Raw genomic sequence first — 144,179 nt, forward strand, 5'->3', positions numbered from 1 at the left:
AAGACACTAATGGTCTCAGTGGGTTAGATTAAACTATCCTATGCTTCCCAATCGTTTCCATATCATAGTACAGAATATGATACTGGCTAGACACTGGGGTAAACGGAGGAAGCAGCACTATCCAATGCAGCACACCTGGAACCCTCTGGCCGCGCCCGGTGCTTTCCTGGCACACTGGCGTGGACGCTCTCAAGCAGTGCTCCATCAGTCACTTTCGTTTAGCTGACGCCCCATGGCTGTCATTTACAGAGACCGAGCTGAGGCTTCCGCTGTTTCTGAAGTTAGAGGTCTAATAAAGCGTGGTTTTTTTTTTTTGCCTTCCTTGGACAAAAGAAAGTCTTCATTCACAAAATGAACAAAAGGGTAAAAAGGCACAAAGACCGCGAACGCAAACCCACGAGACTCGACTTCCCACACTCGTCCAGCGCGCTCTCTGCTGAACTTACGTCTCTTCCCAGCAGGCTCCGGGAGTCGCCGCGAGACTTCATCAATTCTCGCGATATTTATCGGCAGCCATCTTCTTGGGGGTGTTGGGAGCCGGGAAGACCCCTTGAAACGTTCCCATTGAGCTGCCCTTCGTCTTCGCTTTCTTCACTTTTGCCTCTTCAGCGTGGCCAACAAGCACTTCGTCCCGAGACTGAGAAAAAAACCCAGGTCTTGGCGCGTGTTGCGCTCCCGGTCCGGGAAGATTTAGCTGAGGTGCAAGGAAGGGGGAGGGCCTGGGCAAACCGTCGCTGCCTCAGCACGGGCCGGGGTCCGAGGAGGGGGAGCTCCTGGCACCCTGTGGACTCGCGGCCTGCGGCGTTCTCCGTGGAGCTGGTTGCCGAGCCGGACTCGCGGGAACCTGCCACCGGCGCCTCCCACCCGCGGCCCACGCGGGCTGCGCGCGGAGGAGGGGGCGGGGGCAGCGGCGGCTGTAGCGGCCGCGACCTGGGCGGGCGGAGGAGGAGTGTGACGGGCCTCGGGGCCGCTGTGGATGGTTTCTAAAATGATCATTGAAAACTTCGAGGCACTCAAGTCCTGGCTCAGCAAGACTCTCGAGCCCATGTGAGTATCTCGGGGATATCTCCTTGTAGCGATAGCAGTGGGAGATCAGTGGACACGGATGATCTGTGCCGTTTCCCCTAGTGTCTGCGGTGGAGGCCGAAGCGGTGAACGGAGGTCCCAGGGCTCTGTTCTCTCCTCCCCCTTCACCCTCGCTCCCAGGTTGAGGATACCTCTGAGAGCCTCAGCTGACTTTTCTCTTTTATCTTTGAGCTGGTTCTTGAACCGGTGTTTCTCGCTCTTTTTTTCCCGTTATGTGTAGACCGACCCCAAACTCCACGCACATACCTGTATTTGCTGTGGGCCCTAAAATCGTTTTTTTTCCTATAGTGAATCCGGGCATAATATCCTGCCCACAGACTATTTTACCCTGTTTCTTTAAATGAAAGGAATGGCCCTTGTTAGTAATTAAGATCGTTGTAGTCTAAATCACTCACGTTTTAAATACAGTCGCTGAAAGAAAGGCCACGTCTCCCATGTGCTTTCTGGTTCAACGACACCTCTTTTAACTGATTGAAGATGTAACAGGTGCTAAGGTGTCCAGTAAAATCCCACTTTTCTGCCTACACATTCGTTCGAGAGGAGGAAGAAAATTCAATCTATCCATATGGAACATGTAACAGTTTCAAGTGGGATTCTATAGATGGACTGTGGGGGTTTCAGAGTGCAGAAATGTCTTAGATTGGAAAATTTAAGAAGTGTTTTATTAAGTTATCTATTAATACTCACAAAACATGTCATGGAGTAGGTGCTTTACCTGAATTGGTTGATATATAAAAACAAATTAAAATGTAATGGAGAATTTATAAATTTATTAATTTAATAAATTTATGGAGCCCATATTATGAATGTGGGAGGCTTTGTAGATAGAGTGTTTAAACTCCAAAGGAGGCAAGATGTAGTAATAATAAAAAACATAATGATAATTTCAGATAATATGCACTATGAAGATTGTAATAATAAGAGGTCATGTAAAAGAGTGATTGGAGTTGGGGCTACCTCACATTGGATGGTCAGGGAAGTCCTCAGAATAGGTGATATTTAAGAAACACGAAGGAAAAGGGACTATCCATGTGAAAGTCTGAGGAAAGAATGTTCTCTGCAGAAGGGAAGAATAGCGAATACAAAAGCCCTACAGCAGAAATGAACTTGATATGTTCCAGGAAGAGAGAGGAGGCCATTGTGACTGCAGGGAGTCTCCTAATGGGAGAGAGAATGCAAGGGCATGGACTTGAAAAAGTAGGCAGAGACCAAATCAGGAAGGATCTTTTATGCCATTGTCAAGAGTTTGGAGTTTACTGAATAACCATAATGGGAAGACAGGATTTTAAGAGGCAAGGACTGATCTGATTTTGTTTTATCTCTGTCTGTCTTGTGGAGAATAAGGGCATGAGAATGGAGCAAGGAGATCATTCTGAAGGATATCACAGGCAGAGATGATGGCAGCTTTCATTAGAGTGATAGTGGAGACAGAATCAGATAGGTTTCAGATATAGAGCTGACAGAACTTACTGATGGATTGGATGTGGGAAATGAGGAAAAGGGACGTCAAGGATGATATCTAAGTTAGCCTGAACAACTGGATGGGTGGTGGTAGAGAAAGCCGAGAGAAAACAGAGTGAGAGAAGGGAAAGGTGATTAGGTTTGGTAATTAAGTATGAGAGTTTACACATCAAAGTGAAATATCATATAGTTGAATAGATGAATCTAGAACTCAGAGGCTAGGACTAGAGAGATTTGGAGTTATGTTGCTAATATTTAAAACCATGGGATTGTGGGATATTTCCTAGGGAGAATGTGTAGATAGGGAAGAGGGCCCAGGGCTGAGGTAGTAGGAAAAAGGGGAGATGTCATGTCACTAGAGAAAAGAACAAGTAAATGTATTACAAAAGAGGGGAATGCCATCTTGATGGAATGCTATGCTGCAGAGTGCATGAAAAAGATGGAGGCAGGTAAGTGTCCCTTAGATTTGTCATGGTGGAGGTTATTGGTGACCTTTGCAAATGAGTTTCACTGGAGTAAAGTGGTGCAGATAAATCTTTATTTCAGTGGATTGGAGAGAGAGTGGGCCATATAATGTAGTGGTTGTATGAGAACTCTGGAGCCAGCATGGCAGGTTTGAACTCTGACTTTGCTATACTTATTATAGGTAAGTTGCTTAAGTCAGTGCCTCCCTTGTTTGATCTGTAAAATAGGGGAAATAATAATATATATTAAAATCTTGAAATACTACCTGGTGTGTAATAAGCACTCCATAAATATTAGGTAAATAGATAACTTTTTAAAAATTTTTGGGTTGAAATTACATTCCTTTTTTTTAAGACTTCAGTTTTCAGATTACTTATCAGCTTTAATACCATTTCTTTTTTTCACTAACCTAAAAGATTTATAGCTACTTAGTATGTACGCATGTAAGTTTTCTTTAGTTTTCAGAAAGCATAGTCTAGGTATCATATAGTTTATCAGATGGTTGTAACACTTATTTATTCAGGGGTCATTACTGTTGGACTAAATAAGACACCACTAGTAGAGCAGTGGTAGGAAATGGGATTGGTCTTTTTATGGTGTACATTGTTGTCACAAAATTGAGGCCTTATCCAAGACTCTGTCCCTTTAATTGCCTCTCGGATTATTTTAGGTAATGACTTACAAAGGTTGATCCCAATTATTTAAAACCAGTGGTTTCTGGTCTTGGTGTTTTGTAACTTTAAGATATGTTTGTTATCCAAAGGAATGTTTCTGCTTTACATTAAAACTGTAATCGCAAAGTATCACCTGTTTGAGGGAGGAACATTTGAAGGACTAAGGGTAAGATGTGACTCAAAAATTGTATAGCAACTTTTTAGCTACTGTGGACTAGTAAAGTATCTCATGCTTTTGGACGTATCCCACATTTTGAATGTATTAATTCAGCAAACTTACCGAACACCTAGCTTGCTTGCTCTGTCCTAATCAATGTGCTAGATATTGGGGAAATGTTAGGAAACAGGCTTTGAAATTACTATCTTCATATTGTTTACCATTCGCTAGGGAAGACATGTTGAACAAGTAATTACAGGTCTAGTGAATGTTATAAGGAAGTTCAGAATGCTGCCATATATATGGCTGGGTAGGTTAGAAAAGGCTTCCCTGGCATGGTAACATTTCATCTTAGCCTGGAATAATAAAGAGCAGTTTTCTGGGGCAAAAGAGTAGAATGGGAACCAGTAAGAGGTTTTGGAGAATAGATTATATGAAGGCCTTAGAATAAAAGAAAAAAGGTGCCTTGGAGAATTGAAAGAAATTAAAAAAGAGCAAGAGGAAGCATGGCATTAGATACCTCCAGAGAGAGGAGCCAGATTGGGCAGGGCTTTGTTGAGTCATCTTAAGGTTTTGGATATTATTGAAATATAGTGGGAAGCCCGTGAAGGGTTTTAGGGCAAGAGAGTTTTCAGATTGATTAAAAAAAAAAAAATCAGTCTGGTTGCAGTTTCAGCATGAAATAAAAGTCTGTCTTTATTATTACTATTACTATTATAAGTGCTATAGATATATCATGGGTTCTGAGTCTTCTTTTTAATAAATTACAGAAAATGGTGTTAAAATTGTCATCTTGAAATACTTAAGATATTTTGTTCTCACAAACAATTTGCTTCATCAGACTTGTTAATAATAAAATAAAACTAGATGTTGGTCTTTCCTCTAATATTTATTTCTTTTTAATAACGTACAGTCTTGTTGAACTTCTTTGTTTTTTTAAAACAAAAATGTATCTAATATATTTTAAAACATTTTAATGGGTTCACACATCACTAAATATGATAATTTTTTAGCTGAAGGGAAACTTCAAGATCTAATCAAACCCCTTAATTTTTCAGAAATAAATTGAGAGGCAGATAGATACAATAATATGTTCAGGTTGCCTGACTTTGGTAATAAGTACCAGAATGTTGTACTCCTTCACTATTGTAGTGCTGTGGAGGTAGTGTTGTGTAGTGGGAAAAAAAAAACAAGCTTTGTGTATGCATAGATCAGTGTTCAAATCTTAACTCTGCCATTTATTAGAGAGTGATGTAGACAAACGGTCCTCCCTTTTCCTTATTGGTGTGGTAGGGAGAATTATATTCCTTTCTATCTGTAGTTGAGAGGATCCAGTGAGACACGTATTTAAGAGCCTAGTCTTTCCCCCCTTTTCTTAAATACTGGTGAATTAAAAACAAAGAGGTTGCATTACAACTATTGCTACTGTTACTGTTGTCACCTCCACTACTGCTACCACCACCACCTAATGTTTGTATTTGTTTTTATAAAAGCTTTGTGTGTATTCTCAGAGTTCTATGAAGTAAGCATTGTCTCCATTTTGTAGGTGCTGAAATTGAGACACTGAAGCTGGAGTTAAGCTGTCTAAAGTCTTGTGGCTTTAGCATGTGACTAAATAGTGATTTAAACTTGGCCTTTTTTCCTCTCCAGAATCCATGTTCTTAATTTATTGTATGATACAGCTTCCTAGTATTTTCTGTTCTGTTACTGTATGCTACCTTTTACTATTACATTTTAATAGTAGTAGCTGCTCTTGTTGCAAAGGAGCAGTCTGTGTTCTAAAGCATGATGGTTATCAGTGCTTTGCAGAGTTTATGAAAGAAATCTTTGGTGTTTTTGTACTCTTGTTTTTGTAGTCTTTTTCACTTCATCCACACTTGTTACTACACCTTTCTCACTACAGTGAAATTTATTTTTGTTTCTGTCTTATAAGAAGAACTGTTCTTATGGATTTGTAAGGTGGTTGATCTTTTTCTCCAGAAGTTTTGATTCCATTTCCCACCTTTGATATTTCTCTTTCTACCAGCTCCTCTTGGCATAGTCAGTCTGCCTCTCCTTAAGGAAGTAAAAGACTCAGCAACAATGACAGCAAAAACCAAAACAAAAAATAACACCGTACTTCTAGTCACCGTTTTGCTAGCTTTCTTTTCCTTTCACTGGTAAATCTTGAAATAGTAGTCAATCTTTAATTTTTATTTTGTTCATCCCCAACCATTTGCTTATTAATGCCTCGTAATGTAGTTTCTTCTTACTTGCAAAGTTGTTTACCTCAATAGTACCAATGACTTTGTTTATTAAATGTCAAGATTTTATATATTTTATATTCTTTGACTTATTGTATAACATTAGATGTTGATGCCGCCTTTTTTTTTTATTTTTTATTTTTTTAACTTCTCATCTGTCTTGAATCCCTGATAGCTTGGTTCTTTCTTAAATCAGTCCTATCTCTTTTTTTCTTGCTTCCTCTGCCTTCTAATTAGTCTTTTGAAATTCTGTTACTCCTATCATCTCATCATTCTCATGGGTGGATTCTATTATAATCTATGCCCGTCATTCTTAAAAAACTTTTTTTAGTGTGTGTTGTAGTGTAGTCTTTGTTGAAGACTCTTCTCTAGAATGTTGCATATAATTGCAAATTTGCATTGAATTTGAGAGCTTTTCAACCTCTTCTGAGCCTGTTAGTGGACTCAAGCTAGATCTCCTTGCATATATTTTTCCATGTAAGTATGTTTAAATTTATCCACTCTTCAAAACCTTAAACTTTTAACTCCAGTTGTTAGCTGCATAGCCATCCTCATCTCTCACATGAACTTCAGACTACATTTCTGAAATAAATGTTCTCTGGATCCATTAATTTCCATTTCTCCAAATTATCTAGGCTTGAAATTTTATTTTTTTATTACTACTCCCTCTTCTCCATTCACTCAATCATTAGGTTCTCTCCCTCCCTCCCTCTCTCTCTCAAAACAGTTCTTACTAATGCCATTGCCTAGTAAAGGGTCTCACACTCTTTATCTAAACGATTTCTGTTTTTTTTTTTAACAAACCTCCCAATCTCCAATTCTCTTCCGCCTTTCAGTTTTTCCAGCATGGATGTTCAACTTTGTTGATATTCTATTGCTTGATAAATAAATAAAATTACATACTTTTTAACTTGGCTTTCAGAACTCTGGAAAGATAATTAGATTTCATTCATATAAACTGGAAAGATAATTTCTTTCAAATTATCTTTCCAGTTTATATATTTGAGCTTTTTATTTGCATCTTAATTTCAGCAACTGAACGTTTCATTGTGATTCTCTGTCATTTTTTTTTATTGTCCCTTTTTTTTTCCCACTTTAAATAGTACTAGGTAACGTTCACTAAGTGTTTACTATATGCCAGTCATTGTGCATTCATTGTATGTGGGTTGGATTCTGTTATCCCGATTTTAAAGGTTAGGAAATTGTGCCTAATTTCATACTGCAATGTAAATAAGTTTATCATTAACCTAAAATAGAATGAACAGATCTTAAGTGTTCAGTTGGGGAAGTTTTACAGCTATATCTGAGTAATGCCCGCCACCCCCAAAGTCTAGAATGTTATTTAGAAAATTCCCATGTTCCTTTCCACATATCCCCCCCCCCCCCATGAAGGCAACCGCTTTCTAATTTCTGTCACCATAGATTAATTTTACCTGTTTCAAACTCCATTTAAGTGGAATAATATATTACTTACTCTTTTGTGTCCAGTGTTGTTGCATTCATCCATGTTGTTGCTTCTTTAGTTTCTTATTGCTGAATAGTATTCCATTGTGCGAATATATACTACAGTTTGTTCATTCTCTAGTTGGTGGCTGTGAGGATTGAATCATGGCTTCATAAAAGGCATGTTCAGGTCCCAACCCGAGATCCTATGTATGTGAACTCATTTGTACATAGGACCTTTGAAGATGTTATTAGTTAAGCATGCCCAAACTGAATGAAGGTGGGCCTTAATCCAATATGACTGAAGTCCTTATAAGCAAAGGAAATTGGACATGGAATAGAAGCCACAGTAGAAGCAAGAAGCTGTGGAAATCAGTGGATTCTGGAAGAGAAGGGAGAAGATGCCACTATGTGCATTGTCATGTGACAGGAAAGCCGAGGAACCCCTAAGCCAGCCAGCCAAAGTTACAGACCCAGAGGGAAGCAAGCCTTCTAGCCTCTGAAACTGTGAGCCAGTAAATTCCTGTTGTTAAGCCAACAATAAGAATTTTGTATGTTATTTGTTTTAGGAGCTGAGAAACTAAAACAATGGCAGTTTGGGGTATTTGGCATTTATGAATGCAGCTGCTACACTTTTTAAAAATTTTTTTGAAATAATCTCAAACTTACAGGACAGTTGCAAAAATAATACAAACCCCACACAGAAAACTCCAGCATACCCTGAATCCACCCCAGATTCACAAATTTTAACATTTTGCCACCTTTGCCATATCGTTCTATCCATCTGTTTATCAATGTCATCCATCTGTCTGCCTACCTACTTATCTTTCTGAACATTTGAAAGCAGGTTGCACACATCATACTCCTTGAACAAATAATATTTCAATTGTGTGAGTGTAAATAATCACTCACACAATTCAATGTATTGCATTTAATTGCCGTTATCTCTGGTTTCTCTCTTTTTTTTTTTTTTTTTTTTTTTTTGTTAATTGTGGAAACATTTACAACAAATCTCACACCTTCCCCTCCCGGGTATACCATTCAGTGGGATTAATCACATATACTATGTTGCATTACCTTCACCACTAGCCATTATTAGAACTTTCTCTTCACTCTAAAAAGAAACCCTAAACTTACTGGAAATTAACTTCCCTTTACCCTTACTCCTTGTTCCTGGTAACCTGTACTCCATTTCTGTCTCTATGAGTTTGCCTGTTCTCTGATATTTTCTTGTGGTTAGCATGGGACTTAAATTTAACATCCTAAATCTATAACAGTCTCATTTTCTTACCAGCTTCAATAGCAAACATAAATTTTGTTCCTATGATGCTGTGTTCCTTTACCTTTATGTAGTTCTTTTCACAACTTACATTATGAGTCTAAATCCATTGATTCGTCATTACATTTTATGCATTTGCCTTTTAGATCCTGTAGAAAGTAAAAATTGGAGTTACGAAAGTATGATAGTACTGGTATTTATATTTACCCATGTCATTATCTGTACCAAAGATGTTTATTTCTTCACATGGCTTTGGTCAATTACTAGGGTCCTTTCAACCTGGGGAACTTCCTTTAGCATTTCTTGTAGGGCTAATCTGATGGTAATGAAGTCCCTCAGCTTTTGTTTATCTGGGAATGTCTTAATTTTTTGCTTCCAGCACTTTAAATATGTCTACCTACTCTCCTCTTGCCTCCATGGTTTCCAGTGAGAATTTGGCATTTAATCTTAAGGCTCCCTTGTATGTAACACATTGCTTCACTCTTGTGACTTTCAGAATTCTCTATTTTTGGCATTCAGCAGTTTGATTATAATACGGCTCAGTGTGGGTCTGTTTGGAATTATCCTGTTTAAGAGTTCATTGAGCATCTTGGATGTATATATTCCTGTCTTTTGTTAAATTTGGGAAGTTTCCATCCATTATTTCTTTGAATATTCTCTCTGTCCTCTCTCTTCCCTTTCCGGGACTTCCCACAATGCATATAACAGTATGTTCGATGGTGTCCGACAGGTTCCTCAGACTCTGTTCACAATTTCTTCATCTTTTCCTTCTGTTTCCCAGACAGGATGATTTTAATTACCTTATCATCAGGTTCATTGGTTCTTTCTTTTGCCGTCTCTAATCTGCTGTGGAATCCCTCCAGGGAAGTATTAATTTCTGGTACTGTGATCTTCAGTTTTTTTCGGTACCTGTTCATAATTTCTGTCTCTCTATTGATATTTTTTGCGTTCATCTGCCATTTTCCTGATTTCCTTTAGTTCCTTGTCCATGTTTTCCTTTAGCTCTTTGAACATATTTAGGACCATTTTTTAGCCTTTGTCTGGAATGTCCCAGTTCTGCTCCTCCTCGTTGATGGTTTCTAATACTTTAATTTTCTCCTTTTCCAGGGTTATTCCTTTCTGTTTCCCTGTATATTTTGTAACTTTTTGTTGAAACCTGGACATGTAGATATTTTAATGTACTATCGCTGGAATTGAGAGTCTGAGGTGTTCCTTATGTTTGTATCCAACTCATGACAGCTTTTCTTGAATGTCAGGCACTAACCAAAAAAAAAAGGAAAGAAAGAAAAAGGTAAACACCTTTATTTTGGAAAGTTCTTGCCCATTGTGTCATAAAACATTTTTTTTTCTGCCCCATTTTCTCTCCTCTGTTTCTAAGACTGTATATTAGATTGTTTGATATTGACTTACAGACCTTGGGTACAGATCTTGGATATGTTTTAAAATTTTATTTTTGTTCCTTTACTCTTGGTTTGGATACTTTTTATTTTCCTGTCTTCAAGTTCACTTACGTTTTTCTCTATGGTGTCTAGTCTGCTTTATAGCCAATCTAATGAATTCTTTATTTCTGATATCATATTTTTCATGTCTAGGATTTTCCATTTGGTGCTTTTGTTTTTTAATAGTTTCTGTGTCTCAGCTGAGGTTTACCATGTTTTCCCACCTTTTCCAATAAATTATTTAGCAATTTTACCAGTTATCTCAAAGTCCCTATTTGATAATTCTCTTACCTGGGTCATCTCTGTTTGTTTCTGTTGACTGGTTATTCTCATGTTGGTAACATTTTCTTGCTATTTTTATGTGCTTTAATTTTTGTTTGTTTTTGGTAATTTTATTCTTTGTAAAATACCTTGTTTTTTGTAAATCATATTTTATTATTGTAGACTATAACATATATACATATATACATACATAGAAGTGATAACTTTCCAAGTGCAATTTAGCAAATTTCAGACTATTATGAGTAACAGTTCCACAATTTCAGTTATTTCCTTAAATTTAACAAGTAGCTATTGAAAAAATTTCAAAGGATGCAATGGGTTACAGTTCCACCAGTTCAATTCTTTCCTTCTAGTTATTCTAACACCCTAGCAACTAAGAAAAAAGAAAATTATATGGAGGTTCAGTATTCATAATCCTTTGTTAAATTTTGTCTTGTCTTTTGCTACCCCTTCCTCTAGTTTAATCACTTTGCCAAGCTTCAGGGATGCCTAGGCAGTAACTACCTGTGCCAGTTTGGATATATTATGTTCCCAGAAAAAGTCACATTCTTTAATGCAATCTTGTGGGGGCAGATGTTTTTAGTCTTGATTAGGTTGGATCCTGTGGTTGTTTCCATGGAGATGTGACCCACCCAACTGTAGGTGATAACACTGATTAAATTATTTCCATGGAGGTGTGCCCCCACCCCTTCAGTGTGGGGCTTAATTAAGTCTCTGGAGCCCTGTAAGAGCTCAGACAGAAGAAGCTCAGTGCTGCAACTGAGAGAGACATTTTGGAGACGACTGTTGAAAGCAGACTTTTGCTGATGCTTTGGAGATGCTAGCCCCAGAGTTTGCTCTGGAGAAGCTAAGAGAGGACAAAATACCCCAAGAGCAACATTTTGAAGAATGCACAGAAACAGAGAGAGGAGCTGGAACACAACCTGGGATCAGCAGACGCCGGCCATATGGCTTCCCAGCTAACAGAGTTTTCTGGACGCCCTTGGCCTTCCTTCAGTGAAGGTATTCTCTTGTTGATGACTTAGTATGGACATTTTCATGGCCTTCCGACTATAAATTTGTAGCCAAATAAATGCTCTTTATAAAAGCCTGTACATTTCTGGTATTTTGCATGATGGCAGCATTAGCAAACCGGAACACTACCCTAACTTGTTCATGTTGAAAACAGATGTTGAATTTACAAGAAAAGGCAACACATCTGGTTGATGTTCTTGAAGAGGCTATTGTCTGTGGGTTTTGGGACTTAGCTGGCATAGAAGTTCTCTGAAGGATTTAAGTTTCTAAAGTATATTCTTAGTGAGTGAAACTTTTATAGAGTCCCAGGGATCTGGGTATTCTTTAAGGTTTTGGGCACTGTTGTTGACTTGGACTTATCATCCTGTGGTCATTTGGCATATCTAGGTGAAGCTTACGTGGGGGTAACCTCTAGGATAGCCTCTTGACTCTATTTGAATTTTCCTAGCCACTGAAACATTTGATTGCCTTTCTTTTCCCCCTTTGGGTCAAAAAGGAATTCTCAGTCCCTCGATGCCAGGGTCAGGCTCATTTCTGGAGTCCGTGTCACACGTCGGGGGGAAGGTGATGAATTTATTTGCCAAGTTAGGCTTAGAGAAAGTCCACATTTGAGCAGCAGAAGAGGTTCTCTGGAGATGACTCCTAGGCATAATTATAGGTGGGCTCAGCCTCCCCTTTACAACGTAAGTTTCACCTGAACAAGCCTCAAGATCAAGGGCTTGACTTATAAAGTAGGGGGTTCCTAAGTTCACATGGCATATGTTATATCCATGATAATCCATCAGTATCTCACATTATCATCACTTAGTTGTACAATCCTCGTCACTCTCCGTTTTAAACAATCCTCATAACTCAGAACACCTTGTAGCTCTTCTTGGCCCTTAATTATTTGTCCCTAGTATTTATGTGATACCAGTAAGGTATTTCTATTGCTTAGAGTCCCTAGTATGCTATAGGTAGATTTTTCCCATATACCCTTCTGTTTTCAACTCTTTGTGCTAGTGTCCTACCTTACAAGTGTATCATACAAGGACCTATGTTTATTTGTGGTGCTGATCTGTGGGAAACATGCCTTTAAACACCCCATTCAATCCTGTTTGCCTTCAGTACAACTCTGATACTTAATAATCCCATTAACAAACAATCATCACCCCTATCCATTCCCATACCTTTGAGTTCACCATCATTAACATATCTGAACATACTAGATTATCATTCCCCCTCACTAGCTTCCATCACTAAGTCCCCAGTATCCTACATTATAAGACATTGATTTTACATTGTTCAGAGTGTTCATAGAAGTGACATATAGTATCTCTCCTTTTGTGTCTGACTTATTTCAGCATTATATCTTCAAGGTACATCCATGTTGCCATGTATTTCAGGACCTTGTTCCTTCTTACTGCTGCATAATATTCTATTGTTTATGTATATCCCACATTTTGTATATCCACTCATCTGTTGAAGGACACATGGATTGTTTCCATCTTCTGGCAGTTGTGAACAGTGCTGCTATGAACATCAGCGTACAAATGTCTGTTCATGTCACTGCTTTCAAGTCTTCTGGGTATATACCAAGAAGTGGAATTGCTAGATCGTAGGGTAATTCAATATCTAGTTTTCTGAGAAACCACCAGCTGTCTTCCACAGTGGCTGTACCATTATACATTCCCACCAGCAATGAACAAGAGTTTCAGTTTTTCCACATACTCTCCAGTATTTATTGTTTTCTGTTTGTTTAATGGCAGTCATTTTATTGGTGTGAGATGGAATCTCATTGTGGTTTTGATTTGCATTTCCCTAATAGCTAGTGAAGATGAGCGTTTTTTCATGTGTTTTTTAGCTGTTTGTATTTCCTCTTCAGAGAAATAGCTTTTCATCTTTTGCCTATTTTATAATTGGGCTGTTTGTACTATTGTTGAGTTGTAGGATTTTTTTTATATATGCAAGATATCAGTCTCTTATCAGATATGTGGTTTCCAAATATTTTCTCCCATTGAGTTGGCTCTTCACTTTTTTGACAAAGGTTTTTGAGGCACAGAAGCTTTTGATTTTGAGGCGTTCCCATATATATATTTTTTTCCTATCATTGCTTGTGCTTTGGGTGTAAGGGCTAAGAAGTTTCCTGCTATTACTAGGTCGTGAAGATGTCTTCTAAGAGTTTTGTTGTGCTGTCTCTTATATTGAGGTCTTTGATCCACTTTGAATTAATTTTTGTATAGGAGTGTAAGGTAGGGGTCCTCTTTCATTCTTTTGATTATGGCTATCCAGTTCTCCCAGCCCCATTTGTTGAAGAGGCTTTTCTGTCCCAGTTCTGGGATTTGGGGGGCCTTATCAAAAATCAGCCGACCATATATCTGGGGCTCTATTTCCGAACTCTTAGTTTGATTCTGTTGATCAATATGTCTGTCTGTATGCCAATACCATGCTGTTTTGACCACCATAGCTTTATAGTAGGCTTCAAAGTTTCGAAGTGTAAGTCCTCCCGCTTCATTCTTTTTTAGGATGTTTTTAACAATTCAAGGCCCCTTTCCGTTCCAAATAAGTTTGATAACTAACTTTTCCAAGTCTGCAAAATAGGTTATTGGAATTTTGATTGGAATTGCGTTGAATCTGTAGATCAGTTTGGGTAGAATGGACATCTTAATGTTTAGTCCATGAGCATGGAATATTTGTCCACTTATTTAGGTCCTTTTAAAAATTCTTTTAGTAAAGTTTTGTAATTTTCTGTGTAGAAGTCTTTGACTTCCTTGGTTAAGTTTATTCCTTAGGGACTTGATTTTTTTTTTTTTATCATCATTTTATTGAGATATATTCACATACCACGCAGTCATACAAAACAAATCGTACTTTCGATTGTTTACAGTACCATTACATAGTTGTACATTCATCACCTAAATCAATCCCTGACACCTTCATTAGCACACACACAAAAATAACAAGAATAATAATTAGAGTGAAAAAGAGCAATTGAAGTAAAAAAGAACACTGGGTACCTTTGTCTGTTTGTTTCCTTCCCCTATTTTTCTACTCATCCATCCATAAACTAGACAAAGTGGAGTGTGGTCCTTATGGCTTTCCCAATCCCATTGTCACCCCTCATAAGCTACATTTTTATACAACTGTCTTCGAGATTCATGGGTTCTGGGTTGTAGTTTGATAGTTTCAGGTATCCACCACCAGCTACCCCAGTTCTTTAGAACCTAAAAAGGGTTGTCTAAAGTGTGCGTAGGAGTGCCCACCAAAGTGACCTCTCGGCTCCTTTTGGAATCTCTCTGCCACTGAAGCTTATTTCATTTCCTTTCACATCCCCCTTTTGGTCAAGAAGATGTTCTCCGTCCCACGATGCTGGGTCTACATTCCTCCCCGGGAGTCATATTCTACGTTGCCAGGGAGATTCACTCCCCTGGGTGTCTGATCCCATGTAGGGGGGAGGGCAGTGATTTCACCTTTCAAGTTGGCTTAGCCAGAGAGAGAGGGCCACATGTGAGCAACAAAGAGGCATTCAGGAGGAGACTCTTAGGCACAAATATAGGGAGGCCTAGCCTCTCCTTTGCAGCAACCGTCTTCCCAAGGGTAAAACTTATGGTAGAGGGCTCAACCCATCAAACCACCAGTCCCCTATGTCTGTGGTCATGTTAGCAACCATGGAAGTGGGGTAGGCGAATACCCCTGCATTCTCCACAGGCTCCTCAAGGGGGCACTACATCTTTTTTTTTTTCCTTGTTTTTCTTTCTTTCTTTTTTTTTTTTTTAACTTTCCCTTCTTTTTTAAATCAACTGTATGAAAAAAAAAGTTAAAAAGAAAACAAACATACAATAAAAGAACATTTCAAAGAGACCATAACAAGGGAGTAAGAAAAAGACAACTAACCTAAGATAACTGCTTAACTTCCAACATGTTCCTACTTTACCCCAAGAAATATGTTGGATGTTGGATTTTGCCAAATGCTTTTTCAGCATCTATTGAGATGATCATTTGATTTTTCCCTTTTGACTTGTTAATGTGTTGTAATACATTGATTGATTTTCTTATGTTGAACCATCCTTGCATGTCTGAATGAAACCCACTTCGTCATGGTGTATGATTTTTTTAATGTGTCTTTGGATTCGATTTGCAAGTATTTTGTTGAGGATTTTTGCATCTATATTCATTAGGGAGATTGGCCAGTAGTTTTCCTTTTTTGTAGCATCTTTGCCTGGTTTTGGTATTAGATTGATGTTAGCTTCATAAAATGAGTTAGGTAGTGTTCCATTTTCTTCAATGTTTTGAAAGAGTTTGAGTAAGATTGGTGTCAGTTCTTTCTGGAAAGTTTGGTAGAATTCCCCTGTGAAGCCATCTGGCCCTGGGCATTTATTTGTGGGAAGATTTTTGATGACTAATTGGATCTCTTTGCTTGTGATGGGTTGGTTGGGGTCTTCTGTTTCTTCTCTGGTCAGTCTAGGTTGTTCATATGTTTCCAGGAAATTGTCCATTTCCTCTACATTATCCAGTTTGTTGCCATACAGTTGTTCATAGTATCCTCTTATAATTTTTTTAATTTCTTCAGGATCTGCAGTTATGTCACCTTTTTCATTCATTATTTTGTTTATATGGGTCTTCTCTCTTTTTGATTTTGTCAGTCTAGCTAGGGGCTTGTCAATCTTGTTGATCTTCTCAAAGAACCAACTTTCAGTGATATTAATCCTCTCTATTGTTATTTTGTTCTCTATGTCATTTATTTCTGCTTCAGTCCTTGTTATTTCTTTTCTTGTACTTGGTTTAGGATTGGTTTGCTGTTCATTTTCTAGCTTCTTCAGTTGATCCATTAGTTCTTTGATTTTGGCTCTTTCTTCCTTTTTAATATATGCGTTTAGTGCTATAAATTTCCCCCTTAGCACTGCTTTTGCTGCATCCCATAGGTTTTGGTATGTTGTGTTCTCATTTTCATTCGTCTCTATATATTTAGCAATTTCTCTTGCTATTTCTTCTTTAACCCACTGATTGTTTAGGAGTGTGTTGTTTAACCTCCAGGTATTTGTGAATTTTCTAAGTCTCTGATGGTTATTGACTTCTAATTGTATTCCATTGTGGTCAGAGAATGTGCTTTGAATAATTTCAATCTTTTTAAATTTATTGAGGCTTGTTTTATGTCCCAGCATATGATCTATTCTGGAGAAAGTTCCATGAGCACTAGAAAAGTATGTGTATCCTGGTGATTTGGGATGTAATGTCCTGTATATGTCTGTTAAATCTAATTCATTTATCAGATTGTTTAGGTTTTCAATTTCCTTATTGGTCTTCTGTCTGGTTGATCTATCTATAGGAGAGAGTGATGTGTTGAAGTCTCCCACAATTATTGTGGAAACATCAATTGCTTCCTTTAGTTTTGCCAGTGTTTCTCTCATGTATTTTGTGGCACCTTGGTTGGGTGCATAGACATTTACGATTGTTATTTCTTCTTGTTGAATTGCCCCTTTTATTAGTATGTAGTGGCCTTCTTTGTCTCTCAAAACATCCCTGCATTTAAAGTCTATTTTATCTGAGATTAATATTGCTACACCTGCTTTCTTTTGGCTGTAGCTTGCATGAAATATTTTTTTCCATCCTTTCACTTTCAGTTTCTTTGTGTCCCTGTGTCTAAGATGAGTCTCTTGTATGCAACATATTGATGGTTCATTTTTTTTGATCCATTCGGCGAATCTATATCTTTTAATTGGGGAGTTTAATCCATTTACATTCAACGTTATAACCGTGAAGGCATTTCTTGAATCAGCCATCTTATCCTTTGGTTTATGTTTGTCATATTTTTCCCCTCTCTCTATTAATATCCTTTATTGTACCCATACTGAATCTCTTTAGTACTGAACCTTTCTCCAAGTCTCTCTGTCCTGTCTTTTTTTCTCTGTCTGTAGGGCTCCCTTTAGTATCTCCAGTAGGGCAGGCCTCTTGTTAGCAAATTCTCTCAGCATTTGTTTGTCTGTGAAAAATTTAAGCTCTCCCTCAAATTTGAAGGAGAGCTTTGCTGGATAAAGTATTCTTGGCTGGAAATTTTTCTCACTCAGAATTTTAAATATATCGTGCCACTGCCTTCTCGCCTCCATGGTGGCTGCTGAGTAGTCACTACTTAGTCTTATGCTGTTTCCTTTGTATGTGGTGAATTGCTTTTCTCTTGCTGCTTTCAGAACTTGCTCCTTCTCTTCTGTGTTTGACAGTGTGATCAGAATATGTCTCGGAGTGGGTTTATTTGGATTTATTCTATTTGGAGTTCGCTGAACATTTATGATTTGTGTATTTATGTTGTTTAGAAGATTTGGGAAGTTTTCCCCAACAATTTCTTTGAATACTCTTCCTAGACCTTTACCCTTTTCTTCCCCTTCTGGAACACCAATGAGTCTTATATTCGGACGTTTCTTATTATCTATCATATCCCTGAGGTCCATTTCGATTTTTTCAATTTTTTTCCCCATTCTTTCTTTTGTGCTTCCATTTTCCATTCTGTCATGTTCCAGGTCACTGATTCGTTGTTCAACTTCCTCTAGTCTTGTACTATGAGTGTCCAGAATCTTTTTAATTTGGTCAACAGTTTCTTTAATTTCCATAAGATCATCCATTTTTTTATTTAGTCTTGCAGTATCTTCTTTATGCTCTCCTAGGGTCTTCTTGATTTCCTTTGTATCCCGTACTATGGTCTCATTGTTCATCTTTAGTTCTTTGAGTAGCTGCTCTAGGTGCTGTGTCTCTTCTGATCTTTTGATTTGGGTGCTTGGGCTTGGGTTATCCATATCGTCTGGTTTTTTCATATGCTTTATAATTTTCTGTTGTTTTTGGCCTCGTGGCATTTGCTGAACTTGATAGGGTTCTTTTAGGATTTGTAGACCAATTGAAGTCCTTATCTCTAATTTATCAGATCTACAGCTTCATGGAGTACACTTTCTCTAACTAACCAGCAGGTGGCGTCCACGAGCCACCTGTTCTCCACAAGCCAGTTCTCCCCTGCTTAGCCTTTTTGGTGAGTGGGGGAGTGAGTCTTGTGGGGTCCAATTGGTGTACCAAGCTTGCGTGTGTAGTTGGTGTTGCCTGCCCTGTATATGGGGCGTGTTTCTGGGCAGTCAGGGAGGGGGGGTGGCCCTAACAATCAAATCTCCCTGGTGATCCTAGAGTTTTAAAGCTGCTGCAATAGTCTAATCCTTCAGTTCAGTCCTGCCACAGTTTGTCTCTGCCACTGACCCACAAGTCCTTGGTATTGGTGTATGGCTCCTGAGACTTGCAAGTGGGCCCCTCTTCCAGGCTGTGCACCCCGGGTCCTCTGTTGAGGGACGACTGTGCTATGTCACAGGTGAGTGCCGTCCCCTCAGAGCGGTTCTGGGCTGCTGGGCTTTGTAGGGAGGCTCCCAGTCTGCTGAAATGATGGCTGAATGGGGCTTTGTTAATTCATACTGCTCCACCTTCCCAAGTCTGGGACAGTCAGCTGAGGTTGCAGGGAAGGCTAATGTCCACACCCAGTTCTGTGGTGTGTGCCTGTTATTTGAAGCGGTTCCGTCCCACTGGGTTGTCTGGGGCAGGTCTGGGCTATGGGGCTTGCGACAGGCAGGAGTGTTTCCTGTCCACCAGGATGATGGCTGTGAGCAGACACCCCCCTTTTCTTGGGAAGTTGTGGTGTTTAGTGAATTTTCTCAGCCACTGGATTATTGCATTTTGTCTCAGAGCTCTCTTGGTTCTGCTCATCTTGACCTGCCCAAATTGCAAGTCTTTGAAGCTTTCTGTATTGGGCTTCTTAGAGTAATTGTTTTAGAAAAAGAAAAAAGGATTAAAAAAAAACGGCCCTCCTCAGAGATCTAATGGGTTATTGAAATGCTAAGAGACAAAGCAGTTAGGGCCATTAAGGAAAGGTCCACAGGGCAGAGAGATTAGCTTTTCTTCGGGATTTGCATATGAGCCTCAGGGCCTGAGCTCTGCCCTTCCCCTTTCTATGTTCACCAGAACTCCAAAAATCCTCCGCTTTTATTTTGGAGTTTTTCGTGTTGTTTTTTTCTATGCCTGTCTCCTCTCTGCTGGGCTGGCTGCTCTCAGATTCTCTGGTGTCTGGTTGGAGTTTGGATCTGTAGAATGAGTTTCTGGTGAGGGCTGCCACTGCAGTTCTCACTTCTCCTTCCCGGAGCTGACAGCCCCTCCTCCCACGGGACTGAGCCTGGCAGGGAGGGGTGTGGGTCCCCAGGCCACAAAAACTTACAGATTTCGCTGATATCAGCAGTTCAACTTTTTCATGAGTGTTGTATGAAGTATGCCCAAAGTCAGATTGCTCTGTGGTGTCCAGTCCACACAGTTCCTGGCTTTCTGCCTACTTTCCTGGAGGAGTAACTAAAACATACAGCTCACCAGTCCGCCGTCTTGCCCCGCCTCCCTGTAGGTAGATTTTTGATGACTGATTGAATCTCTTTGCTTGTGATTGGTTTGTTGAGGTCTTCTATTTCTTTTTGGGTCAGTCTAGGTTGTGCTTGTGTTTCCAGGAAATTGTCCATTTCTTCTAAATTGTCTAGCTTGGTGGCATACAGTTGTTCATAGTATCCTCTTATGTTTTTTTCTGTTTCTTCTTGATCCATAGTAATTATCCCCTTCTCATTTCTGATTGTTTATTTGGGTCTTCTCTTTTTTACTTTGTCAGTCTAGCTAAGGTTCTTTCAATCTTGTTTATATTCTCAAAGAACCAACTTTTGGCCCGCCCTCCCTCATTCTCCTGCTCATTTATTTCTGCTTTAACCTTTATTATTTCTTCTACTTGCTTTAGGGTTAGTTTGCTGATCATTCTCCAGCCTCTTCAATTGTTCAGTTAGGTCTTTAGTTTTAGTTCTTTCTTGCAGCTATAAATTTCCCTCTGAACACTGCCTTCGCTGCATCTCACAGGTTTTGATATGTTGTGTTCTCCTTTTCATTTGTGTCTACATATTTACCAGTTTCTCTTGCAGTTTCTTCTTTGACCCACTGGTTGTTTAGGAGTGTGTTGTTGTTAAACCGCCATATATTTCTGAAAGATCTGGTTCTTTGGTGGTTATTGATTTCTAGTTGATTTTCATTATGGTCAGTGAATATGCTTTCAGTATTTTTCAATTTATTAATCCTTGTTTTGTATTGCAGCATATGATCTATCCAGGAGAGTGTTCAGTGGGCACTAGAGAATGTATATCCTGGTAGTTTGGGATATAACAATCTGTATGTGTCTGTTAAGTCTAATTCATTTATCATATTGTTTAGGTTCTCAATTTCTTTATTGGTCCTCTGTCTAGTTCTGTCTATAGAAGAGTGTTGTATTGAAATCTCCCACTATTATTGTAGATGTGTCTATTGCTCCCTTCAGTTTAACCAATGTATGTCTCATGTATCCTTTATTGGGTGCATAAACATTTATGATTGTTACTTGTTAGTGAATTGTCCCTTTTATTAATATATAGTGTCCTTCTTTGTCTCTTATGACATCTTTGCAATTTAAGGTTTATTTTGTCAGATATTAGTATAGCTATCCCAGCTTTCTTTTGGTTGCAGTTTGTGTATTTTTTTTTCTATCCTTTCATTTTCAGTCTCTGTGTCACAGGGTCTCAGATGAGTCTCTTATAAACAGCATGTCAATGGGTCATACTTTGTAATCCATTCTACCAATCTCTATCTTTTAATTGGGGAGTTTAATCCATTCACATTTGAAGTTACTATGAAGGGAGTTATTTAATCAGCCACTTTATCCTTTGATTTTTAATTGTTAGATCTATTTTTTTATCTCTCTCTGTTTCTTTCCTTTAAGTTACCCTTACTAACACTCTTCAGTTCTGTGCTCTTCTCTAGACCACTCTCTCTTTTCTTTTTTTCTCAGTTTGTAGAGCTCCTTTTAGTATTTCTTTCAGGGCAGGTCTCTTGTTAACAAATTGTCTCAGCATTTGTCTGTGAAAATTTTAAACTCTCCCTCAATTTTGAAGGAGAGCTTTGCTGGATAAAGAATTCTTGGTTAGCAATTTTTCTCTTTCAGTATCATAAATGTGTCATACCACTGTCCTCTTGCCTCCATGGTGCCCGCTGAGTAGTCATTACTTAGTCTTATGTTGTTTCCCTTGTATGTGTTGAATTGCTTCTCTCTTGCTGCTTTCAGAAGTTTCTCCTCTTCAGCATTTGTTAATCTAATCAGTATATGTTTCAGAGTAGGTTTATTTGGATTTATTCTATTTGGGGTTCGTTGGGCATCTTTATGTCATTTAGAAGGGTTGGGAAGTTTTCCCCAACTATAACTTGAAACGCTTTTCCTATCCTTGTAACCTTCTCTTCTCCTTCTGGGACACCAGCGATTCTTGTATTTGTTTGCTTCATGCTGTCCATCATTTCTCTGAGATCCATTTCAAATTTTTTAAAATTTTTTTCCATTTATTTTTTTGTGTGCTCACATTCAATTAATCTGTCCTCAAGTTCACTTATCTCTTCAAATATGCTATTGTGTGTCTGTAGTGTATTTTTAATTTGATCCACAGTGTCTTTTATTTCCATAAGGTCTATTATTGTTTAATTTACTCTTTCAATTTCTTCTTGTAGAGTCATCTTGATTTCTTTTGTGTCTTTAGCAATCTCATTGAAGTTGTTTTGAAGATTTCTTTGTACTTCTTAATTGCTCCAAAGTTTGTGTCTCTTCTGGCTTTTAATTTGTTTGTTTTGCTTGTCCATATTTTCTGGATTCTTCAAGTGTCTTGTAATTTTCTGTTGGCTTTGTGAGATTTGCTTGTCTTGATAAGGTATCGTGGGAAATGCAGGATTGTTTAAGTGTTTATATTTAATTTGTTAAAACCATAGCTTGCTTGAGTACAGTTTCCCAATCCTACCAGCAGGTGGCTCTCTTGAGATACAGTTTCCTGGAGTGCAGATTTCCTAACCTACTAGCAGGTTGCGCTGTCAAGTCAGTCTTCCTCGAGCTTCTCCTGGGTGCTAGGCTGAGTCCAAACTGGGTGGAAAACCAATCAGTGCACAGGTTCTCCATGTGCTCTGGGGACTGCCTGCCCTGGGCTGCAGTGTGGGCCCTGAGCAGTTAGGCAGGGAGTCTGCTCAAGGGCACTGCACAGATGGAATGTGGGCCCTGCCTGCTTTGTGTGCCTGAGTCTCTGGGGTGTGGGAGGGATTCCTGATCATCAGCATGGTGCCTCTCCTTTCCCCACTTCTTGCCGGTGCAATCCTCCTCCCCCATACTTCTGTTGGGGGAGAGTAAATGCTGGCTGCTGAGTTCCCTCATGGGAGCTCCCTGCTGTCTTGACTGTGTAGGATTACCCCCAACCAACTGTCAGAGTAGGTGCACGGGAGTGGAGAACCACTGTTCACTCCCTTGTCTGGTGGCAGTTTTGGGCTGCTGGCCGGAAGTCCGTCCACAGGAACAAACTCACCCATCCCTGGAACCTCCGTTTCTCTAATGTTTTTGTTGGTGTCCCCGCCACCTACTGTGGGCGACCCTCTGTGGTTGGTCACACCCTGAAACGATGATCCTGGGTGTCCTCTGGCCCCTTTCAAGTTACTTACCTGGAGGAGAAGCCTGTTGTGCCTCACCTACTCTGCCATCTTCCCAGAAGTCTCTGTTTGCTTTGATTTTTTTTTTAAATGGAAATTGCCCCTCAATGGCTTTTATTTGTTTCACAGAACACTTAAAAAGTGCTCAGTGGACTGTAAGCATTCTCAATACATTACTTTATTTAATCCTCACAATATTTTGTCATTAACATTGTAGGTCAGATGAACAAATTAAAGTTCAGAGAATTTAAGCAGTTTGTTTAGTCTCACTTTTAGTAAGTGTCAAAGCTAATATTTGAATTCAGGTCTGCGTGACTCAAACAAACCCCCATGATCTAAAGCAGTACTTCACATACTTCTTTATTTACGAACAGTGTGTGTTCTTCCTGTTTCTTTTTTTTATGCAGTTTGAGATATATTCACATACCATACAATCATCCAAAGCTTACAGTTTTTCACAATATCATCATATAGTTGTGCGTTCTTCCTTTGTCTTTTGAATCAATTTTTGAACATTTTCATTACTTAGAAAAAAGAAAAATAATAAAAATAAAAGTAAAAAAGAACACCCAAAACACCCCATTCTGCTCCCCCCCCCATTAGTCATTTACTTTATGTCCCCATTTTTCTTCTAATCTGTATGCTGGGCTTTTTATGCAAAAGAACTGTAGACACTGAAGTAAATAGGATTTGTCTTAAGTAAGGGGCATGTCCTTTCTTTTGTTAGGCCACTAGAGTGGAGACTGAGACATTTTGCTCTGTAGTTGAGCTGGTTCTGAACTTTGTAACTTTAATTTGATTCACTTCAACACTGGCTTGCCCTTTGGCAAGGCCTGGAATCTGTACACTGCTGAGATTCTGGATAGCTAACGGGGCTTTACCTCCAAGCACCTCACTTTTGGAACTATGGGTGATCTCTCTTTGCTTCACAGTCCCGCTGCCATAGTTTTGAGTAACTGAGAAGATCTTTGCTCTTCAGTCCCACCTCCTGCCTTCATTACTTTTGGAACACTCTTTTGGCATTGTGGTTTCTTCCCTTGTCTTTTGAAGAGTAACCATTCAGTACTCTGCTCAACCCTCCCACCCTGCTCCCAGACTCTGGTAGTTGAAAGCTGAGAGTGCCTTGACGGATTTCAAGTTCTCTCTCCCATCACCCAGTTTTGGCATCCTACTCCTGAGTTCTTGGTTGGAAAGAGGCATCTTTTTACTCTGCATGTTTCTGAGATTTATCCTTAGGGTTGTGTGTACCTAGTAGTTTGTTCCTTTTTATTGCTGAGTAGTATTCCATTGTCAGAAGATGTCATGATAGTGCCCATACTATTTTTAGGCCTGATAGTTAATTTAACACAATTTCTTTTCAGATCTTTTTAATTAAAAGATAATACATTCCCATTTAAAACAAACAAACCTTAAATAGTATGGACATATACACCAAAGTGAGTCTTGTAATCCCTTACCAAGACTATGTGTAAATATAAACATATATCTGTAAAAATAAACATAACGTAATTTGTGTGTGTGTAGATATGTAATTTTTTACATAGATGGCATATTTTTCCTTTTACTAAAATTAATATTTCAGTTAACAGACACTCTGGGCATTCTCCCATATAAATACTTTCTTAAATAGATTCTTAATGTTTCCAGTGGCTCCATAGTATTCCATTTTGTGACTAGCCTATAACTTGTTTTAATCATGCTTTATTTATGATGTGCCCATTACTTTTTAGGGAAAAAAAAAATAGCCCTTTTTCTTAAATTACTAAAGTATTCTCTGCATATAGTTAAAATTTACCAGAAGGCTCTAGGATGAAACAAAAGTCCTCTTTACAGTCCACACCCCAGTGCTTTTGGTAATAATATGTAGTCTTTGTACTTTAAAAAGATCTGAAATCCAATTTCATTGAGCTAAGATACCATAGTTTATGTAACTGTTAGGTTTTTCTGTGTCATTTAGGTTGTTTCTTATTTTTTAAATAAATAGCTGCATTGTTTATCGTCCTATTTATTGTTTTTTAAATGTGTAATTTTAATTCTCAGAAGTAATAATTATTTTCCAGAAGGCAGTTAATGCTACTCTTGGATACCTTCCTAATATTAACAAGTGTATGTTTGAAAGCCAGGCTGGTATTTTTTTTTGGTTGTTTTTTAAATTCAGTAGTTCAGATAAACTTGTTTTAAAATTTTATGTCCTGCATTGTGGCAAGTAATACCTCTTTTTTTTCTTGCCTCCAATAGCCATTTTAAAAGAAGTGACAGAAGGATATGATTACATGTCAGTGTAAATTTTAGTCTTTTTTTTTTTTGAGTTCTGTGTACTATAACTTTATGTATGTTGCCGTTCTGCTCCCTGCTGCTATGCCTATATTCTCCAGTTATTTGTTTTCCATTGCTTACTGGCAAGTTAAAAGTTGATATGTAAAATTGTTTATAATCTTAAATGAGATCAGTTATTGTTTATGAAATCCATTTGAATGATTATAAATCTTACCTTAGCATTAATATGCAGTTCAGCAGATCATTCGGTGCTCCATGCAACAAAAATTAGCAACCAAAGGTGCTTTGAGGCCTTTAACTTAATGACCTTTTTTCTGTATAAATGTCTTAAATTGTCAGTGTGAGCCTTCTTATATGTTTGTATTATTTTCTTTAATGATATCTCAATTTGCCTTTTTTAAAAGTTTGATTCTTTATAATAGTAGTCTGACTGTGAAAGAGGTATATCTCAATTTGAAAATGTAGTCATAAACTTGGGGTGACCGGTTTGTAAAGTTTTTCATGTTTTTTCCCAAATTTAATTGTATTAAAGCCTTGATGCATCTGATGACACTAAATAGCCAAAATTGAAAAAACAGTTATGATCTGTGAGAATATATGGGGTTTGGAGGAGTTATGAATGTTCAGTATGACTGAAGAGTAAGAAAAGGATTTTGAATTCAACCAGCTTTGTTGGCTTCAGATTAAGAAGGGGTTTTATTGCCATGCTGTACTGTTTTGGGTGGTAGGTTATGGGATACTGAGGAAGATTAATTAAAGTAGAGGAGTAACTTGGGTAGATTTCTTATTTAGAATGATGCTTATAGAATTTGGGTATTTGATTAAATTGGAGCATTTTGGAGATAGGAAGACTATCTAGCAATCTTTTATTGTAATTAAGGGTGAGTTGTGAAATGCCTGAACTTGGACTTTGGCAGGTGTTCCTTAGTTGAGAATCTAGGAAGAGAGAAGACAATAATATACTTGGAAATTTTGTACTGAATATGTGTGAAGGCTGTCTTAGCAGGATATAGAAAAAAAGGCAACTAGGAAAGACTTATGAAAATGCTAGAGAAGTTTTTATTGTTTTCTTTTTTGTATCTGTTACAGATCTATGACTTAAGTACACCTTTATCTCATCGTAATTCGGTTTGACATAAACTGTGAGGTTGTTTTTTGTGAATTTTGGTTGAAATGCTTCTCATCTGATATTCCCTTTTATAATGTAGGTATAATTAGTAGATACTTTTCAACACATTGTGATAGTTCTGGGGAAAAGGCAGAATATTTACCTAGGATCCCTGTAGGGGAAGCAGACAAGCATATCAATAGGTACAATTTGACAGTGGTTAAAAGTATATACAGATCATTAGGATCACTGAGAAGAGATACCAGGACTGGCAAATTAGGGGAAAATGTACAAGATGTTTCTGTTTAGTAGAATTTAGGTGTTACTTAACCCTTTAAAAGGTTCAGAAGATTGGGGGTGGGAGAGGGGTTGGACAGAATTGTCCTTTTAGATTCTAGTAGACTGTTACTTTGAAGTTCAGTTAAATAAAGTTACTGGGAAGGGAGAAGGGAATACAGTGGTGGTGAAAGCTTATTGTTTTATTTCTAAAAGGAACCGACTTTTTCAGATCATATTCACAGGTTCAGTGACTTCCTTTTAAAACTGAGAACACTGAAGCTTAGAGAAATAAAATGCTAACCCAGAATTACATAACTAGCAAACCAGACTAGATATCTGAAAACTCCACTTTTTTTGGAGTCCCATCCAGTGCTTTTTTACAATACCAGCTTGCTTCATGGTTTGGCTTAGAAGACAAAGTGGTTTTGAAAGGGAATAGTACTTAAATTCACCAGATTTTAACCAAGCGTGTACTTAGGGTTGTAGGCATCTTATAACTTTAAAATATTTATCATATTTCATCTGTTAGTAATCCCTTAACATTTATTATGGTGTTTGGCAGGCTTATAAAATGCTTTCTTATTCATAATCTTATCCTTCCTTATTTGGTCCTCTTTATTATTTGTAAACTGGCAGACAGCTGTTAATCTCAGATGAAGAAACTGAGGCCTAGTTTTCTTAATCTTGGAATTGTGAGCTAAAAAATGTGTAGTACAATTCCTCTTTTGTAAAGAAAAAATTTTTGACATGATTGTGGTAGTGATATTAGAAAAAGACTCATAAATGAGTATATGCCATATGCAGCCACATAGCAATAGCCAGCCCCCCCCCCTTTTTTTAATATATTAGAAAAAAGGTCTTAAGAGTTTAATTGATTCAGCCAAGTTCACACAGAATGGCAGAACTATGATTTTTAGATTCCTGGTTCTGGTACTATTTTGCATTAGTTCTGCCTCTTCTTGGTCATGAGAGAAAAAGTTCCCCACTATCCTTTTAGTAACTAAAGGGGTAAATTACCCCAGATCTGTTTTGTAACTAGTTGGAGAGGGAATTGGCTTATGTAACCTTTAGGATCCAGCCCTTTCTCAGAGAACCCAACTCTTTCTCAACTATAAATGGTAGAAAGTATATCCTGAAATGTGGAGTTATGTTTTGGATTGTCATATTAGCATTTCATTGCAGTTCCACTTTTTGTGAGAGTTCTGTGGTGTGATACTACAGCCACATCTCTCTCTGCTCAATTTGCTATTTGGAGTACTGCTGTTTATACTCTTATCTTTGAGAGTATGACGATTGACTTTGTCTTTGAATTAGACACTGAATAGGTATTTTCTAAATAACTTCTAAAACAGTGGTTCTCAAGTGTGGTCTGAGGACTCATGGGGTTTCCCGAAACCCTGTCATGGAATCTGTGAGGTCCTCACATCCAATTCTGTATCTGTGTGAGGCAGGATTTTCTTTGAATATTTCAGCAACATATCACTGCTTTTGAATGCAAAAGCAGATATGAGAATTCATCTATTTTCTGTTAAGCCAGACATAAAGGATATTTTCAAAAAATATAAAATGATACTTTTCTCACTGATGTTTTATTTTATTTTGGAAAATATATGTATTTTTTTCATAATAATAGGGTATTTATCTTAAATTGTAATGAGCTTTTTTTCTTTAAGCTGAATTAATACTTTAAAATTTTCCAAGTTTTAATTCTTAATGTGGTAGTAAATATTGATAGTTATAACCCTTTCAAACCAAAGCTCTTTGGAATTCTCTGTATTTTTTAAAGTGCAAGGGGATCCTGAGACCAAAAAGTTTGAGAACCACTGTTCTCAAGCTAAGGAATCACTGCTGTTTCTTATGGTGGTCTAGGGGAATAAAAGAACTGACTTTGAATAGTTTTTAGTGTTATAATTACATATTGTGGTAAGTTTTTACAGTAGCAAGAAGTGTGTACTCATTGATGGATCATATTTAGATATGCTTATTTTGTGATGGTGATTTTATTGTGTAGGGTGATTTCTGTCTAACTGTAATATTTAACCTTTGCTTAACTAATTATTGTGTACAAATAACCTATTTTTGCCTCCTTATTTGAATTGAATGAAGTTGTATGATAAAGCTAAGGTAATTGAATTTTTCATTGTATGTATTATGTTGGTTGCAATGAAATTTGGATCTTTAAAAGGGTAAAATCGTAAGTTCAGAAAGAAACTATGACTTTTATATAAGTTAGATATTTTTCTTGAATATGAAATGAAAATTTGGTAGGAACAGATGTGGGTGTATATCCGTGTTCTAAAGTTCTGAGTTAACATATTTAAATTTAATTTTTTAGTTCCCACTACCACCCCCAGCTCCTCCTTTTGAAGGTTATTGAAAATGGAAGCTTGGGTTAAATTCCTTCAATTATCTTTCACTGAATTTCTGAAATCTCCAAGAAACTTGAACAGAACAAAACAAACCTCTTTTTGAAATATTGTAGTTGAGTGTTCTAGCTTTCTTTACTTTCTTATCTCATTACTATTTGAAAGACCTAAATTAAGTAAAAACTAAAACTAACACTTGAATGATTGATGTGCTAGGAGGATTAATTTCAACCTTTATATCTTTGGGTAAATTTGATTCATGTTATTTAAAGTACTACTTAAGAAAATGCAGTTTCTTTGGGAGATTTTATTATAAATTTGGTTTTCTGCTTCTCTGACTTATTTAGTTGGGTGTCATATCCCTCCCCATATACAAATGATCACCCCTATGCTTTTTAAGGGTATATATGAAGCTGGAACCTTCCAACTCATTTTTTAAAATCAAAGTTCATTCTTATTAGTTCTATCCTTAATATACATATTTGGCAATTGATAGAGGTTTTATTTTTATACCTTTGAAATCACTGGTTTGGTTGACTTTATAGTGATTTGGATATTTAATTTGCAAAGCTCATTGAGGCAGTTATTTTTAAGTCCTTGGAGAAGTGAGAGATTGGAAATCCTAGTGTTTATGGACTCTCACTTGCTTCATCCCCCTGGACTCCTTATGTTTCCTCATATACTTTTGTCTCCCACCTCAGGCCCTTTCTGTTGGGGTCCCTCTGCCTGGGCTATCCTTTTTCCAAATATTCACAAGGTTTGCTTTCACTCCATTCAGCTCCCTGTGTAAATTCAAATCTGTTTAAATGTAGTTTCACCAGAGTCCCTCACTGACAGTTCTAACATGGTACTCATTCATTCATTAACCCCCTCCCTCTCACCCTTCCTTCCCCTCTCGCTCCTTCTCAGTACTGTTCCCATATACTGCATTTGTTATGTTTAAAATTTTTTTTTTTGTAATGTGGACAGCTGTTTAAAACAACTGACCCCTTATAGTCTGAATAAAATCTTCTTTTGATTAGGTAATTTAAAGTTTTATTTCATTAATTTTGCAGTGCAGGTTATCATTGCTAGATTTTCAAATAATGCAGCATTGGCACTTTCAATTAATATGACAAAAAGAAAAGAGAGCACATGTCCCTGATCCATAATATTTTGGTATATTATTAAAATTCTATGGTTCAATTATTTTTTACTCAGTTGTAATTTGCAAGTATATTTTTTCTTTGTTTTCAAATACGTTAAAATAAAAATGGAATGGCTTCTTAAAGGACTTAAGAAAACTTGCTGCCCCAATGCACATTCAGTTGTTGCTACTAAATGGTGAAATTACAAACCTAGCTTATCTTATATAATTTGAACTCTTAACAAAATTTTGAAAGTTATTTGCCATTCAGACTAATTCAAGCATTTAGAAATTTTGTGTGTTGTAGTTGTTGCTATTGTGGTTTTTATTGGTTTTTTATTTGATTCAAAGTGATTCCTACAAATGATGTTGAGCAAAGATTGATCAGAGCATATAATAGGAAATTGTATATTGCTGTTTTATAAAACTGTTGTCTGTAGATCAAAATAATTACAAAAATCAAAAAGGTCTTTCTCTAAATTTTAGCTGCTAACATTTTAATTCACTGTAACTGTCCTATTTATAGAATAGGGTAGAGAATGGAACAAATTTGGTGTTTGATTAAGAGAAATATAAAATGTTTATAAACAACAGTTGCAGTAAAACGGTATATAACAGATGATAGTTTTATATATTATATGATTTACAGCAAACTGAAGTGTATTTAGCTTGATGTCTAGTTAGGTTGGTGTCTAGTTGAGTATGCTGATTCAGATTTTCTTAATATGAGTAAGTACTGTTTCATGGTCTCTCATGCAATGTTACCAGTTTTCAGATGCAAATATCCATAGATAGGTAATGAGGTTATTGTCCCAGTTCATCATGCTCATTTCATCAGTGAGCTGAGTATTTCCATGCTCATTATGATAAAACATGCATGAAAACAATAAAACTGAATTAAAAAAAAATGCATGAAGAAAAAGTTAATTTATTAAAAGCCATTTTGTCTGTATTTTAAAAAGTTTTTTGTTGGTATGTATATGAAGTAAACTTGGAAGAAAAAGTGTTTTTAAAAATCTATCATGTACCATTAAAATGGATATTTTTCTTCTGTTTCTTGTTTAGGTTATAACTTAGCTCAAGTCTTTGTAATAAATTGAAATAGATTTATGAGAAAAGTTGAGTTATGATTACTGACTAACAAATTACCCTGAAATTTAGTAGCTTTAAACAGACATTTGTCTCCTCTCAGTGGGTGAGGAATTTGGGAGCAGTTTAGCTGAATGTTTCTGGCTCAGGTCTCTCATGAGATTGCAGTCAAGCTGTCAGCCAGTGCTTCAGTCTTCTCAAGGTTCACTTGGAACTGTAGAATCTTCTTCTAAGCTCACACACATGTGGCTGTTGGCTGGAGGACTCACTTCATCACCACATGGTCTTGTTTATGAGGCTCAAGTGTCTTCAGGACATGGCAGCTGATTTCTCCAGACAGCTGTCTTCTCCAGAACAAGTGATCCAAGAAAGAAGGATGCCACACTGTTTCATGACCTAATTTCAGAAGTTAAGACACTGTTACTTATGCCATTTGTTAGAAGCAAGTCACTAAGTCCAGCCCATTCTATTGGATTTCTGTGTAGCCTTTATAAAATAAACAATACAACAAAACACAGATCGTTGAATTAGGCCTCTTGATTGACTTGCAGTCAAGTTTTTTCATAGATTATTCTACTGTGCAACCAAAGCTGATTGTCTTAAGATGTACTTTTTAATTCAATGAAATATATATACTTCTATACTTTTGTAGAACTGTTATACAAAATATATTTAAATATGTGTGAATTGGAGACTTTTTCATATATGTGTTTCAGTTCTCTAGCTTTATTTTAATGTGTATGGGTTGTTTATTAATATGCTAGCATTTGAAATTTAGGTAGAAGTGTGGAATCTCCTGTGCTTATTGTTAGAGTTAAAATTGCTAACAATTCAAGAATAAAGAGCAATAAAAATGATCTAATGTTAAATAAATCCCTTTCTCCCATGTCATCTGTCGTCATCTTCCCCTGCCCTGATTCCCTAGTTCCTGTCCTATATCTTGTTTTAAAGCTATGATTGTTAAACCTTTTTGTGCCAAATCTTTTTGTGTCATTGGTATCCTTGAAAATCTAATTTACTAAGCATCACGTATGCTATTGGCATGAAAGTAAGCCATTGTATATTTGCTTCCAAGCTAGGAAATTGTCCAAGGTGAGACCTTAGAGTTGATTCTAGGTTGGGAGTTGGCCATGCTCATAAGAGAGAACGATAGTGTATAGGGAAAGTGAGCCAAGGTGGTTGAGGAATTGTTTAAAGGCTGCTTAGATAATGGACTTTGAAAATTCAACTGGAAAGGGGAGGCTACAGGAGGAGGTAAGCTAAAGTAATTGTTTCTATGTAGGAAACTGAGGATATAAGGAGGTGGCAGCATTGTAGAGAGTTTTTAAAAAGAGTAATTGGGTAGATAGGGAATTGATCACTGAAATGCTTAGTGTTTATAGTAATAAATAAATTGCAGATCTGGATCTGCACAGCTCACTGTAAAAGACAATCTGTGGTAAGCTCTCCAAAGATGAGTTACAGTGAACTCTGGTTATGCCTCTGGATAGTGGATCTCAAGCATTTCTTTTGGGCTTTAATTTGCTAAATCTGTGTACATATGTAAAAAGAAAAAAAATAGATTATTTTAGGGGAGTTGTAGGTGTTGAGTCATTGCTTATGTCATTTCTTAAGCAGTTATGCTCTTAATGCTTAAAAGAAGGCTAGCATTGTTTGCACAAAAAGGTGGTGATTCCCTCCCTCAAATAGTAATGAAATTACTTCTGTTGAGTAAACTTTTTATGTCATCTTATAATAAAAGCTGAAAAAAATCCTTTGTTTCTATTTTTTTAAAAAATGCTTTTCTGTATGTACCCTCGATAAGAGATTTTGAAGAAATCATGTAAGATGATAAAGCATTTGAATGGTAGAGTAGATGTAAAAAAAAGAAAAACTCAGTTTAAAAGAATGTTTTTACGTTAAATGTTTATTTGAAATCAAATGGTTTTGTCCATAAAGTACAATAATATAAAATCTGAAAAAAAAAAAAGTCTAATGTACTGTAATGGTTAAGAGCATAGTCTTTGGAATAAGAGATTTAGGTTTAACTCTTCATTCTGTTACTTCCTTGCCATGTTGTCTTTGGTATTTGCTTAGCTTTTTCCCAGCCTCAGTTTCTTCATTTGTAAAATGAGAGCAAAATATGGTTTGTAACATAAGCACCCATTTTATGGCACAAACTAGGTATTAAGTAAATATTAGTGGTAACCATTGCTATTGTTTTGTTGTTATTTAACTTAGATCTTGTAAAATGATCTATAATTAATAAAATTTTTAGCTCACTTAAAAACTATGCAAACTTTTTCTCTACCTTGTTTTTAAAGCTTTATATATTGAATATTTATTGAAAATTTCTCCAAGATAAGAAAACTTCCTCATTCTTTTTTTATGTGCTTTTGCTGTGTGCCATTTCCTTGTGTGTTTAGTATAATTTGTTTTTCCAGTCCTCTGTCAATGGATCTTTGCTCATTTTTTAATTTATAATTAGTGTGACAGTGAATAACTTACATCGTGTCATTTTGAACGTGTACATATGTCTGTAGGATAGATTCCTAGAAGTAGACTTATTGGGTTAAAAGGTATAGGTAAGTATTCCTGATCTTGATAGATACTGCCAAAATACTCTCTCTAGGGACCAATAGTTCATTGTACACCAGCAACAGTATATGAAAACTGCCTGTTTTTCTGTATAGCTTTGCTTCCAGAATATATTTTCATATATTTGGATTTTACCAACCTGATAGCTAAAAAATGGTATGTAGTGTAGGGTAAATTTGCATTTCTCTTATGAATGAGGTTGTAATTTTACTCTGTTTAAAAGCAATTTTTATTTCTTTTTCTGTAACGTATCTTTATATCCTTTGTCCTTTTTTCTCTTGTGGTGTAGGTCTTATTGATTAATAGAAACTGTATGTTAGAGTGATTTGCCTTTTGCCATAAATTAAATTACTTGATCTAGTTTCTCATTTGTCTTTTTCTCATTTTGTTTTTGATTTTTATATAATTATTCATTTTCATGTGTATTTTACTTCATAACTTTATTATTCCAGAGTTAATGAAATAACTTTCATGTTTTCTTCTAATAATTTAATGGTTTCATGTTGTTACATTTTTGTATTTAATTGTGGTATATGGAAGAATTAGGGATCCAAATTAGTTTTATAAAAGATATCTCCAAGTTGTCTTAGTACGATTTATTGCATAGATAATCTCTTCCTTATTGATTTGGATGCCACTTTTATAAAATCTAAATTCCTATATTTGTTTGAGTCTATTTGTAGGTTATCTTTTCTGCTGTTTATTTAATATATTGTGTATTCTGTCTCCAAATTTCTCTATAATGCTCTCTCAGGTTTTCTGCCTATTATTTGTCTAGCTCTGATGGGGGAAAGCCTTTTGGTATTTTATTAGAACCATACTAATTATATTAGTTTATGATGCTTTGGTATTGTTCATACTTTGTTTTGACTTCTTTTTAATAATAAAGCCTATTTATTTTTTAAATGTATAAATAGTGTATACATATTATTTGAAAGGATGCTGAATGATGAGTACATGTATCATGTAAAGTGTATTAATATAAAAGGGAAAAACTTCAATTTCTTGAGTGCCTTCCATAAGCCAGGTGCTTTTTTACATACAGTAACTCATTTAACTATCATGTCTACTACATTAGTTTGACTGGAATCTGTAAAATGTGTAGTTTTTTAATGGCTAAATTTTCTTCAACATTGCTTTTTTCTTCAGCTGTGATGCAGATCCATCAGCCCTAGCAAAATATGTTCTGGCTTTAGTAAAGAAAGACAAAAGTGAAAAAGAGTTAAAGGCATTGTGTATTGATCAGCTAGATGTATTTCTTCAGAAAGGTAAGATCTTTGATTTACAAATATTACTTTATTATAAAAAATTATTTTAAAATAAGATTATCCATAGGGTACTAAAGGAACCCAGTAAAAGACAAGATCTAATTGTAATAGAGTTAAACAAACAATATTATTACTGATTATATCCATAGTTCACTTAAAATGGAAGCCATCTGCTCCATTAAAATTCTTCCGCTCATGCCTAAAGCATGCTGACAGTTTTCCTTACATAGTTAAAAAGATTAAGACAATGACTGAATGCCTCTTTATTTAAAGATAGTACTGCCTAGTAAGCTACTTTGAATGTTGTATTTACACATTACTTCTCAACTTTTTTCACTTTGCTTACGACTAGAGAATGATAATATTTGTGTGGGGCACAGTGGGTGAGTGGTATGGGAAAGACTAGTCGTGGCTGAAAGTGACTGGCCCATTGGTTCTGGGTGACTGGCCCATGGGCTCTGGCCATTCCAGCACCCACCGTCCTGAAAGTTGAATGCATCAGTGTTACTATGAGACTTGTGCTGTGGTACACTGGTTGGGAAGCTATTGGGCTTAATACAATTTCTAGATTTCTAAAAATCAAGGTATATTTTATCCAATTAGAGGTCTGATGTATGGAGGTGGAGAAGTAATATATTTTAATCTATAGCATTTTGGTTTTATTTTTAGAGACACAGATATTTGTGGAAAAACTTTTTGATGCTGTGAATACAAAGAGTTATCTACCTCCTCCAGAACAGCCATCATCGGGAAGCCTGAAGGTAGAATTTTTTCAACACCAAGAAAAAGATATTAAAAAAGAAGAGGTAAGGATTTGTGTTACATTTTACATGTTCTTTAAATACATATCAGGAATAATTAAACTGTTTTATTTCCTGGATCTGTGTTGGCAGTCCCGAAGACCTCCCCACCCCGTCCAAGTTTGATGATTCATTGGGAGGACTCATAGTATATAGTTATACTCATGGCTGTATTTATTACAGTGAAAGGATGCAAAGCAAAATCAGCCAATGTAAAAGGCACATGGATGAAGTCTGGGGAAAAACAAGTGCAAGCTTTCAAGAGTCTTCTCCCAGTGGAGTCATCAGGACACTCTTAATTCCCCCAGCGATGAATTGTGGCAACACGTGTGAAATGTCTACCATTAGAGATTCAGTGCCCTGAGTTTTTATTGGAGTCTGGTCACATAAAGTAGCCTCTGCCTAGGATATACCCAAGTTTCAGACTCCCAGAAGAAAAGCAGGTATTCAGCATAAACCATATTGTTTACAAAAACAATTCAGGTACAGTGAGCCACTTTTATTAGGGAATGGTGGAAACCCTTCCAAAATCCAGGTTCCCAGATGCCAGCCAAGGGCCAGCCTTGCCAGCAGCCCTTTCTAAAGATAGTAGTCTAAGGCCTGCTGTTTAAGCTTTTCTGCACAGGATTTAATAGCTATGGATTCTTATTATCAATATTCTATAAAAGTAATTAGACTGGCAGAACTGTTTGCTTCTGTGCTGCATCCATTTACTTGGTGACTGTTTTTAAGATAGTCAAGTAAAAGGGCTTTTACAGGGCAATGGAAATGACTTTATACTTTAAGAGCTTTTGAAATTTTTATCTGTATTATATAAGCTTCTCTATTCACTCTTGCTAAATAGTCATATGATTCGGATAGCATCAATTTGGTTTTTAAAACTTGTAATTCCAGCAAAAATAATTCTTGGCAATTAATCCAAGCTTTAGGGTCAGATGAATCATTGTTAAAATTTTGACTCTGCTGTTCCATGCTTTATAATCTTGAGAACATTACTTTTCTAAGCCTCAGTTTACTCAACTGTGAAATGGAAACATTGCAAGATTGTTGTGAGGAATAAGTTAAATAATGTATATGAAACATCTGGTAGGTTCTAAGTAAATGGTAGCTGTTAATCATTGTTGAGAGATTGCTGTGCTGTGGGAACTGAGGTTGTAACCTGTGTTTTTTCCTCTCATACTCTGTATGTTTTCCCCAGATGATATGAGTAATACATGTTTATGTTGCAATGATACAGACGTAATATTATACAATAATTATCAAATATATTTTTATCTCTCTGTATCTGAATTTATTTACACACATGTATATGTATTTATTCATAGATATGCCTATAGAAAAAGGACATCCTATATGATTAATTTCACATATGTTACTCCAAGTTTTTCCTACACTTAAGAATATTTTCCCCCCCAATACTATTATCATACTGTATGGTTTTTAGTTAAAAATATATCTTTAAATTTTTAAAATATTTATATTAAATACATATTTATATATTTTATATTTCACTGCTTACATTCTTTTTAAACAGCTCATAATATGGTACTGTGTAGTGTATCTGGATTAGATTCAATTTATATAATTAATAGAAGAAACACAAAAGGTCTATTTTTCTGTGATATGTAAAGGAGTTCTCAGTAGACAATCTAGGGGTAGTATGATGGTTCCAGGTCTTAAAGGACCTGGAACTCCTTGTAATTTTCTGCTCTGCCATCCTTAGTGTGCGGCTGCCTGGAATGCAGACAGGATGAGTGGAGTGGCAGCAGGAAGGAAGAAGGAGCAAGGACAAAGGGTGTGTGTGCATCCCAACTGAGTTAGCCACCTTGAAAGAATTTTCCTGGGAGCCCCATATGCTGCCTCTGTTTACTTCTCACTGGTCGCTTCTGTCTGCAAGAGAAGACCAGAAGTGTAGTTTTATAACTATACATATTTCATACCCAGTAGTAGAGGGGATCTGTTAGAGTGGAAGATGGGGAGAGTGGATATTGTGTTGGCAACTGTTTATGTCACATAGAGCTATACAATAATTTAAGTATTTTCCCACTGATGGGTATTTGGGTTGGTTCCACATTTTTGCAAAATAAATCATATATATAATTATAGAAGTTGTAAATTTACAGAAAAATCATACAGAAAATATATAAATAAATTACATTTTAATTCTAAAAATATCTCTAGTAAATTATGTGCCCTTGGTTTGAGACGCAGTCTTCTTCTAAAATAAGTTAGTGGTGAAATTTTAGTCTTTTCATCTATCGATACAATAATACTTGGACCATAGTTTTCTGAACCAGTTGTAGAAGATATTTCTCCTTGATCTTTCTGAACTATTAAAATGCCAGATGGCAGCCTGGGTTTTAAATGTTGTGGGTATAGTGAAAGTTCCCAGATGGGCCTGTTCTGTGGAATATGATGATCTGTCAATATAAATTACTCTCACGAGTACATTGAGTGATGGAAATAGCTGACGTTGTGGACCTGTGACCCGTAATATTCTTTGAAACTTGCTTTCTAACTGCTTGTTAAATCGTTCTTTGAAAATTACCACTGTTATGTGTATATGTTAAAGTTCACAACAAAAAGGCATTAAAAAAAAGAGTACATTGAGGCAAATAGAAGGGAAGAAGTGCATCAGGAGGGTTATATTTCTACCAGTTTTCTTCAGGGGAGGGTAGAAGTATGGTTGGAAAGAGGAGAACAAAAGTCCTTAAATAAAAAAAGGCAAACTATTAGATTTTGAAGTGGTTTTTCTTATAGTTTGGCCTGTTGATAGGATTTCCATGTAATTTATCATTCCAAGTGGGACACTTTGTAAAATGAGAGAGGCTCTAACCAAAAAGGGACGCTGAAAAAACTGGGGAAAACTAGGACATGTTTACCCTATCAGTAGACTACCTGCATCAGAATGTCCAATCAAAATATTGAGTCCTATCATATGTACAGAAGCCACATGTTCAGTATTTCCTGTATGTGTTTAACTTTTGAATCCTGTTTTTTCTAGTGACACCCTTTAATGTATGGAACCAGTACTGTTGTGGACATTACAGTCTGGGAAGTGCTGGCCTAGAGAAAGTAGTTCTGATCAAGGGAATTTACAGGGTTGATGCCTTGAAATTATATAATATGAATGGAGGACCTTGGAGGAAAGAGGATTTTTTTTTTTAATGATCTGGTTTTTAAGACCAAGTTCTCATTTGTTCTACATTACCTGATGTGTTTTGCACCAGGCCAAATCCATGAAACCAAAAGTCCAATGTTACGTTGGACTTTTGAAAGAAGGAATAAAAATGGCCTTCCACTAATTATGTTAAAATGGGGATACTTGCTTAAGATGTTTTCTCACCACCATTATCTAGAATAAACGTTTATGAGTTTCTTTACCATTTACTTTAACTTTCAAGAGGCCTGCTTTTGTGGCTAAATAAAATGATTGTACTTTGTAGAAAAATTTTTTTGTTTAAATTCTTTTACGCAAAGGAGACAATTTAGCTCATGTATTTTAATATTACTTAAGCCATTAAAATAGCACCATGGCAAGGAATAACTTGCTAAACTTTTTCACATTTTTCTTTGTACTTCAGATCACAAAGGAGGAAGAGCGAGAAAAGAAGTTTTCTAGAAGAATAAATCACAGCCCTCCCCAGTCAAGTTCCCGATACAGAGAAAATAGGTGATTGGTTCATTGAGCCATTCTCAGAGTTTAGGCTTTGGTTATCTTTTAGATGAATATTTAGACTTAAAATGTTTTTTACATTTTAGAGAGAAAAGTAACTTCTCCTCTCTTATTGGTATAGGAAAGTTCCTTTTCTACCAAGAAAATCTAGGTAAAATTTATAGGTCATTGAAATGAAATTTAGAACAGTACTTGGTATATAGAAAACACTTGATAAATACTGGTTTTTATTATTTTTATTTCTACCTTCAAGTTCTAATGGCATCTTAATATGAAGACTTTTTCTTGCTTGAAGTTTCTCTTAAATGTGAATAAATTATTTTTCCCTTGAAGGCTTCAAAAGCATTTAGAATAGAATGCATGTCATATGTGCCTATGTGTATGAGACTAAATGTATAAGACATTATGTCCTGTGTGTATGTAAGACATACATACATAGAGTGTGTGTCTTAGTGTATGTCTTAGAGCGCTTAAACAGAGCATACTTAGTGTTTTTCATTTGTTTGAATCTTTCAATATTTATTTTTCTGATAGTGGAATGAAGAATTATAATGTTACGAGAATTGTGACTTTTGCATTTAATTAGAATATTCTCTTTATCCATTTAAAAATTATTTCCATAAAATTGTTCATATATTTCTTTAGAAGTCGTGATGAGAGGAAAAAAGATGATCGTTCTCGCAAAAGAGATTATGATCGAAACCCTCCTCGAAGAGATTCATACAGAGACCGGTACAATAGAAGACGAGGACGGAGTCGTAGTTACAGCAGGAGTCGGAGTCGAAGTTGGAGTAAAGAGAGACTGCGTGACAGGGATAGGGATAGGAGCAGGACTAGAAGCAGAAGCAGAACACGGAGCAGAGGTAAATAATTCATATAAATATGTACTTTGTTGGCATTCTTTTTTTGGTGAAAAACTTCATTTTAAGTTTTTATTTCATTTTTGTGTTTTAATTTCATTACTCTTTAATTTTTTTCTCTTTTGGTGCATTTTGTGGTCTAAGTGAATGCTTTTTAAAATTTCTTTAAAAATTTTTGTTTCATTCACATTAAAATCACATTTAGTTACTACTACACACCCACAGAATGGCTAAACTAAAGATACTAAACATAGCAAGTATTGCTTAGGATGGAGATGAACTTGCTGAGTTTATCGACATTTTAAAACATTAAACATACATCTTCCTGATGACCCAGCCACTCAACTCCTAGTATTTACCCAAGAAAAATGAAAGCATATGTCTACTAAAGACTTGTACAAGTCTGTTTTATTTTTATTTATTCTATTTTTATTTGTTTACTGTGGCTTTATTTTTAACAGCCCAAAACTAGAAACAACCCAATTGTCCATCAACAGGTGCATGGACAAACAGATTGTGATGTATTCATACAACGGAATATTACTCAGCAGTAATAAGTAACGGACTACTCATACAAGAAACAACATGGATGAATCTCAAAATAATTATGCCAAGTGAAAGAAGCCAGACAAAATAGAATATATACGTGTATCAAAATTTAGAAAGTGCAAACTAATATATGGTAACAGAAAGCAAATCAGTGGTTGCCTAGGGATGGATTACAAAAGGGTCATAAGGAAACTTTGGTGGGTGATGAGTGGGCTCATTATTTTGATTGCAGTGAAGGTATCATGTTTATATATAGGTCAGAACTCATTAAATTGTACATCTTAAGTATGTACACTTTATTGTGTATCACATACTTCCAAACTTTAAAAAAATGAAAAAAATTAAGATCTGTTTGTTCACAAGAAAGTGTTTTTTCCAACATGTATGATTTTTCTTCCACAATGTATTAGTGAAAGATGTTACAGGGAGTAAAACAACTAAAACACCTGTGAGTAAAATGCCGTTTCTCAAGCTTAGGTATATATTACATTTGCAACTTTTCTTGTACATTCACCTTCAGTTTTTAGGAAATACTGTTTTTGGCTTTTAATAAAGCCAAAGTATAAGCTCTGTACTTCTTGGTTACTCTTTTCTTAGAGGGCTTCCCCTTCCACAAGCATAGTAGGCCACTCTGCACTTTGCTTCATTTGACTGATCTCCTTAATGCCATCTCCTTTCTTAGGACCGATTAAAACCTAGTTAGTTTCTTTGTTCATATTTAATGTGAATTATTTTGTTTTTCCTCTTTGTCCATTTTCATCTTCACCAAGTAGTGGTCAATGTAAAAAGTCCTACTAGGATCTTTAGATGTATGGCAACTCAATGTTCATCTCAGGAAAAATAACTACTTTTAAAAACTTCATGTTTTATTTTGTGGGTTGAAATAATTTTGCATATTAAGGTTGTAATGAAGAAAGTAAAAAAATCTTTTTTTCTATAAACAGAGCTCAAAAGAAAAAGCTCATTAAGTGCAGCAACGTTACGCTTGTTTTTATAGTTTAGATCATATTGAGTAGAAATAGCTTACCTTGGACCATTAAGGACTAATTGACTAGTTTGTTAACGAACAGGATTGTGCAAAATGTAAGCAGTTTGTCCATGTTTAACAAAACATCACTGTCACTTAGAACTGGGGCTTGGTTTTTATAAATAGGGTGTCATTTTATAAATCATTTCTATTTTGTTGCAGAAAGGGACCTGGTAAAGCCCAAATATGACCTGGATAGAACAGATCCATTAGAAAATAATTATACTCCCGTCTCTTCAGTTCCTAACATTTCATCTGGCCACTATCCTGTACCTACATTGAGCAGTACTATTACAGTAATTGCACCTACTCATCATGGTAATAACACTACCGAAAGTTGGTCTGAATTTCACGAAGACCAGGTGGACCATAACTCTTATGCAAGACCACCAATGCCAAAGAAACGATGTAGAGACTATGATGGTGAGTCTTTCAATTGCTTCATGAAATATTTAATTAATATTTAATATCAGACTTCCTCTGATATGGGCAATAGTGGAAAATTACTCTTAAGCACTTCATGAACCACAATTGAATATCAAGATAGTGTTTATTTGCATGTCTCTTAAGGTATTATTGGAGTTTTCCAAGCAAGAAATAAATTATCTACTGAGGTTATTTATCAAGAGAGTCTCTTACTGAAACATTCTTGCCAGAATCCACTGGTTCTTGGAAAGTAGAGATGAATGGTCGTTCCATGTAAAATGGTTATTGGGATGTAGGTCGGAACTAGAAATGTGAATATTGCCTATGTAAGAATTTTATAAAAGAATCTAATAGAAGACTTTAAGGATTTACTGTAAACATTTTGGAAATAATATTAAAGCCATATTTGTATGAATATTCTTGGTTTTATGTGAGCAATTTACATGAAGTATAATGTTTCTAATGATAAAAAGAATAAATTCTGAATCTTTCTAGCTAGATAAATTCTTTATAGTGTGTACATAGATATATTATCAAGTGTTAATAGTGGAATTAGCACATAGGTCTTGTGAAATGGGTAATTATACTTGCCTATTATTAAAAATGCTCACATTTTAAAATATCTTATTTTTGTTAATTACAGAGGAAACTTATATGTTCAGTGCCTTTTACATTTTTTTCTAATTATTTTTCCTCACAGAAAAGGGTTTCTGTATGAGAGGAGACATGTGCCCTTTTGATCATGGAAGTGACCCAGTAGTTGTAGAAGATGTGAATCTTCCTGGTATGCTGCCTTTCCCAGCACAGCCTCCTGTTGTTGAAGGACCACCACCTCCTGGACTTCCTCCACCTCCACCAATTCTTACACCCCCACCTGTGAATCTTAGACCCCCAGTGCCACCTCCAGGTCCATTACCACCCAGTCTCCCACCTGTCACAGGTAAGTAAATATGTTTGTTTATGTTCTATGCATTCATAGTCTTTTTATATAGATAATGAGTTTGATGTTTGGCTTTTTGTTAAAGGGATCTAAACTAATCCTTATAGATATCAGCTAGAAACTAAGAGCCAGTTACTCTGATTTGGAATATGTCGACTTTGCACGTTACGCCAGTCACTTAAAATGGTTTGGAGTGGACTCGAATTATATACGTCCCTAACAAACCCCAGCTGTCTGTAGTCCTTTATAGCTTAAGGCATATATTATATTATATATATTATAAGGATAGTTTGTTTGAGAAAGCTAGATTAATTGTAAGAGTTGGTGTTTATATATATGATAATTGGAAATACCATGTTTGGATATACAATAACTTATTTTATTTGTTTGCTTTCAGATGATATTTCTTATTCTTTGGTTTTGACAGGACCACCCCCTCCACTTCCTCCTTTGCAGCCATCTGGCATGGATGCTCCCCCAAACTCTGCAACTAGTTCTGTTCCTACTGTAGTAACAACTGGCATTCATCACCAGCCTCCTCCTGCTCCACCCTCTCTTTTTACTGCAGGTGCAGTTTTGACCCTTTCTGTATTCATAAGGTTATAGTTTTCTAGCAGAATTTTAGATGAGAAAATATAAAATGTCCAGAGAGTGAATTGCTCTGTCTGGACTATGTTGCCCAGTAAAATTATATAGAATGCAGTGTAGACTTGGTGAGTATACATTAAATGTAAGCCATCAGCTGTGATTTTTTAAGGAGCTAAGTTCTATTTTCTCCTTAAAATAACATTTTTTATATTTATGAAACTTCTCTCTTTAGGATATATATAAAATTGTTAGTTGTATATTATATATTAGTAATATGTTGCATAGTTTTTCTGTTATTACCAAGTGGAGTTTTATAATTGTTTTTTAATTACAGTTTTTGTATTACCAGATACATATGACACAGATGGCTACAATCCTGAAGCTCCAAGCATAACAAACACTTCCAGACCTATGTATAGACACAGGGTGCATGCACAAAGGCCTAACTTGATAGGACTTACATCAGGGGATATGGATTTGCCACCAAGAGGTACTGTGATTAATCTTTTCTTATAGCTTTCCTAATATCAGGCGTGGCAAAACACTTGATAAATAAAAGAACACTTGATAAAATAAAGAACAGTCAGTCTTGCATTTATTGGGCTTGAGTAAGGAATTGTGATTATTTTTATTCCCTGAATCCTTTGGTGTCTCCCTTGAGAAAAAGGTAATGTGTGGTTCCCTGTCCGGCGCCTTCTCGCTCGGTCCCACGCGTCCTGTCCTCGGCCGGCAAGGAGAACAGAGGGAAAGAGGGAGAGACACAGACAAACTGACACTTGAGGCACACAACGGCAGTGAATGCAAGCCCTTTACTGGAGTCAGGAAGAAAACTTTCTCTGTTACATATTCCACACGAGGCCCTATGCCCCGTGGGAGAACAACCTCTATGCGGCCGTCAGGCACGGCTCCCTGTGGGCTGTCTCCCCGAGGCTAGCCCGGGCAATTTCTTATATACAATAGTTACAGCCAATGTGCTGGCACTACGTAAGCGTGTACAATAGGCTAGCAGCAACCGCTGCCTCATGCGTCATATGCGGAAGCAGGATACAGGCGCCATCTTGGCTCAAACGATGGGCGGGGGCTACTCTAGAGCAGGTCGCAGCGTGTCCACCAGGCCCTAACCCGGAAAGCGGCTCCCCACAGTTCCCTATTTGTGGTATTGGTGACAGCTTTTTCTAATATCCAGTGGGAAGGCACTTTCCCAATGGTACATATTTTCTCAGGTAGTTTTGTTGGTATTTTATGTTTCTTAGTCTTAATTAGTTTGTCTAAATTCTTGATTGAGTGTAATACTTTATAATTTCTCAAGATAGATTCTTTCCTAGTTTGTATAATAAAATCAGCTGTATAAACATATGCTTTTTACATATTTTATTTTTGTTTTCTTTTGACATGTTAGAGTTGGTTATAGGTTTGCTTATAATATTGCTAAAGCAAAAGGAATACTTTTTTAGGAGGTATCTCATTACGTTTTGAAATTTTCTTAAGAGAGAAGACAGGCTTTTTAATAAAATTTGTAAAAGGAAGAAGACCAACACAGTCATAAGCCAGGGCAGCATAAATGCTATTACCAAAGGTGCAGCGTGATAGGGAAAGGTCAGAGGAGGAAGAGAGTTCACATTAAATTGAATAATATAGCATTGCCACAGATAACATTTGATATTGGGGATCAAGAGATTGTTAGACATAATAGAAAATATTGTGTGACCTAATGTCTTTTCTCCCAGCCACCTCAACTAACTTTCAAATCACACATTCTTTCTTATCTTTCCTTCATGTTTTTCCTAGTTAGAAAAAAATCTTGGCTCATCAATCATGAATAAAATTCCAACTTAAATAATAGAAGTTAGTGCATAATGTGGTTTAGTGAATTTGTCATTACTGACAATTTGTTCCTTAGATACTCTGTTAGATATTCTGTTAGAAACTCTGAGCATCTGTCTTGAATGTTCAAGGAACTCTTTGTGATGGATGTATGAGGAAAATTTTAAATTCAAATTTATATCTTTTTCAGAATCATAGGACAGCATTTAATTTGGACCTTTACTCTTTTTAATTCTTCTTTGAGTCATTCCAATAATTATCATTAACAACATCATCAGAAGAAAAGTTTTTTAACAGTTTCTATATAAGGTATATGCAGATTGCTTATAATTGAAAAAAAAAGTAGTGACTTGAGATTTTGGCTGTTCATGGTGTTTATCTATCACTCCAAATTTTCCCCTCCTAAATCATGGGGAACTGTCCCCACCCCTACCCCTCTTCCTTCTTTGGCTCACTACTCAGTATTTATTCCCTTTACATTATACCAATACTTATTACACTTACTGGGGATTCCACTTCATCATCTCTTACCTGATGCTCTGGAGTAGCATCACTATATGCCACTAAAGATCAGTATTTGTTAGACCCATTCCAATGCCAGGCCTATTTCTGGCTGTGATAGAGGGAAGGAAGAGTGGTCAAAACCTTACATATAAATCTTAGCCTTTAAACCTTGGAGTTATGGTAATTTTAACTCCACATGCCTGTAATTACAAGTTGCAGTAACAGGCCTTATTGAGAGATAAATGTCCAGCATACCTATTAACAAGTTTGAATGCGGTTCTCACAGAAAGATTGTTGAACATAGTGATTATTTTAGTACTGTTCTTTAGATAAATCATGGACTATTTTTGTAAGCTGGATTAGGAATCTATTCTCCATTAATAGCATTAATTACATTGTTTTTATGTACCAAACAACTGATTTTGCAATCCATTCAAATTGAGGATTTCCTGTATTTTCTTTATCTTTTTCAGCCCCCTCATCCCCACCCCAATATGTTCTCATCTATTCCCCATTTGGGTTTGAAATTTACTGCCCTGGATTTTGACAGATTCTTAAAGGAAAAGTCTCACAAGCATGATTTTATAATGGTTACACTCGTGATCATTAATAGTTTTGCTATTATATAATGTTACACATCTAGTAGCCTTCTAGATGGCCTTAATTTAAAGTTGTCATAGACTGTTATGTAGCAATTGTATTTTTATGCTTAATATTTTAAATCTTGAAGGAAAATTATTATTATTAATCAATTGGAAAAAGTTTTAGGTCCTTTGATGTCATGAATTAATCACAAATGTAAAAGTGACTCAGGGGTCCTGATAATTGTTCTTTCCAGATTTCTTAGGAGGTGGAGAACTTGATAAATCAAGTTCCCATGATTGGGTATAGGTAGGAGAAAAGATTTTGCAGTCAACAGAAGCCAACACTGAAAATTTTAAGCAGAGCATCATTGTATTAAAAGTATATTGGGGGGAAAGCATTAGACATATTTGCTAATTGTAAAAGAGGAGCTCACTTCTGCATTTTTAACATCTTGTCTTTTAAATAAATAACAATGAGAGACAGTCTGAATGAGTGAATACAGATAAGTTGGAGCAAAACCATCACAGCTACTGGGGAAAAACACACCATTATTGCCTCTCTTAGTGAACTTTCAGGCAAAGAATTTTTTTTTTTTTTTTTTTTTAAAGGATGTTAGGTAGCTCAGAGACTACCTAAGAAGAGCAGTGAACTGGGCTTCGGAGGCTGTGTAGGTAGAGTAAGGCCAAAATCCTTCAGAATAGGTTCTATGAAGATACTGGGCAAAGAAGATACAACTTGCACTGTATATTTCACTAATACAAGAAACTGAATGTTTGCTTCCACAGTTCTGCTATGGAGATGTAGGATAAGTCAGAGTTAGCTAGAGAAAGGACTAAAGCGCATACAATGTATGATGTATTTGAGAAATTGAAAGAACTTTGTAACTCAAGCAGAGGGAAGAAGGGATGAAGAGGGAGATAAGAGACCAACTAAAGGCATTTAAAGAATTTTAGAAAAGGCATGAAAGTAGCTAGACATGGGTGGTAGCAGTGGAAAGTGAATAGATTTAAGTTTAATGGAAAGAATTAACGTTTAGTAATTTATTGGATTGTGGGAGCATAGTATGGGGTAATTGGAGAGGATGCACTTAAGGTCGCCAGTTTCTGTCTTGGATTATTGGGCAGATGTTCATATCGTTCATTGAGAGAAAGAACAGATTCTGTAGGAAGATAAATTTACTTTTGGAAGTGTGTATGTGCCCGTGTATCAGCAGAGTTCATGTGTGACAGAGAGATTTGGGATCCTGTATGGAGTTCATAATTGGAGCCATAAGAGAGATTGTACTGAAACAGATCCTAAGTTCTTTTGGTTAGTTATGTGTTTAGAAATATGTAAAGATGGGATTTTATACAATTTATCCATCTTTAAAAAAATTTTTAAATTCTTTTTTTTCCATGTGGATTAAGGTTTGAATGTTGTAAACTTTGGTGTCATTTGGGAAAAACAGGTTAAATGTACTGTGTTCATTGTAGTCCATTTAGGTAAATGTAAAATGTTGAAAATAGCAGGTATTTACAGGTATTTTGCACTGCATTTCCACTGACATCCATTTTTGTGTCAGTCCTGTTTTCCTTTTATAACTCAGGTATGCTTTTGTTATGTTAATATGCGTTCCTTACGTTAATATGTTGATGTTTAAGCAGCTCACTTCAGTTGCAACTCTACTAACTTACACATTCTCAAGTGTTAAATTTTGAAAAGTTTAGGTTGTGCATTTGATTTCAAAACTTGCCTGTGGCAGGTTTGACATATCTGCTAAAAAGGACAGAAGTAAATAGTTTAGAGAAAATTATAAACTTGATATAACCTCAAGATGATTTGTTATTTATTTTTATATTTATTTATTTGTATGAGTGATGGCAGATGGGAACATTTGCATGGGCCCTACCCCTAAAGAAGTAGCCCACAGAATCATATTTTAATTTGGCATGTGAGAATTATTGATTCTTCTTCACAGTTTCTCTAGATGTGAAATGAAAGAATGTTGCTTTAAATTGAAATAGATTTAAATTCCTTATATTACTGTGTTTGATGGCACGTTTATTTCTGTTTCTATAAAAATATATATTTGGACAAAAAGTCAAAACTTTGTTTTCAGTACAGATTTTAGAAAGTAGCCATGATGCACAGAAAATATTAATCTATGCTTTCTTTTGTTTTATTGTTTTGTTTTCAAACAGAAAAGCCTCCTAATAAAAGCAGTATGAGGATAGTAGTGGATTCAGAATCAAGGAAAAGAACCATTGGTTCTGGGGAGCCTGGAGTTCCTCCAAAGAAGACTTGGTTTGATAAGTAAGCTGGCAGAGAAAATTGAAAGATTTTATTTTACACTGGTATTTAGGATTGTTGAAGTATTATAAACAGTACAATATTTTCCTTCACAAAGAGAAAAAAATTTACATTAATTCAGTTCTGTAGGAATTCTCCAGCTAGACTGTAAGTGGTTTTCTAAAAATTTTATGTTAGTTTTCTGGTACTTGGAAGGCATTTTCTTATCGGAGCAGTGTGGTGGTTTAAGGCACAATTTATCCTCTCTTCCTTCTTCCCACTCCCCGCCAAAATCCTTTCTTATAAATGTGGTTGAATATTAGAAATAAAGGATAGTTGTGAGCCTATCATCAGGACAAGGAAGTGTGGGTGGAGTCTGGGAAAAGGCTTTCCCATGTGGGCAGTTTCTGTTAAGATCTAGAAAGGGTGTTTTTTTGAGGAGGAAGGGGACTGCTTCTTAGCCACTGAAGTTGTCAAGGGCTTCAGAGAAAGGAAGGGGTAAGAAATCAGAATATTGGTGTATGTGATGATTCACTTATAAATTTGAGTGTTTGAGGAGAGACTAGACTCACAACTATAAAGCTTAAACATCTATTTAATAATGAATAGGGACTAGTTCTGGCTCTGCCTTTAATTCTGTCATGTTAGGCAAGCACTGCAACTTCTCTGGGGCCACAGCTTTGTCATTTTTTAAAATGTTAAGTGTATGGTCTATAGTTCTATAATAGATGTATTTTTTAAGCTGGAGAGCAGTTGTGACAGTCATTCTTTGCTTTTCATCAAAGTTTAAAATAGGATACACTTCAGTAAGCTAGCTTTTGCCAAAATGCAACAAGGGTTATTGAATAGGAGAATTGATTGCTGAGAATTAAAGCAGGGTGGATAAGAAGTAGAAAGTAACAAATGATATGGAAGAACCTCTTTTTCTCTGTTGGCTTCCATAAATCAAGTTACCCCTACTGATTTGGAAACTTCATTGTTTGAATGGAAGAAAATTTAAGCTTCTTTTTATCAACCAGTAATTTCCTAGTTTGAGGGGATAAATGGAACTTAACAGGACATTTGTTTTGTATATAAAACTTTATTCCTTTGTAATTGATAGGGATCATGATTTTTTAATATATTTGTTAATCTGATTTTTGTTGCAGACCAAATTTTAATAGAACAAATAGCCCAGGCTTCCAGAAGAAGGTTCAGTTTGGAAATGAAAATACCAAACTTGAACTAAGAAAAGTTCCTCCAGAATTAAATAATATCAGCAAACTTAATGAGCATTTTAGTCGATTTGGAACGTTGGTTAACTTACAGGTAAGAGCCATGAAATGATTCTGTTGTATCTGTTCTAATTTTTTACAGAACTTACTATATTAAGATAATTACTTTAATATAGAAATATGGATATTTTGCTAATAAATTTGGAAAAATAGGTATGAAATGAAGTTTTCTAGGAAATTCTGAGATTTTAAATAAGGTTTTCATTTCAAAAAGCAGGAGTTTTGATCATATTATTGTAAACTTTTTATGTAAAGAAGCTATAAAATTACAGCAAAAGTGAAATAATTGCATTCTGTAAAAAACTAATCTTAGAGTAGTTTTTAGTTCCTCAGTTTTCAAAATCATTTCAACAGAAAACTTGATTCAGATTTATTTTTGTCACTTCTGTGGTGGCATGGATTTAACAGATAGTTTTGGGGCCCTAATGACATGTAACCCATAAATTGTTTAAACATTTACTTTTTTCCTCTACCACTTTGGGACATCCTTTGAGATAATGTCAGTGTAATTTTTATTTATTTGACCTCAGATAAAATTACACCTTCATTTGAGTGCAGTTACACAGTTACTTCGTGTTGAGTTTCCATTATGTGATATGTTGACAGTGTTGAAATAATATGTTGGTCCCACTCCCCTGTCCCCATTTTATGTAACATTCTTCTTTTCAGCTGAAATAATTATAGCTCCCACAATCTGATAAAATGAAGAACACATGAACACATTTTAGAGGGTACTGCTTATCTTAAATTGGTATTTTGGAAAATTTTGTTTTCTTGCCATTAAAAAAGTACCATTATAAAAGTAATAGATGAAAAACTGTATGCTTGTTTGGGGTTGGTGCAATGGAAATATGTACAGAACCTAAAGGAAATGTTTCCCTTCAGCTCTTTGTGCCCCTCACATCTCCCTCCCCATTTGACAGTTACATTGTTAGTAATTTACTGTCAGTCCAGATTTTTTGTGATGTATTTCTATATGTAGTAGATCTGTCAGTCAGTACACAAACTTTAGGAAAAAATATGGACCCGTACGATTCATATTACTCAGTAGTTACTTACCTAATCAATTTGATTCAATCTGATCTACTACATTTAGGTCTAGAAATAAAATAGTTCTCAGAGCATTCTTTTCCCCACACAATTTGCCACACAGGTAATATAAAAATTTTAAAAAATTTTTCACAGCTGATGGGCAAAACATGATATCTAATTAATTACTGTTTCAAATTGCATTCCTTGAATCACTAATGAGGTTAATATCTTTTCTTTACTGGGCCCTTTTGCTATCTCTGCATACCATCTGTATGATAATTTATGAAATACGTTTTTTTAAAACAGTTAAAAAAAAAAACTTTAGCTTCATTGTAAGTAAAAATGTTGGTGAAATTCTTGATGTTTTTATATTCCAGTAAATGCAGAGATATTAATCTGCTACCTAAAATTGTCCTTCATAGTAATAGCTAATATTTCCTGAACACTCAATATATACTCTCTGTTCTACATGAATTTTATTTAGTTCTTAAAACAGCACTACCAAGTGGTGGATACTGTTATAACCCCATTTATGGAAGAGGGAATTGAGACACATAAAGGTTAAATAACTTGCTCATGCATACATAAGGTAGTACCCAGGTTTGAGCTAGGCAATTTGACTTAGAGCCTGTGCTCTTAATTTCTATTCTGTATTGTTCCACACTATCAGTGGCTTGTATACCACATTATGGGAAATACTGTTAGTGTTGAAAGAATGGGAAATTGAAGCAAAAAGCCTTGAATGTACTATCTAGACTACAGAATCGTATACTCTTTGAATCTGTTTCCTCGTGTAAAGCATAGTTAATGCAGTTACATAAGTTTTTTCCCTGAACATTTTTTTCACTCTTGTTAATACTATTGTCAGAATTATGAATTTGCAAATATAGGATATTGTTTAGATGGGTTTTTCTTTAATCTAATTAGAGATCACTCCTTTCAAAGTAGTTTATTGCCTTCTTCTGACTGTTTGGGTCTTGGCCACATCGTTTATTGACATACAGGGATTGTTTCCCATAGTATTAAAATTGGGAGAAGAAAGTGAAATATACCAAATATTCTGTATGAAACATTTGTGTGGTCAGCACTCTCTGCCAAGTGCTCATAGAGAAGTCTCTCATTTCACTGTGAATAATTCTTGATTACCATTTCTCCTAGAAAGGGAGGATAGTCAAGTTAGTACTCTTTAAAGAAGCTTTGGTAATAATCTAGGTATAAGGCAATGTAAAGGTAGAATCCAATTTGGAAAGACCATTATTTAATCTCTTCAGAAATTTTACTATATGAAGCCATAGATTCTCTTGGAAATTCACAGCTCTTAATATTTTAAATGTTAGGTTGCTTATAATGGTGATCCTGAAGGTGCCCTTATCCAATTTGCAACATATGAAGAAGCAAAGAAAGCAATATCAAGTACAGAAGCAGTGCTGAATAATCGCTTTATTAAGGTTTATTGGCACAGAGAAGGAAGCACCCAGCAGTTACAAACTGCTTCCCCAAAGGTAAGAGAGAAGTTTGAGTGAATTTAAATGCTTTCCTTAGAAAGTTCTTAGCATAATGTTTAGTAGTCCAAGGCCTTGGTGTTAGACTGAAGTTCAGATCCTGGCTCTACCACAGTTACCTGAATGAACCTGAGGAAGTTACTTGACCACTCTAACCTATTCTTTCATTTAATTGTGAAGTTAACCTCTAGTTTTGAGAATGATAAGATGATATGTGTAAAGTATATAGCATAGTCCCTGGAAAATAGGAGATAATTGGTAAATAGTAGCTATGCATATTCCAGAAACTCAGACTATGGGTTCGTCTTGGAAATTCTTCTTACTCAAGCTCTGTTTCTCTTGGAATAAATGAATGAATGAATATGTAGCGTTAGATTAATTGTTTGTAAAGTTGTATTATGGCAGTTTGATTTTGGGTTTAATTTTTTTATTTAACTGTCCCTTTAAAAAAAGGACAGTAAAGAGTGAACTTAAATTTTTTCCTCTACTTTGTAAATAAGTTATTTTATGCAAAGAAAATTATATAGATGCTTAAAGAAAATTGGAAGGGGATTTGGTTTCGATTACAAGCTACATTTTGAAACTCCTTTTGTATGGGCAATTGAGTAACATTACTACAAAGGGTTTTTTAGCACACTAATGAACCAATCACCTTGTTTAAAATTTTTTTCTTGTTCTGAGGTAATGCAGCCTTTAGTCCAGCAACCCATTTTGCCTGTTGTGAAACAGTCTGTCAAAGAGCGGTTGGGTCCAGTACCTTCAAGTAATATTGAACCTGCAGAAGCCCAGAGTGCCAGTTCAGACCTTCCTCAGGTAAATGAAAGATCTTATCACCATAGTTGGTTCTCAGTAAATTAGTCTCCCTTGATGATTTGAATTATTGTTAATTGTATGTATTTTATACAGAAATATGATAGTCTTTACGTTATTTGAATCCCACTTGTAGAATTCTTTTACCATTACTATAACATTTTCACAGCCTCTACTTTTCCTGTAGTATTTGAATCTTAAATTCTTTTCTCCAGTTAATATTTATTTATGAGAAAGGTCTCTCACTTTGTGAAGGAGACATATTTCAGCAAAGTTGCCTGAAAAATGAAGTTCAGTACACTAAATCATATTTTTCTCATCATCTTTTTACTTAATTAGAATTCTATTCCAGAGATAATTGTGCAGTAGACTGAGTTGAAAGCTTTTGGGAAGGAAGGCTTAAACCATCAGATTAAAGCATACTTGATATTATATTATTTCAAGTAATTATGCAGCGCTCTCAGAACATGTATCACTCCTGACTCACTTTTCCATGTGTCATTCCCTTCCAAATCCCTTCTATACTTGAGTGGCAATTTCTTGTTTCTACACTTATTTTCTGAAATTTAGCTTTCCTTTCCAGATGCTTCAGCATTTGCTGTGTGAAATATTTAGGATGCAGTATCCTATTTAGTAATAGATGCCACTTTATTAAAATGGTCCCTAGAAAACTCTTGAAGGAAGGGTATTCAGATTCTGTAAAATCATGCAGAATTGTAAATTGGTAAATTACTAGTTATTAGAAAAAAAATCCCCAATCCTAAATATTCCAAATCACCACCAAGTACAGTGTGTGCTTGGATATAAACAAACATGCTTTAGGAAAGAAGGGCTTTTATTTTACTCTTAGAAACATGCAAATATTTTACTTCCTCAAATCTGATATTTAAAATGTTCAGACTTTCTACTTGTCAACATAGAATTCTAAGAATTTATGATTCTGTATTAGTGGAAGGGACCTGACAATCACCTAGTTCAAGCCTCTTTGCTTTACATCTTTACATCATAATTTTTCATTATTGAGTAATATTGCATGATTTATTTTTGTTTTTCTACAAACAATTTCTTTGTCTCTCTTAAAACCTCCCAAATTTTTGTAATTAGCATCAGTGTACTTATTGACTTCATATATATTAATCTAATCAGAATGTTCAAAATCCCAACAGATCTATATATGTTTGGGGAAACACTGAATATGTCCATTTTAATTTTTTTAGAATGTAACTAAGTTATCTGTGAAGGACAGGTTGGGTTTTGTATCAAAGCCATCTGTTTCAGCAACTGAAAAGGTAAGAAGAATAGCATGATGTGTTTGTCTTGGCTTCATGAATGTTTTCAGGTGGCATCTTAATTAAAATTTTTTTTCATTGTTCTCAACTCTTGCTTCTTAACAGTACCTGTTTCTCTTATTCCTATGTTTTTGCTTTCCATTTTCTGAAAAAAAAAAAAAATTTACCAATTTTTTTTACTTTTTTGCATCAGTATTTTAATACTTGCCTCTTGCTATATTTCCATGTGCTCCATTCTTTTTTTTTTTTAATTTCCTTTATTTTCTTTAGAGATATTTTACATGTTACTTTTCTCATTCTGCAGCCTGATAGAAAGAGCCATGGATTAGAAATTTTACCTGGGTTTGAACTCTTAACTTCTCAGTAACTTCTTGACTTTGGGCAGTAACTTCTCTGAATCTTTTCCTCATTGGCAAAATGGTTATGGTAATATTTGTCTTGCTCACAGGGTTTTGTGAGGATCAAATTAAATCATTTATTTGGAAGTATTTTGTAAACTGGAAAGGATGATGTAAATGTAAGTTTTTATTTGTTATTAATGGTTATTGGTGTAACCTGACAAGTAATAAATTTAGTCATTTCTTTTTAAAATGGGAGACAAATACTAAGATAAGACCATTTGTGGACCTAACTAATAGTTCTGTATAGAGCATTGTTTTCTTTCTGTTTATGTATGACAGAATGCCCTGATCTGTAGTCTTAATGCTCTGAGGTATGTAGGATCACAGAATATTAGCATTAGAGAATCTTTCTCATTTCTCTATCCTCATTTTAAAGGACTCTGCAGCCCAAATAGTTTTATGGACTGACCTAGACACAATGAGTTACTGAGCCAAGACCAGAATCTGGGTCTCCTATTTTTAGTCCATGGCTCTTTCGATTTTGAAGATTACAAAGGAAACGGGCTTCATAGGTAAATAGAGCATCCCTGGAGATAGCAGACCTGCTATTTTCAGTGAGTCCTCAGTATATTGTTTTTCTTATTTCTTGTTTTTGCTTTGGCAATTCTAGGAATTTGAATCTGAATCTCATTTTATCAGGCTTTCCTAATGGACATCTCAGCCTTACTTCAGGCAAAACAGGCTTAAAATGTATTCATTATTTCCTATATAAATTAGTTTCTCCTAGCCTCCAACTCTGGAGTTGATACCACCATCTTTCAAGTTATATAGTCCAGTAGCCTTAATCATTTACTTGTTTTTGTAGTCCGCTTCCTTTTTTCCTCCACTTTCAGTATTCTGGCCTCTGGATGCAGTGTCCTAGCTGACATCTTGGAGTTCTCTTCCTCTAGTTTGCACTGCTGCTATCCTACACTAAGACTTATTTTAATGTTAATTCATTACAAAAACGGTCACTTTCTCTGCCTTACTTTGCTTTAATTACTTTGCTTGATTTCACAGCTCATGATACCTAAATTTTTCTGATTCTATTAATTCACTGGTTTTCCCTCCTACACTAGGGAGTACTTTTCTGCTCATTGTCTTTGTCCTGTCATCCTCCCTCCCCTTCCCCCTTTTATTAGTGGTGATTTTCCTGGAGTGCTTTTCCCTCTGCCTAATTGAATTCCAATCATTCTTTAAAGTTTCAAAATCCCTAGCTTTCTCCCATAAACCTCTAGGTTTTTCCATATAGTGATTCCCCCCTTTCCTGTGAATTTCCTTATCGAGTCTGTGCTACTGCTAACTTTAGCGGTGTCTGTTTACTTTGATTACATTTATCCTTCTTGATAACAAGTAGCTCAGGAATAAAGAATGCTATAAGGTCTGCTATACAAACAATTCCGGAGACTTCTAAGTATCTGATTAATTATGTTTAGGATCCTGCTAATGTCACAATTTGAAATCTGAAATTGAAGTCTGCACTAATCGTAGCTTTAACAAATTTATAGTATATTTTGCTACTGTTTTCTTTGTATCTTTTAAGATGTTTTGTATGCTTTAAAATAAAATAATTACTTGATAGTATAACTTTACTTATATAGTTACCACTAAATGAATTCGTGAAAAATCACTAATGGTAATGAGCTACTTAAGAAAAAAGAAGGTACTTAGTAAATACTGTCAAAAATCTTTTAGGACAAAAAAATAAGTATATAAGCTCAGCCATTTACAGAGTAGCGTTTTATTTTTGCTTATTCTTTGTTGTGTTTGTTACCTTATTCTTTAGGAGGTTTCCCAAGACGGCAGTGATGCAAAGGTCTTAAGAAAAATAGAAACATGTTCCCCATCATCAAATATTATGAAAAAAAAAATTTTCAGTTGAAGGCAGGGGAAAGCTCAAAGCTAGTATCTACAAAGTATCTCCTATCATTGTTAAAACAAATAAGTACACAAATGTAAAATTTATTCCTTTTCTATAAACAACATCCAGTATAGCCTTTAGCCCTTTTTACTAAGATTCCATTTTTGTGGAGCTGGGTAAGAAGGAATTTAAAACCTAATCGATGCTGCTAAATATTAAGATATTGCAGTCAGTATTATTTGAGTGGAGGGATTAGTGAAATGGTGTTTGAACAAGCCTCTGCTTACTATATAGAGATTTATGGAGAATAAAGGTGGCATCTGTATATCCTATCCTGGCTGGTTTTTAAAAGAAGAGAGACTGTCCAAATTATCTCCCTAAAGCCCTGCTAGATTCTAAGATGGCAGCTGAATAATCAGTTCAGTATTTGATCTTATATTTATCCTAATCAATTTTAGTAGATCATATTTATGATATGGGATGTTATTGTTCTTTAGTAATATTCTCTGCAAACTAAAAATATATCTTGGTCCTTTTGTGTGACAATATGTTAACACCTGTACCTTAGAACTTCTAAAAGAAATTGTGTGGTATAATTGAAAGAGCATTACATGACATATAGAAACTTCAGCTGTTGAGTTAGCAACTGACATTCTGTGTGATCCTGAAAAATCTTACTCTTCCCTTTTTGTTACCCTAACCCTTTGATTTTTTTAATTTGAATTTGTAGTATAATTTTTCTACTTTAATATAAAGATTATGGTAGTTCATGATAGTTTTTGTTCATACTGTAACTATTATTGTTTTTTATTTTTCTTTAATGCATTGGCTTCTGCCAGGATTATTACCTCCGATTTTTATTTATGAAATATTATGGTTTATTTAAAATTATTTGCTTTCCTGAACTTTCTGGGAACCAATCCATTGCAGTAAAAATTGATTATTGACTGTACAAATTTTTTTTTTGATGTAAAAATATTTCTCTGCAAGGTCTTTAATCCTTTTGTTACTTTTGAGCTACATAGTATTCTTGAAAGAAATAAAACTGCTAATCCCTGAAAATATTTCATAAATTTAACTTTAAAATCTTTTGCTCTTGCCAGAAGTCCCAGTTAGTGAACTTTTGCTGTATAGATATACTGTTTTAAGAGATTATCATAAATTTAGATCATTCAGTTTTACTGAAAAGATGAATATTTTTAAAATTGGCTAAATAGTAATTATATTAAATAAGTTTCTTAAACATAACTCCTTTGATACTATATTTTTATTTCATAAAACATGGTACTTCTTCTTTAGAAACCTGTTAGAGCTAGCTTATAGTGAGTGTGGCTGTTAAGCATCATACCTGTGTTTCTTTTATATTTGATTCCAGCTTGGGCATTGGTTATTGAACTATAGTACTTAGATGACTCTTTTTGTAGTCAGTAATTTTTACCAAAAACTTTTTTTCTTTCCATTTTTATCCAAGAGAAATAGCTGTTTTTTTTTCCTCTCTCTCTCTCTCTCTCTCTCTTTTTCTCTTTTTTTTTTTTTTTTTTTTTTTTTTTTTTTTTTTTTTTTTTTTTTTTTGCAAATACTGATAGTAGTTGTGGCTGATAATATTTTACCTAGAAAATAAGATTAAGGGGTGTTAATGGATAATAACTTCTCCTTCTTTAAGAGGTCGGTTTTTGTCTTGGGAAGTAAAAGGTATTAATGATACACATTTTGAAAACACAGCACATGATACTTCTTAATTCATTTTGTGAGTCTAACATACTTTGATACCCAAACTTGACAGGGTTATTACAAGAAAGAAAAATTACAGGGTATTATTACTTATGGACATAGATACAAAAATCCTAAGCAAAATAATAGTAAATGTCCAGTGATATATAAAAAAGATATACATTATAGCAAGATAGAATTTATTCCAGAAATAAAAGATTGGTTGAACATTTGAAATTCAGTTTTGTTCACCAGATTAAATAAGGGAAAGAAAAAAAAAAATCTGTATGATCATCTTGATAGATGTAGAAAAAGCATTTGGTGAAATTTAAAAGACTCTACAAACTAGGAGAGGAAGGGCACTTCCTTAATCTGATACAACATATCTACAGCTAACATTGTACTCAGTGATGAAAAACTAGATTCTTTTCCCCTAAGACCAGGAACAAGGCAAGGATATCCACTCTCACTACACATCCTGGAGGGCCTAACCAGTAAAATAGAGAAAGAAAAAGAAATTGTATAAAGATTGGAAAGGAAGAAACAAAACTCTATTTACTCATAGATGACATGAGTATATATGTAAAAAATCGAAAAGATTTCGCAAACAACTAGAGTAATAAGTGACCTTAGTAAGGTCACTGGAAATGAGGTCAATATGTAAAATACAGCAGTGCAGAAACCTTTGTAGAAAATAAGATGTGATTGTTTGAAAAAGGCATTGCCTATGCTTTAACTATGTTCTTAGGAATTGTAAACATCTTTTCTGTTGGATTTGTCACTTCCTTCCCACTATTTCATTTTTCTTCTCTTTTATCACAACTCTATCTTCATCTTTTGAAAATACAAATATCCCTTGCTATTGAAACTCTTAACTATCTAAACTCTGGAACCAGATAGATTTTTCAAATAGTGAAGATATTTATAAATCATGTAGTTCATCATTTCTAAGATGATTTTTATTTTCACATTTTAACACCTCTGAAATTGATTTGCATCTAATGGTTATGGTATATTATGGTTATAATTGGAAGTCTTTTTATTCATTAGGGTACATAAAATAATAGTAGTTGTTATAGTCAGTGATGTGAAATGTTAGTTGATGTTTTGTTTTTACAGAGGGAAATTCCTGGATAAAGCAGAGGAGTAGGAGTGCTTTTAGGAATAAGGGATCTTGTCACCCATCACATACTTTGACTCACTTTGAACCATCACACCTTAATCTGATATCAGGGTGTTAATAAGGATGAGTAGGCATGTTTCCTACTCATTAAAGTTGGAGAAATGCTGCATTAAACAAATTATATGGGTTTCTTTATTGCCAGGCTTCTCAGAGCTTTTATTATGATAATGTAACATGTTTTGAAACTGGAGAATAGGGTTATGTTATTCTTTGTGTCTTTCCAACTTACTTGCATATAGAAATCTTTTTTTTAATCACAAACTTGTCAACTTGTTATAGAACCTCCTTGAAAGAAATCAACTTACGAAACACTCAGACTCTGTCTTAAACAGATTATTTTGACTCTTTTCCCTTGTAAAGTTACTCTTTTACTTTCATATAATCATGTACTTTGGCATTGGGTGATGGGTATGGTAAGGTAATATGGAAGAAATTTTCCCTAGAATTACAGAAAATGAAATGATGACTGAAGTTAGACTACAAATAAATCTGTGTTTACTTTGTATTTGGATGAATTCAGCCATTTCATATTTGATATTGATAACTGAGTATTGTTATTAAAGTAAGAAAATCATCAAATTTTGATACATGTCAAGTGTTATAAAGAACCTTATTTTTAAAAATCAGTTGTGCGTATGGAACCAGTATATACAGTATTCTTGGTTTTTATCTCATTTAAAGGTTAAAACATTATTGCTTAGAATGATGATGAGTTGCTGAGGCCTGAAGCCCTATGTAGTCTACTTAGCTTTGTAATGTTCCCTAATTTAAATTCATAATGAAAGGTTAAAAAGTGATCTTCAGATTGCTGCTTCAGGTCTTCTTGGATATTAACATTTTAGTAGTTAAAATGTCTCAATAATACTGTTACATTTCAGTAGTTCCTTTAATCATTTTTTTTTTTTTTTTTTTTGGTCATGGACTCCTTAAGACTTTGGAAGCTTTGTTTTTTTCTTTTGGTTTCCCTGTTCACTTTTATGGCATTCATAGATCTCCCTGAAGGGACCTTTTTAAGAACCAGTAATTAACCTCCCCATGGAATTTACAGCTGTTTCGTTTTTGAAGGATAAAGAAGGCAGCCTGTAAATATTTTTATTTTCTTGACTTCACCATTATATAAAAAAGATTGTCCATCCCTTACCTAGAATCATTTCTTTGCAATTTAGTGCAGAAGTGAGTATGTACCATGTGATTAGGCACTGCTCTAGGCACTTACTATATAGCAGTAAAGCCAAAACAAACAAAAAAAAAAAACCTCTACCCTCATGGAATGATTTTTGAGTTTATAAAGGCCTTAGACACCATCAAGTTGAACTTCCTCATTTTATAGATGAGCAAACTGAAGCCTAGATGATTGATTTTACCCAAGTTCTCATAATTAATTGGTAGTAGGGCTTAGGTACTTGAAGATGGACGAAAGAGGAGAAAGACATGGTCCTTCTTTCAAGTGTAGACCAGAAGAGCAACACATGAATTACTGTCAAGTCAACTTTATTAAATGTTACAATATATGAAGGAATAAAATTTCAGAGAAGCACCCGGGTAACGAGAGCTAAATGATTAGGGCTTTGTGGAGGTCTTGATTGTTACGCTGAACCTGAGTGGGGTTTAAGGAAATAAGGTCACTTCAAGCAGAAGGAACAGTGCTAAAAAGGAATGGAGTAAGAAAGCAATAGAGTTTCTTTCAGATCTGCAAATTGCAAATGATTGTGTTAAATTGTTTGAAGGACAGCATCCAGTTTCCTCCTGTGCCATACCCTTCCATGTAGATTTTTGCTTTAGTCATTAGGAGTCATGGTAAATGTATTCAGCAATTAATATTTTCTCACTGATTCAATGATAGCAGTGTTTTGGTTTTTTTTTGCTGATTTGAAGTTTTTGAATGTTTGTTTTGCTTTTTTTCATGTAAGTGTTGTTAAGAAATTTTCATTTTAGAGTTTATGTGTTCCTCATTTATGCCCTTTCTTTCAATTCACTAAATGTGATTTACTTATTATAGGTGTATAATGCATTTAATTCATTGTACTAAATTTTGTCAGAAGTGTTTAAAGTTGAATTTTGTAGAAAAGAACAGTTAAGAAATCATAAATGGTTGATATGTTTTTTAAGAAGTTGAATTTGTATTGGTAGGTGTTATCTACATCTACTGGCCTAACAAAAACAGTATATAATCCAGCTGCTTTGAAGGCTGCACAAAAATCCTTACTTGTTTCAACCTCTGCAGTTGATAATAATGAAGCACAGAAAAAAAAACAGGTAAGTACAGCTAGCATAATGCAGAAAATTTGCATGTAGAAGCTTTTCTGCATCTTTGTGCTTTTTCAGTGTTTATCACAAAATAGGACTAAAGAAGGTGTATATTGGCTGCCACTTGACTTTGTTTCATAATGTGGAAGTAAATATTATATTTTTCTTAGAATAAAAGGTTTTCCTGATTGATGTTTGAAATTTTGTGCATAGTTAAATTTTATGTCACAAGACTTTGCATTTAATTTTTGTTGCCATGCTTTTGCAATTACAACCACTTAACCACTTTTTTCCTCTGGAATAATTTTATCAGAAAAATAAATCTAGCAATATTCTCATTATTTTTGATCCCTTTCTCTAGGAGGCGCTGAAACTTCAGCAGGATGTAAGGAAAAGGAAACAAGAAATTTTAGAAAAGCACATTGAAACACAGAAGGTAAATGTCAACATTAGAATTGGCAAAATAAATTTATAAGTAATACAATTTTGGGTGAATTTGATCTTATACTGCAAGATATTTCTGAGAAGCAGCAGATTTACTGTAGTTGGTAATGGTAAAACTAAAATATTTATCAATGATAATGTACTAGGGGAGGACCATATACTTAAAATGGCAGGTGTAGAGAGTAAGTGGAAGTGGTTATCGACTTCAAATGAAAATATGATAATGCTTATCCAGCTATCTTGTGCCCAGGAGTTTGTTCAGATAATGAAATAGAACCTTTTTTTCACAATTTTTTGATATGTACCTTTCTTTATTGACTTGGGATTGCTAATCCTATGTTGTCTGATACGGTAGTGCTAGTCAAAGGTGACTGTTGAGTATTTGAATATCTCTAGTCTGAAATAAGATGTTCTGTAAATGTATCTAATACATGCCAGATTTCAAAGACTTAGTACCAAAAAGGGGGAGAAATATCTCAATTTTTTTGTATTGATGACATCTTGAAAAAGAAACATTTTTGATATGTCAGGTTAAGTAAGTTATATTATTAAATTTTTTAATGTGGGTGCTAGAAAATTTTAAAATACTGTGTGGCTTGCATTATTCCTTTTGGACAGTGTTGCTCTAATTTATGACATTTAACTACAGTCAGCTGTTGATTATCCCTGATAATAAAGATTAGCAAGATGATGTTTCAGAATACTGAAAATGTAGAAACTTTTTACTTTTCTGTTTGAAATTTTTTTTTTCCCTAATTTAAATTTGGATGTAGTTGATAAAGAGAACAGTGCTTTCCACCAAAAAATGAAGTCATCTTGACTCAGATAGCCCATAATATTGTGTGGCTTCTCCCATCTCATGTTATCTTGATTACCTTGATAACCTTGTTTCCTAGCCATGTTGGGGATATCATCCTCAGGCTGGCCAATTATTTTTCACTGTGACAAGGAAAGTAATTAAACATTCAACTTTTCTAATATCTCAGTATGTGAAGGAAACAATAAACTTCTCTCTGGTTATTCCTGGATTGCAGACTACATTTAGAGTGGGAATACTTAGAGGCAGTAATGTCAACGAATGGATTAGAAAGTGAAACTGCTGATGTTATTTTAAGTTGATAAATTTCTAGTGCTTAAACTGGGCTTCATCTGGTTGTGTGTACTTTGAATTTATGTCCTAAAAGACCCAAATAGTAATATAATTCTTCATAAATTAACCAGTACTAAGGCCAGATAGCATTACCAAATCTGCTACTTTGCCATCTTTACTTAGTTGCTTTAGCCTTGTCATGAATGCAACACATGAAGGAGTTAAATATTTTATATTTACTTGTGTTTACTTTGTTAATAATAATAGAAAATATCTTAAAATATATTTTTTTCTTTTTAAAAATTTAACAGATGTTAATTTCAAAACTGGAGAAAAACAAAGCAATGAAGTCTGAAGATAAAGCAGAAATAATGAAAACTTTAGAGGTTTTGACAAAAAATATTACTAAGTTGAAAGATGAAGTCAAAGCTGCTTCTCCTGGACGTTGTCTTCCAAAAAGTATAAAAACCAAGACTCAGGTATTTTAATTGGTGTTGTTATTCATACTACTACTATTAAAAAATTTATGCACTATATTGTTTTACTTGGGTTTTTTTGCTTTTATTTTTGTTTTTAGGTAATATGCTTTGCTCAAAATCTGATCATTGCATGCTACCATTCCATCCCCCCCAATAAATAATGAGTAAAATAAGTAAATAAATACAAACAAATGCTACCTGTTGAATCCTTTTGGAATGTAGTTGGAAAATCAAGTAATTAGGAAAATAGGATTAAGCTTGAAAAGGTAGCTTGATGACAGAATGATACAGATGCTTTGAATGCTTGACCAAGGAGTTTGTAAGTTGTGTAAGCAGTTGGTAGTATAAAAAGTTACTGAACAGAGAAGTAACATTCTGACAGTACTGTGCATAGAGTAGATTAATTGAAAGGGGGAAATTTTAGGTAAATTAAGCCAGTAGGTGAAAATAAGTGAGCAACGTAATTTTGGATGGTGATGAGTGATTTAAAATATATATATATATATATATAATAGTAATATTTGATGTGTATGTATGTATAAAATCGTGAGCTTGTATTGATACTTCTAGTTTTAATCCAACACTACAGAAGTCTCCTTTTCTTCTCGTATAACATTTTATTTCCCTATTCCATAATGTCAGCTTGGTTCCCACTACCATCAATGTATTACTCATTTGCACAGTCTTATAATACAATAAAAATAATTCCAAAATTGCTACAACTATACTAACAACAACTAACTAAAATGAGGTTCAAAATTTACTTGCATTCTTTGCAACGTCATAATATATTCCAAGGGTGTAAAGACAGAACTGTGTTCTAAAATTACTTGGATTTTTTTCCCCCCTTTTTTGTGGTCATGACATCCATTTGATAAAGTTAGGTTTATTTCTCTTTGTATTCAGTTTTGGATCCCCCACCCCCACCCCATTCTTGTTGATTTGATCTGATTTTTTGAATAAGCATAACAAACTAGTTCAAAAATCAAAACTACATAAAAAGATATACTCAGAAAACTCCTTTTACTTTGATCCCTGACAGGCTAGCCCCACCCACCCCCTCTAGATAACCAGTGTCATTAATTTATGATTATCCTTCTAATATTCTTTTTTATAGATATAAGCAGATGTGATATACATATGCATAAATATACATGCATACAAATATATGCATACATGTGTGTGCGTGCATGTGTGTATTCTTTCTTACACAAGAGCATATGATCTGTTATTCGTTAGCAGTTTGGGTTTTTTTGTTTTTGTTTTGTTTTTCTTTAGCAGTTATTTCCTGAAAATTATTCCATATCAATCCTTAGTAGTATCACTCTGGCTACTTTATGGAGAATGAATTACAGAGAAATCAGTGAAAATAATAACAAGTTAGGAAGCTTTTGCAGTAGTTTAGACCAGAGGGAGTTGATGACTTCAATTAGGGTGGGGTGGTAGAATTGAAGATAGAAAATAAGTGTATGGATTAAATGGAGAGAAGTAAAAGTTCTTTGTAAAAAGTTTTTCTAAATACAAGATATTAATGGTTTTCACCTAAAATATTAATCCTTTTTCTTAGATGCAGAAGGAATTGCTTGACACAGAACTGGATTTATATAAGAAGATGCAGGCTGGAGAAGAAGTCACTGAACTTAGGAGAAAGTACACAGAATTACAGCTGGAAGTATGTTTCATCACAACTACACAATATGCTAAAAAGAAACTTGGAGTTGTGGTAGTTAATTTGGAAATATGTGCACTTTGTTCTAGTCAGCAGTGGTTGGCAATCCCTGGCATACCTATTGAAATGTCAGTATAGGACAGAGGGAAGGAGGTTAACAAATTTTCAGAGCTAGTAGAGAAAATCTTTTAATTAGTGAGAGGTGGCAACAATTCTATCTGCACAGCAAAATCCTTCCTCTTCTAGTGAATTTTCTCTTCTCTGTTCTCAGATCTGTCCTTCTCTGAGAGCTAACAGTGGTTAAAGGCTTTTTGGGTTTACAAAGATATTCTGTGCATATACAGGCATACTATATTTAATTGCTATAGGGTCAAATTTTTAGTGATAGAATTTTACTGAAGGACATGCTTACTTAACTTTTGCCTATAGATGGTGCTGTGGATGTTTGTAAAAGAAAAAATAGACCATTTTCTTAACAATTTACTTCTATATATATGTAACGAATTCCTAGTATTGTTGATCCCTATTACATGAGAATTTTTAATATTTAGCAAAAAGATATTTTAAAAGTTGGAATTGTATTTTGAAGTATAGGAAGGCATTAATATGAATATAGTTGATAATTGTCTATATTTCTCTCATTGATGCAACAGAATTTTAAATCTTTTTTGTATTTTGGATTATTTTATTTAATCTGAGAAAAATACTCTTTTCCAAATTTGTTAGCATTTTGATCATTACTTTTGGAAACAGTAGAAATCTATGTTGAGTCTTGGTATCCAGGTATTAAAGATAAGATTTAAGGCTTTATCTTGTCTAAAAGTCATGGGAAGCCATTAGATGTCTTAAAACTGAATTCATTAACATTCTCTGGAAACTTGATTTGATTGTATCTGTGCTGCCCAAGATTACAGGTTTTCTAAGAGAGAGATTTCTTTTATGTTTATATTGAAATTGCCTTTTCCTCATTTTGGAGATTTCATGCCACTATTTGGTGAGACTTGAAAAACGGTAGTTTAAAAAATTCATTTAGTAAGTAAACAATAACATGACCAAAATGCTTTATTAGTCTATGTTTTGGTTCTTTATCATGTATAGTGGAACACTAAATGGCATTTTCAGTTTTTTTTCTTTTATGAAGGCTCACATTCAGTTTGCAAATAATATCAGTATATGCAGTGATATGGTGTGTTCATGCACCACATTAATTCCATTAGTTAATAAATAGTGAAAAAAGGTTCTGAGACCAAGCAAATTTGGAAATGGGTTATTCTAAACAGACTTCCTGATATAGGGTTTCTCAGAGGCTTTTAATTTGTGAATCACTAAAAATATGTATTAGTATTTATTGCTGCTCAAATTTATTTGTCCATGGACCCCTTATTTCAAGGAGCATTTTGAGACCTTAATGTTCCTCAGAATATGCTTTTAAATATGCTGCTCCAGGGTCAACATTAATCCTTGATCTTTTAAGTTTATTGTTTGGATTTTAGATGATTGTTTTAGCTAATGTTAAAATTAACTGTCTTAAGGTGGAGAAACTGAAATACTGATACTAGCAGAGATTTGGCAGTGGTGTCTGCTTGACACTTTTACTTGGATGCCTCGTATCCTTAGATCTGATATAGTCAAAATTGTGTTTATCTTGCCCCTAAACCTGATATACATCTATCCACTTACCCAAACCAGTACTTGGGAGTTGTAATTGACTCCTCCTTTTCCCTGAATGTCCAAAGCCATTTAATTACCAAGTTTTATAGATGTAGACTCCAAAATACCCCTAAACCATATTTACTTCTATCTCCATTGTCACCAGCTGTGGTCCAAGATCCTATCTTAAGTTGCTGGGAGTACTCTCATGGCCTACTTACTGACTGATTCCCTTGCTTGCTTTCTCTTCTTCTATTTTGTTCTTAAAATTCTAGCCATAATAACATTTTTAACACTAATTAGATTATATCATTCTACTACCCTGCTTAAAATCCTTTACTTGATTTTCATGGCACTTGGGATCAAAATCAGATTCCTTAATACAGTTCTTTAAGTTATGCATGATCTGGCTGTGTCTGTTACCCCAACCTCATCTCTCCATTCCATGTGATTTGGCTACACTGGACTTTATTCATTCTTTGAAGGTCCCGTTCCTTGGGACCTTTGTTCATGCTGTAACCTCCACCTCAGCCTTTCTTCATTTGTTCTTTTGTTCCTTCTTTGATTCATTGAACAAAAATGCCAGCTACTGTTGCAGGTACTGGGGATAAAGCAGAGAGTGAAACAGAAAAAAAACAAAACACTTCCATGGAGCTTTCAATCTAGTAGTTAATTCTACTGCAGATCTTTAAAAGTTTTTTTCATATCTTTAAGTAAAGCATTTCCTCACTTCATGAGTCACTTATAATTAATATAATTGAGTAATTTAGTTGCTTAATGTCTCTTTACCCCTCTAGGATTTGAGTTTCATGAGGGTGGGGATTGCACACAGGAAGTGCTCATTAAATATTTGTGAATGAAGGATTGGTATGCTATTCATACAGAGTGGTGTGGTAGAATATAAATTACTATGTATATTAGTGACAAGTGGTCAAAATAATGAATTTGAGGTAACTCTACCTACTGAAGTCAACAGGCAAACAAATATAAACACTGTATTTGGAAGTCATAACTGGAAAAATACATTTATTGTGTATCTAGATAGTATCTATGTATTAACCTGACATTTGAGATAACATTCAATATTGTATGTTATATGGAAATCCAGAGTTACTGGTGTTTCTATGATGCATTTTATTATCTTCGAGAGCAAGAATTTCTAGAAAAAGGTACATTTAGCTACTTCAAAACTTTGCTTAATGTTATTTTCTAAATTCATAAACTGCCCTATTTTGCTTTCATTTTTAAAACTAAAACCTCATCTTAAATTGTGTGACCCTTTTGTAAGGCATGATTGGAATATCATGTCAAATTGCTGTTTAAACTGTGTGTCTGATCCCTTCTAGGCTGCAAAACGAGGGATTTTGTCATCTGGTCGAGGTAGAGGAATTCATTCAAGAGGTCGAGGGGCAGCTCATAGCAGAGGCAGGGGTCGAGGTCGAGGTCGAGGCGTTCCTGGGCATGCTGTGGTGGATCACCGTCCCAGGGCATTGGAGATTTCTGCATTTACAGAGAGCGATAGAGAGGATCTTCTTCCTCATTTTGCGGTACTTTCTTTTTTGTCTTGCCCAGCAAAACAAGTACTAATAATCATTGTTGGGGAAAATGGATATAATGGAAAGAGAAATGCAAACAAAGTGAGTAATTTATGCCCATTAATCTGAACATAGGGTTTGATTACTCTATAATAATCTATTATTAATTTCTTAGAAAATAGAAATTGCAGGTTTTTTAAAAAAAATAATATCTGAAAGAAATATTACTACCTTATACTTAGGTCTTCAGATATTGTGAAATGAATGATTTAACTTTATTATTTCAGAGAGGGAAGTCGTGTAATTTAGTTTCATTTGACATTACTTTAAGGAAATGTCTAACACATTGCATAGGCCATCCAGATTTTTCTTTTCTTAAAATGGAATTTTGTTTTTTGGTAAAGTATTCTTGATCTAGATTTCCCAGAAATAAAACAAGACAAAATTTTGGTAGCTCATCTTTGAAGTTGTTTTAGTCAGTGCCAGGATATAATTAAAGGCAGCCTCTCTCATGGTAACAGACTGAACTATGAGAAAGAAGAATGGGATCCTAGTCAGTGCTAATCTATTATTAAGCTTGGACTTACTGGGATTTAGTGGGTTCATGTGCAAAATGGAGAAGATTATATCTACTTAACAGCCTTTTCAACTTAAATATATGATTCTTAACTTAGTGTTATCCCAAAAGCTAGTTAACAAGCAATCAGTCTTGCCCTCAGCATTATAGTAATTGCTCTGGGAAAAATGAAATAAATAAAAAACCAGTTCTTTACCCTTAAGGATTTTGTGAATATTAATTTAACACCAGTTAAGGTAAACTACGAAAATAATTTGTAATCAGGTTAAACTTATTAGAAACCATAAATTCTTTAGTGACTTGAAGTATTTTTCACATAGGCATAGATGGAAAAAGAACAGTAGAGGGAAATTTCATGAGGTAGTAAAACTAGAGCTTAGCTCTTGAAGGACAGGTAAACTTGTTAAGTACACATATAATTTAACCTTTTGAAAATTCATATGTAAATATTTTACAAATACATTCCAGAACGATGTGGCAGTTACGGAGATGAAAGTATACTTTGTCTTGGGACATAAGGGGCATTGAAAGAAATGATTTATGTTTAAGAAATAATTTAAATGATTAATATTTAAGGATAAGGAATCTGGAATGTCCTATGCTTGATGTATGCCAAAGGAGAAAGAAGGGAATCATAGAAGTAGAAAAGAGTTTGGAGATAATCTAGCCCAACTCTCCCCTGCGTCCCTACCCTCCACAAGAGGAAGAGTAGATAACTTAAGTGTAGGTAGTATATTTGTGAATAGTTACACAGCTAACCAGGAAACCATCAAAGAATATGCCAAAATAATCCAAACAAATAAGTTTGAATGAGTTTGGTAGAGGAATTAATGTGTTTGGGAGAAACTAAGATGATTTTAGTTTTAGAAATATTCAGAGCCCCTTACTGGAAATTAATTTGGAGATTCAAATCTAGAGCTTCATTTGAAGTTAGTGGTAATGTACATTTAAAAATTATTAGTCTTTTAAGTAAGAGTGGGTTTAGATAAAGCTTAGCTTCTCTTTTTCAACCTATGATTTGAACATAGGACATGTATCAGAGGGAAAAAATACATCATTAAAGGAATATTGGTTTTACAAATTATGATTAACAAATACTTTCTTTAATTTATCCAATATGACCAGTAGTAATAAAAAATTACACCTGAAACTTACACAGAACTTACTTTGTGACAGGTATTATTCTGTGTGCCTTATAATAACTCATTATAATATGAGTTTTTTGAATAATAAAATGAGGTTGGTACCTGTCATGCCCATTTTAGAGATGAGGAAGATGAAGCATGAAGAGGTTAAGTAGCTTGCTCAAGTTTACACAGCCAGTAACTGGGAGAGCTGGGTTCTGACTGTATCTGCAGTCCATTCTCTTTACTGTGCTCTGCAAAATTTTTTTCTATGGTGTGTTTGTGTGTGTTTAATGAGGATATAGTTTTATTTTCAGTAAGAAATAGAGAAGGAAGGTATTAGTAACAATATATAAGGGACTAGAATTTTATGTGATAAAGGTTGCTGTGTGTAGAAAAATCCTTCTACATGTAGACAAAGTAGAACCTAGCAAACAAAAAGTCAGTATAACTTAATGTATTTAGCTTTTAAATGTCCTAGTTTTGAAATGTCTTGTGGAGTAGATAGCAAGAGTGAAAGCATGGTCCATTAGAGGGTTAAATTTTTGAGTCAAAAGATGTGGGCTCTCATCGTGGTAATTAATTTAACTACTTTGGGGAAATTATTAAATTCTCTGAATCTTTTATTTTCCCATCTTAAGTTGGGAATAATGTCAAAAACTCATAGAATGTTCTGAGTATTAACTATTCCACTTAAGAAAGAATTGAATATATCCTGGAATTTGAGTAATGAGAGATAAGGAAACTAAGGTTGTATTTCCTTCATTTAAAGAATAGATAAATATATTTTGCTAATTCTGAATTATAACTATAATTAGTATAGAATTATAATAAGGTTGTAATATTAAAACTGGAAGCTAGAACCACCCTTTATCTGACAGTATCAAGTACTAAAATGGATTATTCACCATTCTTTACTGTTAATTAGCTTGAATTATTATATATTCTGGGTTATTTTTATTGGTGTTTTAAAAACCATTACAGTTTTGGATGTCATAAAATATTTGGGGGAATTACTTTTTTGTTTTTGTTTTTTTTTAATTTAAAGCAATATGGTGAAATTGAAGATTGTCAGATTGATGACTCTTCACTTCATGCAGTAATTACATTCAAGACAAGAGCAGAGGCCGAAGCAGTAAGTATTAAAAGTAATTTAATTTACTGAAAATTCAAATTTAAATATTTTGTTTTAATATAAATGAATGTTTTAACTTACCAAATAAGTATGCTTTACAATAGATAAAACATGTAAAATAGAACAGTAGATGGAGAACAAGATTCATGCCTACAAAGCACTTCCTAATAACAGTTAGGCAATTCTGTATATAACATGATACAGTTAGACTATTTAAGTAGTCACCAAAGTGAATATCTCAAGTTTTATTGTCTTCAGACACCAGGAGTTCTCCTTCCTTTCTCTTTCATAGGAGGTAAAACCACCTCATTCTCCATTATACTTTCTCCTGCTGGGTCCAGAGTGAGATCAGCTTTGGCAGAATGAGTAGCAAAGGGTAAATTAGAAACTGCGAGTATAATCCTGGTGTTTTTGTCCTTTTTAGCCATCCCATACTTACTACTTCCCAGTGTCAGCAGGCTGAACTCTTAAGTGTCCCTAGCTCGGTGTATCACCAACTAGGCTCCTACTCCTTTTTGCCCAAAACATGATATATAGCTCTAGCTTTTAGAAGTACTCTTTTGCATTGTTTTTTAAACAGTGGGTCTTAAATTATCTTCCCAAAGACTGACCAGAAGTATATGCAGCCAGGTTTTTCATTTCAGATTTAAAAGATTGAAAAAGGAAAATAGGAGTGCACTGTGGAGGATACATAGGAGCCTTTTTAGCCCTGTGTATTTTTCATTCAGGAGTTGTGGAGAAGAGGATACAACTGTTTTGTTCTTGTAAAAATACCTTAAGAATTCTAAACAATTAACCTGATATGAATGTAAGAGTGGGATGCTTTTCAGAAGTTTTAAATTGATTGTGGTGTAAATAAGCTTTGGAAAACGTCTAAATTGATTTATCCTTTTTATAGTAAACATTACTTGCCAACACTGTGATACACTGCTAGAGGCTTATCTAGTATTAGTTGCTCTCTGGGCGTTTTAACCAATGTTAAGACTGGGTCTGATAAGTCTCAGCAAAGTGTTCACATGGAGCCCTGGAGTGGGGAGGGTGGATTATTTTACAGAGTAGGAATTCCTGATCTTAGGGATTTTGTCTTTTTCAAACTAGTCTTTAGCAAGTTTCATTTATAGATATTTGCAAAAACTAAAATAATTTCTAGTTGGGGAGAGTTAAAACTTTCCTATGAACTTGTATGTATATATATATATTTTTTAATCAGTTTTATTGAGATATATTCACATACTATGCAGTCATACAAAGCATACAATCAGTTGTTCATAGTACCCCCATATAGCTGTGTGTCCATCACCCAAATTAATTTTTGAACATTTTCATTACCACACACACAAAATAAGAATAAAAATTAAAATGAAAAAGAACAATTAAAGTAAAAAAGAACAGTGGGTGCTTTTTTTTTTTTTTTTTGCTTCTATTTTTCTACTCATCCGTCCATACACTGGACAGAGGGGAGTGTGATACACATGGCTTTCCCGATCACATTGTCACTCCTCATAAGCTACATTTTTATACAATCGTCTTCAAGATTCAAGGGTTCTGGGTTGTAGTTTGATAGTTTCAGGTATTTACTGCTAGCTGTTCCAATTCATTAGAACCTAAAAAGGATTATCTATATTGTGTGTAAGAGTGCCCACCAGAGTGACCTCTCAACTCCTTTTGAAATCTCTCAGCCACTGAAACTTACTTCATTTCATTTCACGTTGCCCTTTTGGTCAAGAAGATGTTCTCCATCCCACGATGATGGGTCCAGATTCCTCCCTGGAAGTCATATTCCACATTGCCAGGGGTATTTACACCCTTGGTGTCAGATCCCGTGTAGGGGGGAGGGCAGTGATTTTTCCTTTGCAGTAACAGTCTTCCCAAGGGCTGTATGTATATGTTATATTAAAAATAGACCTGTGATCAAGTTTTCTCTCAAAGGTATTGTTAAGTACAAGTTTAGAATAGGCTTCCTTTAAATGATGGCCTAATTTCCAGTGTATTGTTAGGTAAGGAGCTTGAGTTCCATCTCTTTCTATCTTATTTATTTTCTAGGAAGTAGTAATATTACGAAAAAATGGTAGTTGTTATTGTTCGACAGGTTAAGACATTACCAGGTTTGTGGACTTTGTACGAACTTAAAAAAATGTGTACTGCTTCTCCTTGCTTACTTTTGTGACTGAAAAAAATTCTTGTCTCTTAAATAATTTTTGAAAGTTTTGCTCTTGGTAAGACGTATTAACATATACCTTCTTTCTTAGGTCTGGCTTTTTCCAAATTAGATGTATACTTTTATGCATTTTTATACAATGTATGTATTTTCCAAAATGAATAGCAATCATTAAAAAGATGAGAGATTAGTGTATAAGAAAGAATTTAACACTAAATTAAATGAAAGTTAAATAAGTGACGAAATAACTAATGACCCTAGGTCTATTAAGAGTTATCTCTTTAATATAAATACCATTTTGATTGGATTTACTTAATAGGCTGAAAGAAATAACTACCACTGCTATGGTAAACATTTGGAATTAAGTTACAGAAGTTGTTAAATGGATAAACATTTTGTTAAGCCAAAAAGCATCTTAAAAATTTGTAATGTTCTATTTTTAGAAAAAAATAGGAAATTAATTTGAAGTTTATTTTATACCAGTGAGATAAAACTAGATCAGTGGTTGTGAACTTACAGATTTCAGGGCTCAGTAAGGTTTAGGAATAAAAAAATAAGTGTGTTTGACATAAATAAAGGTGCCAATTTTTTTTATTTTGCCAAGGAAGATTACTAAAAAAAAGAAAAAAAGATTGCCATATGCCATCACCTTCATTATAAGAAATTTTTAACCCCAGAAATGTAAACTCAGGATAAAAGATGGCCCTTCCTAAAAAAAAAAGAAATTGTCAACCTATGCCAATATTTATATCTTCATATTACATTTTTCTTATTTTCTTCACCATTTTCTGGATGAGTGAATGAATTTCTCTTTATTTGCTGTAATCTTAGATGCATAGTATTTCAAGGCAAAAATATAGGAATTAGGTAATTGAGACATTAAAATATGGATGAATAGTAAGAAATTTTCCTCAGAAAAGAAATTTAAATATTATAAGGAATAAAAAATAATAAGCAAAACACTTTTAGATTTAGGTTATGATGGTTATGGTTTGACTGTGGTTAATTTGAAGATTGTACCTACTACTTTATTTTCTGTTTTCCTATTTTGTCTGTCACTACCCCAGTGTACTAAATTTGAGTAAGTACCCAAACAGGACAGAAGGAAGTAGCCTCTTCCTATGACTGATCATAGTGTTATTTTTCCTACTCTTAATTGTTTCTGTACCTTTGCGGGGAGCCTAGGATCCAGTATCAGAATAGTGATAGTTAAATTCCTATTTTAGAATAATCAGTCCCAAAGATGAAATGCTACAGTCCACACTAAGTATATTTTGTTAGATCAAAGGAAGGAGAATTAATCTTATTTTACTGACCCTTTTTTTCTTTTTTAATGCAATTTTATTGAGATATAATCACATAACATACTCATACAAAGTGTGCAATCAGTTATTCACAATATCATCATATAGTTGTGCTTTCATCACCACAAACTTTGAACTTTTTCATTACTTCCAAAAATAAAATGAAAGTTAAAATAAAACGAATACCCAAAACATCCCATTTCCCTCCTCCCCCCATTGTTCATTTACTTTTTTTTAATACAGTATAATTGAGACATATTCACACACCCTGCAGTCATCCACAGCATACAGTTAGTCACAGCACCATCATACAGTTGTGTGTTCATCACCAGAATCAAGTTTTGAACCTTTTCCTTACTCCAAATTAAAAATAAAAGCAAAAAAGAATCCCTAAATCTTTCCATCCCCTCTATCCCACCCTATTCTTCATCTAATTTTTGTACCCATTTTTCAATTCATCTGTCCATATACTAGATAAAAGGAGTGCGAGGCATAAGGTTTTCAGTCACAGAGTCACACTATGCAATCTGTATAGTAATACAGTCATCTTCAAGAATCAAGGTCACTGCAGTTAGACAGCTTCAGGTATTTCCTCTAGCCAGCCCTCTAAAGACTAAAAGGTGATATCTATATAGCAATAAGAATAACCTCCAGAGTGACTCTCAACTTCATTTGAAATCTCTCAGCCACTGGAACCCTACTTTGCTTCGTCTCTCTTCCCCTTTTTGGTCAAGAAGATCCTCTCAGTCCCACAGTGCTGGGTCCAGGCTTATCTCCAGGAGTCATTTCCTGTGTTGTCAGAGGGATTCACACCACTGGGAGTCAAGACTGACCCATTTTTGACACCTTTTCCCCAACTCCTAGCAGTTGTTAAGATTTACTCATTCAAAACCTCTAAGTTACTTACAACAGTGCCTGGAACAGTCTTAAATGTTAGCTGTCATTATCGTTGTTGTGCTTTTTTTTTTAGAGGAGTTATTGTTTAATCAATGAAACTGAATGGAAACAAGATAGAATAGAAGGTTTTAAGACTCTTACTCTTTAGACTTGAAGTTAGAAGCATTGAATTGGGTTCCTAGAGGGTAGTGCAGCATCATCAGTCAAAAGTTGATGGGGCTGACTGAGTTAATAGTCAGTTTATAGCAAAATAGATTCAAGAGTAATCAAATCATGTTTGATTTGAGTTTTTTGGTTTGTTTTTACTACTTCATTTAGTAGTTATTAAGTATTGCTATTTCATGCACACTGTGCTATCAAAATGAGTAAATCCCAGGTCTGAAGCTTGTGAGAAAATGGCCACAAGGCTTGAACTCAAGAGTTAAAGGAATGGAAGTCTTTCCTTGTGAGTCCTAAAAATTTGATTTTACATTTTTTTAATTACTGTGGTAATTTAATGTAACTCCTGCCTAAATACTGTATACTGTGGTTATTACTGACATTAATAAACTTGCTTTTAGCCTTTTATAAATTAGTTCTATCATTATTGTTACTAAAATTTAAGGTACGCTAGGACTGCAGGTTCAATTCTCTTGTAATTATCTATAACTCCAGGCAGTTTTCCCCACTCTGTTTTTGCAGAATGCTGATCTGCAAGAGCTATACTGCTACAACAATACAGTCATAACTGTTATATCTGATTTTCTTGTTAGATAAATTTGTGAAAAGCTGCATTCCATGTGCTCCATTTAGAATCACAATCTTAAATGTCTCTGAGAAGTCAGGAGGTAAACAAGCATATTTAATTTCCTCAAAACGATTAATATTTGCAAAATATTATCAGTTACCCCACCAGCATTTGCATTTCCTTGATTTTCTTATAAATTATTTTGAAAGATTGAAGAACATGAAAGATGAAGAAGTTTTAGAGAAAGATTTAGTATTATTAAGAGTACAATTCCCCAATGAATTATTATATATTTCTAGAACTAGATAAGCTTATTCTGAAGTTTATAAATGTGCACACGCACATATATATGTATGTATATGTGTGTATGTATATGTGTGTGTTTGTGTGTGTTTGTGTAATCTGCCAGGAATATAAACCTATTCCTGTTTTAATAAAAGCTATGGAGACGTTCAATTTTTAAAATGAGAAATAGACTTTATCATATTGAGTATTTAAAGAAAGGTGAATTTTTTTCCTTATTCTATTTCTGTTATTTCCTAATATTGAACTCTGTTCCCTTCTGGAATAAATACAATTTAATTTTATTTTCCTTTGATAAATCACTGAAGTCTGTTGAAAAAAATTTTTTTAATTGGTTATCCTTTAAATGGATTTTCACAAGTATGATTGTTTTGTAGATTTTGGGGGTACACTGTTTTCATCAAGTATCAGTATCACACTGGCTTTATAAAAAAATAATGGGAAGTTTTTATCTTTTTCTTTTTTCTTTTTTCCCTGAGAAAATTTAAGTAGCATTGGATTTGTAGCATTTGTGTTTCTTAAAAGTGTAATAACTGAAACTGTCATAATCTAATGATTTTTTTAAACCATGTATCTTTTTAAAAACTGTCTTTTCTGTAAACTTGGTTTGCTTAGTTTTGTTTTCAGTTTAGTACTTTGTCAGTTTTTTTCAAAAATTGTCTTTTCATATAGATTTTCAACTGTATTTGTATTGAGATGAGCAAATTTAATTTTGTCATCTGAGATTATTTCCCCTACTCTCCTTTTTACATTTTGTCTATTTTTACATTTAGCCCCAACTCCCACCTTCATGACCCACTACCACCTTGTTCAGGTGAGCATCCTATAGAGCACATTTAAACATGATATTCTTTACTAGAGTTTTGTAAATAGTTAAGAATTTCCATTTTAAAAGTACCTCTTAACAGAATGCTTGAAGAACTCTAGAACTCTAGAACCATTGCTATGAAAACCACTGATCTAGTTTGTAGTATTTTTATGTGACAGTAATTAAGACAGTATGATACTGGACTTGGCCAAAAGATTCCAAAAATCACAAGGACAAAATAATATCAGAATAATCAAGAGTTTTCTGTAAAGGATAAGAAATGATTTTGAATTCACTATGAAATAAATAATAAAAATAATATAATAATTCCATGGAATAGATAGATAATAGAGTAAAACAGAGTTAGAAATAGATTTAAGCTTATATAAGGATTTTAGTGGATCGCAAAGGAAATGTTTTAGATCAGGGAATAGAACAAATTATTCAGTAGTTGGTGTTGGAACAACTGACTGACTATGTACATTTTTTTTTTATATATCAAAATGAATTCAAGTTGGATCAAAGTTTTAATTTTTTCTTTCTTAATATATAAAACATAGTTAAAAAGCTAGGGAATTTTTGAAAATAATTTTAGAGTGGATAAGGCTTTTCTAGGCATGGCACAATATCCAGAAGCCATAAAAGAAAATGATAAATTTGACTATGTGAAAATTTAAAATTTCTTCATGGCAAAAACAAAAACAGAAGAAGAACAACAATCTCTTCCCCTCCAGTGCATCAGAAACAGAGTAAAAATCCAATTGGGGAAAAAGTAGTTTGCCGTAAATATGACAAAAGGCCAATTAGAAAAATTCAAGCAGGCTGGATCTTTTTTTTTTTTTAATGCAATTTTGAGAAATATTCACACACCAAATAATCTATCTGTACCGGCCAGATCTTAATAAAAGTCAAGAAACATTTTATTCCTGTAGAAGTTATGCAAGATGTATAAATACATGAGGTTGTTCATGTTCATGAATAAAACATTGGTTTAACTATGTTAAATGTATAGTGTATATGTAGCCATTCAGTAAATGTGACAGCTGTTGGCATGGATGTGGCGAAATAGCTAAGCAAAATTTGGCAAGTTATAAAATCAGTAAAGTATGTTTCCATAAATATGTCATATATGTTTATACACATGTGCATAGAAAATTATTTTAGTGTATGCATAGAAAACTGTTTGTAGGACTTTATTCCAAACTCTTCATAGAATAGTGGTTATCTCTTAGGGGTGGGATGCTCTTGGATTATGATCTTTTATTTTGTGTGACCTGGAATTTCTGGAGTTTTAAAAATTAAAATGATGGGTCGTAGGTCAAATTTTTTTTCTTAACAATTTTATTCACACACCATACAATCCATCCTAAGTGTCAATCTGTGGCTCTTGGTGTAATTACTTAGTTGTAGCTGAAATTTTTAAACTTGGAAGATTTTATGTTGCGAATTACCTGAAATACTGGCTTATTGAACTCTTGTGTTTACTAATTATGAAAAACAGAATTTTTATTGAAAATAATTTTGGGATATAATGTTTCTTATAACATCATCTTAGAAATGTATAGTTTTCTTGAATAAATCTGTATCTTCAAAAAGCAAAAACTCAGTTATTGCAAAGTTTACACAGTTTAATAGGCAAAAGTTTCTGATAGAGCAAAGTCAATAAGAAGTTAAATGTACCTAGGTTGAAAAATCATCCTGTGAATAATTTTAAAATTGAAACTCTAGAGAGTCATAGACTCACCTTATAAATATGAAAAATTGTGTGCTGAATGTAGAGATTTATGAAGTTAGGTCATCAGAAATTTTTTTCAGAAACTTGTTATAGGAAGTGTCAGTAACATTTTTTTTTGCCTTTTTTAGCTGAACGAAAAAGCGAGCATTATGAGTGGGCATTTTTCATGAAACAATTGGAATTCCTTACAATAATATATATTTTAAGTAATCGGTATAATTTCAAAAAATTATAAGTTTCTGAACTTAAATATCATATATGAGTTCTTTAAAAACTTCTAGCTGTGTATGGCATTGTGATGAAGCCATGGACTAAAAACTGCTGAGCTGCATTTTAATAGGCATGAAGTCTTAAATTTGTCATAAATTTATATGTACAGATTTGAAATTTATACCTAGGGATTTCACTATCACACAACTCATAATCAGATGTCAGTGAACTAGTAATTGTTTCTACATTTCACATTATGCTATACTTTGAGATTGTACTACTATAAATCTTCTGTGACTGAGTTATTTCAGCATGTTGCTAACATTGATTTATATTAGTTCATGTTACCTTAATTTAAATGCACTATTTCAAAACCAACCACTTAATGTAGCAAGCACTTAGACTTGATTATATCCTAAGCTTCAACTTTTATCGTTTTCAATTATATAAGCTATGTAGGAAATACTGTGTTTTGCAATAGGAAAGTTTACCATATTTTTTCATCACTGAGATATTTATATTTGCTAATATTGATACATCAAGAAGTTTATAGTAATTGGGATCAGTTGATATAATTTGAAAATATTTGATGCTTTACACATGCAAAATTATTCTCATTTGTCAGCTGATAAGCATGTAAAAAGATATTCAATCTCATTATCCACTAGGGAAATGCATATCAAAACCACAATGAGATACCATGTCACAGCCACAAGGATGGCTCTTATTTAAAAAAGAAAATATCAGAAAATAACAGATGTTGGAGAAGATGTGGAGAAATTGGCACTCTAATGCATTGTTGGTCTGAATATAAAATGATGCTACCGCTGTGGAAAGCAACATGGCAGTTCCTCATAAAGTTAAATATAAACTTACCATGTAACCCAGCAATTCTCCTCCTAGGTATATACCCAAAGAAAGTGAAAACTGGGTCTCAAACAGATACTTGTGCACCAGTATTCATAACAGCATTGTTCACAATAGCTAAAAGATGGAAACAACCATCAACAAACAAAGAGTTAAACAAAATGTGGTACTTAACACACAATGATATATTATTTGGCTTAAGAAGAAATGAAGTTATGAGACATGCTTGCAGCATGGATGAACCTTGATAATATTATGCTGAGTGAAAGAAGCAAGGCACTTACATAAAATATCTGAAATAGCAGAGTCACAGAAACAGAAAATAGATTAGAGGTTACCAGGGGATGGGAGAATGGGGAGTTTTTGGTTTGTGGGTATAGTGTTTATAATTAAAAATTAATAAATAAAAAATTGTTTGTGAAGGGTTTCCGGTTAATATTTACCAAATATACTACTTGAGAATTAACAAAGAAAATGCAATAAAATATGTTTAGCTGTTGATTCTGATTTAGACTTTGACTCAGAAGCTACAGCCAGGACCTTGAAGTGTCTTGAATAACAGTTTTCATTGTAATTGTAAACACGTAGACATTGTTTTTTTGAGTCAGATATTGGCCAGTAGTGAACAAGCTCTACTCAGTCTTATGAGAAATTGCTCTTGTTTTCTTTTTAAATGAATGCCCAATCACTAGGCTGTTTTTAGAAGTAAATAACCATAGAAAATTAAATTGTAAATTATAATGAATAATAAATTGAGAAGTAAACAACCACAAGCAGTGAATAAGACAACTGTCTTCACTTGTGTTTAGCTGTTTTTATTTAAATAAATTTATGAAATTCAACTTTCTTCATAAATTATTAATGTTCCATATTCCAATGTTCTTAATTGTTTCAGGCTGCAGTTCATGGAGCTCGTTTCAAAGGGCAAGATCTAAAACTGGCGTGGAATAAACCAGTAACTAATATTTCAGCAGTTGAAACAGAAGAAGTTGAACCTGATGAAGAGGAAGTATGTTTTCTTCACCCACTTGTTTTTGCTCTTAGGTGTTCATGGTTTTTGTGTAAAATGTGATTTTTATGGCTATGATTTTAACATTAAAACTTTCATTCCTGTGCCATATTCCAGGCAGGGGATATAAGAAATGCAATCAACTTTAAATTTTCTGGATTAATGAGAAGAACTGTAGATTGCTAATCCAAAGAGAATATATGAAAATCATATATATACTCATTTTTCATTTACTCTTAGAAGATAATCATTAATTAGATTTTTGTTCACAGGAAGTCTTGTAACATTTTGAGTTTTAGGCTGTCTATTCTACTCAATTGCGTTAACATTTCAGCTTTCCATTATTTTAATTTGTATCTTTTCAGTTCACTAGAATGAATGCCTGCTATATTGTAGATACTGTGATAGGCACAAAAATGAATAAGACACGGTCCCTATCATCAAGGAGCTTATAATTTGGAAAGGGGTTGGTGGCAAACACAAACTAATTATAATAAAAGGCAGACTGATATGCTGAATACAGATTTGAACAACATGCTGTGGGAACCCAGAGGAAGGTGTGATTGTTTTTGTCCAGAAGAATCTTGAAGGAGATGTGACAGTGGAGCCAGGCCCTAAGTGAAAAGAAAGCTTTACATAACCAAGAATAAAGTTGAGAAAGGCATTTTAGGTAGGGGAATAAACTTCAGGAAAGGTGTGGAACAGTGCGTTTTTCTTGAGTAACAGCAATTAGTCTTATGGCTGAGAAGTGTGGGTATCTAGAACAATGAAGTAGGGGAGCCCTTTGAGACCACAGACTTAGAAATAAGCAACTCTATTTTGTTTAATCATGAAATAAATTGTAGAAAAAACATTAAGGAAGTTAAGAAATCAAGGTAAGGTGGGAAATTAAATGATTCCATATTTTATCTGTTAAATATTCATAAATGGCACATTTCGTTTGAAGGGCATTTAAAGGCTCTTATGCATATCCATAGTCAAATGCAAGAATAAAATGTATATTTTGAAACTCATATACATGATTTGTCATTTTATATTTTAGATTATACCTTTGTCCTTCCATGAGTTTGAAATGAATGGGGAGAAAAGCAGGAGAGCTCCTGGTATTAGGTATTTTGAAAAGTTTGAAAAAGCAGTCTTTGAGAAGTTTTTATGAAGGCAATGGGGAAAAGAAAGGAATGCTATAGAAAATGTTTATTACATTCAGTAGAAGAAAAATCGTGGTGGAATTTTATGCAGATTAGAGGTTGATTTAGTTAGATGAGGCAAGTCAGAGAGGAGTTAATGATATTTTCTTTAAAAAAAAGTATTGAGCAATATTTTGAAGAATAGAAGCTGGCATAATTTGGTGAAGAGAGGCAGGAAAAGGGCATGTACAAAGGCTTTCTTTGGTACTTAGGGACTGTTTCATGCAAGCAATAGGATAGATACACTAGGGAAACCATTGACTGCATAAAGGTTGCTTTTCTTTGTTTCTTGAATGTTGTAGCTATAAAAATACCTTTGTGTTCGACTCTGTTGAGAGAGATCAGTATTTAAAAGTATCACCTTTTTTCTTTTCTTTTCTTTTCTTTTGGGTAAATTCCTAAATACATTTTAACCTAAAGTTTCAGGAAGAGTCTTTGGTGGATGACTCATTACTTCAAGATGATGATGAAGAAGAAGAGGACAATGAATCTCGTTCTTGGAGAAGATGATTTGACTGATCATTGATCTGCATATGCTAGAACTCTACCTGTGTTTCATTAGTATTATCTAATGTACTTTTACATATTTGTAAAAACAATTTTTGGTAAAATGTGATGAAGATGGATTTCACAAATAGACAAAAGAGAAGAAAACTACCTTCTGATCCTGTATTTTGAAAGATGGATGTTTGCATTTTATTTCAGTAAACAATTGCTAAAGGCATCACACTAGAAACATATGCAATGTTTTTATTACATACTTCTACTGAAAAATACAGAATTCCTTGGGTTCTTTGTAATTTAATGAATAGGTCTGAAAACTTATGACCAATACTTGTTAAATTTAGAGGATTTTTGTTTTATTCCAAATAAGGAATGAATTTGCATTTAAAAACTTAATGAATGTTTTCAAAAGTGAATAGATAACATAGTAACTAAAGTCTTCAAGTTATGTATTCATAATATTACATAGTAGTATGCTTAGGCTTTACTATGTATTAGCCTTTTGTTGGACTTGTGTATGTATTTTACCACATGGGTTTTAATGATAATGGTGTATGACTGCTTTGCATATGAGTCCTTACGCGTTCAGATGTTAAAAATAAAGTGGAATGGTCTTTTGAAAAGAAAAGAAGAGGGAAAAGAAAAAGCAATGACCAAAAAGAAAAAGAAAAAGAAAAAGAAAAAAAAAAAAAAAAAGGCCAAGACAATGTTCCTTGATTTAAAAAAAAGAAAAAAAAAAGAAAAAAAATTAAAATAAATAGACCATTCCAGATGGTGATCTACCCTTCCCCTCAATTATCACAAAAGGAGCTATAATCACTAACTTATCCATAATAATAATGGTTACTGGTACCTTTACAATAATGTACAATCCAATGTTTCAAATTTATACTACTTCAGTTTGGTTTGATCCTATAAATTTTCAACAAATGTCTTAAAATTTAAAAGCAGGCTGATTAGTTTGGAACCAGACTTCAAGTAGAGCTAACATTTGATGAATAAGAAAACATCACATTACATTTTGGATGTATGAAAGAAAACTTGACCATTTGAAGATATATGAATAAAGAAATGTACTATAGATACTACTTTAGGAAAACACTGTTTGGTAAGTGTTCCAGTCTGATATTTTAAGTGTGCATTTCCTATACTTGTATAAAAATCTTTGACATTTGCACAAATATTGTGATTTTTAGATGAATTTCTCTGGCAAGTGAATGTTAACATTGAAAGTTGACAAGTTTCCAGGAAATAAATGAGATCTTTGTAGAATGAGGGGGTGGGAGGATACATATTTATCTTTTAAAATTCATCATTATGATTACAAGTATTTCTGCCCCTCCTGAGATTATAGCCATTATTTAAAAAGTCCCATTTTTCAAATCACTTTCTTCCCATGACTTCACAATCACAAACTAATTCCACCACCGCCATAGTTTTCCTCCTAATGGAGTAACTTATGGATGCCATTCTTTTCCTTCTTTTATCCACACTTGGGTTAAGGTTGTGTATATGTTCTTGATGGTAATACTGTTTCATAGCAATGTTGTAGCTTGCAATTGGTGTACATATTTATATTTAAAATTTCAAACTCAGACTTCAAATGTGAAAATAGTGACATTCCCCCAAAACTTCTTTTCTGTACTTAGATCTGTGATATATTTTTATATAGTCTCTTGAATGTTGACTATGTGCTATTCTGATTCATTAGGTAAGTGTGTTTTCTTTTCTTTTTAGTAGTCGTGAAAGGTGCCAAATTGGCAGAGGCTCACGTTTCTTCTCTTTACACCAAACAGGTATTACAAAGAAAGTAAATCTTTCAAAAGCCAGTTAAATCTCCTTGCTGATTTTTGGCTTTATAATTTGATGAGTACCTTTAGCCTGTTTTAAAAATTATTGTAAAATTCCCTTTTAATGTAATGGAAATAACCTACTCTGTTTATTAATATCTGTACGTAGCTAATCAATTTCCCTAGTCTAGAATTCTGTAATAACCTAGACTTACAATGTTTTAAGCCATGTTGATTTGAATCAGAAGACAAGCATGTTTCAGTTTGGTCCCAGAGTATGAGGATTAAATATTAGTAATATTCATTAGGTTCACAATTGTCTTTTTATTAACATTAATATAATTTTAATTATAAATATTAGTATTTCATTGCTATTGGATTTTTAAAATCAATGGGTGTGTTTATAAAGACTTAGTACTCTACTTGTACCTTTATGTTAAACTTTAAGATATCCCTTTAAAGTATTTTTTAATTCCCATTTTACAGATAAGGAAACTTAGGCTAATAGAGTGACTTGCCCAAAGTCACAGTTAGTAAGTGGAAGGACTGGATTCAAATGCAGACATTTTGCTTTCAGTCCCAACTTTTTTTTTTTTCCTTTACTTTGTCTCGCTATCTCCTGATTATTCACTGAGCATGAGATTGTGTTTACAGTAAATGTGATAGCTCTTACCTCAAAGATACTACTGTACAAAATCAGTAGATTTTTTTGGTCATTAGCCAGTTCATACCTTTACCCTCCCTTTTAATATGGCATTTTGTTCATATCTCTGTTACAGTACTTATGTTGTAATATAATTTATCTGGTTTATATGTTTGTCTTCCCCACTAGATTGCAAGCTCCTAAAGGAAGGGGGACCATGTCTTATTCATCTTTTTTTATCTCTAGTGCTTATCACAAAGCCTGGATCATAGGGGGCACTCATGTTTGTTGGATGAATTAATGAATGAATGCATACTTAAATCTCCAATAAAGGAGTGACAATTACCTCCCTTGTTAATTCTTATCAATTTTTCAAAAATCTCCTTGAAGGTCTTCTCAGTTATTGGACCATTTTGCTAAACAATTGATACAGTTAACTTTCTCACCAGTGGGGTCACAAGTACTGCTGGAGGTAAATACATGTAGTCTTAGTGGAATTTCCAGAACAATTAAGAAGGCATTAATGTTTTGGAGTACTAAGTATTATGGTCAGTTTCAGGGGTGAGATTAGAAATGCTTAAAGCTGTCAATCTAGTCCATCTCACTGGTTTTATATCTCCAAAGATGACCTAGTGTAAAGTACTAGACAATGGTTAAGAGATTTAGCTTTTGGTCCCAGCTCTGCAGCTAACTCTGTGGCCTTGGATGACTCTTTTAACATTTCCAGGGCTGTTTCCTTGTCTGTAAAATGAAAGGGGTTGGACTAGATGATCTTTGAGGTCCCTTTCACTCTCTGGTTCCCCTGGTGGTATTAGTGTTTGATCTAAAATAATTTAATATATCTGAACTTTCTCCCTATCTGTTGTTGCTATTGTTATTTCTATCATCTTGTCAGTGGTAACAACTTAGATTTGGTTATAATTCATATAATGTCTCTTGGTACAGTTTTGTATATGGTGTTCCCAAATGCTTGCATTCACTGGCACAAATTCTATTCAACCTGTAAAATACAGGTTAACTTCTTTATTCACTAGCATTTACTCTCCCTAATGATAACTTTTCCTTTTGCTTCTAAACTCAAAGTCTAAAAATAAAAGTATTTGCCGATAATGCAGATAGTTCTACCAGTACAGATTTCAAGCCCTCCTTTTCATCTCAGTTTACTTTACTCTTTCCTTTTATATCCTGCTACCTAAATCCTGAACAAGTATTTAATTCTACAGCTTTCCTAACAAGTTCTGTGCCTTAATAGAGATCTGAGCTGTGTAAGATGAGTTGTAGGTGGGAAAAGGATTGAGGACAATGTAGGTAGCTAGTTGCAGGGGAAAAAAAAAAATGAGGGAAATTATATTTTACTGATCAAAAGATTGATTAGGATTACCTCAAGGGATGGTTGAGTTGTCATTTTACATTTTCACTCAGTATTTTATGTCTCAACTTAAAGAGTGTTGTTTTAAATGTACTGGATAATTGTAACATTTTAAAAATTAAGTATTTAACTGATGCCCAGAGCATTTAATGAAAACATGTTGTAGGATGGGAGAGTATTCCATAGCTTTTGTTTTATTGTAATATGATCAAATGTAACAACCAATAGTTTACTATAGAACAAGACTTCACTGTTTTAGCTGATTACCTGTAGAAAGTATGACTGAGCTTATTTGAAGGGAATATCTTGTTGTTAGAACTGTTGTGGGGACTGTATTTCCAATCTTACTTGGAACAGTAATTAGTGGCTTATATAAAGGTTACAAAAAGAAAGTAGACAGTTGCTTGTTTGGTGTGTTGAAATATTGATGACCACTTAGAGTATTATATAAACTTTATCAATCAATATTTTCTTTCATTTTCCCCCTTACATATCATGTAGACTAATTTTCAAAAATTAGTTGTAGTCCTTTTAGAATTTATATAAATATTTTTAAGTTTTTTTTCTTCCCTTATGAAAGTCTTTTAGCCTTTTGAAACAAATACATCCTGCATGAAATGCTGTTTAAGTTGTTCTGCTGGTGTCTCTTTCAAGTCTTTTCTTGTTCTTCTAAAACCCTATAAATTAAAGATAGAAATTTAATCTAGAATTAAATCACCAGTGTACAGTATTTGTAAGGCAAAGTTTTTCTTTCTCCCATATCTCAGGAACTACCTTGTTCTTGTTAATTTCTTGAACTGGCTAGTTAGTTACTCGAAGGTATGTTTTCAGCCCTTACAGGCCTATAGGGAAGAGGATAGTGTTTTTTCTTTCTGCTTATTATATATCTGTAATATGACAGCAGATAATCTTCCAAATAGCTACCTAAAAGTCATGTGAAAGAAAGAAATCTTGGTGGACTTTTAACTTGACTGCTGTTCTTTATAATTCCTAATGAAAATATCATACTTGTTTGGTAGAAAAGGTTCCTAATTTGGTAAATAACTTTCTTGCAGTTTATCAGTATTCTGTGCTCATTATTTAGTGTAACTGAAAGCATTTTTAAAATTTTACTTCTTTTATATCAACTTATACTTGCTCCTTCCTAACTCCTTTCCACCCTGCATCTCCGTTTATTTTATCCATCCACTCATCTTCTCATCATCCGAGTTAGTCTTCCTCGGTACAGCTGGCACTGTCTCATTTTATTGTGCTCTCTTTTATTTTAACTTTTGTTGTTGTTGTTGACCTTTGTCCTCAGTAAAGAATTTTGACCTATAGTGTGATTAAATAATGGAATGATTATCATATGGAATTCGGGGAAGTTAGAGATACCTTGCAATTACTTTGAAATCTTTGGGAAACTTAAAATTGTTCTTGCTTTCATTTTATTTACAATATCTTGGAATTTGTTCATGATTTCTTAAAATTTCTTTGCCTACTCATACCTCTGTGAAAGTCAGCTATCTGGTCAGTTATTCGATTTCCTAACCAAAATTTTAGATCATAGCCCTGTTGTAGTGCTGTCATCTTTGCAGCTTAATGTTTGAGGGAGCATGATGCAGAGGGGTTTTGTTAAAATCATTTTAACCCAAAGCTGATTCCATTTTTTAATTTGTCTGCAACTTTGGTTTTGATTCTTTCCTCAGATAGATTTTTTTTAATGTTTAGAAAAGCTGGGGATCAATTTATGGTATGATTCAGTTTTTATTTTTATTTCCTATTTTCAAAAATTTTTAATAGTCTTCTCTTTTTCCAGCAGAGAGAGATCATCATTGCCTGAATTTAGCTTTGTGACTACAACAGCAAGACCATGTTTCTGTCTGGAGACGACTGTTACAATATCAGCTTACCAATAAATATGTTTTCCCTTTTTCAATTTGAATAGATGTTTACATGTACTGTAATTAGCATTTTATCTTTGCAATTCTCAAGGGTACATCTAAGTCCAGAGTGTAACTGAGTATTTGCTTTGTCTGACATTATTCTTAAATGTTTTCCCACCTTACTTATTAACCGTTTGTTTTTTAGACATTTTAGGAAGGAACAAGTCCTCTTGGTTTCCTAATATGAGTTAGGTTCAATCTCAGCCAAATTGAGAATTGTGTCTAGGGAATCTATAAAACCATGATGCTGTGTTCATTACTTTGAAAAATTTAGAATTAAGAAAATGATTAAAAAGTTAAGCATGGGTTTCATTTTAATTTTTCTGGGCTTTAGGATTTATTACTGGGGTTAGGATAGCCACTTATAATAATTTTGAACAGATGAAAACATACTTTTTACATACTGTAATAGCTTGCTTTTTCTTCTTCATATACAAACTGAAGTCATTGCCAAGGCCACCAATCTGAATACTTAAAAAAAAAATTCTTAGTTCTTCAAAACCAACAAGGAGATTGCTTTTCTTGCATTACAAGTAATAACTGATGATCTGTGGCTTATAAATACTGAAAAATCTCTATTAAATGTCTGATTTACACAGTTTTTCCATGTTTTCCTTCACTTGCAATCAAGACAGTCTTAAAAGCAAAGGGAAATAGTGTTGTATGTCTAATATTGTTAAAGACTTGATAGTTTTCCTGGTTTTTGAAAAAAGTGTATGTACAGATTACTTATGGTTTAGAAATTTATAAGGACTTTAGATTAAATCTCATCCTAAATATTGACCCAAAATATCCTTTTTATAATGGGCATCATAAAAAAGTTTTCACAAAATTCATTTCTGAGTATTCCTTCATAGATTTTCATGAGGCATTTGAGAAGTTGGAACTTAGGCTTGGTAACACCCTTTGATTATACAAGTCCAAATTATACTTGATTCTACTCATCCTTGTTTTTTTAGTTCCATCTAGTGATGCTCATTTTTTTGCTATTTTATGCAAAGTTGACTGTTCTGCAAATACTTCTTTTCTTGAGAATGCACTGCATTTGTCTTCATGAAAAAAAAGAATATAGTAAACACTTCAGTCATAATGTAAATTATCTGTGTTAATCCACACTAATTGGACACTTCTTGGATAATGTTAGGTTTGGTTTAAAGGACAAGTATGCATTTTGGAAGATCTTTTAATGTAATTATGACCTAATAGCCTTGCATTTTTTTTTCATTATTGGGGGGAGGTGGGGGGTGGTTCAGATTTCCAAACTTTGAAAAAGTGGTGGATCATCCATAACTGCTTTGCCAGATTAGTTTGGTACTTTTTCTTTTCAAGGAAAGATTCTCTGCCTCTATAACCCAAAAACACATTGTCTGAAGAGATGATGCTGTTAACAGTTTTGGTTGGAATGGATGTGGACCACATACCAGCATTCTCAACTTTATTTCGTCTTTGTTAATATTATTATTTGCTTTGCAATTAAAAACAAAATAAAGCAAAGCAAAATTGAACATGTCATCAGGAATCAGAAGTCAAGATGATTTGATTCTCATTAAGATCATTGTGCTTTTTGAAAATTGCTGTGAGATCTAGTAAGTCAATTACATACTTAAATTCCCACATGTTGATAAATTAAATATAAGGATATTCATTAATTTCCTTGAACAGGATTCCCATGGAGCTATGTAGATAACTGTACAGGATCATTTTTGTGTAATTGAATGAAAGCAGTTTACCTCTGCATGATTGCATTATGGAAACCTTTTATATATCTTTATATTTTTCAGTATACTTAGATTTTACACTATTAACTGCTCTAGTCATGCTATATTTGTTTTTTTAATAGAGTTTATAAGTATATATGCTCAAAATACAAATCAACTGAATATTTTTGGTCTTGTTTACAAGATGAATAACACTTTAAAGTGACGCAGCCCCTCAAGTGTCTTAGTAACAAGTCATTGGTGCTACAAAACCTTCCAGTGTCATTTTTGAACCTGTTGTCTAGACTTGACTAAAAGACTTTAATCTGTGATCGCTTGTGACTTATTCTAATCTAGCAACATAATTATAAAAGTGGTCTGTGGTTAGGTAAAGAACCCAGTCCACTAGAAACACCTCATAATTTAAAGATAGAATAATGCAGAATGACTGCATTGCTTATTTGTGCCCAGTGTATCCCCCGCCTTCAGGCCCCCAAATATAGTTTATTCAGTTTATCATTAGATCTTTTGATAATAGGGTGTTAATTTGACTATATTCAAAAAATAGTTCAGCATGGCTCAGTTTTCCCACATTTGAAATGGAAATTTTTTTCTTGTCCTAAAATAGAATGTAATCCTGCTCTGCTTTAAATTTTCATCTGCGTTTCATTCAAAGGAGGCCCAGTGATTCTTAAAATATTTACAAAACATTTGATGAGTTATAAAGAAATATATTATTTACACTGTATAAGTTTTGCATTGATGTATAGATTTTTGCATTGATGTATATAGATTGTTGGTTTTGTCCCCAGACTTCATTCCAGCACCCTAGTGAATGTTCTTAAGATACAATTTTTAAGTATCAGCAAAGCATTCATAGATGTTTACTTTTATTCACAGAGTCCTGAACCTGTTTTAGGTGTGATATTACACAGAACATATTTTCTGGCACAAGATTTCCTTTAATAAATGGTTTATTTTAACACAATTTCTGTGGATTGTTGAGTCTGAAAACACCAAAGGAGTCTTTTCTTGCCTGGAGACTGGATTGTTCCAGTTCTAAATACCTGTGCCCATAAGAATCCCATTTCATGAATGTGTGTTGGCATGGGGGGAAAAATTCCCTGCTCTTTGAGTGGAGCGAAAGTAATTGGTTAAGCTGTAGCAGCTTTTTTGTTTATTTTTAAAAGTGATAAAACTTGAACTGAAAAAGGTAAAACTTGAAATAGAAAACTACTCTTGTATGCTTAGAATGTTTATAGTATTAAATGTTTATGTGGGGTTATCAGCATTTTTATTTATAGTTGAATTATGTTTTGTTTGTTAAATAACCATAATGTTTATTATTTTTATATGTTGAAAAATTTTAAAATAAAATAGTCTTACTAAAAACAGTTGTTAACTTTTTAAAATTTTTCTGCATCTTACATCAATTATACATCAATTATATTAACATGGGATAGAAAGGAAAACCTGTAGCCCTGAGGCATTACAGAATTCTGAAAATGTCTATACAAGGAAGTGGCTTCCCATTGCTTAGTCCTCTCTTGTTAACCTCCATCCTCACTTGACCTAAGTTGTTCTGAATCAACTAAGATACCAATGTGTTAAGTTATTGGTCTGTAATAACTCCTTTCTTTACACATGCACAAATTCTTAATACCCTTCCCCCTAATTCTTTTCTCTTTACTGTTGTAAATTTTCTCTTGATTCTATATGAGGGCCAAAATGTTCTCCTTGTGATGAGTTGTAAGAAAACAAAAGTATACTGTGATGTCAAGGAAGGAACACCATAGATTCTGAAGTGAAGTTAGAAAAAAAGCCAGCCTCCAAAGCTATTGACAGTTCTCAAAACTCCCTCCATAATTGCACAGTTTTCATCTGAACATTTATCTAATTTGGCTTGCTTTTCCAGCATATGCATTTTGTATTTTATTGAATGACTAGTATGGCAATATTTCTTTTTTGTTTTTCATTGCAGATACACCTTGTATCATCTATAACATGGGTTAAAAAAACATGATGGTTACCTGTTCTACATTTATGAAATTGCTCTCAAGGGAAAATACATTGTCAACTCTAAGTGCATAAGTCTTGATGAAAATCTACTGAAGGGCTACTGAAAGGTTCTGGTTGTGAAACACTATTAGACCCCCTAGCTTGAGATAGTGGAGAACATTGGTTAATAAACACTGACATACCTGATAGACCTAAAAAAAAAAACGTTTGCAGATTGAGCATGCTAATGTCAGCCTTCACTTAAACTGAGCAGCATTTATGCACAAAGTGAATAAATTTGTTCTTAAAAAGATTTTTGTCAAAACATCTTTGTAAAAAAATCACGTTATCTGTTACTGTAGAGAAGCTGGAAAACTTTAAAAGGGGTAAGATGATAGCCCAACATATCACTAGACATTTTTTAAAAATGGGATTATATACTTACACTATTTTGTAGTCTTCTCACGTATGATACGTTTATATCTATGCCATTAAAAAAATTGTGTGATAGTGTATACAACACAAAATTTCACATTATAACTATTTCTAGTATACAACTGAACAATAATCAGTTACATTCACAGTATTGTGCCAACATCGCCACCACCCTTTACAAAAATTTTTTCATTATTCCAAACAAACTGCCCACTAAGCAAGTGCTTTAGTTTCCTAGGTTCCTCAAGCAAATACTATGAATTGGGTTGGCTTAAATAATGGGAACTTACTCACCTTTTGAGGCTAAAAGTCCAAATCAAGACGTCATTAAGGAGATGCTTTCTTCCCAAAGGTGCATTCTGGGACTGGGGGCCAGCGATCCTTGGCTCCTCTGTCATACAGCAATGTACTTGGCTGTGTCTCCTATTCAGCTTCTTTCCATGACTTTCTCTCTCTCTGAATTTCATTCTACTTATAATATTCATCAAAGGTTCTACTTACAAGTTCACATCCACAGGAATGAATTAAAATAATGTTTTTGGGGGGTACATACAGCTTCAAACCACCACAAGCAGTAATTCCTCATTTCCAACCCCAACCCCCCCCCCCCCCCCAGCTCACAGCTTCTGGTAACCTGTAATCTACTTTTCTGTCTCTGAATTAGCTTAATCCTAGTTGTTTCGTATCGGTATCCCACTTATTTCACTTCACTTGTCTTTGAAGTTTGTCCATGTTGCAGCATGTATCAGAACTTCATTCCTTTTTTTTTTTTTATAGCTAATTAATATTCCATTGTATGATTTGGTGTGTGTTTTTATTCATTCACCTGTTGGGCACTTGGGTTTTTCCATCTTTTGACTATTGCAAGTGATGCTGCTATGTACATTGGTGTACAAATCTCTGCTGGAGTTTCTGCTTTCAATTCAGGTGCATGTCTAGGATTGGAATTGCTGACTCATATAGTAATTTTGTGTTTAGCTTTCTGAAGAACTGCTGAACAACTACAACAATTTTACATTTCCACCAACAATGTACAAGCATTTTTATTTCTCTATCATCAATAGTGCTTATTTTCCTCTTTTTTTTAAATAATGGTAATCCTAGTGGGCATAGTGTCTCACTGTGGTTGGAATTTGCATTTCCCGAGTAGCTAATGATGTTGAACATCTTTTCATGTGCTTTTTGGTTGTGTTTGTATCTTGGCGAAATGTCCACACAAGTTCTTCACCTATTTTAAAAAGTAGGTTGTCTTTTTGTGTTTAGTTGTAGGAGTTACTCATATATTCTCCATATTAAATCCTCAAATATCTGATTTCCAAATATTTTCTCCCGTTGTATGGGTTGTCTCTTCACTTTCTAGATAGTGTGAAGCATAAAGATTTTTAATTTTGATGAAGTCTAATTTATCCATTTTCCTTTTGTTGCTTATGCTTTTTGTGTGAAATCTAAGGCTCAGTTACCTAATACAAGGTCATAAAGATTTTTCCTTATATTTTCTTCTAATAATTTTATGGTTTTAGCTCATTGTTGATTTATTTTTAGTTAATTGTTTTAAAAGATGTGCAGTAGAGGTCCAATTTCATTCTTTTGCATGTGGATGTCCAGAATTCCCAGCCATTTATTGAAGAGAATGTTCTTCCCCACTGAGAGGACTTGACCCTTTGTCAAAAAGCACTTGCCCAGAGATGTATGGATTTATTTCTGAACTCTCAGCTCTGTTTCATTGGTCTATTTTTCATTATGCCAGTACCACATTGTTTTGATTACTGTAGCGTTGCAGTAAATTTTGAAATTGAGAAGTGTGAGTCTTCCAAACTTGTTCTTTTCCAGGATAGTTTTGGCTATCTGGGGCTTCCTTCCCATTCCACATGAATCTGATGATCGGCTTATCCATTTTTGCAAAAAAAGGCTGCCGGTATTTTGGTTGAGACTGCATCAGATCAGTAAATTACTTTGAGTAGTATTGACATCTACACAATACTAAGTCTTCCAATCCATGAGCACAGGATATCTTTCCATTTACTTAGGTCTTTAAGTTCTTTCAGCAATATTGTGTAGTTTTCAGTGTATTAGTCTTTTACATCCTGGTTCAAATTTATTCCTAGATATTTTATTCTCTTAAATGCTTATGTAAATAGAATTTTTCTTCTTGATTTACTTTTTGTTCATTGCTAGTGTGTAGAAAAGCACCACTGGTTTTTGGTGTTGATCTTATACCCTGCCACCTTGCTGAATTTGTTTATTAGGTCTTGCAGGTTTTTTCTGATTTGGATGTCTTTTATTTCCTTTTATTACCAAATTGCTCTGTCTAGAATTTCCACTAGAATTTTGAATAGCAGTGGTAAAAGTGGGAACTCCCATCTTGTTCCTGATATTCGGAAAGCTTTCAGTTTTTCACCATTGAGTATGATTTTAACTGTGGGTTTATCATGTTGAGGTATTCTTCTGGGTGTTTTAATCAAGAAAGGGCACTGGATTTTGTCAAATGCCTTTTATGCAACAATTGGGATGATCTTGTGTTTTTTTTTTTCCTTCATTCTGTTATTGTGGTATATTACATGATTGATTTTCTTAGGTTGAACTATCCTTGTATTCCTGGGATAAATCCCACTTTATCACTCTGTATAATCCTTTTAATGCACTGTTGCATTCAGTTTGTTAGTATTTTGTTAACGATTTCTGCATGTGTATTCATAAAGGATATTTGGTCTGTAATTTTCTTTTCTCATGATATCTTTTTCTGGCTTTGGTATTAGGATAATGCTGGCTTCATAGAATGAATTAAGAAGTGCTTCCTCTTTAATGTCTTGGAAGAGTTTGAGCAGGATTGCTGTTAATTCTTTGAATGTTTGGTAAAATTCATGAGTGAAGTAATCTGGTCCTGAACTTTTCTTTGCTGGGAGGTTTTTGAATACTCATAGTATTCATAGTATCCTCTTACAATCTTTTTTATTTCTGTGGGGTTGGTAGTAATGTCCCCACTTTCATTTTTGGTTTCAGTTATTTGCATCTTCTCGCTTGTCAGTCTAGCTAATTTGTCAATTTTGTTGATCTTTTCAAAGAACAAACTTTTGCTTTTATTGTTTCTCTCTGTTGTTTTTCTTTTCTCTATTCCATTTATCTCCACTCTAATCTTCATGATTTTCTTCATTCTGCTCACTTTGAGTTTAGTTTGCAATTCTTTTTCTAGTTCCTCCAGGTGTGAGGTTAGGTTACTGGTTTGAGATCTTTCTTCTTTTTTAATGTTAGCATTTAGAGCTGTAAATTTGTTCTGAAGTTTAAATTTCCTATAGGTTTTGATACCTTGTGTTTTCATTTTCTTTTCTTGCAGGCATTTTCTTACTTCCTTTGTGATTTTTTTCTTTGACTCATTGGTTAAGAGTGTATTTCAACATCTTTGTGAATTTCTCGTCTCTCTCTGTTATTAATTTCTGGCTTTTTTCCACTGATAAGAGACCACAGAAAGATTTTAATCTTTTTGAAATTATTGAGGCTTGTTTTGTGACAAGTTAACATATGGTCTTTCCTGGAGAATGATACATGTACACTTGAGAAGGGTGTGTGTGTATGTGTGTATGTGTGTGTATATATATACACACACATATATACTGCTATTCTTGGGTACAGTGTTATACATGTCTGGTTGGTTTGCAATATTGTTTGTGCCTTCTGTTTCCTTATTCATCTTCTGTCCAGATGTTCTATTCATCATTGAAAATGGTGCATTGAATTCTCCTACTATTAATTTCTCCTTTTTGTTTCTCTGTTTGCTTCTTTTATTTTTGGACTCTTGTTAGATGTTTTTAGTTGTTAGTATCTTGTTGAATAGACTCATGAATGTATAGTGTTATTCTTTGTCCCTTGTAACAGTTTTTGACTTAGAAGTCTATTGTATCTGATATTTTGTTACTATTTGTATGGAATATTTTTTCCCATCCTTTCACTTTCAACCTACTTATGTCTTTGAATTTAAAGTAAGTCTCTTGTCAACAGCATGTAGTTGCATCATTGGTTTTTCTTTGTTTTTTTATTTTTAGCTATTCTACATATTTCTGCCTTTTGACTGGAGAATCTAACCCATTTACATTTAAAGAAATTACTCATATTTCAGGGTTTATGCCTGCCATCCTAGTATCTGGTTTTCCTAGTCTTATACCTTTTTTTGCCCCCTCATTTCTTCCATCACTGCCTGCTTTTGCATTTAGTTGATCTTTTGTAGTGAATCATTTAAAATACCTTCTCATTTCCTTTTGTATATATTTTTTAGATATCTTCTTTGTGGTTATGATGGGGCTTAAATTTAACATCCTAAATCTATAACAGTCTGGTCTGATTTTATGCCAAATTGACTTGAATAAACACACAAACTATATTACTGTATTCTTCTGCACCTCCCTGTTACGTTCTTTACACAAATTATATTTTTATGCTTCATATGCCCAACATCAAAGTTTTATAATTACTTTTTATGCATTTGTGTGTTAGGTCTTGAAAGAAGTAAAAAGAGGAGTCACAATCCAAAAATATAATAATTCTGGCATTTATATTTACCTATGTACCTTTATCAGTGATCTTTAATTTTTCAAATGGCTTTGACCTGTTGTCTAATGTCCTTTTCCGTCATCTTGAAGAACTCTCTTTAGCATTTCGTGTAGGACTGGTCTAGTAGTGATGTACTCTCACACTTTGTTTATCTGGGATTATTTCCAATTGTTTTTTAATCTTTTCATTTTTGAAGGACAGCTTTTGCCAGATATAGAACTCTTGGTTGACAGTTTTTTTCTTTCACCACTTTAAATCATCCTGCTGCATTCTTGCCTCCATAGTTTCTGAAGATAAATTGGCGTTTATCTTATTGAGGCTTGCTTATACATAATGAGTTGCTTCTCTCTTTGCTTTTAGCATTTTCTCTTTGTCTTTGGCATTTGGCAGTTTGAATATAATGTATCTCAGTGTGGATCTCTTTGAGTTTGTCCTATTTGGGGTTCTTTGAGCTTCTTGGGTGTGTATATTAACATCTTTCTTTAAATTTGGAAAATTTTCATCCTTTATTTCTTCAAATATTCTTTCTGCTCCTCTTTTTCTTCTCTGGGACTCCCATAGTGCGTATATTTTTGTTTCTCAGGTCTCTTAGGCTCTGTTTACCTTTCTTCTTTCTTTTTTCTTTCTGTTCCTCAGACTGGCAATTTCAATTGTTCTATTTTTAAGTTTGCTGATTTTTCTGCCAGCTTCAATCTACTTTTGAGCCCCTCTAGGAAATTTTAAAGTTCAGTTACTGTATTTTTTCACCTCCAGTATTTCTCTTGGTTTCTTTTTAAAATTTTTATCTTTGCATTGAAATTCTCATTTTGTTCATATATAATTTCCCTGATTTTCTTTAGCTTTTTTTTTTTTTTCATATTTTCCTTTACTTGTTGAGCATATTTAAGATAGTTTTTAAAAAATCTTTTTGTGGTATGTCCAACATTTGAAATTCTTCATTGAATGTTTCTATTGTTTTATTTTGTTCCTTTGAATGGGCCATATTTTACTATTTCTTTGTATACCTTGTGGTTTTTTGTTGTTTTCTGGGTTTCTTCTCTAGAGTTTGATTCCCAACTCCATTCTTTTTTTGAGGCCTGTGCTAATCTGTTTCTCGAAGTCTGCCCTTTACACTTGTATTCAGCTAGTGTATAACAGAGATTTCCTTGAATGCCAGTAGGTAACAACAACAAAAATACCTGAAGAAAAATGCCTTTCCCAGTCATTGCAGGTTGGCTCTGTGCTTGTGTCATCCTTCCACACTTAGCCCTCCATACAGTGGACCTAGAAACTAGCCCAAGATGAAAGCATAGGATCTTTTCAAGTCTTCTTGAGCATGTGTGTTGTCTTGCACATGGGCTTGTGGCCTTAAGATTTCACCAATTTGCACAGATACTACCCCAGTTTCCCCCAGGAAATTTGTCATCTTTCCCACCTTTCCTGGGTGCCATTTTTTGTCTAAGCCTGCTTTGGTCCTTTGCCCCAAGCAGCTGTGGTTTGGTTGTTTTCTTATGTTGTTAGCAGCTGCTTGTAGTGTTCAGAGCATGTTCTGGCACCAGCAAACCAGAGATGACCATCCTGGATCAGTCCTCAGGCTGACACCTGAGTGATTAGTACAGATATACATGTTCTTCAATATGCACATAAGGGTTACTTTGCTCATTCCAGAACCTGAGACTAGGGACCCATACTAGTGGGTCCCTAGAGTGTGGGCTGGTTCCACACTGAGGATGGAGAGGGTGGGGGGTGGGCCAGCAAAAAGTTCTCTTTTTCTTGATTCAGTACTTACCCAGTTACTGCAACCCTTTAACTTTTTTCAGAGCTCTAAGAAAGTTTGTTCTGCCAATTTCTGCTGGTTTTTCAGTGTTGCTGTAGGGGCATAGAATTCCAGAGCCCCTTGCTCTGCCATCTTGCTGACTTCCTATCTATATCATTTTGAGAGCCCTTCTGTTTTGCATAGATGAATCATAATATAGTTCATCCTCATCTGGGACACTTTCCATTTTTTTTCCTTACTATAAACAATGCTGCCTCCAGTATCCTTGACTATGTTTCTATATTTGATTAAATCTTGATATATTCTCAGAACTGCTCAAAATATCCACATTTTGAAAGCTTGTGATAAATTTTGAATTTGTTTTTTTACAAAGCAGAAAATATGCCTAGAGACCTGTGGTAAATCTAAGGATTTGGGTACCTCCGTAATTTAGCTTTGGAGAACGGCATAAGTTCAGTTCTCTTTGCACATGTGTTACACATTTATTGAATTTGCTCCATATTCATATTATAACAGCAACCAAATTATACCTGATGTAATGGTTAAGTTCTGATTCAATTATGACACTATTCTTGAAGATTTTCCACAGTATGTAGTAGTCAGAATTTTATATACCATAGCAAGTTTTTTTTTCTTGGGACTAATACTTTTTGTAACTTCATTATGGCATTTTATAAATTGTTAAGAATGTTTATAATCTCATAAGTAATCTATTGAAAGATAGGGTAGATAATGTTTACCTATATAAAACAAGTGTCAGAATAAGCACTGGAATTTCCATTTCTAATGCCATGTCCATGATAGGAATACACAAAGAGACAACAGATAGAAATTCATATATAAAAAAATGAACTCATGTTTTTTATCTCAACTCTAGAAACTGATTTTCCAGAAAAAAATATAATTTGTGTTTTCCCTATGAAGTTCATGAGCATTTGTTTTTGAAACATATAAAGCATGGAAGTTATTATGAAAGAAGTAAATTAGATTTAAATGAGAAGACAGTCAGTTTCATCTGTTTTTCTTCTGTCATTTTATAAACAGAAAAGGCTAATCTTAAAAACATAATCCATTTTATTGGAAAAAAGAATAAGAATCCTTGCAAACCATGAGCTTTTTAAAAGAATACTTTTAAAAAATTAGGTTTACGGAAAAAATAATGCAGAAAATAATGGTTCCCATATAACCCCCCTTCCCCCCATTATTAACACTTTAAATTAGTGTGGCACTGTTGCTACAACGGATGAAAGAATACTACTATAATTGTACTATTAATTATGGTCCATAGTTTGTTTCTCACATTGTTCCAGCTGTCTGCAAGCCACTTCTCTGCCCTCAGGACAAATTAGGAGGGTGAGCCTGAGACAAGTTCTCTGGTTAGTCTCTCAGACTTCCACCTGATAGATTGACATTGACATACATGCACCCCACTGTGTGCACAGGGGCCACTCTTCTCCCTCTGAACAGGGCCAGGAACCACAATGGGAGTACAAGCTGGTTGCATCTCATGCTGTGGAGTGGAGTAGGGGGCAGAAAGGGTGTAAGAACTTCTTTTATGGCTTTTAAGGTGGGTTTTCTTGATTCAGCACTTGCCCAGTTAATGCAGCCCTTTAACTGTTTTCTGTAGTTTTGAGGAAGGTTACTGTCCTGATTCCTTTGTTGCCTTTGCCCAAGGGACGTTGGAACAATGGTCACCTTCAGAGCTGACCCCCAGCAATCTGAAGTAGCTGATCAAAAGTAGTGAGTGATCAGACCACACAACCCTGGAGTAAGGAAGACTAGGTCTTTATGTCTCACACTGGCACCAGCAAGCTATACCAGGAGCCTGAGTACCAGTCCCCATTGCTACTCACCTGGAGGCTGGGGAAAAGGGGATGGTAACCACTGTGGGGGGTGGGGCAGGCTGAAACTCACTGGTATTTCTTGCAATTTACTAGCCTCTTTCTCCTGCTCCTCCCTGAATGCTACAGAGTGTTCCACTAGACTCAAGTTTCAAGATAGTTGACTCAGATGGTTCCTACCAGTTCAATAGTTGTTTTGGTGGAGGGACTGATCCATGGAGCTTCCTACCCACCATCTTCCCATAGTCCTATCCTCCTACTGTTTTTAAACTATGTTTTCTTAATTAGGTACTAACCCAGTTACTGCAACCCTTTAACTGTGGTCTGGAATATTGAGGAAGATGGCTCTGCCAGGGTTTGCCAGTTGTGCAAAGATTCTGTGGGGGAACAGCACCGTGGAATGTCTTATGCAACCATGTTGGTCAATTGGAATGCCCATGAGCATTTATTTTCCCAAATAGCCACATAATGGCCATGTTTTTATACACATAATAATGGGAACATGTTGGACATGTAATGACAGTAATTCAAACATTTGAGGTTTTATGGTGTTATGACAGTTTTCTTAAGTTGTCAAGCTTTGATTTACCTTTTTTAAGTCTATAGTATGTATTATTAAAGTATCATGCAATAATACAGTTTTTATTAATCCAGTGTCATGAGAATTATGGTTCTAATGATCTGAAGTACAGTATACATTGCATTTGTTTTGAGAATTTTGAATGTGTGACATGGGATTAATGAAGAGACCAATTTCATATTTCTAATTCCAAGGGGAACAGAATATAGATCAGAAAAAAAGTAGTTTTTAAAGTCTTTGGCATTCTTGAAATATTTTTAGTGTTAAAATGTTTTTATTTTTCCCATAGTTCACATTTAAGTAAAAATTTTCTGGGTATCTTGGAATACAGGTGAATATCTATAATATCAAGAACACCGCCAAACCTGTTTAAAAGAATAAAGTAAAATCTATGATTACAGACTTATGGACATCCTGACTTTTTAAAAATTAGAATAAATATTAGGAAGGAATACTTAAATATTATACCTGACTTTGCAATTTTGGATTTAGGGTTGGACAACTATCAAATTTGTAAATTTCTATTAAATTAAGTGCAGTATTTATTGTTTAGTGTTTTTTTTTTAATAAAAAGTAGCCTAGTAGACAATGTGCCAGTTTTACTTTTTATTTTTTTCTCCTTTAGACTTAGAAATTAAAAATCATAGAAAGGAGGGTCTCTGGCACTTAGCAGTTGTTACATCTGAATGAGGTAAAATTTCAATAAAAACCAAAAAGGTAACTCTTGACAAAAATGTTCTTTTATTACTGATAGTTAATTATGATAGTCCTCACATATTTTATATTTGTAAAACTAAAATGGATGAGAATTACATATAGTAAAAATGTAATGGAATCCTAACCAACAATCGTATTCATCAAATGGGAACAGATAGAGTGATTGACTAATTGCTAGGGTGTTGTGTTTTGTTTTGTCAAGATTTCTAGTGAAGAAGAGAATAGAACCCCTAAGTTAGGAGTCCTCACAAAAGAATAGAGCCATCTCAGGTGCCAAGAATGGAAAGAGGTGGAAGGCTTACAGATATAAACATGTACTTGTGAAAGTTCTGTTTAAATTGAAAGCTTTCTGAAAGCAAGTTGTATGTTTATTTTGCCACTGATAGGCTTTATTAAGCATCAAGAGACATGAAAACTTCATTAAAACGAATGCATCTGCAAAGGAGAAGCTAAACTTGCATATAATTGTGCATAAGAGTCTCCCCCTGAGTACCTCTTTGTTGCTCAGATGTGGCCCTCTCTCTCTCTAACTGAGCCACCTTGGCAGGTGTACTCACTGCCCTCCCCCTACATGAGACCCATCTCCCAGGGGTGCAAATCTCCCTGGCAACGCAGGATATGACTCCCGGGGATGAATCTGGACCTGGCATCTTGGGATTGAGAATATCTTCTTGACCAAAAGGGGGATGCAAAATGAGACGAAATACTTTCAGTGGCTGAAAGATTTCAAGTGGAATTGACAGGTCACTCTGGTGGACATTCTTATGCACTATATAGATAACACCTCTTAGGTTTTAATGTATTGGAATAGCTAGAAGTAAATACCTGAAACTACCAAACTCCAACCCAGTAGTCTGGACTCCTGAAGATGATTGTATAATAATGTATATTACAAGGGGTGACAGTGTAATTGTGAAGGCCTTGTGGATCACATTCCCTTTGTCTAGTGTGTGGATGGATGGGTAGAAAAGTGGGGACAAAAACTAAATGACAAATAGGGTGGGATGGGGGGGATGGTTTGGGTGTTCTTTTTTTACTTTTAGTTTTTATTCTTATTCTGATTCTTTCTGATGTAAGGAAAATGTTCAGAAATAGATTGTGGTGATGAATGCATAATTATATGATCGTACGGTGAACAGTTGATTATATACCATGGATGATTGTATGGTAGGTGAATATATTTTAATAAAACTGAATTAAAAAACAAAAACAAAAACAAAAAATGAATGCATCTGAGAGCACATGCATCCTTCTTGTGTTCCTCATGGGGAAGCACTCAAGGTGATGATCAGCAACCCAAGCAGGGTCCAAGATGCCCCATTTATCTTTCCTGATATGAGAGCACCTCAGCACAATTTATATTGTCATGTAAGGCTATAAGAAACATCACTTAGCCCTTATGTCCAGGTTTGATGTCCCAACTTTTTTGCTATACTATACTTATGTAACCTACCTGTAACTGCTCTTGTCCAAGTTGGGTGGGCCTGGGAATTTTCCAGTTGTGTCCACATAGGGCTTTCCCCTGTGCAGTTCTAGCTATGGCCTCCCACAGCACCCCTCCAGATGTTGTGGCCCTAACAAAGAGGGATCCTACCTAGGCTTTAACCAAAGCAGCTACTCCTGTATTAGGATTCAACATCGGGTTTCATTTGAATGAAAAGATCCATGGTTTTAAAAACATTGAAACTAATGTTCTATACAACATTTGTATCCCCAAATTTTGTATTAGTGTATATTGAACTCTGTTCTCTATACAACCCTCCTCAGTCTTTCATTTTACCGTTTTCATTAGTCAAAAATAAAAGATGTGGGAGACCTCGAGTTTCTGGGTGGACATGCAAAGAGCTTGGAAGTCATCACTCTTGTTCTCACAAAAGGGAAAAAAGCTTTTAAAAAAAAAACAAAAATCAACAACTCTTTTAGATACATCAGAGATTTGAAGTCACAGGGCAAACTACCACTCCAAAAACTGAAGAGAGAGGCAGATAGAGAGAATCACAGCTTACTGGAAGCAGAAACCATTGCTCTAGTTAGCATCAAATGGGAATAATTAGAGTGATTGACTAATTGCTAGAGACTAGCTGGAGAGAGGAAAACTGGAGGTCCAGCTTTAGGGAGACCCCGCACTTTCAGGAGTTTTACCTCCAGGAGCCTCACCAGGTTTTCACTGTGAAGATTGGAGCAAAAAAATCCCCTCATACTGTCCACAGGCAAGGCAAAAGTAACCATTTTGAAACACGCCCAAAACATTCTTCAACAAATGTCTTCCCTCTAAGGGAAACTATTTTACCATGGCCTAACCAAGGTGGGAGAAAGAAATACACACCTCCAACTCCCTCATCCTTTCCATGTGGAGGAAGGTAAACACACAACTCCAATCCCTCTAGCCTTCTTGTCTCACCTAAGGGGCAAAAAAGAAAGCTGAGGAACACTTGTGTTGTCACAGCCCATGGGTACAGGCTCCCTAAAAAACTGTGACCTAATCACAGGATTATAGACTGCTTTCCTCCCCCAAACCAATAAAAGCTCCTTTATAATAACAGGGAATTACAGCTGAAAAAAATGCAAGACTCGGATCCTATTTAAGAAGGTGTCTCTAAGAAAACCCAAAGACCACAGCAGAGATAAAAACAAGGACACCAGATAAAATTTTAGCTTATGAAATCTATAGCTACAGCAAATAGTAAACACAGCCTAAATCTTAGCCAGATAAACATAAAACCTAGTACTGAAGACCTCATTACCTCAGTTCCTTTTACCTGATACACAATGTCCAGCTTTCAACAAAAAATGAAAAGGCCAAAAACAGTCTGAAGAGACAGGGCAGAACCACACTCAGATATGACAGAATTTTGACTGATCAAATTGGGAATTTAAAATAACTATCATTAATATTCTGAGGGATCTAATGGAAAAAGTAGGCAACTTGCAAGAACAGGTATGTAATATTCACAGAGAGATGGAAACTCTACAAAAAAAATCAAAAGAAAAGAGAAAAACTGAAATGAATGACTTTAATGGGTTCATCAGTAGCCTGGCAATGGCCAAGGAAGAAGTCAGTGAGCTCGAAGATATGTCAGTAGAAAATGTCTCAAACTGAAAAGCAAAGAGAGAGAGAAAAAAAAGACTGAACTCCCCCCCCCCCCAGAATATCCAAGAACAATTACAAAAGGTATTACATGTATGTAAAGGAATACCTGAAGGAGAAGAAAGAGAGAAAGGAAAAGATGAGATAATTGAAGTAGTAATGGCTAATAAATTTTCAAAATTATTGACAGAAACCAAACCACAAATCCAGGAGGCTCCGAGAACACCAAGCTGGGTAAATATTCAAAAAATCTATATCTAGGTGTATCATATTCAAACTGCAGAAAATCAAAGATAAAGGAAAATCTTAAAAGGAGCTGGAAGGAAAAAAATAAACCTTACTTACAAAGACACAAGGATAAGATTTACATCAGACTTCTCTTCAGACCCATGTGTGCCAGTTTGAATATATTATGTCCCCCCAAAAGCCATGTTTTAATCCAATCCTGTGGGATATTTGAATCAGGTTGTTTCCAAGGAGATGTGACTCAATCAACAGTGGGCAATTCCTTTGATTAGATTATTTCCATGGAGGTGTTACCCTGCCCATTCACGGTGGGTCTTGATTAGATCACTGGAGTCCTCCAAAGGGAGCTCACACAGACAGCAGACAGGACAGAATGTCCCAGAGGTTTGGGAGCAGAGAGAGATGCTGAGAGATGTTTGGAGATGTTTGGAGATGCTAGTCCAGAGTTTGCTCTGGAGAAGCTAAGAGAGGAACCCAGATGTTCAGATGCACAAGAGCTGAAGAAGCTAAGAGAAACAAGCCTAGAGACATTTTGGAGAAAGCTATTTAGAAACCAGATTCCAGGAACAAAGGATCAGCAGATGCCGGCCATGTGCCTTCCCAGCTAACAGAGGTGTTCCGGACACCATCGGCCTTTCTTCAGTGAAGATATCCTCTTGCTGATGCCTTAGTTTGGACACCTTTATGGCCCTAGAACTTAGGTTATTTGTAACCTAATAAATCCCCTTTATAGAAGCCAATCCATTTCTGGTATTTTGTGTAATGCAGTATATTAGCAAACCAGAGCACCATGCAAGCAAGAAGAGAGCATAGTGAAATATTTTTAAAAGTGTAGAAAGTAAAAAACACCAACCTAGAATTCTGTGTCCAGCAAAATACCTTTCAACAGTGAAGGAGAAATACTTTCTCAAACAAAAAATTGTGTGAATTTGTCACCTGTCAAACTGCCTCACAAGAAATGTTAAAATTCTTTAGCGAGGAGGAAAATGAGGTTAGAAACTCATATGTCCATAAGAAAAGAAAAAGTGTTTGATAAGAAATAAATGAAAGTAAAATATCTTTCATTTTTCTTATTCTTAGCTGATATAACAGATAACCAGTTTTGCTCAAAATAATAACAGTAACAATATAATTGGATGGTTATAGCTTATGGATAAGTGAAATGCATGACAGCATTGTTATAAAGGACAGAAGAGAGGAATTAGGAATTCTCTGCAATAAGATACCTGCACTACAGTGTTGTTGTTTTTTTTTCTAACTTTTTTTTTTTTTTTCATTTTTATTGAGATTGTTCAGATACCATACAATTATCCAAAGATCCAAAGTGTACAATCACTTGCCCCCGGGTACCCTCATACAGCTGTGCATCCATCACACTTAATTTGTTCAATTTTTAGAAACTTTTCATTACTCCAGACAAGAAATAAAGTGAAACATGAAAAAAGAAAAAAAGAAAAGGAAACTCTAAACCTCCCCTATCCCTAACCAACCCCCCTCAACTGTTGACTCCTAGTATTGATATAGTACGTTTGTTACTGTTTATGAAAAAATGTTGAAATACTACTAACTGTAGTATATAGTTTGTAATAAGTATATAGTTCTTCCCTATATGCCCCTCTATTATTAACTTCTAATTGTTTTGTCATACATTTGTTCTGGTTCATGAAGTGATTTCTAGTATTTGTACAGTTGATCATGGACATTGCCCACCATAGGATTCAGTTTTATACATTCCCATCTTTTGACCTCCAACTTTCCTTCTGGTGACATATATGACTCTGAGCTTCCCCTTTCCACCTCATTCACACACCATTCAGCGCTGTTAGTTATTCTCACATCTTGCTACCAACACCCCTGTTCATTTCCAAACATTTAAGTTCATCCTAATTCAACATTCTGCTCATACTAAGCAAGAGCATCTACATTTCTTCCACAAGGCAGGAGGGAGAGTCAAAGAGGGTAGAGAGGCAAAAGAAAGAGAAAACAAAAAAAATGACAGCTAGGAAGCAGCAAAAGGAAAAATAACCTTAAATCAAAGTAGAATAAAGAATCAGAAAATACCACCAATGTCAAGTGTCTAACATGCCTCCCCTATCCCCCCCTCTTATCTGCATTCACTTTGGTATATCACCTTTGTTACATTAAAGGAAGCATAATACAATGATTCTATTAGTTACAGTTTCTAGTTTATGCTGATTGCATCCCTCCCCCAATGCCTCCCCATTTTTAACACCTTGCAAGGTTGACATTTGCTTGCTCTCCCTCGTAAAAGAACATATTTGTACATTTTATCACAATTGTTGAATACTCTAGATTTCACCAAGTTACACAGTCCCAGTCGTTATCTTTCCTCCTTTCTTGTGGTGTCTCACATGCTCCCCATCTTCCTCTCTCAACCGTATTCATAGTTATCTTTGTTCAGTGTACTTCCATTGTTGTGCGATCATCTCCCAAAATTGTGTTCCAAACCACACACTCCTGTCTTCTATCACCCTGTAGTGCTCCCTTTAGTATTTCCTGTAAGGCAGGTGTCTTGTTTACAAAGTCTCTCATTGTCTGTTTGTCAGAAAATATTTTGAGCTCTCCCTCATATTTGAAGGACAGCTTTGCTGGATACAGGATTCTTGGTTGGTGGTTTTTCTCTTTCAGTATCTTAAATATATCACACCACTTCCTTCTTGCCTCCATGGTTTCTGCTGACAGATCCGCACATAGTCTTATTAAGCTTCCTTTGTATGTAATGGATTGCTTTTCTCTTGCTGCTTTCAGGATTCTCTCTTTGTCTTTGACATTTGATAATCTGATTATTAAGTGTCTTGGCGTAGGCCTATTCATATCTCTTCTGTTTGGAGTACGCTGCGCTTCTTGGATCTGTAATTTTATGTCTTTCATAACAGATGGGAAATTTTCATTAATTATTTCCTCTATTATTGCTTCTGCCCCCTTTCCCTTCTCTTCTCCTTCTGGGACACCAATGATACGTACATTATTGTACTTTGTTTCATCCCTGAGTTCCCGGAGACGTTGCTCATATTTTTTCATTCTTTTCTCCATCTGCTCCTTTGCATGTAGGCTTTCAGGTGTTTTGTTCACCAGTTCCTGAGTGTTTTCTTCTGCCTCTTGAGATCTGCTGTTGTATGTTTCCATTGTGTCTTTCATCTCTTGTGTTGTGCCTTTCATTTCCATAGATTCTACTAGTAGGTTTTTTGAACTTTTGATTTCTGCCGTATACATGTCCAGTGCTTCCTTTACAGCCTCTATCTCTTTTGCAATATCTTCTCTAAACTTTTTGAATTGACTTAGCATTAGTTGTTTAAATTCCTGTATTTCAGTTGAAGTGTACGTTTGTTCCTTTGACTGGGCCGTAACTTTGTTTTTCTTAGTGTAGGTTGTAATTTTCTGTTGTCTAGGCATGGTTTCCTTGGTTATCCAAATCAGGTTTTCCCAGACCAGAACAGGCTCAGGTCCCAGAAGGAAGAAATATTCAGTATCTGGTTTCCCTGAGGGTGTGTCTTAGAAAATTGCTCCACCCTTTGATGCCTTGGGTCACTGTGCTTTTCTGCCCAGCAGGTGATGCCTGTTAGCCTATAATTCTTGACTGGTGTGAGGAGGTGTGGCCGTGTTCCCCCAGGCTCTGGGGTCTGGTTCTGAATGGAAAGGGCCCCACCCCTTTCCTCCTAGAGAAGACAGACCCCTCAGGTGGAGGTCATTAGCATTTCAATGGTCTCTCTCTCTGCTTGTGGTGTCTCCACCCTTCCCGGAGTCACAGCCCTGGAAACTGAAAATGACTGGGGCTTTCTCTACTGAGACAAAAAAGAAACAGATAGTCCCCTTCAGACCCGGTCCAAGGCGACCCTCCTGCTCTCCCAGGTCAGTCGTCACTCAAAGCCTCTGTCTGTTTTTTGGGGCTGCGTACCTGTAGTGAGCAGTTCACACTCGCTACTTAAAACCCCTGTTGGAGCTCAGCTGAGCTGTATTTGCTTGCTGGGAAAGAGCTTCTCTCTGGCACCACGAGGCTTTGCAGCTCAGGCTATGGGGGAGGGGGGTCTCCCGACCTGGTTCCGCAGGTTTTACTTACAGATTTTATGCTGTGTTCTCGGGCATTCCTCCCAATTCAGGTTGGGGTATGATGAATGGATGGTCTCGTTTGTCCCCCTGCAGTTATTCTGGATTATTTACTAGTTGTTTCTGGTTTTTTGTAGTTGTTCCAGGGGAACTACTTAGCTTCCACTCCTCTCTATGCCTCCATCTTGCCTGAGTCGTTGACTACTACAGTGTTTTTTAAAAAAGAAGTAAATTGATGTACTAAGAGAAAAAAGTGGGATAATGTAAAATGTTCAAACTTGGAAGTAACAAAGATGTCCTTCAATAGGCGAATGGATAAACTGCGGTACACACATACAGTGGAGTATTATTCAGAGATAAGAAGAAATGAGCATTAAGCTACCAAAAGACATAGAAGAACCTTAAATGCATATTGTTAAGTCAAAGAAGCCAGTCTCATAAAAGCTACATGCTCTCTGATTCTAACTGTATGATATTCTGAAAAGAATACAAAACTCAAAAGACAGTACAAAATCAGTTGGTTGTCAGGGGTTTGGGGGGAAGGAAAGAAAAATGAATAGGTAGACCGCAGGACATTTTTAGGGCAGTGAATCTATTCTGAATGATATTTTAATGGTAGATACATAATGTTATGCATTTGTCAAAACCTATTTTATGACACAAAGAGGGAACCCTAATGTAAACTATGGACTTCAGTTAATAGTAATGTATCAATATTGGTTCAACAATTATAACAAATTATCACATTAATGAAAGATGTTGGTAATTGAAGAAACTGTGCAGGGGTAGGTGGTGGAAATATGGAAACTTTACTTTCTGCACAATTTTTATGTAAATCGAAAACTACTTTTAAAATAGCTCATTGAAAATGGAGAATATGCAGTCTTACAACCATTAAAGAAATTGAATTTGTAATTTAAAATTTGCTCCCCCCCCCCCCCCCCAAAAAAAAAAAAAAAAAAAAAAGATATCTCCATGCCCAGATCTTTTCCTTGGAGAACTCTATCAAACATTTAAAGAAAAACTAATACCAATTCTACAGAGTCTCTCCCCCAAATTGAGAAAAGTTTGAACTCTTCCCATTTTTTTTTCCTTTCCCTAAGGAAATTGTTAATGTGTGTTTTTTAAATAGAGAAGTTGCAGGTTTACGGAAAAATCATGCAAAATCACAGAAAATTCCCATATACCATCTCATTATTAACATCTTGCACTAGTTTGGTCCATTTGTTACAAATGATGAAGGAACATTTTTACAATTGTACTATTAACTATAGTCTGTGGTTCACCTTAAGGTTCACTGCTTGTGTTATACAGTCCTATGGATTTTTTAAGAAATTTATTCTAGAAACATATATACAACCCCAAATTCCCCCTTTTAACCACATTAAAATATGTATTTCAAGTGCTGTTTATTTTATTCACAATGTGTTACCATCACCATCATCCATTACCAAAACTTTTCCATCATGCCAAATAAAAACTTGGTACAATTTCAACATTCACTACCCATTTCCAAGCCTCCACCCCAGCCTATGGTAGCCTATATACTAGTTTCTAACTCTGTGGATTTTCTTATTCTAATTATTCCGTATCAGTGAGATCACACAATATTTGTCCTTTTGTGCCTGGCTCATTTCACTCCACATTATGTCTTCAAGATTCATCTATGTTGCTACATGTATCAGAACTGCATTCCTTTGTACAGCTGAGTGATATTCTATCTGATGTATATACCACATTTTGTTTATCCATTCATTAGTTGATGGACACTTGGTTGCTTCCATCTTTTGGCAATTGTGAATAATGCTGCTGTGAACATTGCTGTGCAAATATCTGGTCAAGTCTCTTTCAGTTCATTTGGTTATACATCTAGAAGTGGGATTGCTGGGTCACCTGGTAATTCTATATTTAATTTCCTGAGGGATTGTCAAATTGTCTTCCACAGTGGCTGCACCATTTTACATTCCCACCAACTATGAATCAGTGTTCCTAGTTCTCCACATCCTCACCAACACTTGTAATTTTCTATTTTTTAAGTAATAGCCACCCTAGTGGATGTGAAATGGTATCTCATCATGGTTTTGATTTGCATTTCCCTGATGGCTAATGATGTTGAGCACCTTTTCATGTGTTTTTTTGACCACTTGCATATTGTCTTTGGAGAAATGTCTATTCAAGTATTTTGCCCATTTTTTTATGGGAAAAATATTTATTGCAAGCTATAGACTATAGCCAACAGAAACATTTCAATATTCTTTTATCAACAGTAGCAAATGTACCACACCAATACTAGGGATCAGTAATAGGGGGGATAAGGGTGATGGGATGTTTGGGGTTTTCTTTATTTTTTATTTTTAAATTTTTTGCCTATTTTTAAATTGGGGTATTTGTCTTTTTTTGTTGAGTTGTAGGATTTCTTTGTATATTCTAGATATTAAACTCTTATCAGATATATGACTTACAAATATTTTCTCCCATTGTGTAGGTTGTCATTTTACTTTCATGATAAAGTCTTTTGTTTCACAAAAGTTTTAAATTTTGATGACGTCCCATTTATCTATTTTTCCTTTTGTTACCTGTGCTTTGTATGTAAAGTCTAAGAAACAATTGCCTTACATGAGGTCCTGAAGGTATTTTCCTGTGTTTTCTTCTAGGAGTTTATAATTCTGGTTCTTATATTTTGGTCTTTGATCAATTTTGAATTGATTTTTGGATATGGTGTGAAGTAAAAGTCCATCTTCGTTCTTTTGCATATGGAGTTCCAGTTTTCCCAGCACCATTTGTAGAAGAGACTATTCTTTTCCTTTGTGCCCTTGTCGAAAGTCAGTTGGCTTCTCATTCGACCATCTTGTCATAATCCCCCTTCTCAATTCATTTTATTATGTTAGTATTGTGCTGGTACCAAAACCAGAAAGAGTACAAAACAGAAAACTAGAGACTGATATCGTCATGAACATAGATGTAAAAACCGTTAACAAAATGTAAACAAACAGAATTTGGCAATATATAAAAAGAATTATTCACCATGAACAAAGGGATTTATTCAAGAGATGAAAGGTCATTTCAATATTTGAAAATCAACTACCATAGTAACATGTTAATGGAAAAAATTCACATGGTCATATCAATCAATGAAGAAAATGCATTTGCCAAAATTCAACACCCATTCATGATTAAAAAAAAAAATCTCAGAAAAATAAGAATAGAAAGTAACTTCCTCAACTTGATTAAAAAAAAAATGCAACTACAAAAAATCTGCAGCTAACATTCTACTTAATGGTAAATGATTGATTTCTTTCCCCTAATATGAGAAACAAGGCAAAGGAAGTAGATTCTCACCACTCTTATTAAACATAGTGCTGTACATTCTAGCCAATGAAATAAGACAAGACAAAAAAAGAAGATTTATATAGAATGGAAAGGAAGCAATAAAACTATTTGCAGATAACATGATTGTCTATATAGAAAACCATAAGGAATCTACAATGTATACATATGAGCTCAGTGAGGTTTCAGTATACAAGATAAACATATAAAATCAGTTTTATTTCTATATACTATCACTGAACATGTGGACACCAAAATTAAAAATCCAGTGCCACTTACGACTTCTCAAAAAAAAAAAAAAAAAAGACACTTAGGTGTAAATGTAACAAACCATGTATAGGACTTTTGTGCTGAAACTTTAAAAATGCTGATGAAAGAAATCAAAGAAGATCTAAATAAAGGGAGAGACATATTACATTCATAGATTAGGAAATACAACATAGTAAATATGTCAGCTGTCCCCAAGTTGATATACAGGTTTAACATGACACCTATCAAAATCCCAGCTAGATTTTTTTTTTGTACATACAGATAAGATTATCCTAAAATGTATATTAAAAGGCAAAAGAACTAATAGCTAAAACAATTTTGAAAAGGAAGAAAAAATGGGGAGGAATCAGTCTGCCCAATTTCAAGACATGTATCTATAATAATCAACACCATATGATATTTTTTGATGAGGGGCAGATGCATAGATCAATGGAACAAAACAGAGATTCCAGAAATAGGCTGACCCAAATATGCTCACCTGATTTTCAACAAGGGGCAAAAGTAATTGAAAAGAGGAAATAAAGGCTTTTCAACAAATGGTAGTGGAGCAATTGGATATACATAGGCAGAAGAAAAAAAGAATCTTGGCTTAAGTTCACCCATTATTAAAAATTAACTAAAAACAAACTTAAATGTAAAACATAAAGCATAAATCATTTAGAAAAAAAGGAGGAAATCTTCAGGATCTAAGGGCTAGCCAAATATATTTTAGACTTCACAATATATTCAACCTTTGTGTGTGACAAACAGGATCCATGTACGCATCAGGCATCCCACTGCCATCTGTCTTCTTTGGCTGAACTTGCACAAAGGACCACTGCTGAGTGGGGCAGCCCACGTGAAAATGGGGCAGTAGGCGTGGCTCCCCATGGCTCACATACCCAGAGTGTAAATGTGGCAGGAAACATGTAAATGACACAAGGAATAAAGAATAGAAGGGAACAAATAGCTCTCATGACTAAAGACTTTTACATGATTTTGTTTTGAAGAGAAAGGCCGGTCAAGTCTGTATGGAAGTACATTTGTTGAAACAAGTAAGTTGTGATTCAAAAGGACCGAAGTCATGCACCCCAAAGTAGGAGTCTTAACATAAATAACTACAGGTAATTCTCGCCCTCCATTGTTCCATTTTGCACAGACTTCCCTTAAATAACACCAGTCCCCCAACACTACAGTTCAAAATCTGTTAACGTAGTATACTAACTGTGAATAATTGTATAGAGTACAAACTTCTCTGCTAGCTTTTAAGTTCACAGATGACTATGTAAATAAGAGATGTGCATCATAATCTGTGAACAATCATTTTACTTCTTTCAAAATCTGTCTGCACATTTTTTATACATTTCACACACATATAATATAGCAAAGTGTGTAGATGTAATGCCTTCTTGTCTTCTAGTGATAAACCCATGTATCATTTTACAAAAATGGATACTTGAAAGAGAAATGGCCAACAAAAATGAAGTACAGAAGAGGAATGCAAAGTAATAATGCTGGAAGTGAAATTCAAATAGAGTGTAAATGGAGTTATAGAATAAAGAGCTGACTGTGGGAATGTTGACAACTGATCCCATGTGAGAGATTCTGGAAATACAGCCAGAGGAACTTAGCGAAGGCAGACTCAGAGACATACATGTGGAAAGGTCTGTGACAAAATAAATATCCCAGAAGAACTCTTGCAGGCATTTCATGACATTTAAATCTCCAAGGGTAAAATGTTGGAAGCTGACACAAACTGAGAAAGGAGTATGACAACATGCCAATGCATAGAAAAGATATTATTCCATATTGTAAGTTATACAACAGGAAGGGGAAGGCAAGCACTGCTAAGCACTAATCTTGAGAAGTTTTTTTTTTTTTAATAAAACATGTTAATTCTCAATGTTTCTAGTGTTTTAAATTACTGTGTACTAAATAAATACTAGCGCTATTGTTTTTTTCCTTTCCGTATGGATTCATAACCAACAGTAAGAGAGTTTTTTAATATTTTGTCAAAAATTTTGAAAGGTTCTCTGTTCATTATTAAGATTGTTTTGCAGTTTCAGCTTGCACAGTCGTTTTTATGGTCCTGCACCACTGTGCACAATGAGGACTGCCTGTACCTTATTCTTATATATAGCTCACCATTTTCACTCACCTGTAGCAATTGTGTCCTCCGAACTAGTTTCTATCCTTAAGATATTTTTATTATAAGAGTGAGAATTAACAAGTAATCCTCATTTCCTCATGCCAATCTAGGGAGATCAGCCAAAGTTTGGCTTAAGAATTTCAGTGATGTTTCCCTGAGTAACTCAACCTCACTCCTCCTCCACACTTGTACTCTTCCTTTGTCATCTCTTTGGTTGGTGGCCATTGCAACTGACACCAGTGCCCCATTGGCCTCCATTGCTCTTTTGTACTGATTCTCTTATTGCTATTTCTACCTCTACTGCTATTGCCACTAATTGCTACTCTATAGGCCCACTAGATACAGCCTTAGACTTTTGATTTTATAGGTCTCTTTACTGAGGAATTTGGAAACAATTTGCAAGGAACACGTGCAATACATTAGTATATACTTGCCAATAATAAAAGTATATGAAGTCTTGGATCTTCCCTAACACGGTATATTCCCCAAGTTTTAGGTCATTCACTTCCTAACCTCCCATTCCCAGTCAAAGCATTCCTGATCCCCAGGCATTCATGATCAATGAAGGGAGTCCAGGCTGGAGCATTTCTCTTTGATAGGAGTGTTTAGTCCTACTGTACTGGAGATGATCCCTGAATATCAGCACTAAGAGCCATCGTCAGTCAGAAAAATAGAATCCATTATATGATTAGATAGAAATAATGTAATGCTAGGCATTTGTTACATGGATGTTAAAAGGTTGAAAGCAAAAAGAGGAGAGCCCAGTAACCCAGAGGTAAGTAATGCTGGAAGAGCTACCACTCTTAGGTCTATAACAAGTGGGGACTGGGGAGTGGGGGGCAGGGAAAGAGAAGAAAGAAAGAAAGAGAACAAGAGCAAGAGTGAACGCATGAGAAAAGATGAAGTGTTAGTTCCTACAATTTCGAAGTGAGAGAGGTGTTGCTGTCTTAAGAACTAAGAATAGAGGGGAACAGTTAACTGTCATGGGAAGGCCAACTAGTGTTTGCCCTTTTGAGGGGACCGCACATAGCTGGTTCAGGAACTGATAAAAGATGATGGAGGGATGTGGCAAGAGTCTTTTCTCCCTTTCTTCTACCTTGCAGTCTCCCCAACAGTGCCTCTCATTGGCGGAACCTACTGGAAGGCAGCTACCAACTCAAGTTCTTGAGTTTGGGAAATATAGTTTTCATGCAGACACCCAGTCCCAACTTTACAAAGCTGAGTATAAATGAGTTGGATTGGGACTGAGAGATAGTAGGCAAAAAGCTGGCATAGCCACCATCACCATTTCTCCCAGGGATTGTCAGGAAAATAAGATTGCTAATGCCTTGCTCTGATATCTCCATTCTCTGAGGAAGCATGTCAGTAGAGCCATTGCTGTATGCTCAGTGATACAAATGGATACATGTTGCCCAAATATCAGTCAAAGGTCAATTACAACTATCTTTTCTTGAAACAAAAAAAAATTGGACATTTTTCCCCAAAGATTGTCATTGTTATTTCCTAAAAGTTTGTTACACTTCTTATTCTCAAATGGTTAACCTTTGTGTGATTACATGTCCAAGAACTTTGCTTGTCTTCTTTTGTCTGTTCTCGGGCTCGTGGGGTTGCTCTTCTGTGCTCTCATCCTCATTTGCTTCTCTATTTCTGGTAATGAGGTATCATGGGTGTTGATTTTTTAAGAGTATCTTTCATTTGCTGCTTAAAAAAAAAAAAGAGGTGCTGAGGAATCTTAAATTTTAATTTATTTCAACTTTTTATGTTTCTTTCCTACACCCCTGCCCACCCACTTGGAAGAAACAAGTTTATCCCTTTGGGGAATTTTAAGCTCATTCTCTGAAAAAGAAAACAGTGGCTTGCACTTATTTCTTAATGTATTTCTTGTTTTCTTTTACATCATAGGCATTTGTGTGTGGTACAGATAGACATGTACAGCATTTGAGCAGTCCAAAAAAATACTAAGACAGTTAAGATCTTCCATGACTCCCACTTGTACTGCATCACGGAGGATGATTTGAATATATAGAGAAAATTAATAAAAATTATGAATTCAGAAGCCAATTAACAAAAATAATATGGATGATAAATCTTGCTTTTACTCTAATTTGATATGCTAAGAAGCTACAAGAAAGATACCAAATAGTTAAACTGACCAGGGTTTATTTTTTATTGCATTATTTTGTATTTTACTGTTTTTAATTGCAAATTTTTAGGGAAGTCTCACTTTAGATTAAAAAAAAAAAAATAAAACAGTATGCTTGTCCCAGAGAGCTGGGCCAAGCTGCAATTGATTTTTTTTTTTTTTTTTTAATCATCATTTTATTGAGATATATTCACATACCACACAGTCATACAAAACAAATTGTACTTTCGATTGTTTACAGTACCATTACATAGTTGTACATTCATCACCTAAATCAATCCCTGACACCTTCATTAGCACACACACAAAAATAACAAGAATAATAATTAGAGTGAAAAAGAGCAATTGAAGTAAAAAAGAACACTAGGTACCTTTGTCTGTTTGTTTGCTTCCCCTACTTTTCTACACATCCATCCATAAACTAGACAAAGTGGAGTTTGGTCCTTATGGCATTCCCAATCCCACTGTCACCCCTCATAAGCTACATTTTTATACAACTGTCTTCGAGATTCATGGGTTCTGGGTTGTAGTTTAATAGTTTCAGGTATCCACCACCAGCTACCCCAATTCTTTAGAACCTAAAAAAGGTTGTCTAAAGTGTGCGTAAGAGTGCCCACCAGAGTGATCTCTCGGCTCGTTTTGGAATCTCTCTGCCACTGAAGCTTATTTCATTTCCTTTCACATCCCCCTGCAATTGATTTTTGAAATATTGTGCCTCCATCGCTTTAAGGGAAGACTGGCTTGGTTAAACATACCAGTGAGGTTTTCATGATACATTGTTCTGCTGACATGATGGGTTGAAAAACAGCAAATGAAGTTTCTAAGCTATTAAGGGAAAGAAATAATCAGCAAAGGCATATTTTCCTTGAATATTCATTCTTATTAACCAGCCATAGAATTAAAAGTGTATCGTAGTGAAAGAGCCTTGGGTGAGCTGAATTATAGTTCAGGCTCTAATACTTAGTGACGTGGCCTAGGCAAAGCCATTTAACCTCTATGGACCTCACTTCACTTATCAGCAATGAGAGAATGAACTAGACCAGGGTGGCAAAGAGGATTCATATTGACCACTCACTCCAGTAAGCACCTTTTGAGTGCAGAGCTGAGAATTCTCAGGCTGAGTCTGAGCTTAATGAGAAAGAGTGCCATGATCGATTAGTGCTGTCTGCTCTGGGTGCAGGAGGTGGAGAGGGGTGCCTCGAGCACCATATGTTAGCTGTCTCCCTATTCTGGATCACCTCCAGGGTCACTTGTGCTATGCCATATAATTCAAGTTATTCATCACTCCAGTTTAAATTTATGAACATAAAACAGACTGGAAAAACAAATCTTGAGTTTCCCTGGTTTAAGTATACATTTTAAAAAAGAAACAGTTTTTCTTTTCAAAGTGGGAATGAAGAAGAAAGTTTCTTCCAGAACTTTTTGGAAAGAGTTTTAAAATAATGTAAATTTATCTTCCTTCACTCTTTCATTGTTCCATGAAATATTTATTGAGTACCAACTTTGAAATTGACACAGTGCTGGGTGTTGAATATTTGCTGAATTGAAATGAAATGGGGGATACAAAGATGAATAAGACACAGCCTTAGCTCTTGTGGAGTTCATGTCCCTCTGGGGAAGACAGAAGTCCTAGTGGGTAGTTATAATACAATGTGTTAAATGCTATAATGACCTTGTGAATCCCAGAAAATGAAATGACTCACTTGGTCTCAAGGAGTTGGTGGCAGGTTTCACAGAGGAGATGACATCTGAGCTGAGTGTTAAAGATGAATAAAAATTTGCCCAGTGGAAGATACTTTAGATATTTTGGCACTATGGAAAAAAGAATTTCTTCCCTCAAATTATTAGTATTTTTTTGACAGTTTGGGTTAAGGTGGAGTTTAAAAAATCGAAACATAATTGTTAATGTTTATTCTGGTGTTTACTTAAGAAACAGGTCTGGAGATGTGGGTCTGGAAATGCAATTTGATGGCTTGGGAGAGGAGGAATGAGGTATTTCAGATGGAAGCTTAAATATCTCCAGATGATAACATCAGGGCACCCCAGAGAAAGGGTGATGAACGACACTATGCTAACCAGAATTGGAGGCAGAGAAAATGGAAGAGGTTGTATTGGCTGAGAAGGGGGTTTGTAAGGACACATCAGGGAATTTGTGTGGGGAATGGGGAAGGGTACCCAGAAACCAAGGGTCTCCCAGGAAACGACCTGACTTCCTTGGGGACATAGAGATATAAACAGTCTTGTGCTGGAGAATGACAATAAAGTAAACCGTAGAGTTACGAGAGTGACCCCCAATCAGGTCAACAAGAGTCAGTCACTAGAAGAAAGATATTTTGTCAACCCCAGGAAGGGAAAAGCTGATTGTGTACTTTAAAGTAAAACATCATTATTAATATGTGCAAAAACACCCCTCTCCCCAATTCCACTCCCCCCCCCCCCCCCCCACACACACACTTCCTTTGCAGGCCAGGCTGGTTTCCAGGCAGAAGTGGGAAAATTCTCACACAGGTTTTCTTAGAGGGAAGAGATCCAAATCCCAAGTCCTTTTCCCTAAGTACTGTTGGAAACTGCTGGGGAGAAGTCAAATGGATCTCCCTGCAAATGTCACTGACATTGACTTAGATGTTCTGTTGGAGGGTTTTGTGGTTGATGTTTTGAGTTGTGACATGTACTGATATGCCTAGTAGATAGAATTAGCACTTGGCATTGCTGCTTAAGCTGCATGTACCTATTTTCTTTTTAAGTTAAAAGAAAAATTTTATTATAGAAATACTGGATGGTTTTACAGGTTTCAAAGACAGAAATACATCTGTGCCTTAGGCACACAATGGTACCAGGGACTGGACTCGGCAGTTAGAGCACACACTCTGCTCAGAGGCTATTTTGGCAGCAGATGAGCCTCATTAGTGGCATGATTACTTGTAGCATCGTCTGGGCCTCTTCCTGTGTGAGACGGTGCTATGAGGCTGAGCAGAAAGGGCTCTGCCCACTTACCCACTGAAAAAGCACATTGGTAGATGAGAAATGCAGCAGGACTTTTGTTTTTCTAAAAAGATAAAACCAAATATGTGAGAGGAAGAAAAATGTGGCTCATATTCTGAATGATATAGAGTGGGTGCTGCGTCTGTCACATAAAACTAGGATTTGTGGGCAGATGTATCTAGTTTTAGTCACACGGAACACTTTATGGGAAGCTACTCATTGAACTGACCATTTTCCAGTAGGTTTAATGAACTCCTTATGCAGATTGCCTCGGAGTTGGCAGCCATGACTACTGCTTTGTTCTTTTCACAGTGAGGCATTTACAGTAGGAGCAGGGCTAGGAGTAATCAACATTTAAGTTTCAATTTAGGCACATTATTTTCTGGCTGAGACCTGTGTGTACGGTGGGCATACTGAATTTGATGAATTTTTTTTCTTGCTGTTTTTTTGGGGTAGCCTAAAAGAAAATTTTTTATTTAGAAAAAGGGCTTTGTTCCACTTTAGAAAACTGTTAGGCAGTGTCTACTAAAACTATATATTCCTATTAAAATAGGCTTGTACATCCAATGACCAGCGATCCACTCCTGTATACATTTATGATTTGTGCACTTTCCAGCATATGTATTTTTACGTCTATAAAAATTTAAAGGAGGGTTTGTTTAGTACCATTTTATCTATAATATTGCAGTCTGATAAAAAGAGGTTTTCTTAGTCTTATTATATTAGGATAAAGTCTTATGCACAAGAATTTTTTTTCTTTTTCTTTAAAACATAGGTGTAACAGTTAATATTTTCTGAATTTGATGACATTTTCTATTCCAGCTAGTTCTATGGTAAACAATGATAAAATTAAGACATGGACTAACGTAACAAAATAAATTATGTCAAAGATTCTTACAGGAATGAAAGATTTCTAATAGCCAATAATAATAATTGATTGGGACAAAGTGTATTTTCTTTTAATATTTATTCATGTATTTTCTCAAATATGGGTATTACATAGCTCCTTTAAGCATAATTTACCTTTGCTACTATCTTGTCTTTCTGTCTTTCTTCACATGCATTGTACTGTTCCATAAATTTCCTTTTTCTAAAGCAATTCAAGATTATATTCTCCCTTCTGTATATGTATTTATCCATAAAATACATATATGTGTGCTTTCTTATGTCTGCCTTTTTTTTTTGGTCTAAAATCACGGATCTTTTCACAGAAAGTATTGTGTGTGTGTGTGTGTGTGTGTGTGTGATGTTAATAGAGAAATTGGAACTCCAGATGTCAGAAATTTAGTGCTTTAAAACATCTGTTAAGAATTTGCAGAGACAATAAAATGACAAGACCTTGGTGAAGCAAACTAATAACAAGTTGTTATAATGTTTTTCAACCCTTTTGACTTGATAGAATCACAGAATCTCAGAGCTGTATGGGACAGAATTCAGACACTTGACAAGTTCATGGAAATGGTCCTTCAAAGTTTCCTGGCTGCTGACAATAAAGGGGATGCTACTTGAACCTGAATCTCTTTGCAGAGACATATTGGTACAGCAGAGTAGATGTATTCAAGGATGAACTGATTGTGCCGACTTTGCAGAGGTGACCCCTGCCTTACTGAAGATGGAGCCGCTTTAAGAAGAAAGCTGAGATGCCTTGAATTTCCATTGTGCTTTACTTTTAAATTTTTAAACTTGACTTCAGTCCTATAGCCTGTGGTATATGAACACAGCTTTCCAATCTTATCTATTTTCCAGTGCAGGATAAACATGTTGGGTTTAGTTAAATTATGAATGCTGATAATATTCATTTGGTACAATTTATATTCTTCTTTTATCTTTTTATTTTTGACAGTTTAGGCTGGGACATAAAGCATAATTATGTTCTTGGCATCCTCCCTTAGAAGTTTTAAATCAGTTCATGAGGCTTTCAGCGCGGCTCGTGTCATTTATCCATCAGCATCCGGTCCATTTAATCCCGGCCTCAGCCGAGCAGCCCAAGCCCCTGTTGTGAGTGATTGGCCTGCTCGAGTGCTCCCAGCTTGTCCTGTCACATCGCATTTGCATAAAAGAGGACAGATAACCAAATTTGAACACACAAATGAAAATGCTAAGCGCTAAACCTGTCACAGTTGTTGTTCAACTAATTGTGAAAAATTTGATTTGCTCACCTTTCACTGTTTGTCATGTGGACCCCCTTCTCAAATGTGCCTTGGCTTCTGCTTCTAGAAGGGTAGCTTTTAAACTCTTGAGCACAAGCAGCCCACCGTGGGGATTACTTACCTCTCCTACCAGCTTTTAATGTTGGCTCATCTTCTTGACTAAATTAGGCCACCATGGCAAACAAACACATAATTAAAATCCAGGAAAGACAACTGCAGTTGCACTTCTTAAATTGAGTTGGAGTGGGCCTCCTTGTGCACATTTGATAATTTTATTTCTTTATGTAAAATTATGGATGGGTGTTATAGCAAGCTTTGTGTTATTTTAAAACCCATGTGTTATTTTGTTTCTTACTTTCTGTTCCTCAAATAACAAAAATTGTATAATGGGTCTTAAAAAGCAGGTTCCTATTTCCTGATACCTTACTTGACATACCACTATATATGTTTAATCAAGGTTCCAAATGATTCCATTTGAAATAGTATTAGAAACAATGGATAAAATTCCTTCGCTTACAACTATGAATCATCTGAGCTCTGTTTAAATAGTATGTAATATGGGTGATTTGAAAATCTGCATGTGTAGTATGTACAATCTGGTTTTGTATTTATTATAATGAGGCTTTAACTATTCCCTTTTTACAGGCATTATGTTGGTGATTTTCTTGATGCCCATTAAAAAAAATACATGTGGTGTATCTATAAAGTCACAAAACTTGTTTTCCAGAAGTCACATGAGAAAATGTCTCGTATTTTAAAACACCTCTGATTGCTTTACCACATTAATTTGTCGCTTATATTTTAGATATGTAATGTTCAAGCAACAAAGAAGATGGCATTAACTAAAGTTGAAGGCTTTTAAGGTTGGATGTAGCTTAAATTGCCTTTGAGAATTGGAGGGTTGTATCTTGAAATTGGGTTGAAATGAAATGTGACATATGGTGACAGTTTGTGGTTTGTAAAAGTTGAATGTAACATCATTTTATGCAGCATTCCTTTGAGATTTGTTTTTAGTAGGTCATATGAAATGGACTAGTCTAGGAATAGTTGACTGTATGTACATTTATGTGTGTGTGTGTGTGTGTGTATGTGTGTGTGTATATATACATATATATATATGTAACTCTTCCATCTTATATAGGCATATTCTAAAGAAAACAATTTTCCTTTCTCTTTGCCACAACTCCCCTAAGATGGTGAGGAATTAAACCTAACTTGAAAATTTGAATTATGCAGATCTCTCAACAATGTTTCATCCCATTTTAATTCAAAGAACTTGTTATTGTAATTTCTCGTTTTGTAAACAAAAGTCCATACGTGCCTGCATGTATAAATTTCAACTAGATATGATAGTTATACATGAACAATAATAGTAAATCCTAATTATGAGCTATTTTAATGTCTATAAACCAAAATATGGAAAGGACCAAAAAAATTAATTTGACACTCCAGGAAGGATGGAACAAAACCACTACCAGAGAAATTTCTCATCAAAACACTTAGTACAGGGCTTTATACAATGTAGGAACAAAATAAATTAATGGTCTACTCCATTTTCTACTTTCATTGTACTTCAAGTTGTGCTAATTCGTCTTCAGTAATATTTCTTATTCTTTTTCCACCTATGTTTCACTTTTGCACCAATTCAGTTAAGGGGCCTATCACTGTGGAGGCAGCAGTAACACTGATCAACAGTTTGGGCTTTAGAGCCAGACTCCACGAGTTCGAAACCTACCTCAGGCACTCATTAGCTGTGTGACCTTGGGTGTAACTCATAGTAACTGCTGTTTTCTCTTTTATGAGATGGAGATGACAGTAACACCTTCCTTGTAAACTAGTTTTGAGATGAAATGAGTTAACGTATGTGATACTTTTAAATCAGAATTCGGCACTTTAGTAAATGCTCAAAAATAGTAGCTATTATAGTGCATATAGGATTGCTTTATATTTGCCATTTGACCTATTTTAAACCCTTTTCTAAGGTTTCTAAGCAATCATATTTAATATTTTAATGGCTTCATAAAATATTCCAGAGTCTACCTAATAGTCCCCCAACTATTGGATTTCCAGCTTATTGCCAGTTTTTTCCCCCTATTGTACGTAACTGTATCTGTCTGTATCTGTTCATTCAGGCTTCACTCTGTCCTTCCCACCTTTTGTATTTCCAGAGATGAGATTCCTGGTTCACGTGGCATGAACATTTTACATATTTTGGACTATCTTACAAAATTGTCATCCAAAAAGATGGAACCACTTTACAATATCAAAGGCAATCTTTGCCCTCACTGGTGTTGGTCTTGCTAGCATTTCCTGCCTTTGTGTAGTTGTCATTTCAAAGTCACGGCCCAGGTCGAGGAGGACTCTCCTAAACTACAGCCAGGTCCTTTCTTGCAGTTCCATGCCTGACACCCACCCTCTTCTCACTCATTTCACATTAGAATACTTCTTGCCAACTATTGTTTATCTCATGGCACTGTTAGAATTCTTTTGTGGCTTCTAATTTTTTTGAATAAAGTTAAAAGTTTTCCTTATTTAACATAAATCATCTAACCACTTGTCATCTACCATGTCTACTGTTTCTATTTTATTCTATTGGGAGACTGTAGCCTAGTTCCAAGAGTACAGACTTTGAAGTCAGACAGATCCAGGTTTGAATTCTGATGCTATGACTCACCAAGTTGTGTAATCAGAGGTAAATAACAGATTCTGTTAATTTCAATTCCTCATGTTAGGATAAAAATCTTATCAACCTTGTATGGGTACCGTGCTATAAAGTATGTGCAATCTTGGCAGCTGTTGGCCACTCAATATATATTAGTTCATTTATTCTTTCAATCACATCACTACTATATTTCTATTCCTGCTCTTTTCTCAAAATATTTCTTGCAAATATTTTTCCTCTCCCATCTCCAAATGATTCTGGGCAATGATGATTCTTTTTTTTTTTTCTCTCTCTCTCTCTGCTGAATTTTTGATTTTTTTTTTTCTTTTAAATCCACCCTCCCCCCGCCCCTCATTGTCCTCACCTTCTTAAGTATTATTCTTTTATCTGGGATTTGAAGTTCTCCCAAATGGATGCTTTTAACATAGAATTTTTTTTGTTTGAGTATTAAACAAAGTGGAATCCATGAATTAATATGAAAATAAAGTTGTCACTTGGGTGAGGGAGGAAGAAAAGGGAGAGAAAAGGTTTATTCTATTGTTTCTCTTCCTTGGTGCATAACACAATTTGATACCTGAGTGGTCCTGAGATACCCCCTGGTCTCAGTGCTCTCAGAACCTGGGATAAAAGAGACAGAGACCCAACAACTCTTTGGCTAATTATGTTTACATATTGTGTGAATGTTTTCCACTTATATTATCCTATTTAAATTTTTAATTGGATAAAACATTTCCCTGACCTTAGGATACTTACAAGTTAATTGGGAAAATAAATGAAAACATAAAAGAAAACACAAATAAAGATTATAAAATCAACATATGCCAGTAACATGACATGACATAGACCAAAGTTTGCAAACTCAAATGGTATATATTGCACCTTAAAGTATTAAAATGTAAACAGTAACAACACTATGTTGACCAAACAAAATATATCTCTGAGTGGCATTCTGTGGAATGATGGTTGGTAACTGCTTGTACCCAAACTGTGTGATATTTATGGAGCCAATTTTGGTTCAGAAAGACTTCATGGAGGCATTGACTAGGCTTCAAATGTCAAGTGGGATTTGGCTAAAGAAAGATGGGAGGCCACATTCCAAGTGGAGGAGATTCATGGGGAAAGGCAGAGAAGGAAGGAAAAGATGATCTTTCCCAAGATCTGTGAATGCCTTTGATTTTATTTGAGAGGAAATTCATGCCCCAGACAAAAGCACCAATGACAGAAAGGAGTTGATGTCTGTGCTGTATGCAGTGGTGAGCAATGGAAGCCCTCTGCCCTCCTCCACAGGAAAGTAACATAACGAAGGTAATGCTTTAGGATATTGAGCAGTTGGCCTGCTGAAATTGGGCAATGGAGAAATGCCTGAAGAGAAGGAGACCAGTTAGAGGATGATTTCAGTCCTAGCCCAGGGGTGAGGTCTAAGCCCCATGCTAAGTATAATGGTGGTAAAAAAACAAAGGGAAGAATATACAAAAGAAACATTTCATAAAAAGAATTAATAGGTCTTGAGGCCTGATAAAGTTTGGGGCTTGGAAAGATAAAAGAATCAAAGTTTATTGTTGTTTCTAGCTTGGGTAAAATATTAACTAAAATGATGAAATAGAAGTGGCTTTGGGGGAAAATTATGAGTATGATTCTAAATGTGTGAAGTAAAATATTTAAGTGATGTAGTATGTTTGGGGCTGGGGTGATTGGGATTTGAGGTACAGATTTAGTGATCAAATATGAAATTTACCAGGAAGGAGAAAATGGAAATTGATGGACAAGAAAGAGTCAGGGAATATAACTTGTTCCAGTGGTTTGACAGTGAAAGAAAAAGAAAGCTAGGGAGGTAGCTTGAACAAGTAGGAGAATTTTATTTTTCAAGAAAAGGGAGGGAGGTTGGAAGGAACTGGTGAATTAGGGCACCTCTTATCTGTGGGGAACCTGATTTTCTGTTGGTTGTTCTCTTGCCTAACAAGTCACACAGTCATATTGACTGTAGGTCAAATCCTACATTGTATTGGATCTGAAAATTAGGGCCATTGTTGCTGCTGTGGTGACATGGATTTAGGAACTCATGTTCGTCTAGCATGGGAGTTAAGATCAAAGTTTAGAGTGGGAAAAGAAGCTACCATAAAATCTCTGAAGTTGTGGATGAATTAAAAATGTTTTAGTAGGTGTCTAATTTCCCAGCTGCTAAAACAAATACCATACAGTAGGTTGGCTTAGCAACAGGACTTTATTAACTCATGATTTCAAGAGGGAGGCTTGGTTCCTCCTGGCATTGGTATCTTCTGGCTAGCAGGCAATCTTTGGGGTTCCTGGGCTTTTTGGTCACATGGGAATGCAAATGGTGGCTTCTTCTCCTTTCTCTTTTGGGTACCACTGACTTCCAGCTTCTGGTTGCTCTCCATGGTTTCTCTTTGTGGCCTTCTCTATAGGGTCTCCATAAGGTTCTATGAATCTCCAGATTCAGCTGGCCACAGCTTAGCTAAAACATATCTGCATCAAAAGATCCTATTTACATAGGTTCACACCCGTAGGACTATGTGAAGAATAACAACATGTTTTTCTAGGGTGCATAACTCCAAGCCATCACAGCAAGATTCTTTCTTCTTTCATGATCTTTAATGACCTGCTTTGGAATTTTAGTAAGCACTCTATTGGATTTGTAATGCAGTGATAGCTTTTCATTAGCTTGGAGAAATTATAATTGCCAAGACCCAGTCACTGGATAAGGGATTCTTATGGTCATTCACAGCCACGCAGACATCACCACTCCTCTTCAATGTCTGCTTCTCCTACACCTCGGGGCAGGTGGGTTGCATTTCCCCACCGTCTGCTGCCCAGGAGGCTAGGCATGCCCTGGGATTTGCTTTGGCCAAGGAGTGTGGATGGAAATACTCTGTACTAGAAACGATGCCTCTCTCCAGCTTGCTCATCCTACCCACAGCCAGCACGGGCAGGCACACCGATGTGGAGGTGCCCTGAGGCAGGAGCAGGTGGGAATGAAGCCAGCTCATGGAGACCAGCTGCCCTGCAGCATCGCCTGGACCCACAGAAAACTTGGACCAGTGAGAGAGTTAAGCATTTGTTGCATTTATTTTTTTAACCACTGCATAGTCTAACTCATCTTGATGAATAAAACAGCTGATTTGAAGGAAAAAAAGAGACAGTTGCAGGATGCTTAAAGCTCTCTTCAGTTGCCTGCAATATTTATAGTGATTCAAAGTGTGAATCCTTATACTTAATCAGAATGTAAATTTTTATAGTCACAACAATCAGACATAAACAAGATAATAATAATAGCCAATATTTATTAAGCTCTTGCTATGTGCCAGGCCCTGTTCTCAGCTCATCCAAGCTGTGTTCATTCTCTCATTCAATGCTTAGGGCAGTCCCAAGAGGTGACTACAATTAATATGGCCATTTTGCAGATGGGAAACTAAGAACCAGGGAGGTTAGTAACTTGTTCATGGTGGATTCAGGATTCAGACTCAAGTCTGTTTGATTTTAGATTCTGCATACTTAAGGACAATGCAAAACCACTTCCCAACATGTCCATGAAACGAGAACAGTAATCGACACTCTGAATGTCGTCAATCCCAGGGTTTCGAAAAGTGAAACCTTGCTTTCTCTTCTGTGCTTGTTACATTTACCAAACCGTCAAACCTGAGACATCCTTTCTGCTACTACCAATAATAAAACTTCAAACTAAAAGATAATATACATATTTTTTCTCTTTGGGGAATGACAGTTTGTAAAGATGTGAACCCTTGATTAGCCTCTGGATGGGAAGTAAGCAAAGCCCAGTCAAAGCAGATTTACAGTTAAACTTTGGAGAAGGCAGTTAACTGGTTGGTTCTACACATAGGGGAAATCAAACTCCACAGATAAGATGAGAAGTCTTTAATGAGGCAGATCACTTCAACGAGCATTTATTTAGCACTTCTGATGTGCAAAGGACAGTGCTAGACATTATGAGGAAGTACAGGTGAAAAAACACAATACCTTGGAGAGCTCACAATCTATTGGTTATATGACATCAATACTACTACTGCTAATAACATCTAGCATCTGAGCATTAAGAATATGACAGTATACCAAAACCCTTGAATGGTACACTTAAAAATATATGCCAGGCATTTCACATGTATCTTTCTCATTTAATCTTCAAATTAATCTTATGTAAAAGTTTTCCACTCTATAAAATAGAGATAATTTTATCTGAAGTGCAGAGAAGTCAGGTAAATCACCTGAGGACACAGGAAAGGAGGAGCTCAGATTCAAACTGAGATTTTGTTGGACATCTCGGCCCATGCCTTTCTTTCCTATACCAGTATTTCTGAAAATTTTCATATCTATACTGGTGGTACATTAAAGATTTTAATGTGGTACATTAAAAAAACCTTATTTTAAGAGTTACTGGTTTTGCAATTATGTTCTACTTAAGGAAAGAGATACTGGTTTTCCACTTATAAAAGTAACATATGGTTTTATTTTAAGATAACTATATTTAAGTAGCTAAAATTAAATTGATTTAAATAAAAATATTAAATATAAATAATATTCAGGTATGTAAATAATTGTGAAGATAGTATGTGAGTGCCTAAAGTATAGGAAATATTGCTTTAGACCACACTGTACTATGGCTGAAAAAGGGCTGGGATTATTAGTTAGGAGGGGCCAGACTTTGCTGCTGTAACAAATATCCCTAAATCCAGGGGCTTAAAAAGAGTTGTTCTTAATTATGGCTCACAATGTTCCCTGAGGGAGCAGGTAAGGTGGGAGTGGGTGCTGGGGCTCTGTTCCATGTAGTCCCAGGAACCAAGGCTGACAGAGGCCCCCTCTGTCTTATGACACTCAACAGGAGGCTGGGGGATTAAGTAGGGACCAGATCTGTGGAAGGTTAAGGAGCTGGGACCTTACCCTGAGGGCAAGAGGGATTAGTGCTTTCAGTGACTTTTGTTCTATTCAGTATGAGCACAGCCATTGTCCTGGCCCAAGAAGGCAATACAATATGTTGCCTGGGACCCTTCACTAAAATTTTTGTGATTCAAATCTAATATATGATAATCCAGACTTATACTACAGATAAATATGGGGATTGTTCATATTGCAAAAGGGTTCTTTGCTTAAATAAAGAATTAATTGCAGGAAACCCTTTAACAGTAAATATCTCTTAGTGTGGGCCTTTTGAAATCAATATTTGCATAATTCTGTTTATACCCAACTTTTTAGAAGCTCTTCTGTGATGTGGAGCCTCACCTATTTCACAGTGAAGACAATAATGGAACTAATTAAAATGTGAATATTGATTCTATTAATATCAACAGCAAATGGATTTCTTTTTCCCATGAAAATGCAATGAAAACGACTGTAATTTAGATTCTAAGCTTTGTAACAAGCATAATTTTGAGGAGCAGGAGCATTTCTTTAGTGATTATTTGAGTGCTCCCAAACTCTTGGTTCCTGTTTCTATATATCCTACTGTCTTTTACTATCTGCTTACAGGGACCTCTTATTCCACTTGCTCTTGGAGCTCAGGGGCCGTGTTATCTTTGTCTTTCTAGCACCTGGCACAGGGCCTGACACCAAGTAGATGCTCAGTAAATATATGTAGAATGACTAAAAACTCCCACTTGTGTTTTTTTTTTTAATCATCATTTTATTGAGATATATTCACATACCACGCAATCATACAAAACAAATCGTACTTTCGATTGTTTACAGTACCATTACACAGCTGTACATTCATCACCTAAATCAATCCCTGACACCTTCATTAGCACACACACAAAAATAACAAGAATAATAATTAGAGTGAAAAAGAGCAATTGAAGTAAAAAAGAACACTGGGTACCTTTGTCTGTTTGTTTCCTTCCCCTATTTTTCTACTCATCCATCCATAAACTAGACAAAGTGGAGTGTGGTCCTTATGGCTTTCCCAATCCCATTGTCACCCCTCATAAGCTACATTTTTATACAACTGTCTTCGAGATTCATGGGTTCTGGGTTGTAGTTTGATAGTTTCAGGTATCCACCACCAGCTACCCCAATTCTTTAGAACCTAAAAAGGGTTGTCTAAAGTGTGCGTGAGAGTGCCCACCAGAGTGACCTCTCGGCTCCTTTTGGAATCTCTCTGCCACTGAAGCTTATTTCATTTCCTTTCACATCCCCCTTTTGGTCAAGAAGATGTTCTCCGTCCCACGATGCCGGGTCTACATTCCTCCCTGGGAGTCATATTCTACGTTGCCAAGGAGATTCACTCCCCTGGGTGTCTGATCCCACGTAGGGGGGAGGGCAGTGATTTCACCTTTCAAGTTGGCTTAGCCAGAGAGAGAGGGCCACATCTGAGCAACAAAGAGGCATTCAGGAGGAGACTCTTAGGCACAAATATAGGGAGGCCTAGCCTCTCCTTTGCAGCAACCGTCTTCCCAAGGGTAAAACTTATGGTAGAGGGCTCAACCCATCAAACCACCAGTCCCCTATGTCTGTGGTCATGTTAGCAACCATGGAGGTGGGGTAGGCCAATACCCCTGCATTCTCCACAGGCTCCTCAAGGGGGCACTACATCTTTTTTTTTCCTTGTTTTTCTTCCTTTTTTTTTTTTTTTTTAACTTTCCCTTCTTTTTTAAATCAACTGTATGAAAAAAAAAGTTAAAAAGAAAACAAACATACAATAAAAGAACATTTCAAAGAGACCATAACAAGGGAGTAAGAAAAAGACAACTAACCTAAGATAACTGCTTAACTTCCAACCTGTTCCTACTTTACCCCAAGAAAGTTACCTAATATAGCAACATTTCTGTGAACTTGTTCCTACTATATCCATCAGAAATTAACAGACCATAGTCATTTCTGGGCATCCCCAGAACGTTAAATAGCTTATCTGTTCTTCTTGGATTATTGTTCCCCCTTCCTTAATTGCTCTCTACTGCTAGTTCCCCTACATTCTACATTATAAACCATTTGTTTTACATTTTTCAAAGTTCACATTAGTGGTAGCATATAATATTTCTCTTTTTGTGCCTGGCTTATTTCGCTCAGCATTATGTCTTCAAGGTTCATCCATGTTGTCATATGTTTCACGAGATCGTTCCTTCTTACTGCTGCGTAGTATTCCATCGTGTGTATATACCACATTTTATTTATCCACTCATCTGTTGAAGGACATTTGGGTTGTTTCCATCTCTTGGCAATTGTGAATAATGCTGCTATGAACATTGGCGTGCAGATATCTGTTCGTGTCACTGCTTTCCGATCTTACGGGTATATACCGAGAAGTGCAATCGCCGGATCGAATGGTAACTCTATATCTAGTTTTCTAAGGAACTGCCAGACTGACTTCCAGAGTGGCTGAACCATTATACAGTCCCACCAACAATGAATAAGAGTTCCAATTTCTCCACATCCCCTCCAGCATTTGTAGTTTTCTGTTTGTTTAATGGCAGCCATTCTAACCGGTGTTAGATGGTATCTCATTGTGGTCTTAATTTGCATCTCTCTAATAGCTAGTGAAGCTGAACATTTTTTCATGTGTTTCTTGGCCATTTGTATTTCCTCTTCAGAGAACTGTCTTTTCATATCTTTTGCCCATTTTATAATTGGGCTGTCTGTACTATTGTCATTGAGTTGTAGGATTTCTTTGTATATGCAAGATATCAGTCTTTTGTCAGATACATGGTTTCCAAAAATTTTTTCCCATTGAGTTGGCTGCCTCTTTACCTTTTTGAGAAATTCCTTTGAGGTGCAGAAACTTCTAAGCTTGAGGAGTTCCCATTTATCTATTTTCTCTTTTGTTGCTTGTGCTTTGGGTGTAAAGTCTAGGAAGTGGCCGCCTAATACAAGGTCTTGAAGATGTTTTCCTACATTATCTTCTAGGAGTTTTATGGTACTTTCTTTTATATTGAGATCTTTGGTCCATTTTGAGTTAATTTTTGTGTAGGGGGTGAGGTAGGGGTCCTCTTTCATTCTTTTGGATATGGATATCCAACTCTCCCAGCCCCATTTGTTGAAAAGACCATTATGGCTCAGTTCAGTGACTTTGGTGGCCTTATCAAAGATCAGTCGGCCATAGATCTGAGGGTCTATTTCTGAATTCTCAATTCGATTCCATTGATCTATATGTCTATCTTTGCGCCAGTACCATGCTGTTTTGGCAACTGTGGCTTTATAATAAGCTTCAAAGTCAGGGAGTGTAAGTCCTCCCACTTCGTTTTTCTTTTTTAGAGTGTCTTTAGCAATTCGAGGCATCTTCCCTTTCCAAATAAATTTGATAACTAGCTTTTCCAAGTCTGCAAAGTAGGTTGTTGGAATTTTGATTGGGATTGCATTGAATCTGTAGATGAGTTTGGGTAGAATTGACATCTTAATGACATTTAGCCTTCCTATCCATGAACATGGAATATTTTTCCATCTTTTAAGGTCCCCTTCTATTTCTTTTAGTAGAGTTATGTAGTTTTCTTTGTATAGGTCTTTTACATCTTTGGTTAAGTTTATTCCTAGGTACTTGATTTTTTTAGTTGCTATTGAAAATGGTATCTTTTTCTTGAGTGTCTCTTCAGTTTGTTCATTTCTAGCATATAGAAACATTACTGACTTATGTGCATTAATCTTGTATCCCGCTACTTTGCTAAATTTGTTTATTAGCTCTAGTAGCTGTATCGTCGATTTCTCAGGGTTTTCTAGATATAAGATCATATCATCTGCAAACAATGACAGTTTTACTTCTTCTTTTCCAATTTGGATGCCTTTTATTTCTTTGTCTTGCCGGATTGCCCTGGCTAGCACTTCCAGCACAATGTTGAATAACAGTGGTGACAGCGGGCATCCTTGTCTTGTTCCTGATCTTAGAGGGAAGGCTTTCAGTCTCTCACCATTGAGTACTATGCTGGCTGTGGGTTTTTCATATATGCTCTTTATCATGTTGAGGAAATTTCCTTCAATTCCTACCTTTTGAAGTGTTTTTAACAAAAACGGATGTTGGATTTTGTCAAATGCTTTTTCAGCATCTATTGAGATGATCAATTGATTTTTCCCTTTCGAGTTTTTAATGTGTTGTAATACATTGATTGATTTTCTTATGTTGAACATCCTTGCATGCCTGGAATGAACCCCACTTGGTCATGGTGTATGATTTTTTTAATGTGTCTTTGGATTCGACTTGCAAGTATTTTGTTGAGGATTTTTGCATCTATATTCATTAGGGAGATTGGCCGGTAGTTTTCCTTTTTTGTAGCATCTTTGCCTGGTTTTGGTATTAGATTGATGTTAGCTTCATAAAATGAGTTAGGTAGTGTTCCATTTTCTTCAATGTTTTGAAAGAGTTTGAGTAAGATTGGTGTCAGTTCTTTCTGGAAAGTTTGGTAGAATTCCCCTGTGAAGCCATCTGGCCCTGGGCATTTATTTGTGGGAAGATTTTTGATGACTGATTGGATCTCTTTGCTTGTGATGGGTTGGTTGAGGTCTTGTATTTCTTCTCTGGTCAGTCTAGGTTGTTCATATGTTTCCAGGAAATTGTCCATTTCTTCTACATTGTCCAGTTTGTTGCCATACAGTTGTTCATAATATCCTCTTATAATTTTTTTAATTTCTTCAGGATCTGCAGTTATGTCACCTTTTTCATTCATTGTTTTGTTTATATGGTTCTTCTCTCTTTTTGATTTTGTCAGTCTAGCTAGGGGCTTGTCAATCTTGTTGATCTTCTCAAAGAACCAACTTTTGGTGATATTTATCCTCTCTATTGTTTTTTTGTTCTCTATGTCATTTATTTCTGCTTTAATCCTTGTTATTTCTTTTCTTCTACTTGGTTTAGGATTGGTTTGCTGTTCATTTTCTAGCTTCTTCAGTTGATCCATTAGTTCTTTGATTTTGGCTCTTTCTTCCTTTTTAATATATGCGTTTAGTGCTATAAATTTCCCCCTTAGCACTGCTTTTGCTGCATCCCATAGGTTTTGGTATGTTGTGTTCTCATTTTCATTCGTCTCTATATATTTAGCAATTTCTCTTGCTATTTCTTCTTTAACCCACTGATTGTTTAGGAGTGTGTTGTTTAACCTCCAGGTATTTGTGAATTTTCTAAGTCTCTGATGGTTATTGACTTCTAATTGTATTCCATTGTGGTCAGAGAATGTGCTTTGAATAATGTCAATCTTTTTAAATTTATTGAGGCTTGTTTTATGTCCGAGCATATGATCTATTCTGGAGAAAGTTCCGTGAGCACTAGAAAAGTATGTGTATCCTGGTGATTTGGGATGTAATGTCCTGTATATGTCTGTTAAATCTAATTCATTTATCAGATTGTTTAGGTTATCAATTTTCTTATTGGTCTTCTGTCTGGTTGATCTATCTATAGGAGAGAGTGATGTGTTGAAGTCTCCCACAATTATTGTGGAAACATCAATTGCTTCCTTTAGTTTTGCCAGTGTTTCTCTCATGTATTTTGTGGCACCTTGATTGGGTGCATAGACATTTACGATTGTTATTTCTTCTTGCTGAATTGCCCCTTTTATTAGTATATAGTGGCCTTCTTTGTCTCTCAAAACATCCCTGCATTTGAAGTCTATTTTATCTGAGATTAATATTGCTACACCTGCTTTCTTTTGGCTGTAGCTTGCATGAAATATTTTTTTCCATCCTTTCACTTTCAGTTTCTTTGTGTCCCTGTGTCTAAGATAAGTCTCTTGTATGCAACATATTGATGGTTCATTTTTTTTGATCCATTCTGCGAATCTATATCTTTTAATTGGGGAGTTTAATCCATTTACATTCAACGTTATAACTGTGAAGGCATTTCTTGAATCGGCCATCTTATCCTTTGGTTTATGTTTGCCATATTTTTCCCTCTCTCTATTAATATCCTTTATTGTACCCATACCGAATCTCTTTAGTACTGAACCTTTCTCCAAGTCTCTCTGTCCTGTCTTTTTTTCTCTGTCTGTAGGGCTCTCTTGAGTATCTCCAGTAGGGCAGGTCTCTTGTTAGCAAATTCTCTCAGCATTTGTTTGTCTGTGAAAAATTTAAGCTCTCCCTCAAATTTGAAGGAGAGCTTTGCTGGATAAAGTATTCTTGGCTGGAAATTTTTCTCACTAGGAATTTTAAATATATCGTGCCACTGCCTTCTCGCCTCCATGGTGGCTGCTGAGTAGTCACTACTTAGTCTTATGCTGTTTCCTTTGTATGTGGTGAATTGCTTTTCTCTTGCTGCTTTCAGAACTTGCTCCTTCTCTTCTGTGTTTGACAGTGTGATCAGTATATGTCTCGGAGTGGGTTTATTTGGATTTATTCTATTTGGAGTTCTCTGAGCATTTATGATTTGTGTATTTATGTTGTTTAGAAGATTTGGGAAGTTTTCCCCAACAATTTCTTTGAATACTCTTCCTAGACCTTTACCCTTTTCTTCCCCTTCTGGAACACCAATTAGTCTTATATTCGGACGTTTCTTATTATCTATCATATCCCTGAGGTCCATTTCGATTTTTTCAATTTTTTTCCCCATTCTTTCTTTTATGCTTTCATTTTCCATTATGTCATCTTCCAGGTCACTGATTCGTTGTTCAACTTCCTCTAGTCTTGTACTATGAGTGTCCAGAATCTTCTTAATTTGGTCAACAGTTTCTTTAATTTCCATAAGATCATCCATTTTTGTATTTAGTCTTGCAATGTCTTCTTTATGCTCTTCTAGAGTCTTCTTGATTTCCTTTATATCCCATACTATGGTCTCATTGTTCATCTTTAGTTCTTTGATTAGCTGCTCTAGGTGCTGTGACTCTTCTGGTCTTTTGATTTGGGTGCTTGGGCTTGGGTTATCCATATCGTCTGGTTTTTTCATATGCTTTATAATTTTCTGTTGTTTTTGGCCTCGTGGCATTTGCTGAACTTGATAGGGTTCTTTTAGGGTTTGTAGACCTATTGAAGTCCTTATCTCTAATTTATCAGATCTACAGCTTCGTGGAGTACACTTTCTCTAACTAACCAGCAGGTGGCGTCCACGAGCCACCTGTTCTCCACAAGCCAGTTCTCCCCTGCTTAGCCTTTTTGGTGAGTGGGAGAGTGAGTCTTGTGGGGCCCAATTGGTGTACCAAGCTTGCGTGTGTAGTTGGTGTTGCCTGCCCTGTATATGGGGCGTGTTTCTGGGCAGTCAGGGAGGGGGGGTGGCCCTAACAATCAAATCTCCCTGATGATCCTAGAGTTTTAAAGCTGCTGCAATAGTCTAATCCTTCAGTTCAGTCCTGCCACAGTTTGTCTCTGCCACTGACCCACAAGTCCTTGGTATTGGTGTATGGCTCCTGAGACTTGCAAGTGGGCCCCTCTTCCAGGCTGTGCACCCTGGGTCCTCTGTTGAGGGATGACTGTGCTATGTCACAGGTGAGTGCCGTCCCCTCAGAGCGGTTCTGGGCTGCTGGGCTTTGTAGGGAGGCTCCCAGTCTGCTGAAATGATGGCTGAATGGGGCTTTGTTAATTCACACTGCTCCACCTTCCCAACTCTGGGACAATCAGCTGAGGTTGCAGGGAAGGCTAATGTCCACGCCCAGTTTTGTGGTGTGTGCCTGTTATTTGAAGCACTTCTGTCACACTGGGTTGTCTGGGGCAGCTCTGGGCTATGGGGCTGGCGATGGGCAGGAGTGTTTCCTGTCCACCAGGATGGTGGCTGTGAGCAGACACCCCCCTTTTCTTGGGAATTTGTGGTGTTTAGTGAATTTTCTCAGCCACTGGATTATTGCCTTTTGTCTCAGAGCTCTCTTAGTTCTGCTCTTGACTTGACGTGCCCAAATTGAAAGTCTTTGAAGCTTTCTGTATTGGGCGTCTTAGAGTAATTGTTTTAGAAAAAGAAAAAAGGATTAAAGAAAAAAAAAAAAAAAAAAAAGGGCCCTCCTCAGAGATCTAATGGGTTATTGAAATGCTAATAGACAAAGCAACCAGGTCCATTAAGGAAAGGTCCACAGGGCAGAGAGATTAGCTTTTCTTCGGGATTTGCATATGCGCCTCAAGGCCTGAGCTCCGCCCTTCCCCTTTCTGTGTTCACCAGAACTCCAAAAATCCTCTGTTCTTATTTTGGAGTTTTTTGTGTTGTTTTTTTTTTTTTTCTATGCCTGTCTCCTCTCTGCTGGGCTGGCTGCTGTCAGATTCTCTGGTGTCTGGTCTCAGTCTATCTATGGTTGGAGTTTGGATCAGTAGAATGAGTTTCCGATAAGGGCTGCCACTGCAGTTCTCCCTTCTCCTTCCCGGAGCTGACAGCCCCTCCTCCCACGGGACTGAGCCTGGCAGGGAGGGGTGCGGGTCCCCTGGCCGCAAAAACTTACAGATTTCGCTGATTTCAGCAGTTCGACATTTTCATGAGTGTTGTATGAAGTATGCCCAAAGACAGATTGCTCTGTGGTGTCCAGTCCACACAGTTCCTAGCTTTCTACCTACTTTCCTGGAGGAGTAACTAAAACATACAGCTCACCAGTCTGCCATCTTGCCCCGCCTCCCCACTTGTGTTTTTGAAACAAATTTTGATGCAGAAGGTTTTGCAAGTTAATTTCACCTCTGCCAACCGTGGCTTTCTTTACAGTTCATCAGTCCTTACTCCTCTTTGGTTTGCACCTTTGCTAGGGATAACAGCTAAATCTTTACTGTGACTAAGTAATCCAAGATAAAGAACAAATACACTTCAAGAGAGCCAATGTAGTTGTAAATTGTTGATTCCTGTGACTGAGTGAGAAAAATGATTGTATCTGTTAGTGGAGAAATAAATTGTAGGCAACCTTAGTGTAGTTGTCTAGTTTTGAACATTAAGGACAATTTATCAGCCATTACAGTCTAGTTAAGTACTAATCAAGTTTATGTTTCTCCTCCAAGCTAAGTAATAGCGAAGAACTCTGATTGCAGAGGAACACTAAAACTGTCTATTACATGGTCTTGAAAAGCTTGTGACTTTAATTTCTATGAAGAGCATATGTTTATTGAGTTTAAGTGTCAGTTTCCCAAAAGCCACACATCTCAAGTGGAAAAGTCAAGTAAATGGAAAATAATTTGAAAAAAAAAATTTCTTGCTCTATTCCCTATCACTTTCCAAGATTTTTTTTTTTTTTTTCTTTTAGGTGAATTTCTATTACATCTCTTTATGTCCTGAAGTGTCTATATTGAGGTGAATTCTAAATTCTGTACCACTTGTGCCATTGAGACCCCTCGTTCACAAACAATCCCCATTTCTTTTACTCAAGCTAAGTGCCATTTGTTATCCTTGAAATTTATGTGACAAGCCAGAATTGGGGTTACATTTACATTTACTTCTGGGAGTGCAAAATTTTCAAAAGGAAGTAGATAGTAGATGCACTCAGGCTCAGATTAACACTTGAGTTCGATAATAAAGGACCTGACAGTAATTAAACCACCTCAGAATAGTGGAATAATTGTACACAGTACAGAGGGAGGCCCGTGGTTAGATTGCCCACCATGGCTGAAGGAAAGGAAGACCCGGGCATGGATGGAAGTATTGACCTGCCAGGTGTTTTCTTCTGACAGTTTTGAAACGTGACATTGTTTAGAGGCATTTAGATCAGTGCATGTCCATTTAGACGAAATGCAACACTGGGGTTACAATATATTTATACTTCTTAGCTGTTTTAGAGCATTTATGTCTATGGACCAAATTCTTTGGAGTTCTTTGTTAATCAGAGACACTTTTAAACCAGACAAATTCCTGGCAATGGTGGTGGGCTGGACAGTGAGACAGACATTGCCCCGTCAGCAGGCAGAGTGAGTCTTCCTCAGCTCACATTATTGTAGTTTCAGTTCAGAAAGCAACACTTAAAGCTGTTTAGATGGAGGGGAGTGAATAGGGATGAAGAGACCAATTAACCGTTTTTTCTTGGCCTTTCCTCACAGACACATTCTGAACAGCACCCCAGTTTTGATGTATTATTTTAATTAATCCCAGTCTTTTGATTCCTGCAAAAAGAAGGTTAGCAAATGTAACAATGCTCGAGAGTTTCTTTATCGTAAAAGACACATAATTTCAAGCATTTAATAAGGTAGATTTATTCTGGGTAGTTCAGCTTGCACATTCACTCAACCAGCCCTCCCCAAAGACAGCATTAAAAATGTGATTAGTTAGCTGCCATCAATAACACAAAATAGGAAAATGCTCTCTGAAGGGACAGCTTGCGGAGGGCACTGCACAGTGTGTAGTAAAAATATATGGCCTAATAAGTTTACATTTGCAGGCTCATTTGTTAAAACTCTTGAATTTCTAATTTGTGTCGGAAAGATAAATGGATGGAGCCACAGTAAAGTGTGAGATTAATACTGATGGATGGGGATTCAGTTTTTTGCTAGCCTCTTAGTTCCATACAACCCAGTAGGCAGTTTATAGGAAAACTAAATGTAAACAAAAAGAAGGACATTATTTACTCTGGTTGCGACCAATTACCAGTTATTTTGTTCCTTTTGACCCCAACAGTTAAGGAAATTTCTATGTAATCTAATTATTATACTTCAGTAATCAAAAGGCCTGCAATTTATGATTTGATGTTGTTAAGATTGTCCCCCAGAAGCACTGTTATATAAGGAGCAGATGATTTAGGGATTGTCTTTCTCATATTTCACAAAATATTTCCTCAGTCACGTTGTCCCTAAAAAATATTTCTGGAAGCAACATGAGAAGAAGGCATGGATTCTCAGGAAAGGCATAAAAATAGTGAGATTTTTCACAGCCAAAGATTTAGGAAAACAAACTGAGATTTCTGCAGTGGAGGCAAATCAGTAGCAGAAGGTAAATTTAATGGCTCTTTTTGCCGTCTTAGATTCCCAACACCTGGGTACAACCCTCAAGGCCTTAAGCAGCTCCCTTTTCCCTGTTATGGATCTTCCAAATGCGACGTGAATTTCCTGTCTCGGTGTCATTGGTGGCTGTTAGATCAGTAGTGACGGCGATGTCTAGTTCAGAGACAGAGGGGAGTGGATTCCCAAAGCCCTTAGTTTGATAAAAGTCACTCGGAAATCATGAGCTGAATTCTCAACACATTTAGAAACTCTGGTTCTTTTGACTGAAGCCAGACACATTTCTAATTATGAAACATGCTCTAAGTTCTGTGCAAATATATTGCAAGGTCTACTTCTGGGGGTGGACATTGGCAAGTTCACAATTCAGTGGGCCTTCTTGGAATATGTCTGTTGTCACTCGTGCTTCTTTTCCTGACATCTTAGCAGCAGTGCAGAGCTCGAGTGAGTGCAGGAGGGAACAGAAGTGGTAAGGAGAGCCTGTAGCAGGAGGGGCTCATGTAAAGACAAGCCTGGAGCTCAGCTGGAGCCTGGTCATCCTGGAAGCCCTCCCAGGACCCGCACGTGAGCATGGGGGTTGTAATCTAAGCATGTAACTGCACCCTATGGCCGGCAGTTTCCTCAAATGAAAATGTAAATTTGAGTCACTATTCAGGGAAAGAGATTTACAGTAGTTAGGATCTTCAGGCAGTGAAGCTAAGAGTTTGGTTTTACTACATTTTTTCAAATCAGAGTCTTCACTAATGAAAGTTGACAGGAACCCTAGAACTACAGAAGTTTTCACAGGTGTGATAAAAGAAAACTTTTATCAATTTAGGATCCCATACCTTTATTGAGATATTCACAAATCCAGCAGCATCCCATTCAGAAAGTAGAAGGGAACTCTGTGAAGAGAGCAGAAAGGCAAAGCTCATATTACGCAAACACAGCAGTAAGTGAGGAGATGTTGTGGTTGGCTGACATTAAGTTTCCATTTTACATAGGAGGGTGTTCCAGTTTGCTAAAGCTGCCATTATGCAAAATACCAGAAATGGATTAGGTTTTTTTTGTTTTGTTTTGTTTTTTTTTTCATTTTTATTGAGATTGTTCAGATACCATACAATTATCCAAAGATCCAAAGTGTACAATCACTTGCCCCTGGGTACCCTCATACAGTTGTGCATCCATCACCACACTTAATTTTTGTTCAATTTTTAGAAACTTTTCATTACTCCAGACAAGAAATAAAGTGAAAGATGAAAAAAGAAAAAAAGAAAAGGAAACTCTAATCCTCCCCTATCCCTAACAAACCCCCCTCAATTGTTGACTCGTAGTGTTGGTATAGTACATTTGTTACTGTTTATGAAAAAATGTTGAAATACTACTAACTGTAGTATATAGTTTGCAATAGGTATATATTTCTTCCCTGTATGCCCCTCTATTATTAATTTCTAATTGTATTGCATACATTTTTTCTGGTTCGTGGAAGTGATTTCTAGTATTTGTACAGTTGATCATGGACATTGCCCACCATAGGATTCAGTTCTATACATTCCCATCTTTCAACCTCCAACTTTCCTTCTGATGACATATATGACTCTGATCCCCTTTCCACCTCATTCACACACTATTCAGTGCCGTTAGTTATTCTCACATCTTGCTACTGACACCCCTGTTCATTTCTAAACATTTAAGTTCATCCTAATTGAACACTCTGCTCATACTAAGCAACCACTCCCCATTCTTAAGCCTCGTCCTATATCTTGGTACCTTATATTTCATGTCTATGAGTTTACATATTATAATTAGTTCCTATCAGTGAGACCTTGCAATAATTGTCCTTACGTGTCTGGCTTATTTCACTCAGTATATTGCTCTCGAGGTTTTGTCATCAACCCATTTTTTTTTTTTAATATGATTTTGTTCACTCACCATACATTCCATCCCAAGTAAATAATCGATGATTCTCTGCATGGTCATACATTTATGTGTTCACCACCTTCACCACTATCTATATAAGGGCATCTACATTTCTTCCACAAGGCAGGAGGGAGAGTCAAAGAAGGTAGAGAGGCAAAAGAAAGAGGAAAAAAAAATGACAGCTAGGAAGCAGCAAAAGGAAAAATAACCTTAAAATGGATTAGCTTTTATAAAGGGTATTTGTTAGGTTACAAATTTACAGTTCTAAAGCCATAAAAGCTTCCAAACTGA

The 144,179-nt window shown here is 35.4% G+C and overlaps 1 protein-coding gene across 23 annotated transcripts; it reads left to right on the forward strand.

Annotated features, from left to right (window-relative positions):
• The first annotated feature begins 503 nt into the window (after positions 1 to 503).
• On the forward strand, positions 504 to 92,661 carry RBM26 (RNA binding motif protein 26). Of its 23 annotated transcripts, none has more exons than XM_037799731.1 (25): positions 504 to 1,047; positions 35,020 to 35,138; positions 35,808 to 35,944; positions 37,662 to 37,733; positions 39,523 to 39,611; positions 40,260 to 40,477; positions 42,213 to 42,473; positions 43,177 to 43,416; positions 43,814 to 43,984; positions 44,339 to 44,494; positions 49,098 to 49,209; positions 50,334 to 50,493; positions 52,829 to 52,993; positions 53,675 to 53,806; positions 55,021 to 55,092; positions 62,357 to 62,482; positions 62,835 to 62,909; positions 64,319 to 64,486; positions 66,054 to 66,158; positions 69,152 to 69,352; positions 72,090 to 72,176; positions 82,081 to 82,194; positions 83,802 to 84,993; positions 85,623 to 85,681; positions 89,489 to 92,660. In XM_037799731.1, exons 1-23 carry the CDS (start codon positions 977 to 979, stop codon positions 83,889 to 83,891), a joined length of 3,141 nt encoding a protein of 1,046 aa, XP_037655659.1. In that variant the 5' UTR covers positions 504 to 976; the 3' UTR covers positions 83,892 to 84,993; positions 85,623 to 85,681; positions 89,489 to 92,660. The 23 variants fall into 23 exon arrangements, with proteins under 23 accessions (XP_037655659.1, XP_037655660.1, XP_037655655.1 ...); XM_037799732.1 differs by having other exon boundaries at positions 85,626 to 85,681; XM_037799727.1 differs by having other exon boundaries at positions 89,486 to 89,605.
• Positions 92,662 to 144,179: the final 51,518 nt, after the last annotated feature.

This window comes from Choloepus didactylus, chromosome 12 (genome assembly GCF_015220235.1).
Source record: "Choloepus didactylus isolate mChoDid1 chromosome 12, mChoDid1.pri, whole genome shotgun sequence".
Lineage (NCBI taxonomy): Eukaryota > Metazoa > Chordata > Mammalia > Pilosa > Megalonychidae > Choloepus > Choloepus didactylus.

Coding starts and splice junctions, on each gene's coding strand:
- RBM26 (XM_037799730.1), top strand. CDS start 977: ATGGTTTCTAAAATGATCATTGAAAACTTCGAGGCACTCAAGTCCTGG. Junction 43,985..44,338: donor ACCCTCTCTTTTTACTGCAG/GTGCAGTTTTGA, acceptor TTTTAATTACAG/TTTTTGTATTACCAGATACA. Junction 55,093..62,356: donor CTGTTTCAGCAACTGAAAAG/GTAAGAAGAATA, acceptor TTGTATTGGTAG/GTGTTATCTACATCTACTGG.